Here is a 143602-nt window from a genome sequence, read left to right on the forward strand (position 1 = left end):
ACGTGTTCCAGGAAGGTGGATGTGTTCCTGACTGCTCCTGGAGATATTGAAGATGGTTGTGTTCCGTGCCGTTCCTGGATAAAATGAAGGTGGACGTGTTCCAGGCCACTCCTGGAGATTTTGATGGTGGACGTGTTCCAGTCCGCTCCTGTAGATATTGAAGGTGGATGTGATCCAGGCCGCTCCTGGAGATATTGAAGGTGGATGTGTTCCAGGCCTATCCTGGACATATTGAAGGCGGACGTGTTCCAGGAAGGTGGATGTGTTCCTGACCGCTCTTGGAGATATTGAAGATGGTTGTGTTCCGTGCCGTTCCTGGATAAAATGAAGGTGGACGTGTTCCAGGCCACTCCTGGAGATTTTGAAGGTGGACGTGCTCCAGTCCGCTCCTGGAGATATTGAAGGTGGACGTGATCCAGGCTGCTCCTTGAGATATTGAAGGTGGAAGTGTTCCAGGCCAGTTCTGGAGGTATTGATGGTGGATGTGCTGCTGGCTGCTCCTGGAGATATAGAAGGCGGACGTGTTCCAGGAAGGTGGATGTGTTCCAGGCCGCTCCTGGAGATGTTGAAGGTGGATGTGTTCCAGGCCTATCCTGGACATATTGAAGGCGGACGTGTTCCAGGAAGGTGGATGTGTTCCTGACCGCTCCTGGAGATATTGAAGATGGTTGTGTTCCGTGCCGTTCCTGGATAAAATGAAGGTGGACGTGTTCCAGGCCACTCCTGGAGATTTTGATGGTGGACGTGTTCCAGTCCGCTCCTGGAGATATTGAAGGTGGACGTGATCCAGGCTGCTCCTTGAGATATTGAAGGTGGAAGTGTTCCAGGCCAGTCCTGGAGGTATTGATGGTGGATGTGCTGCTGGCTACTCCTGGAGATATAGAAGGCGGACGTGTTCCAGGAAGGTGGATGTGTTCCAGGCCGCTCCTGTAGATATGGAAGGCGGATGTGTTCCAGGCCGATCCTGGAGATATTGATGGCGGACGTGTTCCCGGCTGCTCCTGGAGATACTGAAGGTGGCTGTGTTCCACGCCACTCCACGAGATATTGAAGGTGGATGTGTTCCAGGCTGCTCCTGGAGATATTGAAGGTGGATGTGATCCAGGCTGCTCCTGGAGATATTGATGGCGGACGTGTTCCAGGGTTCTCCTTGAGATACTAAAGTTGGATGTGTTCCAGGCCGCTCCTGGAGGTATTGAAGTTGGATGTGATCCAGGCCGCACCTGGAGATATGGAAGGCGGATGTATTCCAGGAAGGTGGATGTGTTCCGGGCCGCTCCTGGAAATATTGAAGGCGGTTGTGTTCCAGGCTTTTCCTGGAGATATTGAAGTCGGATGGGTTCCAGGCCGCTCCTGGAGATACTGAAGGAGGATGTGTTCCAGGCCGCTCCTGCAGAGATTGAAGTTGGATGTGTTCCAGACCGCATCCTGGAGATATTGAAGGTGGATGTGTTCCCGGCTGCTCCTGGAGATATTGAATTTGGATGTGTTCCATGCCGCTCCTGGAGGTATGGAAGGCGGATGTGTTCCAGGCCGCTCCTGTAGATATTGAAGGTGGATGTGATCCAGGCCGCTCCTGGAGATATTGAAGGTGGATGTGTTCCAGGCCTATCCTGGACATATTGAAGGCGGACGTGTTCCAGGAAGGTGGATGTGTTCCTGACCGCTCCTGGAGATATTGAAGATGGTTGTGTTCCGTGCCGTTCCTGGATAAAATGAAGGTGGACGTGTTCCAGGCCACTCCTGGAGATTTTGAAGGTGGACGTGTTCCAGGCCGCTTCTGGAGATATTGAAGGCGGACGTGTTTCAGGAAGGTGGATGTGTTCCACGCTGCTCCTGGAGATATTGAAGGTAGATGTGTTCCGGGCCGCTCCTGGAGGTATGGAAGGCGGACGTGTTCCAGGCCGCTCCTGGAGATATTGAAGTTGGATGTGTTCCAGGCCGCTACTGTAGATATTGAAGGTGGATGTGTTCCAGGCCGCTCCTGGAGATGTTGAAGGTGGATGTGTTCCAGGCCTATCCTGGACATATTGAAGGCGGACGTGTTCCAGGAAGGTGGATGTGTTCCTGACCGCTCTTGGAGATATTGAAGATGGTTGTGTTCCGTGCCGTTCCTGGATAAAATGAAGGTGGACGTGTTCCAGGCCACTCCTGGAGATTTTGAAGGTGGACGTGTTCCAGTCGGCTCCTGGAGATATTGAAGGTGGACATGATCCAGGCTGCTCCTTGAGATATTGAAGGTGGAAGTGTTCCAGGCCAGTTCTGGAGGTATTGATGGTGGATGTGCTGCTGGCTGCTCCTGGAGATATAGAAGGCGGACGTGTTCCAGGAAGGTGGATGTGTTCCAGGCCGCTCCTGGAGATATTGAAGTTGGATGTGATCCAGGCTGCTCCTGGAGATATGAAGGTGGACGTGATCCAGGCTGCTCCTGGAGAATTTGAAGGTGGACGTGTTCCAGGCCGCTCCTGGAGATATTGAAGTTGGATGTGATCCAGGCTGCTCCTGGAGATATGAAGGTGGACGTGATCCAGGCTGCTCCTGGAGAATTTGAAGGTGGACGTGTTCCAGGCCGCTTCTGGAGATATTGAAGGCGGACGTGTTCCAGGAAGGAGGATGTGTTCCAGGCCGCTCCTGTAGATATGGAAGGCAGATGTGTTCCAGGCCGCTCCTGTAGATATTGAAGGTGGATGTGTTCCAGGCCGCTCCTGGAGATGTTGAAGGTGGATGTGTTCCAGGCCTATCCTGGACATATTGTAGGCGGACGTGTTCCAGGAAGGTGGATGTGTTCCTGACCGCTCCTGGAGATATTGAAGATGGTTGTGTTCCGTGCCGTTCCTGGATAAAATGAAGGTGGACGTGTTCCAGGCCACTCCTGGAGATTTTGATGGTGGACGTGTTCCAGTCCGCTCCTGGAGATATTGAAGGTGGACGTGATCCAGGCTGCTCCTTGAGATATTGAAGGTGGAAGTGTTCCAGGCCAGTCCTGGAGGTATTGATGGTGGATGTGCTGCTGGCTACTCCTGGAGATATAGAAGGCGGACGTGTTCCAGGAAGGTGGATGTGTTCCAGGCCGCTCCTGTAGATATGGAAGGCGGATGTGTTCCAGGCCGATCCTGGAGATATTGATGGCGGACGTGTTCCCGGCTGCTCCTGGAGATACTGAAGGTGGCTGTGTTCCACGCCACTCCACGAGATATTGAAGGTGGATGTGTTCCAGGCTGCTCCTGGAGATATTGAAGGTGGATGTGATCCAGGCTGCTCCTGGAGATATTGATGGCGGACGTGTTCCAGGGTTCTCCTTGAGATACTAAAGTTGGATGTGTTCCAGGCCGCTCCTGGAGGTATTGAAGTTGGATGTGATCCAGGCCGCACATGGAGATATGGAAGGCGGATGTATTCCAGGAAGGTGGATGTGTTCCGGGACGCTCCTGGAAATATTGAAGGCGGTTGTGTTCCAGGCTTTTCCTGGAGATATTGAAGTCGGATGGGTTCCAGGCCGCTCCTGGAGATACTGAAGGAGGATGTGTTCCATGCCGCTCCTGCAGATATTGAAGTTGGATGTGTTCCAGACCGCATCCTGGAGATATGGAAGCCGGATATGTTCCCGGGCGCTCCTGGAGATGTTGAAGGTGGATGTGATCCAGGCCGCTCCTGGAGATATTGAAGGTGGATGTGTTCCAGGCCGCTCCTGGAGATATTGAATGTGGATGTGTTCCAGGCTGGTCCTGGAGATATTGATGGTGGATGTGATCCAGGCCGCTTCTGGAGATTTTGAAGGCGGACGTGTTCCAGACCGCTCCTGGAGATATTGAAGATGGATGTGATCCAGGCTGCTCCTGGAGAATTTTAAGGTGGACGTGTTCCAGTCCGCTTCTGGAGATATTGAAGGCGGACGTGTTTCAGGAAGGTGGATGTGTTCCAGGCTGCTCCTGGAGATATTGAAGGTGGATGTGTTCCAGGCCGCTCCTGGAGATATTGAAGGTGGATGTGTTCCAGGCCACTCCCCGAGATATTGAAGGCGGATGTGTTCCAGGCCGCTCCTGTAGATATTGATGGTGGACGTGTTCCAGGCTGCTCCTGGAGATACTGAAGGTGGCTGTGTTCCACGCCACTCCACGAGATATTGAAGGTGGATGTGATCCAGGATGCTCCTGGAGATATTGATGGTGGAAGTGTTCCAGGCCGCTTCTGGAGATATTGAAGTTGGATGTGTTCCATGCCGCTCCTGGAGGTATGGAAGGTGGATGTGATCCAGGCCGTTCCTGGAGATATTGAAGGTGGATGTGTTCCAGGCCTATCCTGGACATATTGAAGGTGGTTGTGTTCCGTGCCGCTCCTGAATAAAATGAAGGTGGACGGGTTCCAGGCCGCTCCTGGAGATTTTGAAGGTGGACGAGTTCCTGTCCGCTCCTGGAGATATTGAAGGTGGATGTGATCCAGGCTGCTCCTGGAGATATTGAAGGTGGATGTGATCCAGGCTGCTCCTTGAGATATTGAAGGTGGATGTGTTCCAGGCCAGTCCTAGAGATATTGATGGTGGATGTGCTGCTGGCTGCTCCTGGAGATATAGAAGGCGGACGTGTTCCAGGAAGGTGGATGTGTTCCAGGCCGCTCCTGTAGATATGGAAGGCGGATGTGTTCCAGGCCGATCCTGGAGATATTGATGGCGGACGTGTTCCAGGCTGCTCCTGGAGATACTGAAGGTGGCTGTGTTCCACGCCACTCCACGAGATATTGAAGGTGGATGTGATCCAGGATGCTCCTGGAGATATTGAAGGCTGATGTGTTCCAGGCCGCTCCTGGAGATATTGAAGGTGGATGTGTTCCAGGCCGCACCAGGAGATTTTGAAGGCAGACGTGTTCCAGGAAGGTGGATGTGTTCCGGTCTGCTCCTGGAGATATGGAAGGCGGATGTGTTCCAGGCTGCTCCTGGAGATATTGAAGTCGGAAGTGTTCCATGCCGGTCCTAGAGAAATTGAAGGTGGATGTGTTCCAGGCCGCTCCTGGAGATATTGAAGTTGGATGTGATCCAGGCTGCTCCTGGAGATATGAAGGTGGACGTGATCCAGGCTGCTCCTGGAGAATTTGAAGGTGGACGTGTTCCAGGCCGCTTCTGGAGATATTGAAGGCGGACGTGTTCCAGGAAGGTGGATGTGTTCCAGGCCGCTCCTGTAGATATGGAAGGCAGATGTGTTCCAGGCCGATCCTGGAGATATTGATGGCGGACGTGTTCCCGGCTGCTCCTGGAGATACTGAAGGTGGCTGTGTTCCACGCCACTCCACGACATATTGAAGGTGGATGTGTTCCAGGGTGCTCCTGGAGATATTGAAGGTGGATGTGATCCAGGCTGCTCCTGGAGATATTGATGGCGGACGTGTTCCAGGGTTCTCCTTGAGATACTAAAGTTGGATGTGTTCCAGGCCGCTCCTGGAGGTATTGAAGTTGGATGTGATCCAGGCCGCACCTGGAGATATGGAAGGCGGATGTATTCCAGGAAGGTGGATGTGTTCCGGGCCGCTCCTGGAAATATTGAAGGCGGTTGTGTTCCAGGCTTTTCCTGGAGATATTGAAGTCGGATGGGTTCCAGGCCGCTCCTGGAGATACTGAAGGAGGATGTGTTCCAGGCCGCTCCTGCAGAGATTGAAGTTGGATGTGTTCCAGACCGCATCCTGGAGATATTGAAGGTGGATGTGTTCCCGGCTGCTCCTGGAGATATTGAATTTGGATGTGTTCCATGCCGCTCCTGGAGGTATGGAAGGCGGATGTGTTCCAGGCCGCTCCTGTAGATATTGAAGGTGGATGTGATCCAGGCCGCTCCTGGAGATATTGAAGGTGGATGTGTTCCAGGCCTATCCTGGACATATTGAAGGCGGACGTGTTCCAGGAAGGTGGATGTGTTCCTGACCGCTCCTGGAGATATTGAAGATGGATGTGTTCCGTGCCGTTCCTGGATAAAATGAAGGTGGACGTGTTCCAGGCCACTCCTGGAGATTTTGAAGGTGGACGTGTTCCAGGCCGCTTCTGGAGATATTGAAGGCGGACGTGTTTCAGGAAGGTGGATGTGTTCCACGCTGCTCCTGGAGATATTGAAGGTAGATGTGTTCCGGGCCGCTCCTGGAGGTATGGAAGGCGGACGTGTTCCAGGCCGCTCCTGGAGATATTGAAGTTGGATGTGTTCCAGGCCGCTACTGTAGATATTGAAGGTGGATGTGTTCCAGGCCTATCCTGGACATATTGAAGGCGGACGTGTTCCAGGAAGGTGGATGTGTTCCTGACCGCTCTTGGAGATATTGAAGATGGTTGTGTTCCGTGCCGTTCCTGGATAAAATGAAGGTGGACGTGTTCCAGGCCACTCCTGGAGATTTTGAAGGTGGTCGTGTTCCAGTCGGCTCCTGGAGATATTGAAGGTGGACGTGATCCAGGCTGCTCCTTGAGATATTGAAGGTGGAAGTGTTCCAGGCCAGTTCTGGAGGTATTGATGGTGGATGTGCTGCTGGCTGCTCCTGGAGATATAGAAGGCGGACGTGTTCCAGGAAGGTGGATGTGTTCCAGGCCGCTCCTGGAGATATTGAAGTTGGATGTGATCCAGGCTGCTCCTGGAGATATGAAGGTGGACGTGATCCAGGCTGCTCCTGGAGAATTTGAAGGTGGACGTGTTCCAGGCCGCTTCTGGAGATATTGAAGGCGGACGTGTTCCAGGAAGGTGGATGTGTTCCAGGCCGCTCCTGTAGATATGGAAGGCAGATGTGTTCCAGGCCGATCCTGGAGATATTGATGGCGGACGTGTTCCCGGCTGCTCCTGGAGATACTGAAGGTGGCTGTGTTCCACGCCACTCCACGAGATATTGAAGGTGGATGTGTTCCAGGGTGCTCCTGGAGATATTGAAGGTGGATGTGATCCAGGCTGCTCCTGGAGATATTGATGGCGGACGTGTTCCAGGGTTCTCCTTGAGATACTAAAGTTGGATGTGTTCCAGGCCGCTCCTGGAGGTATTGAAGTTGGATGTGATCCAGGCCGCACCTGGAGATATGGAAGGCGGATGTATTCCAGGAAGGTGGATGTGTTCCGGGCCGCTCCTGGAAATATTGAAGGCGGTTGTGTTCCAGGCTTTTCCTGGAGATATTGAAGTCGGATGGGTTCCAGGCCGCTCCTGGAGATACTGAAGGAGGATGTGTTCCAGGCCGCTCCTGCAGAGATTGAAGTTGGATGTGTTCCAGACCGCATCCTGGAGATATTGAAGGTGGATGTGTTCCCGGCTGCTCCTGGAGATATTGAATTTGGATGTGTTCCATGCCGCTCCTGGAGGTATGGAAGGCGGATGTGTTCCAGGCCGCTCCTGTAGATATTGAAGGTGGATGTGATCCAGGCCGCTCCTGGAGATATTGAAGGTGGATGTGTTCCAGGCCTATCCTGGACATATTGAAGGCGGACGTGTTCCAGGAAGGTGGATGTGTTCCTGACCGCTCCTGGAGATATTGAAGATGGATGTGTTCCGTGCCGTTCCTGGATAAAATGAAGGTGGACGTGTTCCAGGCCACTCCTGGAGATTTTGAAGGTGGACGTGTTCCAGGCCGCTTCTGGAGATATTGAAGGCGGACGTGTTTCAGGAAGGTGGATGTGTTCCACGCTGCTCCTGGAGATATTGAAGGTAGATGTGTTCCGGGCCGCTCCTGGAGGTATGGAAGGCGGACGTGTTCCAGGCCGCTCCTGGAGATATTGAAGTTGGATGTGTTCCAGGCCGCTACTGTAGATATTGAAGGTGGATGTGTTCCAGGCCGCTCCTGGAGATGTTGAAGGTGGATGTGTTCCAGGCCTATCCTGGACATATTGAAGGCGGACGTGTTCCAGGAAGGTGGATGTGTTCCTGACCGCTCCTGGAGATATTGAAGATGGTTGTGTTCCGTGCCGTTCCTGGATAAAATGAAGGTGGACGTGTTCCAGGCCACTCCTGGAGATTTTGAAGGTGGACGTGTTCCAGTCGGCTCCTGGAGATATTGAAGGTGGACGTGATCCAGGCTGCTCCTTGAGATATTGAAGGTGGAAGTGTTCCAGGCCAGTTCTGGAGGTATTGATGGTGGATGTGCTGCTGGCTGCTCCTGGAGATATAGAAGGCGGACGTGTTCCAGGAAGGTGGATGTGTTCCAGGCCGCTCCTGGAGATATTGAAGTTGGATGTGATCCAGGCTGCTCCTGGAGATATGAAGGTGGACGTGATCCAGGCTGCTCCTGGAGAATTTGAAGGTGGACGTGTTCCAGGCCGCTTCTGGAGATATTGAAGGCGGACGTGTTCCAGGAAGGAGGATGTGTTCCAGGCCGCTCCTGTAGATATGGAAGGCAGATGTGTTCCAGGCCGCTCCTGTAGATATTGAAGGTGGATGTGTTCCAGGCCGCTCCTGGAGATGTTGAAGGTGGATGTGTTCCAGGCCTATCCTGGACATATTGTAGGCGGACGTGTTCCAGGAAGGTGGATGTGTTCCTGACCGCTCCTGGAGATATTGAAGATGGTTGTGTTCCGTGCCGTTCCTGGATAAAATGAAGGTGGACGTTTTCCAGGCCACTCCTGGAGATTTTGATGGTGGACGTGTTCCAGTCCGCTCCTGGAGATATTGAAGGTGGACGTGATCCAGGCTGCTCCTTGAGATATTGAAGGTGGAAGTGTTCCAGGCCAGTCCTGGAGGTATTGATGGTGGATGTGCTGCTGGCTACTCCTGGAGATATAGAAGGCGGACGTGTTCCAGGAAGGTGGATGTGTTCCAGGCCGCTCCTGTAGATATGGAAGGCGGATGTTTTCCAGGCCGATCCTGGAGATATTGATGGCGGACGTGTTCCCGGCTGCTCCTGGAGATACTGAAGGTGGCTGTGTTCCACGCCACTCCACGAGATATTGAAGGTGGATGTGTTCCAGGCTGCTCCTGGAGATATGGAAGGTGGATGTGATCCAGGCTGCTCCTGGAGATATTGATGGCGGACGTGTTCCAGGGTTCTCCTTGAGATACTAAAGTTGGATGTGTTCCAGGCCGCTCCTGGAGGTATTGAAGTTGGATGTGATCCAGGCCGCACCTGGAGATATGGAAGGCGGATGTATTCCAGGAAGGTGGATGTGTTCCGGGCCGCTCCTGGAAATATTGAAGGCGGTTGTGTTCCAGGCTTTTCCTGGAGATATTGAAGTCGGATGGGTTCCAGGCCGCTCCTGGAGATACTGAAGGAGGATGTGTTCCATGCCGCTCCTGCAGATATTGAAGTTGGATGTGTTCCAGACCGCATCCTGGAGATATGGAAGCCGGATATGTTCCCGGGCGCTCCTGGAGATATTGAAGGTGGATGTGTTCCAGGCCGCTCCTGGAGATATTGAATGTGGATGTGTTCCAGGCTGGTCCTGGAGATATTGATGGTGGATGTGATCCAGGCCGCTTCTGGAGATTTTGAAGGCGGACGTGTTCCAGACCGCTCCTGGAGATATTGAAGATGGATGTGATCCAGGCTGCTCCTGGAGAATTTTAAGGTGGACGTGTTCCAGTCCGCTTCTGGAGATATTGAAGGCGGACGTGTTTCAGGAAGGTGGATGTGTTCCAGGCTGCTCCTGGAGATATTGAAGGTGGATGTGTTCCAGGCCGCTCCTGGAGATATTGAAGGTGGATGTGTTCCAGGCCACTCCTGGAGATATTGAAGGTGGATGTGATCCAGGCCGCTCCTGGAGATATTGAAGGTGGATGTGTTCCAGGCCACTCCCCGAGATATTGAAGGCGGATGTGTTCCAGGCCGCTCCTGTAGATATTGATGGTGGACGTGTTCCAGGCTGCTCCTGGAGATACTGAAGGTGGCTGTGTTCCACGCCACTCCACGAGATATTGAAGGTGGATGTGATCCAGGATGCTCCTGGAGATATTGATGGTGGAAGTGTTCCAGGCCGCTGCTGGAGATATTGAAGTCTGATGTGTTCCAGGCCGCTCCTGGAGATATTGAAGGTGGATGTGATCCAGGCTGCTCCTGGAGATATGGAAGGCGGATGTGTTCCAGGCCGCTCCTGGAGATATTGAAGGTGGATGTGTTCCAGGCCGCACCAGGAGATTTTGAAGGCAGACGTGTTCCAGGAAGGTGGATGTGTTCCGGTCTGCTCCTGGAGATATGGAAGGCGGATGTGTTCCAGGCCGCTCCTGGAGATATTGAAGTCGGAAGTGTTCCATGCCGGTCCTAGAGAAATTGAAGGTGGATGTGTTCCAGGCCGCTCCTGGAGATATTGAAGTTGGATGTGATCCAGGCTGCTCCTGGAGATATGAAGGTGGACGTGATCCAGGCTGCTCCTGGAGAATTTGAAGGTGGACGTGTTCCAGGCCGCTTCTGGAGATATTGAAGGCGGACGTGTTCCAGGAAGGTGGATGTGTTCCAGGCCGCTCCTGTAGATATGGAAGGCAGATGTGTTCCAGGCCGATCCTGGAGATATTGATGGCGGACGTGTTCCAGGCTGCTCCTGGAGATACTGAAGGTGGCTGTGTTCCACGCCACTCCACGAGATATTGAAGGTGGATGTGTTCCAGGCTGCTCCTGGAGATATTGAAGGTGGATGTGATCCAGGCTGCTCCTGGAGATATTGATGATGGAAGTGTTCCCGGCAGCTCGTGGAGATATTGAAGCTGGATGTGATCCAGGCCGCTCCTGGAGATATTGAAGGTGGATGTGATCCAGGCTGCTCCTGGAGATATGAAAGGCGGATGTGTTCCAGGCCACTCCTGGAGATATTGAAGGTGGATGTGTTCCAGGCCGCTCCTGGAGATATTGAAGGCGGACGTGTTCCAGGAAGGTGGATGTGTTCCAGGCCGCTCCAGGAGATATTGATGCTGGACGTGTTCCAGGCTTCTCCTTGAGATACTAAAGTTGGATGTGTTCCAGGCCGTTCCTGGAGTTATTGAAGGCGGTTGTGTTCCAGGCTTTTCCTGGAGATATTGTAGGCGGATGGGTTCCAGGCCTCACCTGGACATACTGAAGGAGGATGTGTTCCAGGCCGCTCCTGCAGATATTGAAGTTGGATGTGTTCCAGACCGCATCCTGGAGATACTGAAGGTGGATGTGTTCCCGGCCGCTAATGGAGATGTTGAAGGTGGATGTGATCCAGGTCGCTCCTGGCGATATTGAAGGTGGATGTGTTCCAGGCCGCTCCTAGAGATATTGAATGTGGATGTGTTCCAGGCTGGTCCTGGAGATATTGATGGTGGATGTGATCCAGGCCGCTCCTGGAGATTTTGAAGGCGGATGTGTTCCAGACCGCTCCTGGAGATATTGAATGTGGATGTGTTCCAGGCCGCTTCTGGAGATATTGAAGGCGGACGTGTTCCAGGAAGGTGGATGTGTTCCAGGCCGCTCCTGTAGATATGGAAGGCAGATGTGTTCCAGGCCGCTCCTGTAGATATTGAAGGTGGATGTGTTCCAGGCCGCTCCTGGAGATGTTGAAGGTGGATGTGTTCCAGGCCTATCCTGGACATATTGAAGGCGGACGTGTTCCAGGAAGGTGGATGTGTTCCTGACCGCTCCTGGAGATATTGAAGATGGTTGTGTTCCGTGCCGTTCCTGGATAAAATGAAGGTGGACGTGTTCCAGGCCACTCCTGGAGATTTTGATGGTGGACGTGTTCCAGTCCGCTCCTGGAGATATTGAAGGTGGACGTGATCCAGGCTGCTGCTTGAGATATTGAAGGTGGAAGTGTTCCAGGCCAGTCCTGGAGGTATTGATGGTGGATGTGCTGCTGGCTACTCCTGGAGATATAGAAGGCGGAGGTGTTCCAGGAAGGTGGATGTGTTCCAGGCAGCTCCTGTAGATATGGAAGGCGGATGTGTTCCAGGCCGATCCTGGAGATATTGATGGCGGACGTGTTCCCGGCTGCTCCTGGAGATACTGAAGGTGGCTGTGTTCCACGCCACTCCACGAGATATTGAAGGTGGATGTGTTCCAGGCTGCTCCTGGAGATATTGAAGGTGGATGTGATACAGGCTGCTCCTGGAGATATTGATGGCGGACGTGTTCCAGGCTTCTCCTTGAGATACTAAAGTTGGATGTGTTCCAGGCCGCTCCTGGAGGTATTGAAGTTGGATGTGATCCAGGCCGCACCTGGAGATATGGAAGGCGGATGTATTCCAGGAAGGTGGATGAGTTCCGGGCCGCTCCTGGAAATATTGAAGGCGGTTGTGTTCCAGGCTTTTCCTGGAGATATTGAAGGCGGATGGGTTCCAGGCCTCTCCTGGAGATACTGAAGGAGGATGTGTTCCATGCCGCTCCTGCAGATATTGAAGTTGGATGTGTTCCAGACCGCATCCTGGAGATATGGAAGCCGGATATGTTCCCGGGCGCTCCTGGAGATGTTGAAGGTGGATGTGATCCAGGCCGCTCCTGGAGATATTGAAGGTGGATGTGTTCCAGGCCGCTCCTGGAGATATTGAATGTGGATGTGTTCCAGGCTGGTCCTGGAGATATTGATGGTGGATGTGATCCAGGCCGCTTCTGGAGATTTTGAAGGCGGACGTGTTCCAGACCGCTCCTGGAGATATTGAAGATGGATGTGATCCAGGCTGCTCCTGGAGAATTTTAAGGTGGACGTGTTCCAGTCCGCTTCTGGAGATATTGAAGGCGGACGTGTTTCAGGAAGGTGGATGTGTTCCAGGCTGCTCCTGGAGATACTGAAGGTGGATGTGTTCCAGGCCGCTCCTGGAGATATTGAAGGTGGATGTGTTCCAGGCCACTCCTGGAGATATTGAAGGTGGATGTGATCCAGGCCGCTCCTGGAGATATTGAAGGTGGATGTGTTCCAGGCCACTCCCCGAGATATTGAAGGCGGATGTGTTCCATGCCGCTCCTGGAGGTATGGAAGGTGGATGTGATCCAGGCCGTTCCTGGAGATATTGAAGGTGGATGTGTTCCAGGCCTATCCTGGACATATTGAAGGTGGTTGTGTTCCGTGCCGCTCCTGAATAAAATGAAGGTGGACGTGTTCCAGGCCGCTCCTGGAGATTTTGAAGGTGGACGAGTTCCTGTCCGCTCCTGGAGATATTGAAGGTGGATGTGATCCAGGCCTATCCTAGAGATATTGATGGTGGATGTGCTGCTGGCTGCTCCTGGAGATATAGAAGGCGGAGGTGTTCCAGGAAGGTGGATGTGTTCCAGGCCGCTCCTGTAGATATGGAAGGCGGATGTGTTCCAGGCCGATCCTGGAGAAATTGATGGCGGACGTGTTCCAGGCTGCTCCTGGAGATACTGAAGGTGGCTGTGTTCCACGCCACTCCACGAGATATTGAAGGTGGATGTGATCCAGGATGCTCCTGGAGATATTGATGGTGGAAGTGTTCCAGGCCGCTGCTGGAGATATTGAAGGCTGATGTGTTCCAGGCCGCTCCTGGAGATATTGAAGGTGGATGTGATCCAGGCTGCTCCTGGAGATATGGAAGGCGGATGTGTTCCAGGCCGCTCCTGGAGATATTGAAGGTGGATGTGTTCCAGGCCGCACCAGGAGATTTTGAAGGCAGACGTGTTCCAGGAAGGTGGATGTGTTCCGGTCTGCTCCTGGAGATATGGAAGGCGGATGTGTTCCAGGCCGCTCCTGGAGATATTGAAGTCGGAAGTGTTCCATGCCGGTCCTAGAGAAATTGAAGGTGGATGTGTTCCAGGCCGCTCCTGGAGATATTGAAGTTGGATGTGATCCAGGCTGCTCCTGGAGATATGAAGGTGGACGTGTTCCAGGAAGGTGGATGTGTTCCAGGCCGCTCCTGTAGATATGGAAGGCAGATGTGTTCCAGGCCGATCCTGGAGATATTGATGGCGGACGTGTTCCAGGCTGCTCCTGGAGATACTGAAGGTGGCTGTGTTCCACGCCACTCCACGAGATATTGAAGGTGGATGTGTTCCAGGGTGCTCCTGGAGATATTGATGGTGGATGTGATCCAGGCTGCTCCTGGAGATATTGATGATGGAAGTGTTCCAGGCCGCTGCTGGAGATATTGAAGGCGGATGTGTTCCAGGCCGCTCCTGGAGATATTGAAGGTGGATGTGCTCCAGGCTGCTCCTGGAGATATTGATGGTGGACCGGTTCCAGGCCGCTGCTGGAGATATTGAAGGCGGATGTGTTCCCGGCAGCTCCTGGAGATATTGAAGGCAGGTGTTCCAGGAAGGTGGATGTGTTCCTGTCCGCTCCTGGAGATATTGAAGGTGGATGTGTTCCCGGCAGCTCCTGGAGATATTGAAGCTGGATGTGATCCAGGCCACTCCTGGAGATATTGAAGGTGGATGTGATCCAGGCTGCTCCTGGAGATATGAAAGGCGGATGTGTTCCAGGCCACTCCTGGAGATATTGAAGGTGGATGTGTTCCAGGCCGCTCCTGGAGATATTGAAGGCGGACGTGTTCCAGGAAGGTGGATGTGTTCCAGGCCGCTCCAGGAGATATTGATGGCGGACGTGTTCCAGGCTTCTCCTTGAGATACTAAAGTTGGATGTGTTCCAGGCCGTTCCTGGAGTTATTGAAGGCGGTTGTGTTCCAGGCTTTTCCTGGAGATATTGAAGGCGGATGGGTTCCAGGCCTCTCCTGGAGATACTGAAGGAGGATGTGTTCCAGGCCGCTCCTGCAGATATTGAAGTTGGATGTGTTCCAGACCGCATCCTGGAGATACTGAAGGTGGATGTGTTCCCGGCCGCTAATGGAGATGTTGAAGGTGGATGTGATCCAGGTCGCTTCTGGAGATATTGAAGCTGGATGTGTTCCAGGCCGCTCCTGGAGATATTGAATGTGGATGTGTTCCAGGCTGGTCCTGGAGATATTGATGGTGGATGTGATCCAGGCCGCTCCTGGAGATTTTGAATGCGGACGTGTTCCAGACCGCTCCTGGAGATATTGAATGTGGATGTGATCCAGGCTGCTCCAAGAGAATTTGAAGGTGGACGTGTTCCAGGCCGCTTCTGGAGATATTGAAGGCGGACGTGTTTCAGGAAGGTGGATGTGTTCCAGGCTGCTCCTGGAGATATTGAAGGTGGATGTGATCCTGGTCGCTCCTGGAGATATTGAAGGTGGATGTGTTCCAGGCCGCTCCTGGAGATATTGAATGTGGATGTGTTCCAGGCAGGTCCTGGAGATATTGAAGTTGGATGTGTTCCAGGCCACTCCCCGAGATATTGAAGGTGGATGTGTTCCAGGCCGCTCCTGTAGATATTGAAGGTGGATGTGTTCCAGGCCGCTCCTGGAGATGTTGAAGGTGGATGTGTTCCAGGCCTATCCTGGACATATTGAAGGCGGACGTGTTCCAGGAAGGTGGATGTGTTCCTGACCGCTCCTGGAGATATTGAAGATGGTTGTGTTCCATGCCGTTCCTGGATAAAATGAAGGTGGACGTGTTCCAGGCCACTCCTGGAGATTTTGAAGGTGGACGTGTTCCAGTCTGCTCCTGGAGATATTGAAGGTGGACGTGATCCAGGCTGCTCCTTGAGATATTGAAGGTGGAAGTGTTCCAGGCCAGTCCTGGAGGTATTGATGGTGGATGTGCTGCTGGCTGCTCCTGGAGATATAGAAGGCGGACGTGTTCCAGGAAGGTGGATGTGTTCCAGGCCGCTCCTGGAGATATTGAAGGTGGATGTGATCCAGGCTGCTCCTGGAGATATTGATGGCGGACGTGTTCCAGGCTTCTCCTTGAGATACTAAAGTTGGATGTGTTCCAGGCCGCTCCTGGAGGTATTGAAGTTGGATGTGATCCAGGCCGCACCTGGAGATATGGAAGGCGGATGTATTCCAGGAAGGTGGATGTGTTCTGGGCCGCTCCTGGAAATATTGAAGGCGGTTGTGTTCCAGGTTTTTCCTGGAGATATTGAAGGCGGATGGGTTCCAGGCCTCTCCTGGAGATACTGAAGGAGGATGTGTTCCATGCCGCTCCTGCAGATATTGAAGTTGGATGTGTTCCAGACCGCATCCTGGAGATATGGAAGCCGGATATGTTCCCGGGCGCTCCTGGAGATGTTGAAGGTGGATGTGATCCAGGCCGCTCCTGGAGATATTGAAGGTGGATGTGTTCCAGGCCGCTCCTGGAGATATTGAATGTGGATGTGTTCCAGGCTGGTCCTGGAGATATTGATGGAAGATGTGATCCAGGCCGCTTCTGGAGATTTTGAAGGCGGACGTGTTCCAGACCGCTCCTGGAGATATTGAAGATGGATGTGATCCAGGCTGCTCCTGGAGAATTTTAAGGTGGACGTGTTCCAGTCCGCTTCTGGAGATATTGAAGGCGGACGTGTTTCAGGAAGGTGGATGTGTTCCAGGCTGCTCCTGGAGATATCGAAGGTGGATGTGTTCCAGGCCGCTCCTGGAGATATTGAAGGTGGATGTGTTCCAGGCCACTCCTGGAGATATTGAAGGTGGATGTGATCCAGGCCGCTCCTGTAGATATGGAAGGCGGATGTGTTCCAGGCCGATCCTGGAGATATTGATGGCGGACGTGTTCCCGGCTGCTCCTGGAGATACTGAAGGTGGCTGTGTTCCACGCCACTCCACGAGATATTGAAGGTGGATGTGTTCCAGGCTGCTCCTGGAGATATTGAAGGTGGATATGATCCAGGCTGCTCCTGGAGATATTGATGGCGGACGTGTTCCTGGCTTCTCCTTGAGATACTAAAGTTGGATGTGTTCCAGGCCGCTCCTGGAGGTATTGAAGTTGGATGTGATCCAGGCCGCACCTGGAGATATGGAAGGCGGATGTATTCCAGGAAGGTGGATGTGTTCCGGGCCGGTCCTGGAAATATTGAAGGCGGTTGTGTTCCAGGCTTTTCCTGGAGATATTGAAGGCGGATGGGTTCCAGGCCTCTCCTGGAGATACTGAAGGAGGATGTGTTCCATGCCGCTCCTGCAGATATTGAAGTTGGATGTGTTCCAGACCGCATCCTGGAGATATGGAAGCCGGATATGTTCCCGGGCGCTCCTGGAGATGTTGAAGGTGGATGTGATCCAGGCCGCTCCTGGAGATATTGAAGGTGGATGTGTTCCAGGCCGCTTCTGGAGATATTGAATGTGGATGTGTTCCAGGCTGGTCCTGGAGATATTGATGGTGGATGTGATCCAGGCCGCTTCTGGAGATTTTGAAGGCGGACGTGTTCCAGACCGCTCCTGGAGATATTGAAGATGGATGTGATCCAGGCTGCTCCTGGAGAATTTAAAGGTGGACGTGTTCCAGTCCGCTTCTGGAGATATTGAAGGCGGACGTGTTTCAGGAAGGTGGATGTGTTCCAGGCTGCTCCTGGAGATATTGAAGGTGGATGTGTTCCAGGCCACTCCTGGAGATATTGAAGGTGGATGTGATCCAGGCCGCTCCTGGAGATATTGAAGGTGGATGTGTTCCAGGCCACTCCCCGAGATATTGAAGGCGGATGTGTTCCAGGCCGCTCCTGTAGATATTGATGGCGGACGTGTTCCAGGCTGCTCCTGGAGATACTGAAGGTGGCTGTGTTCCACGCCACTCCACGAGATATTGAAGGTGGATGTGATCCAGGATGCTCCTGGAGATATTGATGGTGGAAGTGTTCCAGGCCGCTGCTGGAGATATTGAAGTTGGATGTGTTCCATGCCGCTCCTGGAGGTATGGAAGGTGGATGTGATCCAGGCCGTTCCTGGAGATATTGAAGGTGGCTGTGTTCCAGGCCTATCCTGGACATATTGAAGGTGGTTGTGTTCCGTGCCGCTCCTGAATAAAATGAAGGTGGACGTGTTCCAGGCCGCTCCTGGAGATTTTGAAGGTGGACGAGTTCCTGTCCGCTCCTGGAGATATTGAAGGTGGATGTGATCCAGGCTGCTCCTGGAGATATTGAAGGTGGATGTGATCCAGGCTGCTCCTTGAGATATTGAAGGTGGAAGTGTTCCAGGCCAGTCCTAGAGATATTGATGGTGGATGTGCTGCTGGCTGCTCCTGGAGATATAGAAGGCGGACGTGTTCCAGGAAGGTGGATGTGTTCCAGGCCGCTCCTGTAGATATGGAAGGCGGATGTGTTCCAGGCCGATCCTGGAGATATTGATGGTGGATGTGTTCCAGGCTGCTCCTGGAGATACTGAAGGTGGCTGTGTTCCACGCCACTCCACGAGATATTGAAGGTGGATGTGATCCAGGATGCTCCTGGAGATATTGATGGTGGAAGTGTTCCAGGCCGCTGCTGGAGATATTGAAGGCGGATGTGTTCCAGGCCGCTCCTGGAGATATTGAAGGTGGATGTGATCCAGGCTGCTCCTGGAGATATGGAAGGCGGATGTGTTCCAGGCCGCTCCTGGAGATATTGAAGGTGGATGTGTTCCAGGCCGCACCAGGAGATTTTGAAGGCAGACGTGTTCCAGGAAGGTGGATGTGTTCCGGTCCGCTCCTGGAGATATGGAAGGCGGATGTTTTCCAGGCCGCTCCTGGAGATATTGAAGTCGGAAGTGTTCCATGCCGGTCCTAGAGAAATTGAAGGTGGATGTGTTCCATGCCGCTCCTGGAGATATTGAAGTTGGATGTGTTCCAGGCTGCACCTGGAGATATGGAAGGCGGATGTATTCCAGGAAGGTGGATGTGTTCCAAACCGCTCCTGGAGATATTGAAGTCGGTTATGTTCCAGGCTGCTCTGGAGATATTGAAGTCGGATGTTTTCCAGGCCTCTCCTGGAGATACTGAAGGTGGATGTGTTCCAGGCCGCTCCTGCAGATATTGAAGGCGGACATGTTCCAGGCCACTGCTGGAGATACTGAAGGCGGACGTGTTCCAGGCAGTCCCTGGAGATATTGAAGGCGGACGTATTCCAGGAAGGCGGATGTGTTCCAGGCTGCTCCTGGAGATATTGATGGCGGACGTATTCCAGGCTGCTGCTGGAGATACTGAAGGTGGATGTGATCCAGGCTGCTCCTGGAGAATTTGAAGGTGGAAGTGTTCCAGGCCGCTCCTGGAGATATTGAAGGTGGATGTGTTCCAGGCTGTTCCTGGAGATATTGAAGGTGGATGTGTTCCAGGCCGCTCCTGGAGGTATGGAAGGCGGACATGATCCAGGCCGCTCCTGGAGATATTGAAGGTGGATGTGTTCCAGGCCTATCGTGGACATATTGAAGGCGGACGTGTTCCAGGAAGGTGGATGTGTCCCTGACCGCTCCTGGAGATATTGAAGGTGGTTGTGTTCCGTGCCGCTCCTGGATAAAATGAAGGTGGACGTGTTCCAGGCCGCTCCTGGAGATTTTGAAGGTGGACGTGTTCCAGTCCGCTCCTGGAGATAATGAAGGTGGATGTGATCCAGGCTGCGACTGGAGATATTGAAGGTGGACGTGATCCAGGCTGCTCCTGGAGAATTTGAAGGTGGACGTGTTCCAGGCCGCTTCTGGAGATATTGAAGGCGGACGTGTTCCAGGAAGGTGGATGTTTTCCAGGCCGCTCCTGTAGATATGGAAGGCAGATGTGTTCCAGGCCGATCCTGGAGATACTGAAGGTGGCTGTGTTCCAGGCTGCTCCTGGAGATATTGAAGGTGGATGTGATCCAGGCTGCTCCTGGAGATATTGATGATGGAAGTGTTCCAGGCCGCTGCAGGAGATATTGATGGTGGACCGGTTCCAGGCCGCTGCTGGAGATATTGAAGGTGGATGTGTTCCCGGCAGCTCCTGGAGATATTGAAGGCAGACGTGTTCCAGGAAGGTGGATGTGTTCCTGTCCGCTCCTGGAGATATTGAAGTTGGATGTGTTTCCGTCTGCTCCTGGAGATATTGAAGCTGGATGTGATCCAGGCCGCTCCTGGAGATATTGAAGGTGGATGTGATCCAGGCTGCTCCTGGAGATATGGAAGGCGGATGTGTTCCAGGCCACTCCTGGAGATATTGAAGGTGGATGTGTTCCAGGCCGCTCCTGGAGATATTGAAGGCGGACGTGTTCCAGGAAGGTGGATGTGTTCCAGGCCGCTCTTGGAGATATTGATGGCGGACATGTACCAGGCTTCTCCTTGAGATACTAAAGTTGGATGTGTTCCAGGCCGTTCCTGGAGTTATTGAAGGCGGTTGTGTTCCAGGCTTTTCCTGGAGATATTGAAGGCGGATGGGTTCCAGGCCTCTCCTGGAGATACTGAAGGAGGATGTGTTCCAGGCCGCTCCTGCAGAGATTGAAGTTGGATGTGTTCCAGACCGCATCCTGGAGATATTGAAGGTGGATGTGTTCCCGGCTGCTCCTGGAGATATGGAAGCCGTATGTGTTCCCGGCCGCTCCTGGAGATATTGAAGGTGGAATGTGATCCAGGTCGCTCCTGGAGATATTGAAGGTGGATGTGTTCCAGGCCGCTCCTGGAGATATTGAATGTGGATGTGTTCCAGGCTGGTCCTGGAGGTATTGATGGTGGATGTGCTGCTGGCTGCTCCTTGAGATATAGAAGGCGGACGTGTTCCAGGAAGGTGGATGTGTTCCAGGCCGCTCCTGTAGATATGGAAGGCGGATGTGTTCCAGTCCGATCCTGGAGATATTGATGGCGGACGTGTTCCAGGCTGCTCCTGGAGATACTGAAGGTGGCTGTGTTCCATGCCACTCCACGAGATATTGAAGGTGGATGTGTTCCAGGCTGCTCCTGGAGATATTGAAGGCGGATGTGTTCCCGGCAGCTCCTGGAGATATTGAAGGCAGACGTGTTCCAGGAAGGTGGATGTGTTCCTGTCCGCTCCTGGAGATCTTGAAGTTGGATGTGTTCCCGTCTGCTCCTGGAGATATTGAAGCTGGATGTGATCCAGGCCGCTCCTGGAGATATTGAAGGTGGATGTGATCCAGGCTGCTCCTGGAGATATGGAAGGCGGATGTGTTCCAGGCCACTCCTGGAGATATTGAAGGTGGATGTGTTCCAGGCCGCTCCTGGAGATATTGAAGGCGGACGTGTTCCAGGAAGGTGGATGTGTTCCAGGCCGCTCTTGGAGATATTGATGGCGGACGTGTACCAGGCTTCTCCTTGAGATACTAAAGTTGGATGTGTTCCAGGCCGTTCCTGGAGTTATTGAAGGCGGTTGTGTTCCAGGCTTTTCCTGGAGATATTGAACGCGGATGGGTTCCAGGCCTCTCCTGGAGATACTGAAGGAGGATGTGTTCCAGGCCGCTCCTGCAGAGATTGAAGTTGGATGTGTTCCAGACCGCATCCTGGAGATATTGAAGGTGGATGTGTTCCCGGCTGCTCCTGGAGATATGGAAGGTGGAATGTGATCCAGGTCGCTCCTGGAGATATTGAAGGTGGATGTGTTCCAGGCCGCTCCTGGAGATATTGAATGTGGATGTGTTCCAGGCTGGTCCTGGAGATATTGATGGTGGATGTGATCCAGGCCGCTCCTGGAGATTTTGAAGGCGGACGTGTACCAGACCGCTCCTGGAGATATTGAAGGTGGATGTGATCCAGGCTGCTCCAAGAGAATTTGAAGGTGGACGTGTTCCAGGCCGCTTCTGGAGATATTGAAGGCGGACGTGTTTCAGGAAGGTGGATGTGTTCCAGGCTGCTCCTGGAGATATTGAAGGTAGATGTGTTCCGGGCCGCTCCTGGAGGTATGGAAGGCGGACGTGTTCCAGGCCGCTCCTGGAGATATTGAAGTTGGATGTGCTCCAGGCCGCTACTGTAGATATTGAAGGTGGATGTGTTCCAGGCCGCTCCTGGAGATGTTGAATGTGGATGTGTTCCAGGCCTATCCTGGACATATTGAAGGCGGACGTGTTCCAGGAAGGTGGATGTGTTCCTGACCGCTCCTGGAGATATTGAAGATGGTTGTGTTCCGTGCCGTTCCTGGATAAAATGAAGGTGGACGTGTTCCAGGCCACTCCTGGAGATTTTGAAGGTGGACATGTTCCAGTCCGCTCCTGGAGATATTGAAGGTGGATGTGATCCAGGCTGCTCCTTGAGATATTGAAGGTGGAAGTGTTCCAGGCCAGTTCTGGAGGTATTGATGGTGGATGTGCTGCTGGCTGCTCCTGGAGATATAGAAGGCGGACGTGTTCCAGGAAGGTGGATGTGTTCCAGGCCGCTCCTGTAGATATGGAAGGCGGATGTGTTCCAGGCCGATCCTGGAGATATTGATGGCGGACGTGTTCCAGGCTGCTCCTGGAGATACTGAAGGTGGCTGTGTTCCATGCCACTCCACGAGATATTGAATGTGGATGTGTTCCAGGCTGCTCCTGGAGATATTGAAGGTGGATGTGATCCAGGCTGCTCCTGGAGATATTGATGGCGGACGTGTTCCAGGCTTCTCCTTGAGATACTAAAGTTGGATGTGTTCCATGCCGCTCCTGGAGGTATTGAAGTTGGATGTGATCCAGTCCACACCTGGAGATATGGAAGGCGGATGTATTCCAGGAAGGTGGATGTGTTCCGGGCCACTCCTGGAAATATTGAAGGCGGTTGTGTTCCAGGCTTTTCCTGGAGATATTGAAGGCGGATGGGTTCCAGGCCTCTCCTGGAGATACTGAAGGAGGATGTGTTCCATGCCGCTCCTGCAGATATTGAAGTTGGATGTGTTCCAGGCCACTCCCCGAGATATTGAAGGTGGATGTGTTCCAGGCCGCTCCTGGAGATGCTGAAGGTGGATGTGTTCCAGGCCTATCCTGGACATATTGAAGGCGGACGTGTTCCAGGAAGGTGGATGTGTTCCTGACCGCTCCTGGAGATATTGAAGATGGTTGTGTTCCGTGCCGTTCCTGGATAAAATGAAGGTGGACGTGTTCCAGGCCACTCCTGGAGATTTTGAAGGTGGACGTGTTCCAGTCGGCTCCTGGAGATATTGAAGGTGGACGTGATCCAGGCTGCTCCTTGAGATATTGAAGGTGGAAGTGTTCCAGGCCAGTCCTGGAGGTATTGATGGTGGATGTGCTGCTGGCTGCTCCTGGAGATATAGAAGGCGGACGTGTTCCAGGCCGCTCCTGTAGATATGGAAGGCGGATGTGTTCCAGGCCGTTCCTGGAGATATTGATGGCGGACGTGTTCCAGGCTGCTCCTGGAGATACTGAAGGTGGCTGTGTTCCACGGCACTCCATGAGATATTGAAGGTGGATGTGTTCCAGGCTGCTCCTGGAGATATTGAAGGTGGATGTGATCCAGGCTGCTCCTGGAGATATTGATGGCGGACGTGTTCCAGGCTTCTCCTTGAGATACTAAAGTTGGATGTGTTCCAGGCCGCTCCTGGAGGTATTGAAGTTGGATGTGATCCAGTCCGCACCTGGAAATATGGAAGGCGGATGTATTCCAGGAAGGTGGATGTGTTCCGGGCCGCTCCTGGAAATATTGAAGGCGGTTGTGTTCCAGGCTTTTCCTGGAGATATTGAAGGCGGATGGGTTCCAGGCCTCTCCTGGAGATACTGAAGGAGGATGTGTTCCATGCTGCTCCTGCAGATATTGAAGGTGGATGTGTTCCAGGCCGCTCCTGGAGATATTGAATGTGGATGTGTTCCAGGCTGGTCCTGGAGATATTGATGGTGGATGTGTTCCAGACCGCTCCTGGAGATATTGAAGATGGATGTGATCCAGGCTGCTCCTGGAGAATTTGAAGGTGGACGTGTTCCAGTCCGCTTCTGGAGATATTGAAGGCGGACGTGTTTCAGGAAGGTGGATGTGTTCCAGGCTGCTCCTGGAGATATTGAAGGCAGATGTGTTCCAGGCCGCTCCTGGAGGTATGGAATGCCGAAGTGTTCCAGGCCGCTCCTGGAGATATTGAAGGTGGATGTGTTCCAGGCCACTCCCCGACATATTGAAGGCGGATGTGTTCCAGGCCGCTCCTGTAGATATTGAAGGTGGATGTGTTCCAGGCCGCTCCTGGAGATATTGAAGTTGGATGTGTTCCATGCCGCTCCTGGTGGTATGGAAGTTGGACGTGATCCAGGCCGTTCCTGGAGATATTGAAGGTGGATGTGATCCAGGCCTATCCTGGACATATTGAAGGCGGTTGTGTTCCGTGCCGCTCCTGAATAAAATGAAGGTAGACGTGTTCCAGGCCGCTCCTGGAGATTTTGATGGTGGACGAGTTCCTGTCCGCTCCTGGAGATATTGAAGGTGGATGTGATGCAGGCTGCTCCTGGAGATATTGAAGGTGGACGTGATCCAGGCTGCTCCTTGAGATATTGAAGGTGGAAGTGTTCCAGGCCAGTCCTAGAGATATTGATGGTGGATGTGCTGCTGGCTGCTCCTGGAGATATAGAAGGCGGACGTGTTCCAGGAAGGTGGATGTGTTCCAGGCGGCTCCTGTAGATATGGAAGGCGGATGTGTTCCAGGCCGATCCTGGAGATATTGATGGCGGACGTGTTCCAGGCTACTCCTGGAGATACTGAAGGTGGCTGTGTTCCACGCTACTCCACGAGATATTGAAGGTGGATGTGATCCAGGATGCTCCTGGAGATATTGATGGTGGAAGTTTTCCAGGCCGCTCCTGGAGATATTGAAGGTGGATGTGATCTAGGCTGCTCCTGGAGATATGGAAGGCGGATGTGTTCCAGGCCACTCCTGGAGTTACTGAAAGTGGATGTGATCCAGGCTGAGCCTGGAGATATGGAAGGCGGATGTGTTCCAGGAAGGTGGATGTGTTCCAGGCCGCTCCTGGAAATATTGAAGGTGGATGTGCTGCTGGCTGCTCGTGGAGATATTGAAGGCGGACGTGCTCCAGGAAGGTGGCTGTGTTCCACGCCACTCCACGAGATATTGAAGGTGGATGTGTTCCAGGCTTCACCTGGAGATATTGAAGGAGGATGTGATCCAGGCTGCTCCTGAAGATATTGATGATGGACCTGTTCCAGGCCGCTGCTGGAGATATTGAAGGCGGATGTGTTCCCGGCAGCTCCTGGAGATATTGAAGGTGGATGTGATCCAGGCTGCTCCTGGAGATATTGATGGAGGACCTGTTCCAGGCCGCTGCTGGAGATATTGAAGGCGGATGTGTTCCCGGCAGCTCCTGGAGATATTGAAGGCAGACGTGTTCCAGGACGTTGGATGTGTTCCTGTCCGCTCCTGGAGATATTGAAGCCGGATGTGTTCCCGGCAGCTCCTGGAAATATTGATGGTGGATGTGATCCAGGCCGCTCCTGGAGATATTGAAGGTGGATGTGTTCCAGGCCGCTCCTGGAGATATTGAAGTTGGATGTGTTCCATGCCGCTCCTGGAGGTATGGAAGGTGGATGTGATTAAGGCCGTTCCTGGAGATATTGAAGGTGGATGTGTTCCAGGCCTATCCTGGACATATTGAAGGTGGTTGTGTTCCGTGCCGCTCCTGGATAAAATGAAGGTGGATGTGTTCCAGGCCGCTCCTGGAGATTTTAAATGTGGACGAGTTCCAGTTCGCTCCTGGAGATAATGAAGGTGGATGTGATCCAGGCTGCTCCTGGAGATATTGAAGGTGGACGTGATCCAGGCTGCTCCTTGAGATATTGAAGGTGGAAGTGTTCCAGGCCAGTCCTAGAGATATTGATGGTGGATGTGCTGCTGTCTGCTCCTGGAGATATAGAAGGCGGACGTGTTCCAGGAAGGTGAATGTGTTCCAGGCCGCTCCTGTAGATATGGAAGGCGGATGTGTTCCAGGCCGATCCTGGAGATATTGATGGCGGACGTGTTCCAGGCTGCTCCTGGAGATACTGAAGCTGGCTGTGTTCCATGCCACTCCACGAGATATTGAAGGTGGATGTGATCCAGGATGCTCCTGGAGATATTGATGGTGGAAGTGTTCCAGGCCGCTGCTGGAGATACTGAAGGGGGATGTGTTCCAGGCCGCTCCTGGAGATATTGAAGGTGGATGTGATCCAGGCTGCTCCTGGAGATATGGAAGGCGGATGTGTTCCAGGCCACTCCTGGAGATACTGAAGGTGGATGTGTTCCCGGCAGCTCCTGGAGATATTGAAGGCAGACGTGTTCCAGGAAGGTGGATGTGTTCCTGTCCGCTCCTGGAGATATTGATGGTGGAAGTGTTCCAGGCCGCTGCTGGAGATATTGAAGGCAGATGTGTTCCAGGCTGCTCCTGGAGATATTGAAGGTGGATGTGATCCAGGCTGCTCCTGGAGATATGGAAGGCGGAGGTGTTCCAGGCCGCTCTTGGACATATTGAAGGCTGACGTGTTCCAGGAAGGTGGATGTGTTCTTGACCTCTCCTGGAGATATTGAAGGTGGATGTGTTCCACGCCACTCAACGAGATATTGAAGGTGGATGTGTTCCAGGCTGCTCCTGGAGATATTGAAGGTGGATGTGATCCAGGCTGCTCCTGGAGATATTGATGGTGGACCTGTTCCAGGCCTCTGCCGGACATATTGAAGGCGGACGTGTTCCAGGAAGGTGGATGTGTTCCTGACCGCTCCTGGAGATATTGAAGATGGTTGTGTTCCGTGCCGTTCCTGGATAAAATGAAGGTGGACGTGTTCCAGGCCGCTCCTGGAGATTTTGAAGGTGGACGTGTTCCAGTCCGCTCCCGGAGATATTGAAGGTGGATGTGATCCAGGCTGCTCCTGGAGATATTGAAGGAGGATGTGATCCAGGCTGCTCCTGGAGATATTGATGATGGAAGTGTTCCAGGCCGCTGCTGGAGATATTGAAGGCGGATGTGTTCCAGGCCGCTGCTGGAGATATTGAAGGTGGATGTGATCCAGGCAGCTCCTGGAGATATTGATGGTGGACCTGTTCCAGGCCGCTGCTGGAGATATTGAAGGCGGATGTGTTCCCGGCAGCTCCTGGAGATATTGAAGGCAGACGTGTTCTAGGAATTTGGATGTGTTCCTGTCCGCTCCTGGAGGTATTGAAGTTGGATGTGTTCCAGACAGCATCCTGGAGATATTGAAGGTGGATGTGTTCCCGGCCGCTCCTGGAGATATTGAAGGTGGATGTGATCCAGGCTGCTCCTGGAGATATTGATGATGGAAGTGTTCCAGGCCGCTGCTGGAGATATTGAAGGCGGATGTGTTCCGGGCCGCTGCTGGAGATATTGAAGGTGGATGTAATCCAGGCCGCTCCTGGAGATATTGAAGGTGGATGTGTTCCAGGCCGCTCCTGGAGATATTGAATGTGGATGTGTTCCAGGCTGGTCCTAGAGATATTGATGGTGGATGTGATCCAAGCCGCTCCTGGAGATATTGAAGGCGGACGTGTTTCAGGAAGGTGGATGTGTTCCAGGCCTCTCCTGTAGATATTGAAGGTGGATGTGTTCCAGGCCGCTCCTGGAGGTATGGAAGGCGGATGTGTTCCAGGCCGCTCCTTTAGATATTGAAGGTGGATGTGATCCAGGCCGCTCCTGGAGATATTGAAGGTGGATGTGTTCCAGGCCTATCCTGGACATATTGAAGGCGGACGTGTTCCAGGAAGGTGGATGTGTTCCTGACCGCTCCTGGAGATATTGAAGGTGGTTGTGTTCCGTGCCGTTCCTGGATAAAATGAAGGTGGACGTGTTCCAGGCCGCTCCTGGAGATTTTGAAGGTGGACGTGTTCCAGTCCGCTCCCGGAGATATTGAAGGTGGATGTGATCCAGGCTGCTCCTGGAGATATTGAAGGAGGATGTGATCCAGGCTGCTCCTGGAGATATTGATGATGGAAGTGTTCCAGGCCGCTGCTGGAGATATTGAAGGCGGATGTGTTCCAGGCCGCTGCTGGAGATATTGAAGGTGGATGTGATCCAGGCAGCTCCTGGAGATATTGATGGTGGACCTGTTCCAGGCCGCTGCTGGAGATATTGAAGGCGGATGTGTTCCCGGCAGCTCCTGGAGATATTGAAGGCAGACGTGTTCTAGGAATTTGGATGTGTTCCTGTCCGCTCCTGGAGATATTGAAGTTGGATGCGTTCCAGACAGCATCCTGGAGATATTGAAGGTGGATGTGTTCCCGGCCGCTCCTGGAGATATTGAAGGTGGATGTGATCCAGGCTTCTCCTGGAGATATTGATGATGGAAGTGTTCCAGGCCGCTGCTGGAGATATTGAAGGCGGATGTGTTCCGGGCCGCTGCTGGAGATATTGAAGGTGGATGTAATCCAGGCCGCTCCTGGAGATATTGAAGGTGGATGTGTTCCAGGCCGCTCCTGGAGATATTGAATGTGGATGTGTTCCAGGCTGGTCCTAGAGATATTGATGGTGGATGTGATCCAGGCCGCTCCTGGAGATATTGAAGGCGGACGTGTTTCAGGAAGGTGGATGTGTTCCAGGCCTCTCCTGTAGATATTGAAGGTGGATGTGTTCCAGGCCGCTCCTGGAGGTATGGAAGGCGGATGTGTTCCAGGCCGCTCCTTTAGATATTGAAGGTGGATGTGATCCAGGCCGCTCCTGGAGATATTGAAGGTGGATGTGTTCCAGGCCTATCCTGGACATATTGAAGGCGGACGTGTTCCAGGAAGGTGGATGTGTTCCTGACCGCTCCTGGAGATATTGAAGGTGGTTGTGTTCCGTGCCGTTCCTGGATAAAATGAAGGTGGACGTGTTCCAGGCCGCTCCTGGAGATTTTGAAGGTGGACGTGTTCCAGTCCGCTCCCGGAGATATTGAAGGTGGATGTGATCCAGGCTGCTCCTGGAGATATTGAAGGAGGATGTGATCCAGGCTGCTCCTGGAGATATTGATGATGGAAGTGTTCCAGGCCGCTGCTGGAGATATTGAAGGCGGATGTGTTCCAGGCCGCTGCTGGAGATATTGAAGGTGGATGTGATCCAGGCAGCTCCTGGAGATATTGATGGTGGACCTGTTCCAGGCCGCTGCTGGAGATATTGAAGGCGAATGTGTTCCCGGCAGCTCCTGGAGATATTGAAGGCAGACGTGTTCTAGGAAGTTGGATGTGTTCCTGTCCGCTCCTGGAGATATTGAAGGTGGATGTGTTCCCGGCAGCTCCTGGAGATATTGAAGGTGCATGTGATCCAGGCCGCTCCTGGAGATATTGAAGGGGGATGTGATCCAGGCTGCTCCTGGAGATATGGAAGGCGGATGTGTTCCAGGCCACTCCTGGAGATATTGAAGGTGGATGTGTTCCAGGCCGCTTCTGGAGATATTGAAGGCAGACGTGTTCCAGGCCGCTCCTGGAGATATTGAAGGTGGATGTGCTGCTGGCTGCTCCTGGAGATATTGAAGGCGGACATGTTCCAGGAAGGTGGATGTGCTCCAGGCCGCTCCTGTAGATATGGATGGCGGATGTGTTCCAGGCCGCTCCAGGAGATATTGATGGCAGACGTGTTCCAGGCTTCTCCTTGAGATACTAAAGTTGGATGTGTTCCAGGCCGCTCCTGGAGGTATTGAAGTTGGATGTGATCCAGGCCGCACCTGGAGATATGGAAGTTGGATGTGTTCCAGGCTGCACCTGGAGATATGGAAGGCAGATGTATTCCAGGAAGGTGGATGTGTTCCAGGCCGGTCCTGGAAATATTGAAGGCGGTTGTGTTCCAGGCTTTTCCTGGAGATATTGAAGACGGTTGGGTTCCAGGCCTCTGCTGGAGATACTGAAGGAAGATGTGTTCCTCGCCACTCCACGAGATATTGAAGGTGGATGAGTTCCAGGCTGCTCCTGGAGATATTGAAGGTGGATGTGATCCAGGCTGATCCTGGAAATATTGAAAGCAGTTGTGTTCCAGGCTTTTCCTGGAGATATTGAAGGCGGATGGGTTCCAGGCCTCTCCTGGAGATACTGAAGGAGGATGTGTTCCATGCCGCTCCTGCAGATATTGAAGTTGGATGTGTTCCAGACCGCATCCTGGAGATATTGAAGGTGCATGTGTTCCCGGCCGCTCCTGGAGATATGGAAGCCGGATGTGTTCCCGGCCGCTCCTGGAGATGTTGAAGGTGGATGTGATCCATGCCGCTCCTGGAGATATTGAAGGTGGATGTGTTCCAGGCCGCTCCTGGAGATATTGAATGTGGATGTGTTCCAGGCTGGTCCTGGAGATATTGATGGTGGATGTGATCCAGGCCGCTCCTGGAGATTTTGAAGGCGGACGTGTTCCAGACCGCTCCTGGAGATATTGAAGATGGATTTGATCCAGGCTGCTCCTGGAGAATTTGAAGGTGGACGTGTTCCAGTCCGCTTCTGGAGATATTGAAGGCGGACGTGTTTCAGGAAGGTGGATGTGTTCCAGGCTGCTCCTGGAGATATTGAAGGTGGATGTGTTCCAGGCCGCTCCTGGAGATATTGAAGTTGGATGTGTTCCATGCCGCTCCTGGAGGTATGGAAGGTGGATGTGATCCAGGCAGTTCCTGGAGATATTGAAGGTGGATGTGTTCCAGGCCGCTCCTGGAGATATTGAAGTTGGATGTGTTCCATGCCGCTCCTGGAGGTATGGAAGGTGGATGTGATCCAGGCAGTTCCTGGAGATATTGAAGGTGGATGTGTTCCAGGCCTATCCTGGACATATTGAAGGTGGTTGTGTTCCGTGCCGCTCCTGGATAAAATGAAGGTGGACGTGTTCCAGGCCGCTCCTGGAGATTTTGAAGGTGGACGAGTTCCAGTCCGCTCCTGGAGATAATGAAGGTGGATGTGATCCAGGCTGCTCCTGGAGACATTGAACGTGGAAGTGTTCCAGGCCAGTCCTAGAGATATTGATGGTGGATGTGCTGCTGTCTGCTCTTGGAAATATAGAAGGCGGACCTGTTCCAGGAAGGTGGATGTGTTCCAGGCCGCTCCTGTAGATATGGAAGGCAGATGTGTTCCAGGCCGATCCTGGAGATATTGATGGCGGACTTGTTCCAGGCTGCTCCTGGAGATACTGAAGGTGGCTGTGTTCCACGCCACTCCACGAGATATTGAAGGTGGATGTGATCCAGGATGCTCCTGGAGATATTGATGGTGGAAGTGTTCCAGGCCGCTGCTGGAGATATTGAAGGCGGATGTGTTCCAGGCCGCTCCTGGAGATATTGAAGGTGGATGTGATCCAGGCTGCTCCTGGAAATATGGAAGGCCTATGTGTTCTAGACCACTCCTGGAGATACTGAAGGTGGATGTGATCCAGGCTGCTCCTGGAGATATGGAAGGCGGATGTGTTCCAGACCACTCCTGGAGATATTGAAGGTGGACGTGTTCCAGGCCGCTCTTGGACATATTGAAGGCAGACGTGTTCCAGGAAGGTGGATGTGTTCCTGGCCTCTCCTGGAGATATTGAAGGTGGATGTTTTCCAGGCCGCTCCTGTAGATATTGAAGGTGGATGTGTTCCAGGCCTATCCTGGACATATTGAAGGCGGACGTGTTCCAGGAAGGTGGATGTGTTCCTGACCGCTCCTGGAGATATTGAAGGTGGTTGTGTTCCGTGCCGTTCCTGGATAAAATGAAGGTGGACGTGTTCCAGGCCGCTCCTGGAGATTTTGAAGGTGGACGTGTTCCAGTCCGCTCCCGGAGATATTGAAGGTGGATGTGATCCAGGCTGCTCCTGGAGATATTGAAGGAGGATGTGATCCAGGCTGCTCCTGGAGATATTGATGATGGAAGTGTTCCAGGCCGCTGCTGGAGATATTGAAGGCGGATGTGTTCCAGGCCGCTGCTGGAGATATTGAAGGTGGATGTGATCCAGGCAGCTCCTGGAGATATTGATGGTGGACCTGTTCCAGGCCGCTGCTGGAGATATTGAAGGCGGATGTGTTCCCGGCAGCTCCTGGAGATATTGAAGGCAGACGTGTTCTAGGAATTTGGATGTGTTCCTGTCCGCTCCTGGAGATATTGAAGTTGGATGTGTTCCAGACAGCATCCTGGAGATATTGAAGGTGGATGTGTTCCCGGCCGCTCCTGGAGATATTGAAGGTGGATGTGATCCAGGCCGCTCCTGGAGATATTGAAGGTGCATGTGATCCAGGCTGCTCCTGGAGATATGGAAGGCGGATGTTTTCCAGGCCACTCCTGGAGATATTGAAGGTGGATGTGTTCCAGGCCGCTCCTGGAGATATTGAAGGCAGATGTGTTCCAGGCCGCTCCTGGAGATATTGAAGATGGATGTGCTGCTGGCTGCTCCTGGAGATATTGAAGGCGGACGTGTTCCAGGAAGGTGGATGTGTTCCAGGCCGCTCCTGTAGATATGGATGGCGGATGTGTTCCAGGCCGCTCCAGGAGATATTGATGGCGGACTTGTTCCAGGCTTCTCCTTGAGATACTAAAGTTGGATGTGTTCCAGGCCGCAACTGGAGATATGGAAGGTGAATGTGTTCCAGGCTGCACCTGGAGATATGGAAGGCGGATGTATTCCAGGAAGGTGGATGTGTTCCAGGCCGCTCCTGGAAATATTGAAGGCGGTTGTGTTCCAGGCTTTTCCTGGAGATATTGAAGGCGGAATGGTTCCAGGCCTCTCCTGGAGATACTGAAGGAGGATGTGTTCCAGGCCGCACCTGCAGATATTGAAGTTGGATGTGTTCCAGACCGCATCCTGGAGATATTGAAGGTGGATGTGTTCCCGGCCGCTCCTGGAGATATTGAAGGTGGATGTGATCCAGGCTGCTCCTGGAGATATTGATGATGGAAGTGTTCCAGGCCGCTGCTGGAGATATTGAAGGCGGATGTGTTCCGGGCCGCTGCTGGAGATATTGAAGGTGGATGTAATCCAGGCCGCTCCTGGAGATATTGAAGGTGGATGTGTTCCAGGCCGCTCCTGGAGATATTGAATGTGGATGTGTTCCAGGCTGGTCCTAGAGATATTGATGGTGGATGTGATCCAGGCCGCTCCTGGAGATATTGAAGGCGGACGTGTTTCAGGAAGGTGGATGTGTTCCAGGCCTCTCCTGTAGATATTGAAGGTGGATGTGTTCCAGGCCGCTCCTGGAGGTATGGAAGGCGGATGTGTTCCAGGCCGCTCCTTTAGATATTGAAGGTGGATGTGATCCAGGCCGCTCCTGGAGATATTGAAGGTGGATGTGTTCCAGGCCTATCCTGGACATATTGAAGGCGGACGTGTTCCAGGAAGGTGGATGTGTTCCTGACCGCTCCTGGAGATATTGAAGATGGTTGTGTTCCGTGCCGTTCCTGGATAAAATGAAGGTGGACGTGTTCCAGGCCGCTCCTGGAGATTTTGAAGGTGGACGTGTTCCAGTCCGCTCCCGGAGATATTGAAGGTGGATGTGATCCAGGCTGCTCCTGGAGATATTGAAGGAGGATGTGATCCAGGCTGCTCCTGGAGATATTGATGATGGAAGTGTTCCAGGCCGCTGCTGGAGATATTGAAGGCGGATGTGTTCCCGGCAGCTCCTGGAGATATTGAAGGCAGACGTGTTCTAGGAATTTGGATGTGTTCCTGTCCGCTCCTGGAGATATTGAAGTTGGATGTGTTCCAGACAGCATCCTGGAGATATTGAAGGTGGATGTGTTCCCGGCCGCTCCTGGAGATATTGAAGGTGGATGTGATCCAGGCTGCTCCTGGAGATATTGATGATGGAAGTGTTCCAGGCCGCTGCTGGAGATATTGAAGGCGGATGTGTTCCGGGCCGCTGCTGGAGATATTGAAGGTGGATGTAATCCAGGCCGCTCCTGGAGATATTGAAGGTGGATGTGTTCCAGGCCGCTCCTGGAGATATTGAATGTGGATGTGTTCCAGGCTGGTCCTAGAGATATTGATGGTGGATGTGATCCAGGCCGCTCCTGGAGATATTGAAGGCGGACGTGTTTCAGGAAGGAGGATGTGTTCCAGGCCTCTCCTGTAGATATTGAAGGTAGATGTGTTCCAGGCCGCTCCTGGTGGTATGGAAGGCGGATGTGTTCCAGGCCGCTCCTTTAGATATTGAAGGTGGATGTGATCCAGGCCGCTCCTGGAGATATTGAAGGTGGATGTGTTCCAGGCCTATCCTGGACATATTGAAGGCGGACGTGTTCCTGGAAGGTGGATGTGTTCCTGACCGCTCCTGGAGATATTGAAGGTGGTTGTGTTCCGTGCCGTTCCTGGATAAAATGAAGGTGGACGTGTTCCAGGCCGCTCCTGGAGATTTTGAAGGTGGACGTGTTCCAGTCCGCTCCCGGAGATATTGAAGGTGGATGTGATCCAGGCTGCTCCTGGAGATATTGAAGGAGGATGTGATCCAGGCTGCTCCTGGAGATATTGATGATGGAAGTGTTCCAGGCCGCTGCTGGAGATATTGAAGGCGGATGTGTTCCAGGCCGCTGCTGGAGATATTGAAGGTGGATGTGTTTCAGGAAGGTGGATGTGTTCCAGGCCTCTCCTGTAGATATTGAAGGTGGATGTGTTCCAGGCCGCTCCTGGAGGTATGGAAGGCGGATGTGTTCCAGGCCGCTCCTTTAGATATTGAAGGTGGATGTGATCCAGGCCGCTCCTGGAGATATTGAAGGTGGATGTGTTCCAGGCCTATCCTGGACATATTGAAGGCGGACGTGTTCCAGGAAGGTGGATGTGTTCCTGACCGCTCCGGGAGATATTGAAGATGGTTGTGTTCCGTGCCGTTCCTGGATAAAATGAAGGTGGACGTGTTCCAGGCCGCTCCTGGAGATTTTGAAGGTGGACGTGTTCCAGTCCGCTCCCGGAGATATTGAAGGTGGATGTGATCCAGGCTGCTCCCGGAGATATTGAAGGTGGATGTGTTCCCGGCAGCTCCTGGAGATATTGAAGGCAGACGTGTTCTAGGAATTTGGATGTGTTCCTGTCCGCTCCTGGAGATATTGAAGTTGGATGTGTTCCAGACAGCATCCTGGAGATATTGAAGGTGGATGTGTTCCCGGCCGCTCCTGGAGATATTGAAGGTGGATGTGATCCAGGCTGCTCCTGGAGATATTGATGATGGAAGTGTTCCAGGCCGCTGCTGGAGATATTGAAGGCGGATGTGTTCCGGGCCGCTGCTGGAGATATTGAAGGTGGATGTAATCCAGGCCGCTCCTGGAGATATTGAAGGTGGATGTGTTCCAGGCCGCTCCTGGAGATATTGAATGTGGATGTGTTCCAGGCTGGTCCTAGAGATATTGATGGTGGATGTGATCCAGGCCGCTCCTGGAGATATTGAAGGCGGACGTGTTTCAGGAAGGTGGATGTGTTCCAGGCCTCTCCTGTAGATATTGAAGGTGGATGTGTTCCAGGCCGCTCCTGGAGGTATGGAAGGCGGATGTGTTCCAGGCCGCTCCTTTAGATATTGAAGGTGGATGTGATCCAGGCCGCTCCTGGAGATATTGAAGGTGGATGTGTTCCAGGCCTATCCTGGACATATTGAAGGCGGACGTGTTCCAGGAAGGTGGATGTGTTCCTGACCGCTCCTGGAGATATTGAAGGTGGTTGTGTTCCGTGCCGTTCCTGGATAAAATGAAGGTGGACGTGTTCCAGGCCGCTCCTGGAGATTTTGAAGGTGGACGTGTTCCAGTCCGCTCCCGGAGATATTGAAGGTGGATGTGATCCAGGCTGCTCCTGGAGATATTGAAGGAGGATGTGATCCAGGCTGCTCCTGGAGATATTGATGATGGAAGTGTTCCAGGCCGCTGCTGGAGATATTGAAGGCGGATGTGTTCCAGGCCGCTGCTGGAGATATTGAAGGTGGATGTGATCCAGGCAGCTCCTGGAGATATTGATGGTGGACCTGTTCCAGGCCGCTGCTGGAGATATTGAAGGCGAATGTGTTCCCGGCAGCTCCTGGAGATATTGAAGGCAGACGTGTTCTAGGAAGTTGGATGTGTTCCTGTCCGCTCCTGGAGATATTGAAGGTGGATGTGTTCCCGGCAGCTCCTGGAGATATTGAAGGTGCATGTGATCCAGGCCGCTCCTGGAGATATTGAAGGTGGATGTGATCCAGGCTGCTCCTGGAGATATGGAAGGCGGATGTGTTCCAGGCCACTCCTGGAGATATTGAAGGTGGATGTGTTCCAGGCCGCTTCTGGAGATATTGAAGGCAGACGTGTTCCAGGCCGCTCCTGGAGATATTGAAGGTGGATGTGCTGCTGGCTGCTCCTGGAGATATTGAAGGCGGACATGTTCCAGGAAGGTGGATGTGTTCCAGGCCGCTCCTGTAGATATGGATGGCGGATGTGTTCCAGGCAGCTCCAGGAGATATTGATGGCAGACGTGTTCCAGGCTTCTCCTTGAGATACTAAAGTTGGATGTGTTCCAGGCCGCTCCTGGAGGGATTGAAGGTGGATGTGTTCCCGGCCGCTCCTGGAGATATTGAAGGTGGATGTGATCCAGGCCGCTCCTGGAGATATTGAAGGTGGATGTGATCCAGGCTGCTCCTGGAGATATGGAAGGCGGACATGTTCCAGGAATGTGGATGTGTTCCAGGCCGCTCCTTTAGATATTGAAGGTGGATGTGATCCAGGCCGCTCCTGGAGATATTGAAGGTGGATGTGTTCCAGGCCTATCCTGGACATATTGAAGGCGGACGTGTTCCAGGAAGGTGGATGTGTTGCTGACCGCTCCTGGAGATATTGAAGGTGGTTGTGTTCCGTGCCGTTCCTGGATAAAATGAAGGTGGATGTGTTCCAGGCCGCTCCTGGAGATTTTGAAGGTGGACGTGTTCCAGTCCGCTCCCGGAGATATTGAAGGTGGATGTGATCCAGGCTGCTCCTGGAGATATTGAAGGAGGATGTGATCCAGGCTGCTCCTGGAGATATTGATGATGGAAGTGTTCCAGGCCGCTGCTGGAGATATTGAAGGCGGATGTGTTCCAGGCCGCTGCTGGAGATATTGATGGCAGACGTTTTCCAGGCTTCTCCTTGAGATACTAAAGTTGGATGTGTTCCAGGCCGCTCCTGGAGGGATTGAAGGTGGATGTGTTCCCGGCCGCTCCTGGAGATATTGAAGGTGGATGTGATCCAGGCCGCTCCTGGAGATATTGAAGGTGGATGTGATCCAGGCTGCTCCTGGAGATATGGAAGGCGGACATGTTCCAGGAATGTGGATGTGTTCCAGGCCGCTCCTTTAGATATTGAAGGTGGATGTGATCCAGGCCGCTCCTGGAGATATTGAAGGTGGATGTGTTCCAGGCCTATCCTGGACATATTGAAGGCGGACGTGTTCCAGGAAGGTGGATGTGTTGCTGACCGCTCCTGGAGATATTGAAGGTGGTTGTGTTCCGTGCCGTTCCTGGATAAAATGAAGGTGGACGTGTTCCAGGCCGCTCCTGGAGATTTTGAAGGTGGATGTGTTCCAGGCCTATCCTGGACATATTGAAGGCGGACGTGTTCCAGGAAGGTGGATGTGTTCCTGACCGCTCCTGGAGATATTGAAGGTGGTTGTGTTCCGTGCCGTTCCTGGATAAAATGAAGGTGGACGTGTTCCAGGCCGCTCCTGGAGATTTTGAAGGTGGACGTGTTCCAGTCCGCTCCCGGAGATATTGAAGGTGGATGTGATCCAGGCTGCTCCTGGAGATATTGAAGGAGGATGTGATCCAGGCTGCTCCTGGAGATATTGATGATGGAAGTGTTCCAGGCCGCTGCTGGAGATATTGAAGGCGGATGTGTTCCAGGCCGCTGCTGGAGATATTGAAGGTGGATGTGATCCAGGCAGCTCCTGGAGATATTGATGGTGGACCTGTTCCAGGCCGCTGCTGGAGATATTGAAGGCGGATGTGTTCCCGGCAGCTCCTGGAGATATTGAAGGCAGACGTGTTCTAGGAATTTGGATGTGTTCCTGTCCGCTCCTGGAGATATTGAAGTTGGATGTGTTCCAGACAGCATCCTGGAGATATTGAAGGTGGATGTGTTCCCGGCCGCTCCTGGAGATATTGAAGGTGGATGTGATCCAGGCTGCTCCTGGAGATATTGATGATGGAAGTGTTCCAGGCCGCTGCTGGAGATATTGAAGGCGGATGTGTTCCGGGCCGCTGCTGGAGATATTGAAGGTGGATGTAATCCAGGCCGCTCCTGGAGATATTGAAGGTGGATGTGTTCCAGGCCGCTCCTGGAGATATTGAATGTGGATGTGTTCCAGGCTGGTCCTAGATATATTGATGGTGGATGTGATCCAGGCCGCTCCTGGAGATATTGAAGGCGGACGTGTTTCAGGAAGGTGGATGTGTTCCAGGCCTCTCCTGTAGATATTGAAGGTGGATGTGTTCCAGGCCGCTCCTGGAGGTATGGAAGCGGATGTGTTCCAGGCCGCTCCTTTAGATATTGAAGGTGGATGTGATCCAGGCCGCTCCTGGAGATATTGAAGGTGGATGTGTTCCAGGCCTATCCTGGACATATTGAAGGCGGACGTGTTCCAGGAAGGTGGATGTGTTCCTGACCGCTCCTGGAGATATTGAAGGTGGTTGTGTTCCGTGCCGTTCCTGGATAAAATGAAGGTGGACGTGTTCCAGGCCGCTCCTGGAGATTTTGAAGGTGGACGTGTTCCAGTCCGCTCCCGGAGATATTGAAGGTGGATGTGATCCAGGCTGCTCCTGGAGATATTGAAGGAGGATGTGATCCAGGCTGCTCCTGGAGATATTGATGATGGAAGTGTTCCAGGCCGCTGCTGGAGATATTGAAGGCGGATGTGTTCCAGGCCGCTGCTGGAGATATTGAAGGTGGATGTGATCCAGGCAGCTCCTGGAGATATTGATGGTGGACCTGTTCCAGGCCGCTGCTGGAGATATTGAAGGCGAATGTGTTCCCGGCAGCTCCTGGAGATATTGAAGGCAGACGTGTTCTAGGAAGTTGGATGTGTTCCTGTCCGCTCCTGGAGATATTGAAGGTGGATGTGTTCCCGGCAGCTCCTGGAGATATTGAAGGTGCATGTGATCCAGGCCGCTCCTGGAGATATTGAAGGTGGATGTGATCCAGGCTGCTCCTGGAGATATGGAAGGCGGATGTGTTCCAGGCCACTCCTGGAGATATTGAAGGTGGATGTGTTCCAGGCCGCTTCTGGAGATATTGAAGGCAGACGTGTTCCAGGCCGCTCCTGGAGATATTGAAGGTGGATGTGCTGCTGGCTGCTCCTGGAGATATTGAAGGCGGACATGTTCCAGGAAGGTGGATGTGTTCCAGGCCGCTCCTGTAGATATGGATGGCGGATGTGTTCCAGGCAGCTCCAGGAGATATTGATGGCAGACGTGTTCCAGGCTTCTCCTTGAGATACTAAAGTTGGATGTGTTCCAGGCCGCTCCTGGAGGGATTGAAGGTGGATGTGTTCCCGGCCGCTCCTGGAGATATTGAAGGTGGATGTGATCCAGGCCGCTCCTGGAGATATTGAAGGTGGATGTGATCCAGGCTGCTCCTGGAGATATGGAAGGCGGACATGTTCCAGGAATGTGGATGTGTTCCAGGCCGCTCCTTTAGATATTGAAGGTGGATGTGATCCAGGCCGCTCCTGGAGATATTGAAGGTGGATGTGTTCCAGGCCTATCCTGGACATATTGAAGGCGGACGTGTTCCAGGAAGGTGGATGTGTTGCTGACCGCTCCTGGAGATATTGAAGGTGGTTGTGTTCCGTGCCGTTCCTGGATAAAATGAAGGTGGATGTGTTCCAGGCCGCTCCTGGAGATTTTGAAGGTGGACGTGTTCCAGTCCGCTCCCGGAGATATTGAAGGTGGATGTGATCCAGGCTGCTCCTGGAGATATTGAAGGAGGATGTGATCCAGGCTGCTCCTGGAGATATTGATGATGGAAGTGTTCCAGGCCGCTGCTGGAGATATTGAAGGCGGATGTGTTCCAGGCCGCTGCTGGAGATATTGATGGCAGACGTTTTCCAGGCTTCTCCTTGAGATACTAAAGTTGGATGTGTTCCAGGCCGCTCCTGGAGGGATTGAAGGTGGATGTGTTCCCGGCCGCTCCTGGAGATATTGAAGGTGGATGTGATCCAGGCCGCTCCTGGAGATATTGAAGGTGGATGTGATCCAGGCTGCTCCTGGAGATATGGAAGGCGGACATGTTCCAGGAATGTGGATGTGTTCCAGGCCGCTCCTTTAGATATTGAAGGTGGATGTGATCCAGGCCGCTCCTGGAGATATTGAAGGTGGATGTGTTCCAGGCCTATCCTGGACATATTGAAGGCGGACGTGTTCCAGGAAGGTGGATGTGTTGCTGACCGCTCCTGGAGATATTGAAGGTGGTTGTGTTCCGTGCCGTTCCTGGATAAAATGAAGGTGGACGTGTTCCAGGCCGCTCCTGGAGATTTTGAAGGTGGATGTGTTCCAGGCCTATCCTGGACATATTGAAGGCGGACGTGTTCCAGGAAGGTGGATGTGTTCCTGACCGCTCCTGGAGATATTGAAGGTGGTTGTGTTCCGTGCCGTTCCTGGATAAAATGAAGGTGGACGTGTTCCAGGCCGCTCCTGGAGATTTTGAAGGTGGACGTGTTCCAGTCCGCTCCCGGAGATATTGAAGGTGGATGTGATCCAGGCTGCTCCTGGAGATATTGAAGGAGGATGTGATCCAGGCTGCTCCTGGAGATATTGATGATGGAAGTGTTCCAGGCCGCTGCTGGAGATATTGAAGGCGGATGTGTTCCAGGCCGCTGCTGGAGATATTGAAGGTGGATGTGATCCAGGCAGCTCCTGGAGATATTGATGGTGGACCTGTTCCAGGCCGCTGCTGGAGATATTGAAGGCGGATGTGTTCCCGGCAGCTCCTGGAGATATTGAAGGCAGACGTGTTCTAGGAATTTGGATGTGTTCCTGTCCGCTCCTGGAGATATTGAAGTTGGATGTGTTCCAGACAGCATCCTGGAGATATTGAAGGTGGATGTGTTCCCGGCCGCTCCTGGAGATATTGAAGGTGGATGTGATCCAGGCTGCTCCTGGAGATATTGATGATGGAAGTGTTCCAGGCCGCTGCTGGAGATATTGAAGGCGGATGTGTTCCGGGCCGCTGCTGGAGATATTGAAGGTGGATGTAATCCAGGCCGCTCCTGGAGATATTGAAGGTGGATGTGTTCCAGGCCGCTCCTGGAGATATTGAATGTGGATGTGTTCCAGGCTGGTCCTAGATATATTGATGGTGGATGTGATCCAGGCCGCTCCTGGAGATATTGAAGGCGGACGTGTTTCAGGAAGGTGGATGTGTTCCAGGCCTCTCCTGTAGATATTGAAGGTGGATGTGTTCCAGGCCGCTCCTGGAGGTATGGAAGCGGATGTGTTCCAGGCCGCTCCTTTAGATATTGAAGGTGGATGTGATCCAGGCCGCTCCTGGAGATATTGAAGGTGGATGTGTTCCAGGCCTATCCTGGACATATTGAAGGCGGACGTGTTCCAGGAAGGTGGATGTGTTCCTGACCGCTCCTGGAGATATTGAAGGTGGTTGTGTTCCGTGCCGTTCCTGGATAAAATGAAGGTGGACGTGTTCCAGGCCGCTCCTGGAGATTTTGAAGGTGGACGTGTTCCAGTCCGCTCCCGGAGATATTGAAGGTGGATGTGATCCAGGCTGCTCCTGGAGATATTGAAGGAGGATGTGATCCAGGCTGCTCCTGGAGATATTGATGATGGAAGTGTTCCAGGCCGCTGCTGGAGATATTGAAGGCGGATGTGTTCCAGGCCGCTGCTGGAGATATTGATGGCAGACGTGTTCCAGGCTTCTCCTTGAGATACTAAAGTTGGATGTGTTCCAGGCCGCTCCTGGAGGGATTGAAGGTGGATGTGTTCCCGGCCGCTCCTGGAGATATTGAAGGTGGATGTGATCCAGGCCGCTCCTGGAGATATTGAAGGTGGATGTGATCCAGGCTGCTCCTGGAGATATGGAAGGCGGACATGTTCCAGGAATGTGGATGTGTTCCAGGCCGCTCCTTTAGATATTGAAGGTGGATGTGATCCAGGCCGCTCCTGGAGATATTGAAGGTGGATGTGTTCCAGGCCTATCCTGGACATATTGAAGGCGGACGTGTTCCAGGAAGGTGGATGTGTTGCTGACCACTCCTGGAGATATTGAAGGTGGTTGTGTTCCGTGCCGTTCCTGGATAAAATGAAGGTGGACGTGTTCCAGGCCGCTCCTGGAGATTTTGAAGGTGGACGTGTTCCAGTCCGCTCCCGGAGATATTGAAGGTGGATGTGATCCAGGCTGCTCCTGGAGATATTGAAGGAGGATGTGATCCAGGCTGCTCCTGGAGATATTGATGATGGAAGTGTTCCAGGCCGCTGCTGGAGATATTGAAGGCGGATGTGTTCCAGGCCGCTGCTGGAGATATTGAAGGTGGATGTGATCCAGGCAGCTGCTGGAGATATTGATGGTGGACCTGTTCCAGGCCGCTGCTGGAGATATTGAGGGCGGATGTGTTCCCGGCAGCTCCTGGAGATATTGAAGGCAGACGTGTTCTAGGAATTTGGATGTGTTCCTGTCCGCTCCTGGAGATATTGAAGTTGGATGTGTTCCAGACAGCATCCTGGAGATATTGAAGGTGTTGTGTTCCCGGCCGCTCCTGGAGATATTGAAGGTGGATGTGATCCAGGCTGCTCCTGGAGATATTGATGATGGAAGTGTTCCAGGCCGCTGCTGGAGATATTGAAGGCGGATGTGTTCCGGGCCGCTGCTGGAGATATTGAAGGTGGATGTAATCCAGGCCGCTCCTGGAGATATTGAAGGTGGATGTGTTCCAGGCCGCTCCTGGAGATATTGAATGTGGATGTGTTCCAGGCTGGTCCTAGAGATATTGATGGTGGATGTGATCCAGGCCGCTCCTGGAGATATTGAAGGCGGACGTGTTTCAGGAAGGTGGATGTGTTCCAGGCCTCTCCTGTAGATATTGAAGGTGGATGTGTTCCAGGCCGCTCCTGGAGGTATGGAAGGCGGATGTGTTCCAGGCCGCTCCTTTAGATATTGAAGGTGGATGTGATCCAGGCCGCTCCTGGAGATATTGAAGGTGGATGTGTTCCAGGCCTATCCTGGACATATTGAAGGCGGACGTGTTCCAGGAAGGTGGATGTGTTCCTGACCGCTCCTGGAGATATTGAAGGTGGTTGTGTTCCGTGCCGTTCCTGGATAAAATGAAGGTGGACGTGTTCCAGGCCGCTCCTGGAGATTTTGAAGGTGGACGTGTTCCAGTCCGCTCCCGGAGATATTGAAGGTGGATGTGATCCAGGCTGCTCCTGGAGATATTGAAGGAGGATGTGATCCAGGCTGCTCCTGGAGATATTGATGATGGAAGTGTTCCAGGCCGCTGCTGGAGATATTGAAGGCGGATGTGTTCCAGGCCGCTGCTGGAGATATTGAAGGTGGATGTGATCCAGGCAGCTCCTGGAGATATTGATGGTGGACCTGTTCCAGGCCGCTGCTGGAGATATTGAAGGCGGATGTGTTCCCGGCAGCTCCTGGAGATATTGAAGGCAGACGTGTTCTAGGAATTTGGATGTGTTCCTGTCCGCTCCTGGAGATATTGAAGTTGGATGTGTTCCAGACAGCATCCTGGAGATATTGAAGGTGGATGTGTTCCCGGCCGCTCCTGGAGATATTGAAGGTGGATGTGATCCAGGCTGCTCCTGGAGATATTGATGATGGAAGTGTTCCAGGCCGCTGCTGGAGATATTGAAGGCGGATGTGTTCCGGGCCGCTGCTGGAGATATTGAAGGTGGATGTAATCCAGGCCGCTCCTGGAGATATTGAAGGTGGATGTGTTCCAGGCCGCTCCTGGAGATATTGAATGTGGATGTGTTCCAGGCTGGTCCTAGAGATATTGATGGTGGATGTGATCCAGGCCGCTCCTGGAGATATTGAAGGCGGACGTGTTTCAGGAAGGTGGATGTGTTCCAGGCCTCTCCTGTAGATATTGAAGGTGGATGTGTTCCAGGCCGCTCCTGGAGGTATGGAAGGCGGATGTGTTCCAGGCCGCTCCTTTAGATATTGAAGGTGGATGTGATCCAGGCCGCTCCTGGAGATATTGAAGGTGGATGTGTTCCAGGCCTATCCTGGACATATTGAAGGCGGACGTGTTCCAGGAAGGTGGATGTGTTCCTGACCGCTCCTGGAGATATTGAAGGTGGTTGTGTTCCGTGCCGTTCCTGGATAAAATGAAGGTGGACGTGTTCCAGGCCGCTCCTGGAGATTTTGAAGGTGGACGTGTTCCAGTCCGCTCCCGGAGATATTGAAGGTGGATGTGATCCAGGCTGCTCCTAGAGATATTGAAGGAGGATGTGATCCAGGCTGCTCCTGGAGATATTGATGATGGAAGTGTTCCAGGCCGCTGCTGGAGATATTGAAGGCGGATGTGTTCCAGGCCGCTGCTGGAGATATTGAAGGTGGATGTGATCCAGGCAGCTCCTGGAGATATTGATGGTGGACCTGTTCCAGGCCGCTGCTGGAGATATTGAAGGCGAATGTGTTCCCGGCAGCTCCTGGAGATATTGAAGGCAGACGTGTTCTAGGAAGTTGGATGTGTTCCTGTCCGCTCCTGGAGATATTGAAGGTGGATGTGTTCCCGGCAGCTCCTGGAGATATTGAAGGTGCATGTGATTAAGGCCGCTCCTGGAGATATTGAAGGGGGATGTGATCCAGGCTGCTCCTGGAGATATGGAAGCCGGATGTGTTCCAGGCCACTCCTGGAGATATTGAAGGTGGATGTGTTCCAGGCCGCTTCTGGAGATATTGAAGGCAGACGTGTTCCAGGCCGCTCCTGGAGATATTGAAGGTGGATGTGCTGCTGGCTGCTCCTGGAGATATTGAAGGCGGACATGTTCCAGGAAGGTGGATGTGCTCCAGGCCGCTCCTGTAGATATGGATGGCGGATGTGTTCCAGGCCGCTCCAGGAGATATTGATGGCAGACGTGTTCCAGGCTTCTCCTTGAGATACTAAAGTTGGATGTGTTCCAGGCCGCTCCTGGAGGTATTGAAGTTGGATGTGATCCAGGCCGCACCTGGAGATATGGAAGTTGGATGTGTTCCAGGCTGCACCTGGAGATATGGAAGGCAGATGTATTCCAGGAGGTGGATGTGTTCCAGGCTGCTCCTGGAGATATTGAAGACGGTTGGGTTCCAGGCCTCTGCTGGAGATACTGAAGGAGGATGTGTTCCATGCCGCTCCTGCAGATATTGAAGTTGGATGTGTTCCAGACCGCATCCTGGAGATATTGAAGGTGCATGTGTTCCCGGCCGCTCCTGGAGATATGGAAGCCGGATGTGTTCCCGGCCGCTCCTGGAGATGTTGAAGGTGGATGTGATCCATGCCGCTCCTGGAGATATTGAAGGTGGATGTGTTCCAGGCCGCTCCTGGAGATATTGAATGTGGATGTGTTCCAGGCTGGTCCTGGAGATATTGATGGTGGATGTGATCCAGGCCGCTCCTGGAGATTTTGAAGGCGGACGTGTTCCAGACCGCTCCTGGAGATATTGAAGATGGATTTGATCCAGGCTGCTCCTGGAGAATTTGAAGGTGGACGTGTTCCAGTCCGCTTCTGGAGATATTGAAGGCGTACGTGTTTCAGGAAGGTGGATGTGTTCCAGGCTGCTCCTGGAGATATTGAAGGTGGATGTGTTCCAGGCCGCTCCTGGAGATATTGAAGTTGGATGTGTTCCATGCCGCTCCTGGAGGTATGGAAGGTGGATGTGATCCAGGCAGTTCCTGGAGATATTGAAGGTGGATGTGTTCCAGGCCTATCCTGGACATATTGAAGGTGGTTGTGTTCCGTGCCGCTCCTGGATAAAATGAAGGTGGACGTGTTCCAGGCCGCTCCTGGAGATTTTGAAGGTGGACGAGTTCCAGTCCGCTCCTGGAGATAATGAAGGTGGATGTGATCCAGGCTGCTCCTGGAGACATTGAACGTGGAAGTGTTCCAGGCCAGTCCTAGAGATATTGATGGTGGATGTGCTGCTGTCTGCTCCTGGAAATATAGAAGGCGGACGTGTTCCAGGAAGGTGGATGTGTTCCAGGCCGCTCCTGTAGATATGGAAGGCAGATGTGTTCCAGGCCGATCCTGGAGATATTGATGGCGGACGTGTTCCAGGCTGCTCCTGGAGATACTGAAGGTGGCTGTGTTCCACGCCACTCCACGAGATATTGAAGGTGGATGTGATCCAGGATGCTCCTGGAGATATTGATGGTGGAAGTGTTCCAGGCCGCTGCTGGAGATATAGAAGGCGGATGTGTTCCAGGCCGCTCCTGGAGATATTGAAGGTGGATGTGATCCAGGCTGCTCCTGGAAATATGGAAGGCCTATGTGTTCTAGACCACTCCTGGAGATACTGAAGGTGGATGTGATCCAGGCTGCTCCTGGAGATATGGAAGGCGGATGTGTTCCAGACCACTCCTGGAGATATTGAAGGTGGACGTGTTCCAGGCCGCTCTTGGACATATTGAAGGCAGACGTGTTCCAGGAAGGTGGATGTGTTCCTGGCCTCTCCTGGAGATATTGAAGGTGGATGTTTTCCAGGCCGCTCCTGTAGATATTGAAGGTGGATGTGCTGCTGGCTGCTCCTGGAGATATTGAAGGCGGACGTGCTCCAGGAAGGTGGCTGTGTTCCACGCCACTCCATGAGATATTGAAGGTGGATGTGTTCCAGGCTGCTCCTGGAGATATTGAAGGTGGATATGATCCAGGCTGCTCCTGGAGATATTGATGATGGAAGTGTTCCAGGCCGCTGCTGGAGATATTGAAGGCGGATGTGTTCCAGGCCGCTGCTGGAGATATTGAAGGTGGATGTGATTCAGGCTGCTGCTGGAGATATTGATGGTGGACCTGTTCCAGGCTGCTGCTGGAGATATTGAAGGCGGATGTGTTCCGGGCAGCTCCTGGAGATATTGAAGGCAGTCGTGTTCCAGGAAGGTGGATGTGTTCCTGTCCGCTCCTGGAGATATTGAAGGTGGATGTGTTCCCGGCAGCTCCTGGAGATATTGAAGGTGGATGTGATCCAGGCTGCTCCTGGAGATATGGAAGGCGGATGTTTTCCAGGCCACTCCTGGAGATATTGAAGGTGGATGTGTTCCAGGCAGCTCCTGGAGATATTGAAGGCAGACGTGTTCCAGGCCGCTCCTGGAGATTTTGAAGGTGGATGTGCTGCTGGCTGCTCCTGGAGATATTGAAGGCGGACGTGTTCCAGGAAGGTGGATGTGTTCCAGCCCGCTCATGTAGATATGGATGGCGGACGTGTTCCAGGGCGCTCCTGGAGATATTGAAGGTGGATGTGCTGCTGGCTGCTCCTGGAGATATTGAAGGCGGACGTGCTCCAGGAAGGTGGCTATGTTCCACGCCACTCCACGAGATATTGAAGGTGGATGTGTTCCAGGCTGCTCCTGGAGATATTGAAGGTGGATGTGATCCAGGCTGCTCCTGGAGATATTGATGATGGAAGTGTTCCAGGCCGCTGCTGGAGATATTGAAGGCGGATGTGTTCCAGGCCGCTGCTGGAGATATTGAAGGTGGATGTGATCCAGGCTGCTCCTGGAGATATTGATGGTGGACCTGTTCCAGGCCGTTGCTGGAGATATTGAAGGTGTATGTGTTCCCGGCAACTCCTGGAGATATTGAAGGCAGACATGTTCCAGGAAGGTGGATGTGTTCCTGTCTGCTCCTGGAGATATTGAAGGTGGATGTGTTCCCAGCAGCTCCTGGAGATATTGAAGGTGAATGTGATCCAGGCCACTCCTGGAGATATTGAAGGTGGATGTGATCCAGGCTGCTCCTGGAGATATGGAAGGCGGATGTTTTCCAGGCCACTCCTGGAGATATTGAAGGTGGATGTGTTCCAGGCCGCTCCTGGAGATATTGAAGGCAGACGTGTTCCAGGCCGCTCCTGGAGATATTGAAGGTGGATGTGCTGCTGGCTGCTCCTGGAGATATTGAAGGCGGACGTGTTCCAGGAAGGTGGATGTGTTCCAGTCCGCTCCTGTAGATATGGATGGCGGATGTGTTCCAGGCCGCTCCAGGAGATATTGATGGCTGACGTGTTCCAGGCTTCTCCTTGAGATACTGAAGTTGGATGTGTTCCAGGCCGCTCCTGGAGGTATTGAAGTTGGATGTGATGCAGGCCGCACCTGGAGATATGGAAGGTGGATGTGTTCCAGGCTGCACCTGGAGATATGGAAGGCGGATGTATTCCAGGAAGGTGGATGTGTTCCAGGCCGCTCCTGGAAATATTGAAGGCGGTTGTGTTCCAGGCTTTTCCTGGAGATATTGAAGGAGGATGTGTTCCAGGCCGCTCCTGCAGATATTGAAGTTGGATGTGTTCCAGACCGCATCCTGGAGATATTGAAGGTGGATGTGTTCCCGGCCGCTCCTGGTGATATGGAAGCCGGATGTGTTCCCGGACGCTCCTGGAGATGTTGAAGGTGGATGTGATCCAGGCCGCTCCTGGAGATATTGAAGATGGTTGTGTTCCGTGCTGTTCTTGGATAAAATGAAGGTGGACGTGTTCCAGGCCGCTCCTGGAGATTTTGAAGGTAGACGTGTTCCAGTCCGCTCCTGGAGATGTTGAAGGTGGATGTGTTCCAGGCCGTTCCTGGAGATTTTGAAGGCGGACGTGTTCCAGACCGCTCCTGGAGATGTTGAAGGTGGATGTGATCCAGGCTGCTCCTGGGGAATTTGAAGGTGGATGTGATCCAGGCTGCTCCTGGAGAATTTGAAGGTGGACGTGTTCCAGTCCGCTTCTGGAGATATTGAAGGCGGACGTGTTTCAGGAAGGTGGATGTGTTCCAGGCTGCTCCTGGAGATATTGAAGGTGGATGTGTTCCAGGCCGCTCCTGGAGATATTGAAGGCAGACGTGTTCCAGGCCGCTCCTGGAGATTTTGAAGGTGGATGTGCTGCTGGCTGCTCCTGGAGATATTGAAGGCGGACGTGTTCCAGGAAGGTGGATGTGTTCCAGCCCGCTCCTGTAGGTATGGATGGCGGACGTGTTCCAGGCCGCTCCTGGAGATATTGAAGGTGGATGTGCTGCTGGCTGCTCCTGGAGATATTGAAGGCGGACGTGCTCCAGGAAGGTGGCTGTGTTCCACGCCACTCCACGAGATATTGAAGGTGGATGTGTTCCAGGCTGCTCCTGGAGATATTGAAGGTGGATGTGATCCAGGCTGCTCCTGGAGATATTGATGATGGAAGTGTTCCAGGCACCTGCTGGAGACATTGAAGGCGGATGTGTTCCAGGCCGCTGCTGGAGATATTGAAGGTGGATGTGATCCAGGCTGCTCCTGGAGATATTGATGGTGGACCTGTTCCAGCCGTTGCTGGAGATATTGAAGGCGTATGTGTTCCCGGCAACTCCTGGAGATATTGAAGGTGGATGTGTTCCCGGCAGCTCCTGGAGATATTGAAGGTGGATGTGATCCAGGCCGCTCCTGGAGATATTGAAGGTGGATGTGATCCAGGCTGCTCCTGGAGATATGGAAGGCGGATGTTTTCCCGGCCACTCCTGGAGATATTGAAGGTGGATGTGTTCCAGGCCGCTCCTGGAGATATTGAAGGCAGACGTGTTCCAGGCCGCTCCTGGAGATATTGAAGGTGGATGTGCTGCTGGCTGCTCCTGGAGATATTGAAGGCGGACGTGTTCCAGGAAGGTGGATGTGTTCCAGTCCGCTCCTGTAGATATGGATGGCGGATGTGTTCCAGGCCGCTCCAGGAGATATTGATGGCGGACGTATTACAGGCTTCTCCTTGAGATACTAAAGTTGGATGTGTTCCAGGCCGCTCCTGGAGGTATTGAAGTTGGATGTGATGCAGGCCGCACCTGGAGATATGGAAAGTGGATGTGTTCCAGGCTGCACCTGGAGATATGGAAGGCGGATGTATTCCAGGAAGGTGGGTGTGTTCCAGGCCACTCCTGGAAATATTGAAGGCGGTTGTGTTCCAGGCTTTTCCTGGAGATATTGAAGGCGGAATGGTTCCAGGCCTCTCCTGGAGATACTGAAGGAGGATGTGTTCCAGACCGCTCCTGCAGATATTGAAGTTGGATGTGTTCCAGACCGCATCCTGGAGATATTGAAGGTGGATGTGTTCCCGGCCGCTCCTGGAGATATGGAAGCCGGATGTGTTCCCGGACGCTCCTGGAGATGTTGAAGGTGGATGTGATCCAGGCCGCTACTGGAGATATTGAAGGTGGATGTGTTCCAGGCCGCTCCTGGAGATATTGAATGTGGATGGGTTCCATGCTGGTCCTGGAGATATTGATGGTGGATGTGATCCAGGCCGCTCCTGGAGATATTGAAGGCGGACGTCTTTCAGGAAGGTGGATGTGTTCCAGGCCTCTCCTGTAGATATTGAAGGTGGATGTGTTCCAGGCCGCTCCTGGAGATATTGAATTTGGATGTGTTCCATGCCGCTCCTGGAGGTATGGAAGGCGGATGTGTTCCAGGCCGCTCCTGTAGATATTGAAGGTAGATGTGATCCAGGCCGCTCCTGGAGATGTTGAAGGTGGATGTGTTCCAGGCCTATCCTGGACATATTGAAGGCGACGTGATCCAGGAAGGTGGATGTGTTCCTGACCGCTCCTGGAGATATTGAAGATGGTTGTGTTCCGTGCTGTTCCTGGATAAAATGAAGGTGGACGTGTTCCAGGCCGCTCCTGGAGATTTTGAAGGTAGACGTGTTCCAGTCCGCTCCTGGAGATATTGAAGGTGGATGTGATCCAGGCTGCTCCTGGAGATATTGAAGGAGGATGTGATCCAGGCTGCTCCTGGAGATATTGATGGTGGACCTGTTCCAGGCCGCTGCTGGAGATATTGAAGGCGGATGTGTTCCCGGCAGCTCCTGGAGATATTGAAGGCAGATGTGTTCCAGGAAGTTGGATGTGTTCCTGTCCGCTCCTGGAGATATTGAAGGTGGATGTGTTCCCGGCAGATCCTGGAGATATTGAACGTGGATGTGATCCAGGCTGCTCCTGGAGATATGGAAGGCGGATGTGTTCCAGGCCACTCCTGGAGATATTGAAGGTGGATGTGTTCCAGGCCGCTTCTGGAGATATTGAAGGCAGACGTGTTCCAGGCCGCTCCTGGAGATATTGAAGGTGGATGTGCTGCTGGCTGCTCCCGGAGATATTGAAGGCAGACGTGTTCCAGGAAGGTGGATGTGTTCCAGGCCGCTCCTGTAGATATGGAAGGCAGATGTGTTCCAGGCCGATCCTGGAGATATTGATGGCGGACGTGTTCCAGGCTGCTCCTGGAGATACTGAAGGTGGCTGTGTTCCACGCCACTCCACGAGATATTGAAGGTGGATGTGATCCAGGATGCTCCTGGAGATATTGATGGTGGAAGTGTTCCAGGCCGCTGCTGGAGATATTGAAGGCGGATGTGTTCCCGGTCGCTCCTGGAGATGTTGAAGGTGGATGTGATCCAGGCCGCTCCTGGAGATATTGAAGGTGGATGTGTTCCAGGCCGCTCCTGGAGATATTGAATGTGGATGTGTTCCAGGCTGGTCCTGGAGATATTGATGGTGGATGTGATCCAGGCCGCTCCTGGAGATATTGAAGGTGGATGTGATCCAGGCCGCTCCTGGAGATATTGAAGGTGGATGTGTTCCAGGCCTATCCTGGACATATTGAAGGCGGACGTGTTCCAGGAAGGTGGATGTGTTCCTGACCGCTCCTGGAGATATTGAAGGTGGATGTGTTCCAGGCCGCTCCTGGAGACATTGAAGGTGGATGTGTTCCAGGCCTATCCTGGACATATTGAAGGTGGATGTGTTCCGTGCCGCTCCTGGATAAAATGAAGGTGGACGTGTTCCAGGCCGCTCCTGGAGATTTTGAAGGTGGACGAGTTCCAGTCCGCTGCTGGAGATATTGAAGGCGGATGTGTTCCAGGCCGCTGTTGGAGATATTGAAGATGGATGTGATCCAGGCTGCTGCTGGAGATATTGATGGTGGACCTGTTCCAGGCCGCTGCTGGAGATATTGAAGGCGGATGTGTTCCGGGCAGCTCCTGGAGATATTGAAGGCAGACGTGTTCCAGGAAGGTGGATGTGTTCCTGACCGTTCCTGGAGATATTGAAGGTGGATGTGTTCCTATCCGCTCCTGGAGATATTGAAGGCGTATGTGTTCCCGGCAACTCCTGGAGATATTGAAGGCAGACGTGTTCCAGGAAGGTGGATGTGTTCCTGACCGTTCCTGGAGATATTGAAGGTGGATGTGATCCGCGCCGCTCCTGGAGATATGGAAGGCGGATGTTTTCCAGGCCGCTCCTGGAGATATTGAAGGCAGACGTGTTCCAGGCCGCTCCTGGAGATATTGAAGGTGGATGTGCTGCTGGCTGCTCCTGGAGATATTGAAGGCGGACGTGTTCCAGGAAGGTGGATGTGTTCCAGGCCGCTCCTGTAGATATGGATGGCGGATGTGTTCCAGGCCGCTCCAGGAGATATTGATGGCGGACGTGTTCAGCTTCTCCTTGAGTTGGATGTGTTCCAGGCCGCTCCTGGAGGTATTGAAGTTGGATGTGATGCAGGCCGCACCTGGAGATATGGAAGGTGAATGTGTTCCAGGCTGCACCTGGAGATATGGAAGGCGGATGTATTCCAGGAAGGTGGGTGTGTTCCAGGCAGCTCCTGGAAATATTGAAGGCGGTTGTGTTCCAGGCTTTTCCTGGAGATATTGAAGGCGGAATGGTTCCAGGCCTCTCTTGGAGATATGGAAGCCGGATGTGTTCCCGGACGCTCCTGGAGATGTTGAAGGTGGATGTGATCCAGGCCGCTCCTGGAGATATTGAAGGTGGATGTGTTCCAGGCCGCTCCTGGAGATATTGAATGTGGATGGGTTCCAGGCTGATCCTGGAGATATTGATGGTGGATGTGATCCAGGCTGCTGCTGGAGATATTGAAGGCGGACGTGTTTCAGGAAGGTGGATGTGTTCCAGGCCTCTCCTGTAGATATTGAAGGTGGATGTGTTCCAGGCCGCTCCTGGAGATATTGAATTTGGATGTTTTCCATGCCGCTCCTGGAGGTATGGAAGGCGGATGTGTTCCAGGCCGCTCCTGTAGATATTGAAGGTGGATGTGATCCAGGCCGCTCCTGGAGATATTGAAGGTGGATGTGTTCCAGGCCGCTCCTGGACATATTGAAGGCGGACGTGATCCAGGAAGGTGGATGTGTTCCTGACCGCTCCTGGAGATATTGAAGATGGTTGTGTTCCGTGCTGTTCCTGGATAAAATGAAGGTGGACGTGTTCCAGGCCGCTCCTGGAGATTTTGAAGGTAGACGTGTTCCAGTCTGCTCCTGGAGATATTGAAGGTGGATGTGATCCAGGCTGCTCCTGGAGATATTGAAGTAGGATGTGATCCAGGCCGCTCCTGGAGATATTGAAGGTGGATGTGTTCCCGGCCGCTGCTGGAGATATTGAAGGCGGATGTGTTCCAGGCCGCTCCTGGAGATATTGAAGGTGGATGTGATCCAGGCTGCTCCTGGAGATATGGAAGGCGGATGTGTTCCAGGCCACTCCTGGAGATATTGAAGGTGGATGTGTTCCAGGCCGTTTCTGGAGATATTGAAGGCAGACGTGTTCCAGGCCGCTCCTGGAGATATTGAAGGTGGATGTGCTGCTGGCTGCTCCTGGAGATATTGAAGGCGGACGTGTTCCAGGAAGGTGGATGTGTTCCAGGCCGCTCCTGTAGATATGGATGGCGGATGTGTTCCAGGCCGCTCCAGGAGATATTGATGGCGGACGTGTTCCAGGCTTCTCCTTGAGATACTAAAGTTGGATGTGTTCCAGGCGGCTCCTGGAGGTATTGAAGTTGGATGTGATCCAGGCCGCACCTGGAGATATGGAAGGTGGATGTGTTCCAGGCTGCACCTGGAGATATGGAAGGCAGATGTATTCCAGGAAGGTGGATGTGTTCCAGGCCGCTCCTGGAAATATTGAAGGCGGTTGTGTTCCAGGCTTTTCCTGGAGATATTGAAGGCGGATGGGTTCCAGGCCTCTCTTGGAGATATGGAAGCCGGATGTGTTCCCGGACTCTCCTGGAGATGTTGAAGGTGGATGTGATCCAGGCCGCTCCTGGAGATATTGAAGGTGGATGTGTTCCAGGCCGCTCCTGGAGATATTGAATGTGGATGGGTTCCAGGCTGGTCCTGGAGATATTGATGGTGGATGTGATCCAGGCTGCTCCTGGAGATATTGAAGGCGGACGTGTTTCAGGAAGGTGGATGTGTTCCAGGCCTCTCCTGTAGATATTGAAGGTGGATGTGTTCCAGGCCGCTCCTGGAGATATTGAATTTGGATGTTTTCCATGCCGCTCCTGGAGGTATGGAAGGCGGATGTGTTCCAGGCCGCTCCTGTAGATATTGAAGGTGGATGTGATCCAGGCCGCTCCTGGAGATATTGAAGGTGGATGTGTTCCAGGCCGCTCCTGGACATATTGAAGGCGGACGTGATCCAGGAAGGTGGATGTGTTCCTGACCGCTCCTGGAGATATTGAAGATGGTTGTGTTCCGTGCTGTTCCTGGATAAAATGAAGGTGGACGTGTTCCAGGCCGCTCCTGGAGATTTTGAAGGTAGACGTGTTCCAGTCTGCTCCTGGAGATATTGAAGGTGGATGTGATCCAGGCTGCTCCTGGAGATATTGAAGTAGGATGTGATCCAGGCCGCTCCTGGAGATATTGAAGGTGGATGTGTTCCCGGCCGCTGCTGGAGATATTGAAGGCGGATGTGTTCCAGGCCGCTCCTGGAGATATTGAAGGTGGATGTGATCCAGGCTACTCCTGGAGATATGGAAGGCGGATGTGTTCCAGGCCACTCCTGGAGATATTGAAGGTGGATGTGTTCCAGGCCGTTTCTGGAGATATTGAAGGCAGACGTGTTCCAGGCCGCTCCTGGAGATATTGAAGGTGGATGTGCTGCTGGCTGCTCCTGGAGATATTGAAGGCGGACGTGTTCCAGGAAGGTGAATGTGTTCCAGGCTGCACCTGGAGATATGGAAGGCAGATGTATTCCAGGAAGGTGGATGTGTTCCAGGCCGCTCCTGGAAATATTGAAGGCGGTTGTGTTCCAGGCTTTTCCTGGAGATATTGAAGGCGGATGGGTTCCAGGCCTCTGCTGGAGATACTGAAGGAAGATCTGTTCCTCGCCACACCACGAGATATTGAAGGTGGATGTGTTCCAGGCTGCTCCTGGAGATATTGAAGGTGGATGTGATCCAGGCTGCTCCTGGAGATATTGATGGCGGACGTGTTCCAGGCATTTCCTTGAGATACTAAAGTTGGATGTGTTCCAGGCCGCTCCTGGAGGTATTGAAGTTGGATGTGATCCAGGCCGCACCTGGAGATATGGAAGGCGGATGTATTCCAGGAAGGTGGATGTGTTCCGGGCCGCTCCTGGAAATATTGAAGGCGGTTGTGTTCCAGGCTTTTCCTGGAGATATTGAAGGCGGATGGGTTCCAGGCCTCTCCTGGAGATACTGAAGGAGGATGTGTTCCATGCTGCTGCTGCAGATATTGAAGTTGGATGTGTTCCAGACCGCATCCTGGAGATATTGAAGGTGGATGTGTTCCCGGCCGCTCCTGGTGATATGGAAGCCGGATGTGTTCCCGGTCGCTCCTGGAGATGTTGAAGGTGGATGTGATCCAGGCCGCTCCTGGAGATATTGAAGGTGGATGTGTTCCAGGCCGCTCCTGGAGATATTGAATGTGGATGTGTTCCAGGCTGGTCCTGGAGATATTGATGGTGGATGTGATCCAGGCCGCTCCTGGAGATTTTGAAGGCGGACGTGTTCCAGACCGCTCCTGGAGATATTGAAGATGGATGTGATCCAGGCTGCTCCTGGAGAATTTGAAGGTGGACGTGTTCCAGTCCGCTTCTGGAGATATTGAAGGCGGACGTGTTTCAGGAAGGTGGATGTGTTCCAGGCTGCTCCTGGAGATATTGAAGGTAGATGTGTTCCAGGCTGCTCCTGGATATATTGAAGGTGGTTGTGTTCCGTGCCGCTCCTGGATAAAATGAAGGTGGACGTGTTCCAGGCCGCTCCTGGAGATAATGAAGGTGGATGTGATCCAGGCTGCTCCTGGAGATATTGAAGTTGGACATGATCCAGGCTGCTCCTTGAGATATTGAAGGTGGAAGTGTTCCAGGCCAGTCCTAGAGATATTGATGGTGGATGTGCTGCTGGCTGCTACTGGAGATATAGAAGGCGGACGTGTTCCAGGAAGGTGAATGTGTTCCAGGCCGCTCCTGTAGATATGAAGGCAGATGTGTTCCAGGCCGATCCTGGAGATATTGATGGCGGACGTGTTCTAGGCTGCTCCTGGAGATACTGAAGGTGGCTGTGTTCCACGCCACTCCACGAGATATTGAAAGTGGATGTGATCCAGGATGCTCCTGGAGATATTGATGGTGGAAGTGTTCCAGGCCGCTGCTGGAGATATTGAAGGCGGATGTGTTCCAGGCCGCTCCTGGAGATATTGAAGGTGGATGTGATCCAGGCTGCTCCTGGAGATATGGAAGGCGGATGTGTTCCAGGCAACTCCTGGAGATATTGAAGGTGGACGTTTTCCAGGCCGCTGTTGGACATATTGAAGGCAGACGTGTTCCAGGAAGGTGGATGTGTTCCTGACCTCTCCTGGAGATATTGAACGTGGATGTGTTCCAGGCCGCTCCCGGAGATATTGAAGGTGGATGTGCTGCTGGCTGCTCCTGGAGATATTGAAGGCGGACGTGCTCCAGGAAGGTGGCTGTGTTCCACGCCACTCTACGAGATATTGAAGGTGGATGTGTTCCAGGCTGCTCCTGGAGATATTGAAGGTGGATGTGATCCAGGCTGCTCCTGGAGATATTGATGATGGAAGTGTTCCAGGCCGCTGCTGGAGATATTGAAGGCGGATGTGTTCCAGGCCGCTGCTGGAGATATTGAAGGTGGATGTGATCCAGGCTGCTCCTGGAGATATTGATGGTGGACCTGTTCCAGGCCGCTGCTGGAGATATTGAAGGCGGATGTGTTCCCGGCAGCTCCTGGAGATATTGAAGGCAGACGTGTTCCAGGAAGGTGGATGTGTTCCTGTCTGCTGCTGGAGATATTGAAGGTGGATGTGATCCAGGCCGCTCCTGGAGATATTGAAGGTGGATGTGATCCAGGCTGTTCCTGGAGATATGGAAGGCGTATGTGTTCCAGGCCACTCCTGGAGATATTGAAGGTGGATGTGTTCCAGGCCTCTCCTGGAGATACTGAAGGAGGATGTGTTCCAGGCGGCTCCTGGAGGTATTGAAGTTGGATGTGTTCCAGGCCGCTCCTGTAGATATGGAAGGCGGATGTGTTCCAGGCTGATCCTGGAGATATTGATGGCGGACGTGTTCCAGGCTGCTCCTGGAGATATTGAAGACAGACGTGTTCCAGGAAGGTGGATGTGTTCCTGTCCGCTCCTGGAGATATTGAAGGTGGATGTGATCCAGGCCGCTCCTGGAGATATTGAAGGTGGATGTGATCCAGGCTGCTCCTGGAGATATGGAAAGCGGATGTGTTCCAGGCCACTCCTGGAGATATTGAAGGTGGATGTGTTCCAGGCCTCTCCTGGAGATACTGAAGGAGGATGTGTTCCATGCTGCTCCTGCAGATATTGAAGTTGGATGTGTTCCAGACCGCATCCTGGAGATATTGAAGGTGGATTTGTTCCCGGCCGCTCCTGGTGATATGGAAGCCGAATGTGTTACCGGGCGCTCCTGGAGATGTTGAAGGTGGATGTGATCCAGGCCGCTCCTGGAGATTTTGAAGGTGGATGTGTTCCAGGCCGCTCCTGGAGACATTGAATGTGGAAGTGTTCCAGGCTGGTCGGGGAGATATTGAAGGTGGATGTGTTCCAGGCCGCTCCTGGAGATATTGAAGATGGATGTGATCCAGGCTGCTCCTGGAGAATTTGAAGGTGGATGTGTTCCAGTCCGCTTCTGGAGATATTGAAGGCGAACGTGTTTCAGGATGGTGGATGTGTTCCAGGCTGCTCCTGGAGATATGGAAGGCGGACGTGTTCCAGGCCGCTCCTGGAGATATTAAAGGTGGATGTGTTCCAGGCCACTCCCCGAGATATTGAAGGCGGATGTGTTCCAGGCCTCTCCTGTAGATATTGAAGGTGGATGCGTTCCAGGCCGCTCCTGGAGGTATGGAAGGCGGACGTGTTCCAGGCCGCTCCTGGAGATATTAAAGGTGGATGTGTTCCAGGCCACTCCCCGAGATATTGAAGGCGGATGTGTTCCAGGCCTCTCCTGTAGATATTGAAGGTGGATGTGTTCCAGGCCGCTCCTGGAGATATTGAATTTGGATGTGTTCCATGCCGCTCCTGGAGGTATGGAAGGCGGATGTGTTCCAGGAAGGTGGATGTGTTCCTGTCCGCTCCTGGAGATATTGAAGGTGGATGTGATCCAGGCCGCTCCTGGAGATATTGAAGGCGGACGTCTTTCAGGAAGGTGGATGTGTTCCAGGCCGCTCCTGTAGATATGGAAGGCGGATGTGTTCCAGGCTGATCCTGGAGATATTGATGGCGGACGTGTTCCAGGCTGCTCCTGGAGATATTGAAGACAGACGTGTTCCAGGAAGGTGGATGTGTTCCTGTCCGCTCCTGGAGATATTGAAGGTGGATGTGATCCAGGCCGCTCCTGGAGATATTGAAGGTGGATGTGATCCAGGCTGCTCCTGGAGATATGGAAAGCGGATGTGTTCCAGGCCACTCCTGGAGATATTGAAGGTGGATGTGTTCCAGGCCTCTCCTGGAGATACTGAAGGAGGATGTGTTCCATGCTGCTCCTGCAGATATTGAAGTTGGATGTGTTCCAGACCGCATCCTGGAGATATTGAAGGTGGATTTGTTCCCGGCCGCTCCTGGTGATATGGAAGCCGAATGTGTTACCGGGCGCTCCTGGAGATGTTGAAGGTGGATGTGATCCAGGCCGCTCCTGGAGATTTTGAAGCTGGATGTGTTCCAGGCCGCTCCTGGAGACATTGAATGTGGAAGTGTTCCAGGCTGGTCGGGGAGATATTGAAGGTGGATGTGTTCCAGGCCGCTCCTGGAGATATTGAAGATGGATGTGATCCAGGCTGCTCCTGGAGAATTTGAAGGTGGATGTGTTCCAGTCCGCTTCTGGAGATATTGAAGGCGAACGTGTTTCAGGATGGTGGATGTGTTCCAGGCTGCTCCTGGAGATATGGAAGGCGGACGTGTTCCAGGCCGCTCCTGGAGATATTAAAGGTGGATGTGTTCCAGGCCACTCCCCGAGATATTGAAGGCGGATGTGTTCCAGGCCTCTCCTGTAGATATTGAAGGTGGATGCGTTCCAGGCCGCTCCTGGAGGTATGGAAGGCGGACGTGTTCCAGGCCGCTCCTGGAGATATTAAAGGTGGATGTGTTCCAGGCCACTCCCCGAGATATTGAAGGCGGATGTGTTCCAGGCCTCTCCTGTAGATATTGAAGGTGGATGTGTTCCAGGCCGCTCCTGGAGATATTGAATTTGGATGTGTTCCATGCCGCTCCTGGAGGTATGGAAGGCGGATGTGTTCCAGGCCGCTCCTGTAGATATTGACGGTGGATGTGATCCAGGCCGCTCCTGGAGATATTGAAGGTGGATGTGTTCCAGGCCTATCCTGGACATATTGAAGGCGGACGTGTTCCAGGAAGGTGGATGTGTTCCTGACCGCTCCTGGAGATATTGAAGGTGGATGTGTTCCAGGCCGCTCCTGGAGACATTGAAGGTGGATGTTTTCCAGGCCTATCCTGGACATATTGAAGGTGGATGTGTTCCGTGCCGCTCCTGGATAAAATGAAGGTGGACGTGTTCCAGGCCGCTCCTGGAGATTTTGAAGGTGGACGAGTTCCAGTCCGCTCCTGGAGATAATGAAGGTGGATGTGATCCAGGCTGCTCCTTGAGATATTGAAGGTGGAAGTGTTCCAGGCCAGTCCTAGAGATATTGATGGTGGATGTGCTGCTGGCTGCTCCTGGAGATATAGAAGGCGGACGTGTTCCAGGAAGGTGGATGTGTTCCAGGCCGCTCCTGTAGATATGGAAGGCAGATGTGTTCCAGGCCGATCCTGGAGATATTGATGGCGGACGTGTTCTAGGCTGCTCCTGGAGATACTGAAGGTGGCTGTGTTCCACGCCACTCCACGAGATATTGAAGGTGGATGTGATCCAGGATGCTCCTGGAGGTATTGATGGTGGAAGTGTTCCAGGCCGCTGCTGGAGATATTGAAGGCGGATGTGTTCCAGGCCGCTCCTGGAGATATTGAAGGTGGATGTGATCCAGGCTGCTCCTGGAGATATGGAAGGCGGATGTGTTCCAGGCCACTCCTGGAGATATTGAAGGTGGACGTGTTCCAGGCCGCTCTTGGACATATTGAAGGCAGACGTGTTCCAGGAAGGTGGATGTGTTCCTGACCTCTCCTGGAGATATTGAAGGTGGATGTGTTCCAGGCCGCTCCTGGAGATATTGAAGGTGGATGTGCTGCTGGCTGCTCCTGGAGATATTGAAGGCGGACGTGCTCCAGGAAGGTGGCTGTGTTCCACGCCACTCCACGAGATATTGAAGGTGGATGTGTTCCAGGCTGCTCCTGGAGATATTGAAGGTGGATGTGATCCAGGCTGCTCCTGGAGATATTGATGATGGAAGTGTTCCAGGCCGCTGCTGGAGATATTGAAGGCGGATGTGTTCCAGGCCGCTGCTGGAGATATTGAAGGTGGATGTGATCCAGGCCGCTGCTGGAGATATTGAAGGCGGATGTGTTCCCGGCAGCTCCTGGAGATATTGAAGGCAGACGTGTTCCAGGAAGGTGGATGTGTTCCTGTCCGCTCCTGGAGATATTGAAGGTGGATGTGATCCAGGCTGCTCCTGGAGATATGGAAGGCGGATGTGTTCCAGGCCACTCCTGGAGATATTGAAGGTGGACGTGTTCCAGGCCGCTCTTGGACATATTGAAGGCAGACGTGTTCCAGGAAGGTGGATGTGTTCCTGACCTCTCCTGGAGATATTGAAGGTGGATGTGTTCCAGGCCGCTCCTGGAGATATTGAAGGTGGATGTGCTGCTGGCTGCTCCTGGAGATATTGAAGGCGGACGTGCTCCAGGAAGGTGGCTGTGTTCCACGCCACTCCACGAGATATTGAAGGTGGATGTCTTCCAGGCTGCTCCTGGAGATATTGAAGGTGGATGTGATCCAGGCTGCTCCTGGAGATATTGATGATGGAAGTATTCCAGGCCGCTGCTGGAGATATTGAAGGCGGATGTGTTCCAGGCCGCTGCTGGAGATATTGAAGGTGGATGTGATCCAGGCCGCTGCTGGAGATATTGAAGGCGGATGTGTTCCCGGCAGCTCCTGGAGATATTGAAGGCAGACGTGTTCCAGGAAGGTGGATGTGTTCCTGTCCGCTCCTGGAGATATTGAAGGTGGATGTGATCCAGGCCGCTCCTGGAGATATTGAAGGTGGATGTGATCCAGGCTGCTCCTGGAGATATTGAAGGTGGATGTGTTCCAGGCCTCTCCTGGAGATACTGAAGGAGGATGTGTTCCAGGCGGCTCCTGGAGGTATTGAAGTTGGATGTGTTCCAGGCCGCTCCTGTAGATATGGAAGGCGGATGTGTTCCAGGCTGATCCTGGAGATATTGAGGGCGGACGTGTTCCAGGCTGCTCCTGGAGATATTGAAGACAGACGTGTTCCAGGAAGGTGGATGTGTTCCTGTCCACTCCTGGAGATATTGAAGGTGGATGTGATCCAGGCTGCTCCTGGAGATATGGAAGGCGGATGTGTTCCAGGCCACTCCTGGAGATATTGAAGGTGGATGTGTTCCAGGCCGCTCTTGGACATATTGAAGGCAGACGTGTTCCAGGAAGGTGGATGTGTTCCTGACCTCTCCTGGAGATATTGAAGGTGGATGTGTTCCAGGCCGCTCCTGGAGATATTGAAGGTGGATGTGCTGCTGGCTGCTCCTGGAGATATTGAAGGCGGACGTGCTCCAGGAAGGTGGCTGTGTTCCACGCCACTCCACGAGATATTGAAGGTGGATGTGTTCCAGGCTGCTCCTGGAGATATTGAAGGTGGATGTGATCCAGGCTGCTCCTGGAGATATTGATGATGGAAGTGTTCCAGGCCGCTGCTGGAGATATTGAAGGCGGATGTGTTCCAGGCCGCTGCTGGAGATATTGAAGGTGGATGTGATCCAGGCTGCTCCTGGAGATATGGAAGGCGGATGTGTTCCAGGCCACTCCTGGAGATATTGAAGGTGGACGTGTTCCAGGCCGCTCTTGGACATATTGAAGGCAGACGTGTTCCAGGAAGGTGGATGTGTTCCTGACCTCTCCTGGAGATATTGAAGGTGGATGTGTTCCAGGCCGCTCCTGGAGATATTGAAGGTGGATGTGCTGCTGGCTGCTCCTGGAGATATTGAAGGCGGACGTGCTCCAGGAAGGTGGCTGTGTTCCACGCCACTCCACGAGATATTGAAGGTGGATGTGTTCCAGGCTGCTCCTGGAGATATTGAAGGTGGATGTGATCCAGGCTGCTCCTGGAGATATTGATGATGGAAGTGTTCCAGGCCGCTGCTGGGGATATTGAAGGCGGATGTGTTCCAGGCCGCTGCTGGAGATATTGAAGGTGGATGTGATCCAGGCCGCTGCTGGAGATATTGAAGGCGGATGTGTTCCCGGCAGCTCCTGGAGATATTGAAGGCAGACGTGTTCCAGGAAGGTGGATGTGTTCCTGTCCGCTCCTGGAGATATTGAAGGTGGATGTGATCCAGGCCGTTCCTGGAGATATTGAAGGTGGATGTGATCCAGGCTGCTCCTGGAGATATTGAAGGTGGATGTGTTCCAGGCCTCTCCTGGAGATACTGAAGGAGGATGTGTTCCAGGCGGCTCCTGGAGGTATTGAAGTTGGATGTGTTCCAGGCCGCTCCTGTAGATATGGAAGGCGGATGTGTTCCAGGCTGATCCTGGAGATATTGAGGGCGGACGTGTTCCAGGCTGCTCCTGGAGATATTGAAGACAGACGTGTTCCAGGAAGGTGGATGTGTTCCTGTCCACTCCTGGAGATATTGAAGGTGGATGTGATCCAGGCTGCTCCTGGAGATATGGAAGGCGGATGTGTTCCAGGCCACTCCTGGAGATATTGAAGGTGGATGTGTTCCAGGCCGCTCTTGGACATATTGAAGGCAGACGTGTTCCAGGAAGGTGGATGTGTTCCTGACCTCTCCTGGAGATATTGAAGGTGGATGTGTTCCAGGCCGCTCCTGGAGATATTGAAGGTGGATGTGCTGCTGGCTGCTCCTGGAGATATTGAAAGCGGACGTGCTCCAGGAAGGTGGCTGTGTTCCACGCCACTCCACGAGATATTGAAGGTGGATGTGTTCCAGGCTGCTCCTGGAGATATTGAAGGTGGATGTGATCCAGGCTGCTCCTGGAGATATTGATGATGGAAGTGTTCCAGGCCGCTGCTGGAGATATTGAAGGCGGATGTGTTCCAGGCCGCTGCTGGAGATATTGAAGGTGGATGTGATCCAGGCTGCTCCTGGAGATATTGATGGTGGACCTGTTCCAGGCCGCTGCTGGAGATATTGAAGGCGGATGTGTTCCCGGCAGCTCCTGGAGATATTGAAGGCTGACGTGTTCCAGGAAGGTGGATGTGTTCCTGTCCGCTCCTGGAGATATTGAAGGTGGATGTGATCCAGGTCGCTCCTGGAGATATTGAAGGTGGATGTGTTCCAGGACGCTCCCGGAGATATTGAAGGTGGATGTGCTACTGGCTGCTCCTGGAGATATTGAAGGCGGATGTGCTCCAGGAAGGTGGCTGTGTTCCACGCCACTCTACGAGATATTGAAGGTGGATGTGTTCCAGGCTGCTCCTGGAGATATTGAAGGTGGATGTGATCCAGGCTGCTCCTGGAGATATTGATGATGGAAGTGTTCCAGGCCGCTGCTGGAGATATTGAAGGCGGATGTGTTCCAGGCCGCTGCTGGAGATATTGAAGGTGGATGTGATCCAGGCTGATCCTGGAGATATTGATGGTGGACCTGTTCCAGGCCGCTGCTGGAGATATTGAAGGCGGATGTGTTCCCGGCAGCTCCTGGAGATATTGAAGGCAGACGTGTTCCAGGAAGGTGGATGTGTTCCTGTCTGCTGCTGGAGATATTGAAGGTGGATGTGATCCAGGCCGCTCCTGGAGATATTGAAGGTGGATGTGATCCAGGCTGTTCCTGGAGATATGGAAGGCGGATGTGTTCCAGGCCACTCCTGGAGATATTGAAGGTGGATGTGTTCCAGGCCTCTCCTGGAGATACTGAAGGAGGATGTGTTCCAGGCGGCTCCTGGAGGTATTGAAGTTGGATGTGTTCCAGGCCGCTCCTGTAGATATGGAAGGCGGATGTGTTCCAGGCTGATCCTGGAGATATTGATGGCGGACGTGTTCCAGGCTGCTCCTGGAGATATTGAAGACAGACGTGTTCCAGGAAGGTGGATGTGTTCCTGTCCGCTCCTGGAGATATTGAAGGTGGATGTGATCCAGGCCGCTCCTGGAGATATTGAAGGTGGATGTGATCCAGGCTGCTCCTGGAGATATGGAAGGCGGATGTGTTCCAGGCCACTCCTGGAGATATTGAAGGTGGATGTGTTCCAGGCCTCTCCTGGAGATACTGAAGGAGGATGTGTTCCATGCTGCTCCTGCAGATATTGAAGTTGGATGTGTTCCAGACCGCATCCTGGAGATATTGAAGGTGGATTTGATCCAGGCCGCTCCTGGAGATTTTGAAGGTGGATGTGTTCCAGGCCGCTCCTGGAGACATTGAATGTGGAAGTGTTCCAGGCTGGTCGGGGAGATATTGAAGGTGGATGTGTTCCAGGCCGCTCCTGGAGATATTGAAGATGGATGTGATCCAGGCTGCTCCTGGAGAATTTGAAGGTGGATGTGTTCCAGTCCGCTTCTGGAGATATTGAAGGCAAACGTGTTTCAGGATGGTGGATGTGTTCCAGGCTGCTCCTGGAGATATGGAAGGCGGACGTGTTCCAGGCCGCTCCTGGAGATATTAAAGGTGGATGTGTTCCAGGCCACTCCCCGAGATATTGAAGGCGGATGTGTTCCAGGCCTCTCCTGTAGATATTGAAGGTGGATGCGTTCCAGGCCGCTCCTGGAGGTATGGAAGGCGGACGTGTTCCAGGCCGCTCCTGGAGATATTAAAGGTGGATGTGTTCCAGGCCACTCCCCGAGATATTGAAGGCGGATGTGTTCCAGGCCCCTCCTGTAGATATTGAAGGTGGATGTGTTCCAGGCCGCTCCTGGAGATATTGAATTTGGATGTGTTCCATGCCGCTCCTGGAGGTATGGAAGGCGGATGTGTTCCAGGCCGCTCCTGTAGATATTGAAGGTGGATGTGATCCAGGCCGCTCCTGGAGATATTGAAGGTGGATGTGTTCCAGGCCTATCCTGGACATATTGAAGGCGGACGTGTTCCAGGAAGGTGGATGTGTTCCAGGCCAGTCCTAGAGATATTGATGGTGGATGTGCTGCTGTCTGCTCCTGGAGATATAGAAGGCGGACGTGTTCCAGGAAGGTGGATGTGTTCCAGGCCGCTCCTGTAGATATGGAAGGCAGATGTGTTCCAGGCCGATCCTGGAGATATTGATGGCGGACGTGTTCTAGGCTGCTCCTGGAGATACTGAAGGTGGCTGTGTTCCACGCCACTCCACGAGATATTGAAGGTGGATGTGATCCAGGATGCTCCTGGAGGTATTGATGGTGGAAGTGTTCCAGGCCGCTGCTGGAGATATTGAAGGCGGATGTGTTCCAGGCCGCTCCTGGAGATATTGAAGGTGGATGTGATCCAGGCTGCTCCTGGAGATATGGAAGGCGGATGTGTTCCAGGCCACTCCTGGAGATATTGAAGGTGGACGTGTTCCAGGCCGCTCTTGGACATATTGAAGGCAGACGTGTTCCAGGAAGGTGGATGTGTTCCTGACCTCTCCTGGAGATATTGAAGGTGGATGTGTTCCAGGCCGCTCCTGGAGATATTGAAGGTGGATGTGCTGCTGGCTGCTCCTGGAGATATTGAAGGCGGACGTGCTCCAGGAAGGTGGCTGTGTTCCACGCCACTCCACGAGATATTGAAGGTGGATGTGTTCCAGGCTGCTCCTGGAGATATTGAAGGTGGATGTGATCCAGGCTGCTCCTGGAGATATTGATGATGGAAGTGTTCCAGGCCGCTGCTGGAGATATTGAAGGCGGATGTGTTCCAGGCCGCTGCTGGAGATATTGAAGGTGGATGTGATCCAGGCCGCTGCTGGAGATATTGAAGGCGGATGTGTTCCCGGCAGCTCCTGGAGATATTGAAGGCAGACGTGTTCCAGGAAGGTGGATGTGTTCCTGTCCGCTCCTGGAGATATTGAAGGTGGATGTGATCCAGGCCGCTCCTGGAGATATTGAAGGTGGATGTGATCCAGGCTGCTCCTGGAGATATTGAAGGTGGATGTGTTCCAGGCCTCTCCTGGAGATACTGAAGGAGGATGTGTTCCAGGCGGCTCCTGGAGGTATTGAAGTTGGATGTGTTCCAGGCCGCTCCTGTAGATATGGAAGGCGGATGTGTTCCAGGCTGATCCTGGAGATATTGAGGGCGGACGTGTTCCAGGCTGCTCCTGGAGATATTGAAGACAGACGTGTTCCAGGAAGGTGGATGTGTTCCTGTCCACTCCTGGAGATATTGAAGGTGGATGTGATCCAGGCTGCTCCTGGAGATATGGAAGGCGGATGTGTTCCAGGCCACTCCTGGAGATATTGAAGGTGGATGTGTTCCAGGCCGCTCTTGGACATATTGAAGGCAGACGTGTTCCAGGAAGGTGGATGTGTTCCTGACCTCTCCTGGAGATATTGAAGGTGGATGTGTTCCAGGCCGCTCCTGGAGATATTGAAGGTGGATGTGCTGCTGGCTGCTCCTGGAGATATTGAAGGCGGACGTGCTCCAGGAAGGTGGCTGTGTTCCACGCCACTCCACGAGATATTGAAGGTGGATGTGTTCCAGGCTGCTCCTGGAGATATTGAAGGTGGATGTGATCCAGGCTGCTCCTGGAGATATTGATGATGGAAGTGTTCCAGGCCGCTGCTGGAGATATTGAAGGCGGATGTGTTCCAGGCCGCTGCTGGAGATATTGAAGGTGGATGTGATCCAGGCTGCTCCTGGAGATATTGATGATGGAAGTGTTCCAGGCCGCTGCTGGAGATATTGAAGGCGGATGTGTTCCAGGCCGCTGCTGGAGATATTGAAGGTGGATGTGATCCAGGCTGCTCCTGGAGATATTGAAGGTGGATGTGATCCTGGCTGCTCCTGGAGATATTGATGGTGGACCTGTTCCAGGCCGCTGCTGGAGATATTGAAGGCGGATGTGTTCCCGGCAGCTCCTGGAGATATTGAAGGCAGACGTGTTCCAGGAAGGTGGATGTGTTCCTGTCCGCTCCTGGAGATATTGAAGGTGGATGTGATCCAGGTCGCTCCTGGAGATATTGAAGGTGGAAGTGAGCCAGGCTGCTCCTGGAGATATGGAAGGCGGATGTGTACCAGGCCACTCCTGGAGATATTGAAGGTGGATGTGTTCCAGGCCTCTCCTGGAGATACTGAAGGAGGATGTGTTCCAGGCGGCTCCTGGAGGTATTGAAGTTGGATGTGTTCCAGGCCGCTCCTGTAGATATGGAAGGCGGATGTGTTCCAGGCTGATCCTGGAGATATTGATGGCGGACGTGTTCCAGGCTGCTCCTGGAGATATTGAAGACAGACGTGTTCCAGGAAGGTGGATGTGTTCCTGTCCGCTCCTGGAGATATTGAAGTTGGATGTGATCCAGGCCGCTCCTGGAAATATTGAAGGTGGATGTGATCCAGGCTGCTCCTGGAGATATGGAAGGCGGATGTGTTCCAGGCCACTCCTGGAGATATTGAAGTTGGATGGGTTCCAGGCCTCTCCTGGAGATACTGAAGGAGGATGTGTTCCATGCTGCTCCTGCAGATATTGAAGTTGGATGTGTTCCAGACCGCATCCTGGAGATATTGAAGGTGGATGTGTTCCCGGCCGCTCCTGGTGATATGGAATTCGGATGTGTTCCCGCGCGCTCCTGAGATGTTGAAGGTGGATGTGATCCAGGCCGCTCCTGGAGATATTGAAGGTGGATGTGTTCCAGGCCGCTCCTGGAGACATTGAATGTGGATGTGTTCCAGGCTGGTCCTGGAGATATTGATGTTGGATGTGATCCAGGCCGCTCCTGGAGATTTTGAAGGCGGACGTGTTCCAGACCGCTCCTGGAGATATTGAAGATGGATGTGATCCAGGCTGCTCCTGGAGAATTTGCAGGTGGATGTGTTCCAGTCCGCTTCTGGAGATATTGAAGGCGGACGTGTTTCAGGATGGTGGATGTGTTCCAGGCCGCTCCTGGAGGTATGGAAGGCGGACGTGTTCCAGGCCGCTCCTGGAGATATTAAAGGTGGATGTGTTCCAGGCCACTCCCCGAGATATTGAAGGCGGATGTGTTCCAGGCCTCTCCTGTAGATATTGAAGGTGGATGTGTTCCAGGCCGCTCCTGGAGATATTGAATTTGGATGTGTTCCATGCCGCTCCTGGAGGTATGGAAGGCGGATGTGTTCCAGGCCGCTCCTGTAGATATTGAAGGTGGATGTGATCCAGGCCTATCCTGGACATATTGAAGGCGGAGGTGTTCCAGGAAGGTGGATGTGCTCCAGGCCGCTCCTGTAGATATGGAAGGCGGATGTGTTCCAGGCCGATCCTGGAGATATTAATTGCGGACATGTTCCAAGCTGCTCCTGGAGATACTGAAGGTGGAAGTGTTCCAGGCAACTCCACGAGATATTAAAAGTGGATGTGTTCCAGGTTGCTCCTGGAGATATTGAAGGTGGAGGTGATCCAGGCTGCTCCTGGAGATATTGATGGTGGACCTGTTCCAGGCCGCTGCTGGAGATATTGAAGGCAGACGTGTTCCAGGAAGGTGGATGTGTTCCTGACCGCTCTTGGAGATATGGATGGTGGATGTGTTCCAGGCTGCACCTGGAGATATGGACGGCGGATGTATTCCAGGAAGTTGGATGTGTTCCAGGCCACTCCTGGAAATATTGAAGGCGGTTGTGTTCTAGGCTTCTCCTGGAGATATTGTAGGCGGATGTGTTCCAGGCCTCTCCTGGAGATACTGAAGGAGGATGTGTTCCAGGCCGCTCCTGGAGGTATTGAAGTTGGATGTGATCCAGGCCGCTCCTGGAGATATGGAAGGCGGAGGTGTTCCAGGCTGCACCTGGAGATATGGAAGGCGGATGTATTCCAGGAAGGTGGATGTGTTCCGGGCCGCTCCTGGAAATATTGAAGGCGTTTGAGTTCCAGGCTTCTCCTGGAGATATTGAAGGCGGATGTGTTCCAGGCCTCTCCTGGAGATACTGAAGGAGGATGTGTTCCCGGTCGCTCCTGCAGATATTGAAGACGGAAATGTTCCAGGCCACTGCTGGAGATAATGAAGGCGGACGTGTTCCAGGAAAGTGGATGTGTTCCAGTCTGCTCCTGGAGATATTGAAGGTGGATGTGTTCCAGGTCGCTCCTGGAGATATTGAAGGTGGATGTGTTCCAGGCCGCTCCTGGAGACATTGAATGTGGATGTGTTCCAGGCTGGTCCTGGAGATATTGATGGTGGATGTGATCCAGGCCGCTCCTGGAGATTTTGAAGGCGGACGTGTTCCAGACCGCTCCTGGAGATATTGAAGATGGATGTGATCCAGGCTGCTCCTGGAGAATTTGAAGGTGGATGTGTTCCAGTCCGCTTCTGGAGATATTGAAGGCGGACGTGTTTCAGGATGGTGGATGTGTTCCAGGCTGCTCCTGGAGATATTGAAGCTAGATGTGTTCCAGGCCGCTCCTGGAGGTATGGAAGGAGGACGTGTTCCAGGCCGCTCCTGGAGATATTAAAGGTGGATGTGTTCCAGGCCACTCCCCGAGATATTGAAGGCGGATGTGTTCCAGGCCTCTCCTGTAGATATTGAAGGTGGATGTGTTCCAGGCCGCTCCTGGAGATATTGAATTTGAATGTGTTCTATGCCGCTCCTGGAGGTATGGAAGGCGGATGTGTTCCAGGCCGCTCCTGTAGATATTGAAGGTGGATGTGATCCAGGCCGCTCTTGGAGATATCGAAGGTGGATGTGTTCCAGGCCTATCCTGGACATATTGAAGGCGGACGTGTTCCAGGAAGGTGGATGTGTTCCTGACCGCTCCTGGAGATATTGAAGGTGGTTGTGTTCCGTGCCGTTCCTGGATAAAATGAAGGTGGACGTGTTCCAGGCCGCTCCTGGAGATTTTGAAGGTGGACGTGTTCCAGTCCGCTCCTGGTGATATTGAAGGTGGATGTGCTGCTGGCTGCTCCTGGAGATATAGAAGGCGGACGTGCTCCAGGAAGGTGGCTGTGTTCCACGCCACTCCACGAGATATTGTAGGTGGATGTGTTCCAGGCCACTCCTGGAGATATTGAAGGTGGATGTGCTGCTGGCTGCTCCTGGAGATATGAATGGTGGATGTGTTCCAGGCTGCACCTGGAGATATGGAAGTCGGATGTATTGCAGGAAGGTGGATGTGTTCCAGGCCGCTCCTGGAAATATTGAAGGCGGTTGTGTTCCAGGCTGCTCCTGGAGATATTGAAGGCGGATGTGTTCCAGGCCTCTCCTGGAGATACTGAAGGAGGATGTGTTCCAGGCGGCTCCTGGAGGTATTGAAGTTGGATGTGTTCCAGGCCGCTCCTGTAGATATGGAAGGCGGATGTGTTCCAGGCTGATCCTGGAGATATTGATGGCGGACGTGTTCCAGGCTGCTCCTGGAGATACTGAAGGTGGCTGTGTTCCAGGCCGATCCTGGAGATATTGAAGGCGGACGTGTTCCAGGAAGCTGGTTGTGTTCCTGACCGCTGCTGGAGATATTGTAGGTGGTTGTGTTCCGTGCCGCTCCTGGATAAAATGAAGGTGGATGTCTTCCAGGCCGCTCCTGGAGATTTTGAAGGTGGACGTGTTCCTGTCCGCTCCTGGAGATATTGAAGGTGGATGTGTTCCAGGCCACTCCTGGAGATATTGAAGGTGGATGTGCTGCTGGCTGCTCCTGGAGATATGAATGGTGGATGTGTTCCAGGCTGCACCTGGAGATATGGAAGGCGGATGTATTGCAGGAAGGTGGATGTGTTCCAGGCCGCTCCTGGAAATATTGAAGGCGGTTGTGTTCCAGGCTTCTCCTGGAGATATTGAAGGCGGATGTGTTCCAGGCCTCTCCTCGAGATACTGAAGGAGGATGTGTTCCAGGCGGCTCCTGGAGGTATTGAAGTTGGATGTGTTCCAGGCCGCTCCTGTAGATATGGAAGGCGGATGTGTTCCAGGCTGATCCTGGAGATATTGATGGCGGACGTGTTCCAGGTTGCTCCTGGAGATACTGAAGGTGGCTGTGTTCCAGGCCGATCCTGGAGATATTGAAGGCGGACGTGTTCCAGGAAGCTGGTTGTGTTCCTGACCGCTGCTGGAGATATTGTAGGTGGTTGTGTTCCGTGCCGCTCCTGGATAAAATGAAGGTGGATGTCTTCCAGGCCGCTCCTGGAGATATTGAAGGTGGATGTGGTCCAGGCCACTCCTGGAGATATTGAAGGTGGACGTGATCCAGGCTGCTCATTGAGATATTGAAGGTGGAAGTGTTCCAGGCCACTCCTGGAGATATTGATGGCAGACATGTTCCTGGCAGCTCCTGGAGATACTGAAGGTGGATGTGTTCCAGGCAACTCCACGAGATATTAAAAGTGGATGTGTTCCAGGTTGCTCCTGGAGATATTGAAGGTGGATGTGATCCAGGCTGCTCTTGGAGATATTGATGGTGGACCTGTTCCAGGCCGCTGCTGGAGATATTGAAGGCGGATGTGTTCCAGGCCGCTCCTGGAGTTATTGTAGGCAGACGTGTTCCAGGAAGGTGGATGTGTTCCTGACCGCTCCTGGAGATATTGAAGGTGGATGTGTTCCAGGCCACTCCTGGAGATATGGACGGTGGATGTGTTCCAGGAAGGTGGATGTGTTCCAGGCCGCTCCTGGAAATATTGACGGCGGTTGTGTTCTAGGCTTCTCCTGGAGATATTGAAGGCGGATATGTTCCAGGCCTCTCCTGGAGATACTGAAGGAGGATGTGTTCCAGGCCGCTCCTGGAGGTATTGAAGTTGGATGTGATCCAGGCCGCTTCTGGAGATATTGAAGGCGGATGTGTTCCAGGAAGGTGGATGTGTTCCAGGCTGCTCCTGGAGATATTGAAGGTGGATGTGTTCCAGGCCGCTCCTGGAGATCTTGAAGGTGGACGTGTTCCAGTCTGCTCCTGGAGATATTGAAGGTGGATGTGATCCAGGCTGCTCCTGGAGATATTGAAGGTGGACGTGATCCAGGCTGCTCATTGAGATATTGAAGGTGGAAGTGTTCCAGGCCACTCCTGGAGATATTGATGGTGGATGTGCTGCTGGCTGCTCCTGGAGATATGGAAGGCGGATGTGTTGCAGGCCGATCCTGGAGATATTGATGGTGGACCTGTTCCAGGCCGCTGCTGGAGATATTGAAGGCAGACGTGTTCCAGGAAGGTGGATGTGTTCCTGACGGCACTTGGAGATATGGATGGTGGATGTGTTCCAGGCTGCACCTGGAGATATGGACGGCGGATGTATTCCAGGAAGTTGGATGTGTTCCAGGCCACTCCTGGAAATATTGACGGCGGTTGTGTTCTAGGCTTCTCCTGGAGATATTGTAGGCGGATGTGTTCCAGGCCTCCCCTGGAGATACTGAAGGAGGATGTGTTCCAGGCCGCTCCTGGAGGTATTGAAGTTGGATGTGATCCAGGCCGCTCCTGGAGATATGGAAGGCGGAGGTGTTCCAGGCTGCACCTGGAGATATGGAAGGCGGATGTATTCCAGGAAGGTGGATGTGTTCCAGGCCGCTCCTGGAAATATTGAAGGCGTTTGAGTTCCAGGCTTCTCCTGGAGATATTGAAGGCGGATGTGTTCCAGGCCTCTCCTGGAGATACTGAAGGAGGATGTGTTCCCGGTCGCTCCTGCAGATATTGAAGACGGAAATGTTCCAGGCCACTGCTGGAGATACTGAAGGCGGACGTGTTCCAGGAAAGTGGATGTGTTCCAGTATGCTCCTGGAGATATTGAAGGTGGATGTGTTCCAGGTCGCTCCTGGAGATATTGAAGGTGGATGTGTTCCAGGCTGCTCCTGGAGACATTGAATGTGGATGTGTTCCAGGCTGGTCCTGGAGATATTGATGGTGGATGTGATCCAGGCCGCTCCTGGAGAATTTGAAGGCGGACGTGTTCCAGACCGCTCCTGGAGATATTGAAGATGGATGTGATCCAGGCTGCTCCTGGAGAATTTGAAGGTGGATGTGTTCCAGTCCGCTTCTGGAGATATTGAAGGCGGACGTGTTTCAGGATGGTGGATGTGTTCCAGGCTGCTCCTGGAGATATTGAAGCTAGATGTGTTCCAGGCCGCTCCTGGAGGTATGGAAGGAGGACGTGTTCCAGGCCGCTCCTGGAGATATTAAAGGTGGATGTGTTCCAGGCCACTCCCCGAGATATTGAAGGCGGATGTGTTCCAGGCCTCTCCTGTAGATATTGAAGGTGGATGTGTTCCAGGCCGCTCCTGGAGATATTGAATTTGAATGTGTTCCATGCCGCTCCTGGAGGTATGGAAGGCGGATGTGTTCCAGGCCGCTCCTGTAGATATTGAAGGTGGATGTGATCCAGGCCGCTCTTGGAGATATTGAAGGTGGATGTGTTCCAGGCCTATCCTGGACATATTGAAGGCGGACGTGTTCCAGGAAGGTGGATGTGTTCCTGACCGCTCCTGGAGATATTGAAGGTGGTTGTGTTCCGTGCCGTTCCTGGATAAAATGAAGGTGGACGTGTTCCAGGCCGCTCCTGGAGATTTTGAAGGTGGACGTGTTCCAGTCCGCTCCTTGAGATATTGAAGGCGGATGTGTTCCAGGCCGCTCCTGGAGTTATTGTAGGCAGACGTGTTCCAGGAAGGTGGATGTGTTCCTGACCGCTCCTGGAGATATTGAAGGTGGATGTGTTCCAGGCCACTCCTGGAGATATGGACGGTGGATGTGTTCCAGGAAGGTGGATGTGTTCCAGGCCGCTCCTGGAAATATTGACGGCGGTTGTGTTCTAGGCTTCTCCTGGAGATATTGAAGGTGGACGTGTTCCAGTCCGCTCCTGGTGATATTGAAGGTGGATGTGCTGCTGGCTGCTCCTGGAGATATAGAAGGCGGACGTGCTCCAGGAAGGTGGCTGTGTTCCACGCCACTCCACGAGATATTGTAGGTGGATGTGTTCCAGGCCACTCCTGGAGATATTGAAGGTGGATGTGCTGCTGGCTGCTCCTGGAGATATGAATGGTGGATGTGTTCCAGGCTGCACCTGGAGATATGGAAGTCGGATGTATTGCAGGAAGGTGGATGTGTTCCAGGCCGCTCCTGGAAATATTGAAGGCGGTTGTGTTCCAGGCTGCTCCTGGAGATATTGAAGGCGGATGTGTTCCAGGCCTCTCCTGGAGATACTGAAGGAGGATGTGTTCCAGGCGGCTCCTGGAGGTATTGAAGTTGGATGTGTTCCAGGCCGCTCCTGTAGATATGGAAGGCGGATGTGTTCCAGGCTGATCCTGGAGATATTGATGGCGGACGTGTTCCAGGCTGCTCCTGGAGATACTGAAGGTGGCTGTGTTCCAGGCCGATCCTGGAGATATTGAAGGCGGACGTGTTCCAGGAAGCTGGTTGTGTTCCTGACCGCTGCTGGAGATATTGTAGGTGGTTGTGTTCCGTGCCGCTCCTGGATAAAATGAAGGTGGATGTCTTCCAGGCCGCTCCTGGAGATTTTGAAGGTGGACGTGTTCCTGTCCGCTCCTGGAGATATTGAAGGTGGATGTGTTCCAGGCCACTCCTGGAGATATTGAAGGTGGATGTGCTGCTGGCTGCTCCTGGAGATATGAATGGTGGATGTGTTCCAGGCTGCACCTGGAGATATGGAAGGCGGATGTATTGCAGGAAGGTGGATGTGTTCCAGGCCGCTCCTGGAAATATTGAAGGCGGTTGTGTTCCAGGCTTCTCCTGGAGATATTGAAGGCGGATGTGTTCCAGGCCTCTCCTCGAGATACTGAAGGAGGATGTGTTCCAGGCGGCTCCTGGAGGTATTGAAGTTGGATGTGTTCCAGGCCGCTCCTGTAGATATGGAAGGCGGATGTGTTCCAGGCTGATCCTGGAGATATTGATGGCGGACGTGTTCCAGGTTGCTCCTGGAGATACTGAAGGTGGCTGTGTTCCAGGCCGATCCTGGAGATATTGAAGGCGGACGTGTTCCAGGAAGCTGGTTGTGTTCCTGACCGCTGCTGGAGATATTGTAGGTGGTTGTGTTCCGTGCCGCTCCTGGATAAAATGAAGGTGGATGTCTTCCAGGCCGCTCCTGGAGATATTGAAGGTGGATGTGGTCCAGGCCACTCCTGGAGATATTGAAGGTGGACGTGATCCAGGCTGCTCATTGAGATATTGAAGGTGGAAGTGTTCCAGGCCACTCCTGGAGATATTGATGGCAGACATGTTCCTGGCAGCTCCTGGAGATACTGAAGGTGGATGTGTTCCAGGCAACTCCACGAGATATTAAAAGTGGATGTGTTCCAGGTTGCTCCTGGAGATATTGAAGGTGGATGTGATCCAGGCTGCTCTTGGAGATATTGATGGTGGACCTGTTCCAGGCCGCTGCTGGAGATATTGAAGGCGGATGTGTTCCAGGCCGCTCCTGGAGTTATTGTAGGCAGACGTGTTCCAGGAAGGTGGATGTGTTCCTGACCGCTCCTGGAGATATTGAAGGTGGATGTGTTCCAGGCCACTCCTGGAGATATGGACGGTGGATGTGTTCCAGGAAGGTGGATGTGTTCCAGGCCGCTCCTGGAAATATTGACGGCGGTTGTGTTCTAGGCTTCTCCTGGAGATATTGAAGGCGGATATGTTCCAGGCCTCTCCTGGAGATACTGAAGGAGGATGTGTTCCAGGCCGCTCCTGGAGGTATTGAAGTTGGATGTGATCCAGGCCGCTTCTGGAGATATTGAAGGCGGATGTGTTCCAGGAAGGTGGATGTGTTCCAGGCTGCTCCTGGAGATATTGAAGGTGGATGTGTTCCAGGCCGCTCCTGGAGATCTTGAAGGTGGACGTGTTCCAGTCTGCTCCTGGAGATATTGAAGGTGGATGTGATCCAGGCTGCTCCTGGAGATATTGAAGGTGGACGTGATCCAGGCTGCTCATTGAGATATTGAAGGTGGAAGTGTTCCAGGCCACTCCTGGAGATATTGATGGTGGATGTGCTGCTGGCTGCTCCTGGAGATATGGAAGGCGGATGTGTTGCAGGCCGATCCTGGAGATATTGATGGTGGACCTGTTCCAGGCCGCTGCTGGAGATATTGAAGGCAGACGTGTTCCAGGAAGGTGGATGTGTTCCTGACGGCACTTGGAGATATGGATGGTGGATGTGTTCCAGGCTGCACCTGGAGATATGGACGGCGGATGTATTCCAGGAAGTTGGATGTGTTCCAGGCCACTCCTGGAAATATTGACGGCGGTTGTGTTCTAGGCTTCTCCTGGAGATATTGTAGGCGGATGTGTTCCAGGCCTCCCCTGGAGATACTGAAGGAGGATGTGTTCCAGGCCGCTCCTGGAGGTATTGAAGTTGGATGTGATCCAGGCCGCTCCTGGAGATATGGAAGGCGGAGGTGTTCCAGGCTGCACCTGGAGATATGGAAGGCGGATGTATTCCAGGAAGGTGGATGTGTTCCAGGCCGCTCCTGGAAATATTGAAGGCGTTTGAGTTCCAGGCTTCTCCTGGAGATATTGAAGGCGGATGTGTTCCAGGCCTCTCCTGGAGATACTGAAGGAGGATGTGTTCCCGGTCGCTCCTGCAGATATTGAAGACGGAAATGTTCCAGGCCACTGCTGGAGATACTGAAGGCGGACGTGTTCCAGGAAAGTGGATGTGTTCCAGTATGCTCCTGGAGATATTGAAGGTGGATGTGTTCCAGGTCGCTCCTGGAGATATTGAAGGTGGATGTGTTCCAGGCTGCTCCTGGAGACATTGAATGTGGATGTGTTCCAGGCTGGTCCTGGAGATATTGATGGTGGATGTGATCCAGGCCGCTCCTGGAGAATTTGAAGGCGGACGTGTTCCAGACCGCTCCTGGAGATATTGAAGATGGATGTGATCCAGGCTGCTCCTGGAGAATTTGAAGGTGGATGTGTTCCAGTCCGCTTCTGGAGATATTGAAGGCGGACGTGTTTCAGGATGGTGGATGTGTTCCAGGCTGCTCCTGGAGATATTGAAGCTAGATGTGTTCCAGGCCGCTCCTGGAGGTATGGAAGGAGGACGTGTTCCAGGCCGCTCCTGGAGATATTAAAGGTGGATGTGTTCCAGGCCACTCCCCGAGATATTGAAGGCGGATGTGTTCCAGGCCTCTCCTGTAGATATTGAAGGTGGATGTGTTCCAGGCCGCTCCTGGAGATATTGAATTTGAATGTGTTCCATGCCGCTCCTGGAGGTATGGAAGGCGGATGTGTTCCAGGCCGCTCCTGTAGATATTGAAGGTGGATGTGATCCAGGCCGCTCTTGGAGATATTGAAGGTGGATGTGTTCCAGGCCTATCCTGGACATATTGAAGGCGGACGTGTTCCAGGAAGGTGGATGTGTTCCTGACCGCTCCTGGAGATATTGAAGGTGGTTGTGTTCCGTGCCGTTCCTGGATAAAATGAAGGTGGACGTGTTCCAGGCCGCTCCTGGAGATTTTGAAGGTGGACGTGTTCCAGTCCGCTCCTTGAGATATTGAAGGCGGATGTGTTCCAGGCCGCTCCTGGAGTTATTGTAGGCAGACGTGTTCCAGGAAGGTGGATGTGTTCCTGACCGCTCCTGGAGATATTGAAGGTGGATGTGTTCCAGGCCACTCCTGGAGATATGGACGGTGGATGTGTTCCAGGAAGGTGGATGTGTTCCAGGCCGCTCCTGGAAATATTGACGGCGGTTGTGTTCTAGGCTTCTCCTGGAGATATTGAAGGCGGATATGTTCCAGGCCTCTCCTGGAGATACTGAAGGAGGATGTGTTCCAGGCCGCTCCTGGAGGTATTGAAGTTGGATGTGATCCAGGCCGCTTCTGGAGATATTGAAGGCGGATGTGTTCCAGGAAGGTGGATGTGTTCCAGGCTGCTCTTGGAGATATTGAAGGTGGATGTGTTCCAGGCCGCTCCTGGAGATCTTGAAGGTGGACGTGTTCCAGTCTGCTCCTGGAGATATAGAAGGTGGATGTGATCCAGGCTGCTCCTGGAGATATTGAAGGTGGACGTGATCCAGGCTGCTCATTGAGATATTGAAGGTGGAAGTGTTCCAGGCCACTCCTGGAGATATTGATGGTGGATGTGCTGCTGGCTGCTCCTGGAGATATAGAAGGCAGACGTGTTCCAGGAAGGTGGATGTGTTCCAGGCCGCTCCTGTAGATATGGAAGGCGGATGTGTTCCAGGCCGATCCTGGAGATATTAATTGCGGACATGTTCCAGGCTGCTCCTGGAGATACTGAAGGTGGATGTGTTCCAGGCCGCTCCTGGAGGTATTGAAGTTGGATGTGATCCAGGCCGCTTCTGGAGATATTGAAGGCGGATGTGTTCCAGGAAGGTGGATGTGTTCCAGGCTGCTCTTGGAGATATTGAAGGTGGATGTGTTCCAGGCCGCTCCTGGAGATCTTGAAGGTGGACGTGTTCCAGTCTGCTCCTGGAGATATTGAAGGTGGATGTGATCCAGGCTGCTCCTGGAGATATTGAAGGTGGACGTGATCCAGGCTGCTCATTGAGATATTGAAGGTGGAAGTGTTCCAGGCCACTCCTGGAGATATTGATGGTGGATGTGCTGCTGGCTGCTCCTGGAGATATAGAAGGCAGACGTGTTCCAGGAAGGTGGATGTGTTCCAGGCCGCTCCTGTAGATATGGAAGGCGGATGTGTTCCAGGCCGATCCTGGAGATATTAATTGCGGACATGTTCCAGGCTGCTCCTGGAGATACTGAAGGTGGATGTGTTCCAGGCAACTCCACGAGATATTAAAAGTGGATGTGTTCCAGGTTGCTGCTGGAGATATTGAAGGTGGAGGTGATCCAGGCTGCTCCTGGAGATATTGATGGTGGACCTGTTCCAGGCCGCTGCTGGAGATATTGAAGGCAGACGTGTTCCAGGAAGGTGGATGTGTTCCTGACCGCTCTTGGAGATATGGATGGTGTATGTGTTCCAGGCTGCACCTGGAGATATGGACGGCGGATGTATTCCAGGAAGTTGGATGTGTTCCAGGCCACTCCTGGAAATATTGACGGCGGTTGTGTTCTAGGCTTCTCCTGGAGATATTGTAGGCGGATGTGTTCCAGGCCTCTCCTGGAGATACTGAAGGAGGATGTGTTCCAGGCCGCTCCTGGAGGTATTGAAGTTGGATGTGATCCAGGCCGCTCCTGGAGATATGGAAGGCGGAGGTGTTCCAGGCTGCACCTGGAGATATGGAAGGCGGATGTATTCCAGGAAGGTGGATGTGTTCCAGGCCGCTCCTGGAAATATTGAAGGCGTTTGAGTTCCAGGCTTCTCCTGGAGATATTGAAGGCGGATGTGTTCCAGGCCTCTCCTGGAGATACTGAAGGAGGATGTGTTCCCGGTCGCTCCTGCAGATATTGAAGACGGAAATGTTCCAGGCCACTGCTGGAGATACTGAAGGCGGACGTGTTCCAGGAAAGTGGATGTGTTCCAGTCTGCTCCTGGAGATATTGAAGGTGGATGTGTTCCAGGTCGCTCCTGGAGATATTGAAGGTGGATGTGTTCCAGGCCGCTCCTGGAGACATTGAATGTGGATGTGTTCCAGGCTGGTCCTGGAGATATTGATGGTGGATGTGATCCAGGCCGCTCCTGGAGATTTTGAAGGCGGACGTGTTCCAGACCGCTCCTGGAGATATTGAAGATGGATGTGATCCAGGCTGCTCCTGGAGAATTTGAAGGTGGATGTGTTCCAGTCCGCTTCTGGAGATATTGAAGTCGGACGTGTTCCAGGAAGGTGGATGTGTTCCAGGCCGCTCCTGTAGATATGGAAGGTGGATGTGTTCCAGGCTGATCCTGGAGATATTGATGTCGGACGTGTTCCAGGCGGCTCCTGGAGATACTGAAGGTGGCTGTGTTCCAGGCCGATCCTGGAGATATTGAAGGCGGACGTGTTCCAGGAAGCTGGTTGTGTTCCTGACCGCTGCTGGAGATATTGTAGGTGGTTGTGTTCCGTGCCGCTCCTGGATAAAATGAAGGTGGATGTCTTCCAGGCCGCTCCTGGAGATTTTGAAGGTGGACATGTTCCAGTCCGCTCCTGGAGATATTGAAGGTGGATGTGTTCCAGGCCACTCCTGGAGATATTGAAGGTGGATGTGCTGCTGGCTGCTCCTGGAGTTATGAATGGTGGATGTGTTCCAGGCTGCACCTGGAGATATGGAAGGCGGATGTATTGCAGGAAGGTGGATGTGTTCCAGGCCGCCCCTGGAAAGATTGAAGGCGGTTGTGTTCCAGGCTTCTCCTGGAAATATTGAAGGCGGATGTGTTCCAGGCCTCTCCTGGAGATACTGAAGGAGGATGTGTTCCAGGCGGCTCCTGGAGGTATTGAAGTTGGATGTGTTCCAGGCCGCTCCTGTAGATATGGAAGGCGGATGTGTTCCAGGCTGATCCTGGAGATATTGATGGCGGACGTGTTCCAGGCGGCTCCTGGAGATACTGAAGGTGGCTGTGTTCCAGGCCGATCCTGGAGATATTGAAGGCGGACGTGTTCCAGGAAGCTGGTTGTGTTCCTGACCGCTGCTGGAGATATTGTAGGTGGTTGTGTTCCGTGCCGCTCCTGGATAAAATGAAGGTGGATGTCTTCCAGGCCGCTCCTGGAGATTTTGAAGGTGGACGTGTTCCAGTCCGCTCCTGGAGATATTGAAGGTGGATGTGTTCCAGGCCACTCCTGGAGATATTGAAGGTGGATGTGCTGCTGGCTGCTCCTGGAGATATGAATGGTGGATGTGTTCCAGGCTGCACCTGGAGATATGGAAGGCGGATGTATTGCAGGAAGGTGGATGTGTTCCAGGCCGCTCCTGGAAATATTGAAGGCGGTTGTGTTCCAGGCTTCTCCTGGAAATATTGAAGGCGGATGTGTTCCAGGCCTCTCCTGGAGATACTGAAGGAGGATGTGTTCCAGGCGGCTCCTGGAGGTATTGAAGTTGGATGTGTTCCAGGCCGCTCCTGTAGATATGGAAGGCGGATGTGTTCCAGGCTGATCCTGGAGATATTGATGGCGGACGTGTTCCAGGCTGCTCCTGGAGATACTGAAGGTGGCTGTGTTCCAGGCCGATCCTGGAGATATTGAAGGCGGACGTGTTCCAGGAAGCTGGTTGTGTTCCTGACCGCTGCTGGAGATATTGTAGGTGGTTGTGTTCCGTGCCGCTCCTGGATAAAAAGAAGGTGGATGTCTTCCAGGCCGCTCCTGGAGATATTGAAGGTGGATGTGGTCCAGGCCACTCCTGGAGATATTGAAGGTGGACGTGATCCAGGCTGCTCATTGAGATATTGAAGGTGGAAGTGTTCCAGGCCACTCCTGGAGATATTGATGGTGGATCTGCTGCTGGCTGCTCCTGGAGATATAGAAGGCAGACGTGTTCCAGGAAGGAGGATGTGTTCCAGGCCGCTCCTGTAGATATGGAAGGCGGATGTGTTCCAGGCCGATCCTGGAGATATTGATGGCAGACATGTTCCTGGCAGCTCCTGGAGATACTGAAGGTGGATGTGTTCCAGGCAACTCCACGAGATATTAAAAGTGGATGTGTTCCAGGTTGCTCCTGGAGATATTGAAGGTGGATGTGATCCAGGCTGCTCTTGGAGATATTGATGGTGGACCTGTTCCAGGCCACTGCTGGAGATATTGAAGGCGGATGTGTTCCAGGCCGCTCCTGGAGTTATTGTAGGCAGACGTGTTCCAGGAAGGTGGATGTGTTCCTGACCGCTCCTGGAGATATTGAAGGTGGATGTGTTCCAGGCCACTCCTGGAGATATGGACGGTGGATGTGTTCCAGGAAGGTGGATGTGTTCCAGGCCGCTCCTGGAAATATTGACGGCGGTTGTGTTCTAGGCTTCTCCTGGAGATATTGAAGGCGGATATGTTCCAGGCCTCTCCTGGAGATACTGAAGGAGGATGTGTTCCAGGCCGCTCCTGGAGGTATTGAAGTTGGATGTGATCCAGGCCGCTTCTGGAGATATTGAAGGCGGATGTGTTCCAGGAAGGTGGATGTGTTCCAGGCTGCTCCTGGAGATATTGAAGGTGGATGTGTTCCAGGCCGCTCCTGGAGATCTTGAAGGTGGACGTGTTCCAGTCTGCTCCTGGAGATATTGAAGGTGGATGTGATCCAGGCTGCTCCTGGAGATATTGAAGGTGGACGTGATCCAGGCTGCTCATTGAGATATTGAAGGTGGAAGTGTTCCAGGCCACTCCTGGAGATATTGATGGTGGATGTGCTGCTGGCTGCTCCTGGAGATATAGAAGGCAGACGTGTTCCAGGAAGGTGGATGTGTTCCAGGCCGCTCCTGTAGATATGGAAGGCGGATGTGTTCCAGGCCGATCCTGGAGATATTAATTGCGGACATGTTCCAGGCTGCTCCTGGAGATACTGAAGGTGGATGTGTTCCAGGCAACTCCACGAGATATTAAAAGTGGATGTGTTCCAGGTTGCTCCTGGAGATATTGAAGGTGGAGGTGATCCAGGCTGCTCCTGGAGATATTGATGGTGGACCTGTTCCAGGCCGCTGCTGGAGATATTGAAGGCAGACGTGTTCCAGGAAGGTGGATATGTTCCTGACGGCTCTTGGAGATATGGATGGTGGATGTGTTCCAGGCTGCACCTGGAGATATGGACGGCGGATGTATTCCAGGAAGTTGGATGTGTTCCAGGCCACTCCTGGAAATATTGACGGCGGTTGTGTTCTAGGCTTCTCCTGGAGATATTGTAGGCGGATGTGTTCCAGGCCTCTCCTGGAGATACTGAAGGAGGATGTGTTCCAGGCCGCTCCTGGAGGTATTGAAGTTGGATGTGATCCAGGCCGCTCCTGGAGATATGGAAGGCGGAGGTGTTCCAGGCTGCACCTGGAGATATGGAAGGCGGATGTATTCCAGGAAGGTGGATGTGTTCCAGGCCGCTCCTGGAAATATTGAAGGCGTTTGAGTTCCAGGCTTCTCCTGGAGATATTGAAGGCGGATGTGTTCCAGGCCTCTCCTGGAGATACTGAAGGAGGATGTGTTCCCGGTCGCTCCTGCAGATATTGAAGACGGAAATGTTCCAGGCCACTGCTGGAGATACTGAAGGCGGACGTGTTCCAGGAAAGTGGATGTGTTCCAGTCTGCTCCTGGAGATATTGAAGGTGGATGTGTTCCAGGTCGCTCCTGGAGATATTGAAGGTGGATGTGTTCCAGGCCGCTCCTGGAGACATTGAATGTGGATGTGTTCCAGGCTGGTCCTGGAGATATTGATGGTGGATGTGATCCAGGCCGCTCCTGGAGATTTTGAAGGCGGACGTGTTCCAGACCGCTCCTGGAGATATTGAAGATGGATGTGATCCAGGCTGCTCCTGGAGAATTTGAAGGTGGATGTGTTCCAGGCAACTCCACGAGATATTAAAAGTGGATGTGTTCCAGGTTGCTCCTGGAGATATTTAAAGTGGATGTGATCCAGGCTGCTCCTGGAGATATTGATGGTGGACCTGTTCCAGGCCGCTGCTGGAGATATTGAAGGCAGACGTGTTCCAGGAAGGTGGATGTGTTCCTGACCGCTCTTGGAGATATGGATGGTGGATGTGTTCCAGGCTGCACCTGGAGATATGGACGGCGGATGTATTCCAGGAAGTTGGATGTGTTCCAGGCCACTCCTGGAAATATTGACGGCGGTTGTGTTCTAGGCTTCTCCTGGAGATATTGTAGGCGGGTGTGTTCCAGACCTCTCCTGGAGATACTGAAGGAGGATGTGTTCCAGGCCGCTCCTGGAGGTATTGAAGTTGGATGTGATCCAGGCCGCTCCTGGAGATATGGAAGGCGGAGGTGTTCCAGGCTGCACCTGGAGATATGGAAGGCGGATGTATTCCAGGAAGGTGGATGTGTTCCAGGCCGCTCCTGGAAATATTGAAGGCGTTTGAGTTCCAGGCTTCTCCTGGAGATATTGAAGGCGGATGTGTTCCAGGCCTCTCCTGGAGATACTGAAGGAGGATGTGTTCCCGGTCGCTCCTGCAGATATTGAAGACGGAAATGTTCCAGGCCACTGCTGGAGATACTGAAGGCGGACGTGTTCCAGGAAAGTGGATGTGTTCCAGTCTGCTCCTGGAGATATTGAAGGTGGATGTGTTCCATGTCGCTCCTGGAGATATTGAAGGTGGATGTGTTCCAGGCCGCTCCTGGAGACATTGAATGTGGATGTGTTCCAGGCTGGTCCTGGAGTTATTGATGGTGGATGTGATCCAGGCCGCTCCTGGAGATTTTGAAGGCGGACGTGTTCCAGACTGCTCCTGGAGATATTGAAGATGGATGTGATCCAGGCTGCACCTGGAGAATTTGAAGGTGGATGTGTTCCAGTCCGCTTCTGGAGATATTGAAGGCGGACGTGTTTCAGGATGGTGGATGTGTTCCAGGCTGCTCCTGGAGATATTGAAGCTAGATGTGTTCCAGGCCGCTCCTGGAGGTATGGAAGGAGGACGTGTTCCAGGCCGCTCCTGGAGATATTAAAGGTGGATGTGTTCCAGGCCACTCCCCGAGATATTGAAGGCGGATGTGTTCCAGGCCTCTCCTGGAGGTATGGAAGGCGGATGTGTTCCAGGCCGCTCCTGTAGATATTGAAGGTGGAGGTGATCCAGGCCGCTCTTGGAGATATTGAATGTGGATGTGTTCCAGGCCTATCCTGGACATATTGAAGGCGGACGTGTTCCAGGAAGGTGGATGTGTTCCTGACCGCTCCTGGAGATATTGAAGGTGGTTGTGTTCCGTGCCGTTCCTGGATAAAATGAAGGTGGACGTGTTCCAGGCCGCTCCTGGAGATTTTGAAGGTGGACGTGTTCCAGTCCGCTCCTGGTGATATTGAAGGTGGATGTGATCCAGGCTGCTCCTGGAGATATTGAAGGTGGACGTGATCCAGGCTGCTCCTTGAGATATTGAAGGTGGAAGTGTTCCAGGCCAGTCCTGGAGGTATTGATGGTGGATGTGCTGCTGGCTGTTCCTGTAGATATAGAAGGTGGACGTGTTCCAGGAAGGTGGATGTGTTCCAGGCCGCTCCTGTAGATATGGATGGCGGACGTGTTCCAGGCCGATCCTGGAGATATTGATGGCGGACGTGTTCCAGGCTGCTCCTGGAGATACTGAAGGTGGCTGTGTTCCACGCCAGTCCACGAGATATTGAAGGTGGATATGTTCCAGGCTGCTCCTGGAGATATTGAAGGTGGATGTGATCCTAGGCTGCTCCTGGAGATATTGATGGCGGATGTGTTCCGGGCTTCTCCTTGAGATACTAAAGTTGGATGTGTTCCAGGCCGCTCCTGGAGGTATTGAAGTTGGATGTGATCCAGGCCGCACCTGGAGATATGGAAGGCGGATGTATTCCAGGAAGGTGGATGTGTTCCGGGCCGCTCCTGGAAATATTGAAGGCGGTTGTGTTCCAGGCTTTTCCTGGAGATATTGAAGGCGGATGGGTTCCAGGCCTCTCCTAGAGATACTGAAGGAGGATGTGTTCCATGCCGCTCCTGCAGATATTGAAGTTGGATGTGTTCCAGACCGCATCCTGGAGAAATTGAAGGTGGATGTGATCCAGGCCGCTCCTGGAGATATTAAAGGTGGATGTGTTCCAGGCCGCTCCCGGAGATATTGAATGTGGATGTGATCCAGGCTGCTCCTGGAGAATTTGAAGGTGGACGTGTTCCAGTCCGCTTCTGGAGATATTGAAGGCGGACGTGTTTCAGGAAGGTGGATGTGTTCCAGGCTGCTCCTGGAGATATTGAAGGTAGATGTGTTCCAGGCCGCTCCTGGAGGTATGGAAGGCGGATGTGTTCCAGGCCGCTCCTGGAGATATGGAAGGCGGATGTGTTCCAGGCCGCTCCTGGAGATATGGAAGGTGGACGTGTTCCAGGCCGCTCCTGGAGATATTGAAGGTGGATGTGTTCCAGGCCGCTCCTGGAGATATGGAAGGCGGATGTGTTCCAGGCCACTCCTGGAGATATTGAAGGTGAATGTGTTCCAGGCCGCTCTTGGAGATATTGAAGGCAGACGTGTTCCAGGAAGGTGGATGTGTTCCTGTTCGCTCCTGGAGATATTGAAGGTGGATGTGTTCCAGGCCGCTCCTGGAGATACTGAAGGTGTATGTGTTCCCGGCTGCTCCTGGAGATATTGAAGGTGGATGTGATCCAGGCCAATCCTGTAGATATTGAAGGTGGATGTGTTCCAGGCTGCTCCTGGAGATATTGAAGGTGGATGTGATCCAGGCTGCTCCTGGAGATATTGAAGGTGGACGTGTTCCAGGCCGCTCCTGGAGATATGGAAGGAGGATATGTTCCAGGCTGCTCCTGGAGATATTGAAGGTGGACGTGTTCCAGGCCGCTCCTGGAGATATGGAAGGAGGATGTGTTCCAGGCTGCTCATGGAGGTATTGAAGGTGATTGTGATCCAGGCCTCTCCTGGAGTTATTGAAGGTGGATGTGTTCAAGGCCGGTCCTCGTGATATTGAAGGTGGACGTGTTCCAGGCCGCTCCTGGAAATTTTGAAGGCGGACGTGTTCCAGGCCGCTCCTGGAAATTTTGAAGGCGGACGTGTTCCAGACCGCTGCTGGAGATTTTGAAGGTGGAGGTGATCCAGTCTGCTCCTGGAGACATTGAAGGTGGACGTGTTCCAGGCCGCTCCTGGAGATATTGAAGTCAGACGTGTTCCAGGAAGGCGGATGTGTTCCAGGCCACTCCTGGAGATATTGAAGGTGGATGTGATCCAGGCTGCTGCTGGAGATATTGAAGGCGGACATGTTCCAGGCCGCTCCTGGAGATATTGTAGGTTGATGTGTTGCAGGCTGCTCTTGGAGGTATGGAAGGCGGATGTGTTCCAGGCCACTCCTGGAGATATAGAAGACGGATGTGATCCAGGCCGCTCCTGGAGATATTGAAGGTGGATGTGATCCAGGCTGCTCCTGGAATTATTGAAGGTGGACATGATCCAGGCTGCTCCTTGAGATATTGAAGGTGGAAGTGTTCCAGGCCACTCCTGGAGATATTGATGGTGAATGTGCTGCTGGCTGCTCCTGGAGATATAGAAGGCGGACGTGTTCCTGGAAGGCGGATGTGTTCCAGGCTGCTCCTGGAGATATTGAAGGTGGATGAGATCCAGGCTGCTCCTGGAGATATTGAAGGTTGATGTGTTCCAGTCTGCTCCTGGAAATATTGAAGGTGGACGTGTTCCAGGCCACTCCTGGAGATATGGTAGGCGGACGTGTTCCAAGCCGCTGCTGGAGATTTTGAAGGCGGACGTGTTCTAGACCGCTGCTGGAGATATTGAAGGCGGATGTGATCCAGGCTGCTCCTGGAGATATTGATGGCAGACGTGTTCCATGAAGGCGGATGTGTTCCAGGCCACTCCTGGAGATATTGAAGGTGGATGTGATCCAGGCTGCTCCTGGAGATATGGAAGGTGGACGTGTTCCAGGCCGCTCCTGGAGATATTGTAGGTTGATGTGTTGCAGGCTGCTCTTGGAGGTATGGAAGGCGGATGTGTTCCAGGCCACTCCTGGAGATATCGAAGACGGATGTGATCCAGGCCGCTCCTGGAGATATTGAAGGTAGATGTGATCCAGGCTGCTCCTGGAGTTATTGAAGGTGGACATGATCCAGGCTGCTCCTTGAGATATTGAAGGTGGAAGTGTTCCAGGCCACTCCTGGAGATATTGATGGTGGATGTGCTGCTGGCTGCTCCTGGAGATATAGAAGGCGGACGTGTTCCAGGAAGGTGGATGTGTTCCAGGCTGCTCCTGGAGATATTGAAGGTGGATGTGATCCAGGCTGCTCCTGGAGATATTGATGGTGGACCTGTACCAGGCCGCTGCTTGAGATATTGAAGGCGGACGTTTTCCAGTAAGGTGGATGTGTTTCAGTCCGCTCCTGGAGATATGGAAGGCGGATGTGTTCCAGGACGCTCCTGGAGATATTGAAGGCAGACATGTTCCAGGAAGGTGGATGTGTTCCTGATCGTTCCTGGAGATATTGAAGTTGGATGTGCTGCTGGCTGCTCCTGGAGATATTGAAGGCGGACGTGTTCCAGGAAGGTGGATGTGTTCCAGGCCGCTCCTGTAGATATGTATGGCAGATGTGTTCCAGGCTTCACCTGGAGATATTGAAGGCGGACATGTTCCAGGAAGGTGGATGTGTTCCAGGCCGCTCCTGGAGATATGGAAGGCAGATGTGTTCCAGGCCACTCCTGGAGATATTGAAGGTGGATGTCTTCCAGGCCGCTCCTGGAGATATTGAAGGCAGACGTGTTCTAGGAAGGTGGATGTGTTCCTGACCGCTCCTGGAGATATTGAAGGTGGATGTGTTCCAGGCCTCTCCTGGAGATATTGAAGGTGGATGTGTTGCTGGCTGCTCCTGGAGATATTGAAGGTGGACGTGTTCCAGGAAGGTGGATGTGTTCCAGCCCGCTCCTGGAGATATTGAAGGTGGACGTGTTCCAGGAAGGTGGATGTGTTCCAGGCCGCTCCTGGAGATATTGAAAGCGGACGTGTTCCTGGAATGTGTATGTGTTCCAGGCCGCTCCTGGAGACATGGAAGGCGGATGTGTTCCAGGCCACTCCTGGAGATATTGAAGGTGGATGTGATCCAGGCTGGTCCTGGAGATATTGAAGGCGGACATGTTCCAGGCCGCTCCTGGAGATATTGTAGGTGGATGTGTTGCAGGCTGCTCTTGGAGGTATGGAAGGCGGATGTGTTCCATGCCACTCCTGGACATATTGAAGACGGATGTGATCCAGGCCGCTCCTGGAGATATTGAAGGTGGATGTGTTCCAGGCCGCTCCTGGAGATTTTGAAGGCGGACGTGTTCCAAACCGCTCCTGGAGATATTCAAGGTGGATGTGTTCCAGGCTGCTCCTGGAGATATTGAAGGTGGATGTGTTCCGTGCCGCTCTTTGATAAAATGAAGGTGGATGTGTTCCAGTCCGCTCCTGGAGATCTTGAAGGTGTACGTGTTCCAGTCCGCTCCTGGAGATATTGAAGGTGGATGTGTTCCAGGCTGCTCCTGGAGATATTGAAGGTGGATGTGATCCAGGCTGCTCCCGGAGATATTGAAGGTGGACGTGTTCCATGCCGCTCCTGGAGATATGGAAGGAGAATGTGTTCCAGACCACTGCTGGAGATATTGAAGGTGGAGGTAATCCAGTCTGCTCCTGGAGACATTGAAGGTGGACATGATCCAGGCTGCTCCTTGAGATATTGAAGGTGGATGTGATCCAGGCCACTCCTGGAGATATGGAAGGCGGATGTGTTCCAGGCTGCTCCTTGAGATACTGAAGGTGGATGTGTTCCAGGCCGCTCCTAGAGATATTGAAGGTGCATATGTTCCAGGCCGCTCCTGGAGATATTGAAGGCGGACGTGTTCCAAGCCGCTGATGGAGATTTTGAAGGCGGACGTGTTCTAGACCGCTGCTGGATATATTGAAGGCGGATGTGATCCAGGCTGCTCCTGGAGATATTGAAGGCAGACGTGTTCCAGGAAGGCGGATGTGTTCCAGGCCACTCCTGGAGATATTGAAGGTGGATGTGTTCCAGGCTGCTCCTGGAGATATGGAAGGTGGACGTGTTCCAGGCCTCTCCTGGAGTTATTGAAGGTGGATGTGTTCAAGGCCGGTCCTGGTGATATTGAAGGCGGACGTGTTCCAGACCGCTGCTGGAGATTTTGAAGGTGGAGGTGATCCAGTCTGCTCCTGGAGACATTGAAGGTGGACGTGTTCCAGGCCGCTCCTGGAGATATTGAAGGTTGATGTGTTCCAATCTGCTCCTGGAAATATTGAAGTTGGACGTGTTCCAGACCACTCCTGGAGATATTGAAGGCGGACGTGCTCCAAGCCGCTGCTGGAGATATTGAAGGCGGATGTGATCCAGGCTGCTCCTGGAGATATTGAAGGCGGACATGTTCCAGGCCGCTCCTGGAGATATTGTAGATGGATGTGTTGCAGGCTGCTCTTGGAGGTATGGAAGGCGGATGTGTTGCAGGCCACTCCTGGAGATATTGAAGACGAATGTGATCCAGGGCGCTACTGGAGATATTGAAGGTGGATGTGTTCCAGGCCGCTCCTGGAGATATTGAAGGTGGACGTGTTCCAGGCCGCTCCCGGAGATATTGAAGATGGATGTGATCCAGGCCGCTCCTGGAGATATTTAAGGCGGACATGTTCCAGGCCACTTCTGGAGATTCTGAAGGCGGAAGTGTTCCAGTCCGCTCCTGGAGATATTGAAGGTGGATGTGTTCCAGGCCGCTACTGGAGATATTGAAGGTGGACGTGTTCCAGGCCGCACCTGGAGATATTGAAGGTGGACATGTTCCTGGCTGCTCCTGGAGATATTGAAGGTGGATGTGTTCCAGGCCGCTCCTGCAGATATTTAAAGCGGACATGTTCCAGGCCACTGCTGGAGATTCTGAAGGCGGAAGTGTTCCTGTCCGCTCCTGGAGATATTGAAGGTGGATGTGTTCCAGGCCGCTGCTGGAGATATTGAATGTGGATGTGTTCCAGGCTTATCCAGGAGATATTGATGGTGGATGTGATCCAGGCTGCTCCTGGAGAATTTGAAGGTGGACGTGTTCCAGGCCGCTCCTGGAGATATTGAAGGTTGACGTGTTCCAGGCCGCTTCTGGAGATATTGAAGGCGGACGTGTTCCAGGAAGGTGGATGTGTTCCAGGCTGCTCCTGGAGTTATTGAAGGTAGAAGTGTTCCATGCTGCTCCTGGAGGTATTGAAGGTGGATGTGATCCAGGCCGCTCCTGGAGATATTGAAGGTGGATGTGTTCCAGGCCTCTCCTGGACATATTGAAGGCGGACGTGTTACAGGAAGGTGGATGTGTTCCTGACCGCTCCTGGAGATTTTGAAGGTGGACGTGTTCCAGTCCGCTCCTGGATATATTGAAGGTGGATGTGTTCCAGGCCGCTCCTGAAGATTTTGAAGGCGGAAGTGTTCCAGACCGCTCCTGGAGATATTGAAGGTGGATGTGATCCAGGCTGCTCCTGGAGAATTTGAAGGTGGACGTGTTCCAGGCCGCTCCTGGAGATATTGAAGGTTGACGTGTTCCAGGCCGCTTCTGGAGATATTGAAGGCGGACGTGTTCCAGGAAGGTGGATGTGTTCCAGGCTGCTCCTGGAGATTTTGAAGGTGGACGTGTTCCAGGCCGCTCCTGGAGATATTGAAGGTTGACGTGTTCCAGGCCGCTTCTGGAGATATTGAAGGCGGACGTGTTACAGGAAGGTGGATGTGTTCCTGACCGCTCCTGGAGATTTTGAAGGTGGACGTGTTCCAGTCCGCTCCTGGATATATTGAAGGTGGATGTGTTCCAGGCCGCTCCTGAAGATTTTGAAGGCGGAAGTGTTCCAGGCCACTCCTGGAGATATTGATGGTGGATGTGTTCCAGGCCGCTCCTGGAGATACTGAAGGTGGATGGGTTCCAGGCCACTCCACGAGATATTGAAGGTGGATGTGTTCCAGGCTGCTCCTGGAGATATTGAAGGTGGATGTGATCCAGGCTGCTCCTGGATATATTGAAGGTGGACGTGTTCCAGGCCGCTCCTGGAGATATGGAAGGAGGATGTGTTCCAGGCTGCTCCTGGAGATATTGAAGGTGGACGTGTTCCAGGCCGCTCCTGGAAATTTTGAAGGCGGACGTGTTCCAGGCCGCTCCTGGAAATTTTGAAGGCGGACGTGTTCCAGACCGCTGCTGGAGATTTTGAAGGTGGAGGTGATCCAGTCTGCTCCTGGAGACATTGAAGGTGGACGTGTTCCAGGCCGCTCCTGGAGATATTGAAGTCAGACGTGTTCCAGGAAGGCGGATGTGTTCCAGGCCACTCCTGGAGATATTGAAGGTGGATGTGATCCAGGCTGGTTCTGGAGATATTGAAGGCGGACATGTTCCAGGCCGCTCCTGGAGATATTGTAGGTGGATGTGTTGCAGGCTGCTCTTGGAGGTATGGAAGGCGGATATTTTCCAGGCCACTCCTGGAGATATAGAAGACGGATGTGATCCAGGCCGCTCCTGGAGATATTGAAGGTTGATGTGTTCCAGTCTGCTCCTGGAAATATTGAAGGTGGACGTGTTCCAGGCCACTCCTGGAGATATGGTAGGCGGACGTGTTCCAAGCCGCTGCTGGAGATTTTGAAGGCGGACGTGTTCTAGACCGCTGCTGGAGATATTGAAGGCGGATGTGATCCAGGCTGCTCCTGGAGATATTGATGGCAGACGTGTTCCAGGAAGGCGGATGTGTTCCAGGCCACTCCTGGAGATATTGAAGGTGGATGTGATCCAGGCTGCTGCTGGAGATATTGAAGGTGGACGTGATCCAGGCTGCTCCTTGAGATATTGAAGGTGGAAGTGTTCCAGGCCACTCCTGGAGATATTGATGGTGGATGTGTTCCAGGCTGCTCCTGGAGATACTGCAGGTGGATGTGTTCCAGGCCACTCCACGAGATATTGAAGGTGGATGTGCTCCAGGCTGCTACTGGAGATATTGAAGCTGGATGTGATCCAGTCTGCTCCTGGAGATATTGATGGTGGACCTGTTCCAGGCCGCTGCTAGACATATTGAAGGCGGACGTGTTCCAGGCCGCTCCTGGAGATATTTAAGGGAGATGTGTTACAAGAAGGCGGATTTGATCCAGGCCGCTCCTGGCGATATTGAAGGCAGAAGGGTTCCAGGAAGGTGGATGTGTTCCTGACCGCTCCTGGAGATATTGAAGGTGGATGTGTTCCAGGCCACTCCTGGAGATATTGAAGGTGGATGTGCTGCTGGCTGCTCCTAGAGATATTGAAGGCGGATGTGTTCCAGGAAGGTGGATATGTTCCAGGCCGCTCCTGTAGATATGGATGGCGCATGTGTTCCAGGCCGCTCCAGGAAATATTGAAGGCGGTTGTGTTCCAGGCCTCTCCTGGAGATACTGAAGGAGGATGTGTTCCCGGCCGCTCCTGCAGATATTGAGGATGGAAATGTTCCAGGCCACTGCTGGAGATACTGAAGGCGGACGTGTTCCAGGCCGTCCCTGTAGATATTGAAGGTGGATGTGATCCAGGCCAATCCTGTAGATATTGAAGGTGGACGTGTTCCAGGCCGCTCCTGGAGATATGGAAGGAGGATGTGTTCCAGGCTGCTCATGGAGGTATTGAAGGTGATTGTGATCCAGGCCTCTCCTGGAGTTATTGAAGGTGGATGTGTTCAAGGCCGGTCCTCGTGATATTGAAGGTGGACGTGTTCCAGGCCGCTCCTGGAGATTTTGAAGGCGGACGTGTTCCAGACCGCTGCTGGAGATTATGAAGGTGGAGGTGATCCAGTCTGCTCCTGGAGACATTGAAGGTGGATGTGTTCCAGGCCACTCCTGGAGATATTGAAGGTGGATGTGATCCAGGCTGCTGCTGGAGATATTGAAGGTGGACGTGATCCAGGCTGCTCCTTGAGATATTGAAGGTGGAAGTGTTCCAGGCCACTCCTGGAGATATTGATGGTGGATGTGTTCCAGGCCGCTCCTGGAGATACTGAAGGTGGATGTGTTCCAGGCCACTCCACGAGATATTGAAGGTGGATGTGTTCCAGGCTGCTCCTGGAGATATTGAAGGTGGATGTGATCCAGGCTGCTCCTGGATATATTGAAGGTGGACGTGTTCCAGGCCGCTCCTGGAGATATGGAAGGAGGATGTGTTCCAGGCTGCTCCTGGAGATATTGAAGGTGGACGTGTTCCAGGCCGCTGCTGGAAATTTTGAAGGCGGACGTGTTCCAGGCCGCTCCTGGAAATTTTGAAGGCGGACGTGTTCCAGACCGCTGCTGGAGATTTTGAAGGTGGAGGTGATCCAGTCTGCTCCTGGAGACATTGAAGGTGGACGTGTTCCTGGAGATATTGAAGTCAGACGTGTTCCAGGAAGGCGGATGTGTTCCAGGCCACTCCTGGAGATATTGAAGGTGGATGTGATCCAGGCTGGTTCTGGAGATATTGAAGGCGGACATGTTCCAGGCCGCTCCTGGAGATATTGTAGGTGGATGTGTTGCAGGCTGCTCTTGGAGGTATGGAAGGCGGATGTTTTCCAGGCCACTCCTGGAGATATAGAAGACGGATGTGATCCAGGCCGCTCCTGGAGATATTGAAGGTTGATGTGTTCCAGTCTGCTCCTGGAAATATTGAAGGTGGACGTGTTCCAGGCCACTCCTGGAGATATGGTAGGCGGACGTGTTCCAAGCCGCTGCTGGAGATTTTGAAGGCGGACGTGTTCTAGACCGCTGCTGGAGATATTGAAGGCGGATGTGATCCAGGCTGCTCCTGGAGATATTGATGGCAGACGTGTTCCATGAAGGCGGATGTGTTCCAGGCCACTCCTGGAGATATTGAAGGTGGATGTGATCCAGGCTGCTCCTGGAGATATGGAAGGTGGACGTGTTCCAGTCTGCTCCTGGAAATATTGAAGGTGGACGTGTTCCAGAAAGGTGGATGTGTTTCAGTCCGCTCCTGGAGATATGGAAGGCGGATGTGTTCCAGGCCACTCCTGGAGATATTGAAGGTGGATGTGATCCAGGCTGGTCCTGGAGATATTGAAGGCGGACATGTTCCAGGCCGCTCCTGGAGATATTGTAGGTGGATGTGTTGCAGGCTGCTCTTGGAGGTATGGAAGGCGGATGTGTTCCATGCCACTCCTGGACATATTGAAGACGGATGTGATCCAGGCCGCTCCTGGAGATATTGAAGGTGGATGTGTTCCAGGCCGCTCCTGGAGATTTTGAAGGCGGACGTGTTCCAAACCGCTCCTGGAGATATTGAAGGTGGATGTGTTCCAGGCTGCTCCTGGAGATATTGAAGGTGGATGTGATCCAGGCTGCTCCCGGAGATATTGAAGGTGGACGTGTTCCATGCCGCTCCTGGAGATATGGAAGGAGAATGTGTTCCAGACCACTGCTGGAGATATTGAAGGTGGAGGTGATCCAGTCTGCTCCTGGAGACATTGAAGGTGGACATGATCCAGGCTGCTCCTTGAGATATTGAAGGTGGATGTGATCCAGGCCACTCCTGGAGATATGGAAGGCGGATGTGTTCCAGGCTGCTCCTTGAGATACTGAAGGTGGATGTGTTCCAGGCCGCTCCTAGAGATATTGAAGGTGCATATGTTCCAGGCCGCTCCTGGAGATATTGAAGGCGGACGTGTTCCAAGCCGCTGATGGAGATTTTGAAGGCGGACGTGTTCTAGACCGCTGCTGGATATATTGAAGGCGGATGTGATCCAGGCTGCTCCTGGAGATATTGAAGGCAGACGTGTTCCAGGAAGGCGGATGTGTTCCAGGCCACTCCTGGAGATATTGAAGGTGGATGTGTTCCAGGCTGCTCCTGGAGATATGGAAGGTGGACGTGTTCCAGGCCTCTCCTGGAGTTATTGAAGGTGGATGTGTTCAAGGCCGGTCCTGGTGATATTGAAGGCGGACGTGTTCCAGACCGCTGCTGGAGATTTTGAAGGTGGAGGTGATCCAGTCTGCTCCTGGAGACATTGAAGGTGGACGTGTTCCAGGCCGCTCCTGGAGATATTGAAGGTTGATGTGTTCCAATCTGCTCCTGGAAATATTGAAGTTGGACGTGTTCCAGACCACTCCTGGAGATATTGAAGGCGGACGTGCTCCAAGCCGCTGCTGGAGATATTGAAGGCGGATGTGATCCAGGCTGCTCCTGGAGATATGGAAGGCGGACATGTTCCAGGCCGCTCCTGGAGATATTGTAGATGGATGTGTTGCAGGCTGCTCTTGGAGGTATGGAAGGCGGATGTGTTGCAGGCCACTCCTGGAGATATTGAAGACGAATGTGATCCAGGGCGCTACTGGAGATATTGAAGGTGGATGTGTTCCAGGCCGCTCCTGGAGATATTGAAGGTGGACGTGTTCCAGGCCGCTCCCGGAGATATTGAAGATGGATGTGATCCAGGCCGCTCCTGGAGATATTTAAGGCGGACATGTTCCAGGCCACTTCTGGAGATTCTGAAGGCGGAAGTGTTCCAGTCCGCTCCTGGAGATATTGAAGGTGGATGTGTTCCAGGCCGCTACTGGAGATATTGAAGGTGGACGTGTTCCAGGCCGCACCTGGAGATATTGAAGGTGGACATGTTCCTGGCTGCTCCTGGAGATATTGAAGGTGGATGTGTTCCAGGCCGCTCCTGCAGATATTTAAAGCGGACATGTTCCAGGCCACTGCTGGAGATTCTGAAGGCGGAAGTGTTCCTGTCCGCTCCTGGAGATATTGAAGGTGGATGTGATCCAGGCCGCTCCTGGAGATATTGAAGGTGGATGTGTTCCAGGCCTCTCCTGGACATATTGAAGGCGGACGTGTTACAGGAAGGTGGATGTGTTCCTGACCGCTCCTGGAGATTTTGAAGGTGGACGTGTTCCAGTCCGCTCCTGGATATATTGAAGGTGGATGTGTTCCAGGCCGCTCCTGAAGATTTTGAAGGCGGAAGTGTTCCAGACCGCTCCTGGAGATATTGAAGGTGGATGTGATCCAGGCTGCTCCTGGAGAATTTGAAGGTGGACGTGTTCCAGGCCGCTCCTGGAGATATTGAAGGTTGACGTGTTCCAGGCCGCTTCTGGAGATATTGAAGGCGGACGTGTTCCAGGAAGGTGGATGTGTACCAGGCTGCTCCTGGAGATTTTGAAGGTGGACGTGTTCCAGGCCGCTCCTGGAGATATTGAAGGTTGACGTGTTCCAGGCCGCTTCTGGAGATATTGAAGGCGGACGTGTTACAGGAAGGTGGATGTGTTCCTGACCGCTCCTGGAGATTTTGAAGGTGGACGTGTTCCAGTCCGCTCCTGGATATATTGAAGGTGGATGTGTTCCAGGCCGCTCCTGAAGATTTTGAAGGCGGAAGTGTTCCAGGCCACTCCTGGAGATATTGATGGTGGATGTGTTCCAGGCCGCTCCTGGAGATACTGAAGGTGGATGGGTTCCAGGCCACTCCACGATATATTGAAGGTGGATGTGTTCCAGGCTGCTCCTGGAGATATTGAAGGTGGATGTGATCCAGGCTGCTCCTGGATATATTGAAGGTGGACGTGTTCCAGGCCGCTCCTGGAGATATGGAAGGAGGATGTGTTCCAGGCTGCTCCTGGAGATATTGAAGGTGGACGTGTTCCAGGCCGCTCCTGGAAATTTTGAAGGCGGACGTGTTCCAGGCCGCTCCTGGAAATTTTGAAGGCGGACGTGTTCCAGACCGCTGCTGGAGATTTTGAAGGTGGAGGTGATCCAGTCTGCTCCTGGAGACATTGAAGGTGGACGTGTTCCAGGCCGCTCCTGGAGATATTGAAGTCAGACGTGTTCCAGGAAGGCGGATGTGTTCCAGGCCACTCCTGGAGATATTGAAGGTGGATGTGATCCAGGCCACTCCACGATATATTGAAGGTGGATGTGTTCCAGGCTGCTCCTGGAGATATTGAAGGTGGATGTGATCCAGGCTGCTCCTGGATATATTGAAGGTGGACGTGTTCCAGGCCGCTCCTGGAGATATGGAAGGAGGATGTGTTCCAGGCTGCTCCTGGAGATATTGAAGGTGGACGTGTTCCAGGCCGCTCCTGGAAATTTTGAAGGCGGACGTGTTCCAGGCCGCTCCTGGAAATTTTGAAGGCGGACGTGTTCCAGACCGCTGCTGGAGATTTTGAAGGTGGAGGTGATCCAGTCTGCTCCTGGAGACATTGAAGGTGGACGTGTTCCAGGCCGCTCCTGGAGATATTGAAGTCAGACGTGTTCCAGGAAGGCGGATGTGTTCCAGGCCACTCCTGGAGATATTGAAGGTGGATGTGATCCAGGCTGGTTCTGGAGATATTGAAGGCGGACATGTTCCAGGCCGCTCCTGGAGATATTGTAGGTGGATGTGTTGCAGGCTGCTCTTGGAGGTATGGAAGGCGGATGTTTTCCAGGCCACTCCTGGAGATATAGAAGACGGATGTGATCCAGGCCGCTCCTGGAGATATTGAAGGTTGATGTGTTCCAGTCTGCTCCTGGAAATATTGAAGGTGGACGTGTTCCAGGCTGCTCCTTGAGATATTGAAGGTGGAAGTGTTCCAGGCCACTCCTGGAGATATTGATGGTGGATGTGTTCCAGGCCGCTCCTGGAGATACTGAAGGTGGATGTGTTCCAGGCCACTCCACGAGATATTGAAGGTGGATGTGTTCCAGGCTGCTCCTGGAGATATTGAAGGTGGATGTGATCCAGGCTGCTCCTGGATATATTGAAGGTGGACGTGTTCCAGGCCGCTCCTGGAGATATGGAAGGAGGATGTGTTCCAGGCTGCTCCTGGAGATATTGAAGGTGGACGTGTTCCAGGCCGCTCCTGGAAATTTTGAAGGCGGACGTGTTCCAGGCCGCTCCTGGATATATTGAAGGTGGACGTGTTCCAGGCCGCTCCTGGAGATATTGAAGGTGGATGTGATCCAGGCTGGTCCTGGAGATATTGAAGGCGGACATGTTCCAGGCCGCTCCTGGAGATATTGTAGGTGGATGTGTTGCAGGCTGCTCTTGGAGGTATGGAAGGCGGATGTGTTCCATGCCACTCCTGGACATATTGAAGACGGATGTGATCCAGGCCGCTCCTGGAGATATTGAAGGTGGATGTGTTCCAGGCCGCTCCTGGAGATTTTGAAGGCGGACGTGTTCCAAACCGCTCCTGGAGATATTCAAGGTGGATGTGTTCCAGGCTGCTCCTGGAGATATTGAAGGTGGATGTGTTCCGTGCCGCTCTTTGATAAAATGAAGGTGGATGTGTTCCAGTCCGCTCCTGGAGATCTTGAAGGTGTACGTGTTCCAGTCGGCTCCTGGAGATATTGAAGGTGGATGTGTTCCAGGCTGCTCCTGGAGATATTGAAGGTGGATGTGATCCAGGCTGCTCCTGGAGATATTGAAGGTGGACGTGTTCCATGCCGCTCCTGGAGATATGGAAGGAGGATGTGTTCCAGGCTGCTCATGGAGATATTGAAGGTGATTGTGATCCAGGCCTCTCCTGGAGTTATTGAAGGTGGATGAGTTCAAGGCCGCTCCTGGTGATATTGAAGGTAGACGTGTTCCAGGCCGCTCCTGGAGATTTTGAAGGCGGACGTGTTCCAGACCACTGCTGGAGATATTGAAGGTGGAGGTGATCCAGTCTGCTCCTGGAGACATTGAAGGTGGAAGTGTTCCAGGCCGCTCCTGGAGATATTGAAGGTTGATGTGTTCCAGTCTACTCCTGGAAATATTGAAGGTGGACGTGTTCCAGGCCAGTGTTGGAGATATGGTAGGCGGACGTTTTCCAGGAAGGCGGACGTGTTCCAGTCCGCTCCTGGAGATATTGAAGGTTGATGTGTTCCAGTCTGCTCCTGGAAATATTGAAGGTGGACGTGTTCCAGGCCACTCTTGGAGATATGGTAGGCGGACGTGTTCCAGGCCGCTCCTGGAGATATTGAAGGTGGATGTGATCCAGGCTGCTCCTGGAGTTATTGAAGGTGGACATGATCCAGGCTGCTCCTTGAGATTTTGAAGGTGGAGGTGATCCAGTCTGCTCCTGGAGACATTGAAGGTGGACTTGTTCCTGGAGATATTGAAGTCAGATGTGTTCCAGGAAGGCGGATGTGTTCCAGGCCACTCCTGGAGATATTGAAGGTGGATGTGATCCAGGCTGGTTCTGGAGATATTGAAGGCGGACATGTTCCAGGCCGCTCCTGGAGATATTGTAGGTGGATGTGTTGCAGGCTGCTCTTGGAGGTATGGAAGGCGGATGTTTTCCAGGCCACTCCTGGAGATATAGAAGACGGATGTGATCCAGGCCGCTCCTGGAGATATTGAAGGTTGATGTGTTCCAGTCTGCTCCTGGAAATATTGAAGGTGGACGTGTTCCAGGCCACTCCTGGAGATATGGTAGGCGGACGTGTTCCAAGCCGCTGCTGGAGATTTTGAAGGTGGACGTGTTCTAGACCGCTGCTGGAGATATTGAAGGCGGATGTGATCCAGGCTGCTCCTGGAGATATTGATGGCAGACGTGTTCCATGAAGGCGGATGTGTTCCAGGCCACTCCCGGAGATATTGAAGGTGGATGTGATCCAGGCTGCTCCTGGAGATATGGAAGGTGGACGTGTTCCAGGCCGCTCCTGGAGATATTGTAGGTTGATGTGTTGCAGGCTGCTCTTGGAGGTATGGAAGGCGGATGTGTTCCAGGCCACTCCTGGAAATATAGAAGACGGATGTGATCCAGGCCGCTCCTGGAGATATTGAAGGTGGATGTGATCCAGGCTGCTCCTGGAATTATTGAAGGTGGACATGATCCAGGCTGCTCCTTGAGATATTGAAGGTGGAAGTGTTCCAGGCCACTCCTGGAGATATTGATGGTGGATGTGCTGCTGGCTGCTCCTGGAGATATAGAAGGCGGACGTGTTCCAGGAAGGCGGATGTGTTCCAGGCTGCTCCTGGAGATATTGAAGGTGGATGTGATCCAGGCTGCTCCTGGAGATATTGATGGTGGACCTGTACCAGGCCGCTGCTTGAGATATTGAAGGCGGACGTTTTCCAGAAAGGTGGATGTGTTTCAGTCCGCTCCTGGAGATATGGAAGGCGGATGTTTTCCAGGCCACTCCTGGAGATATTGAAGGTGGATGTGATCCAGGCTGGTCCTGGAGATATTGAAGGCGGACATGTTCCAGGCCGCTCCTGGAGATATTGTAGGTGGATGTGTTGCAGGCTGCTCTTGGAGGTATGGAAGGCGGATGTGTTCCATGCCACTCCTGGACATATTGAAGACGGATGTGATCCAGGCCGCTCCTGGAGATATTGAAGGTGGATGTGTTCCAGGCCGCTCCTGGAGATTTTGAAGGCGGACGTGTTACAAACCGCTCCTGGAGATATTCAAGGTGGATGTGTTCCAGGCTGCTCCTGGAGATATGGAAGGCGGATGTGTTCCAGGCCACTCCTGGAGATATTGAAGGTGGATGTCTTCCAGGCCGCTCCTGGAGATATTGAAGGCAGACGTGTTCTAGGAAGGTGGATGTGTTCCTGACCGCTCCTGGAGATATTGAAGGTGGATGTGTTCTATGCCTCTACTGGAGATATTGAAGGTGGATGTGTTGCTGGCTGCTCCTGGAGATATTGAAGGTGGACGTGTTCCAGGAAGGTGGATGTGTTCCAGCCCGCTCCTGGAGATATTGAAGGTGGACGTGTTCCAGGAAGGTGGATGTGTTCCAGGCCGCTCCTGGAGATATTGAAAGCGGACGTGTTCCTGGAATGTGTATGTGTTCCAGGCCGCTCCTGGAGACATGGAAGGCGGATGTGTTCCAGGCCACTCCTGGAGATATTGAAGGTGGATGTGATCCAGGCTGGTCCTGGAGATATTGAAGGCGGACATGTTCCAGGCCGCTCCTGGAGATATTGTAGGTGGATGTGTTGCAGGCTGCTCTTGGAGGTTTGGAAGGCGGATGTGTTCCATGCCACTCCTGGACATATTGAAGACGGATGTGATCCAGGCCGCTCCTGGAGATATTGAAGGTGGATGTGTTCCAGGCCGCTCCTGGAGATTTTGAAGGCGGACGTGTTCCAAACCGCTCCTGGAGATATTCAAGGTGGATGTGTTCCAGGCTGCTCCTGGAGATATTGAAGGTGGATGTGTTCCGTGCCGCTCTTTGATAAAATGAAGGTGGATGTGTTCCAGTCCGCTCCTGGAGATCTTGAAGGTGTACGTGTTCCAGTCCGCTCCTGGAGATATTGAAGGTGGATGTGTTCCAGTCTGCTCCTGGAGATATTGAAGGTGGATGTGATCCAGGCTGCTCCTGGAGATATTGAAGGTGGACGTGTTCCATGCCGCTCCTGGAGATATGGAAGGAGGATGTGTTCCAGGCTGCTCATGGAGATATTGAAGGTGATTGTGATCCAGGCCTCTCCTGGAGTTATTGAAGGTGGATGAGTTCAAGGCCGCTCCTGGTGATATTGAAGGTAGACGTGTTCCAGGCCGCTCCTGGAGATTTTGAAGGCGGACGTGTTCCAGACCACTGCTGGAGATATTGAAGGTGGAGGTGATCCAGTCTGCTCCTGGAGACATTGAAGGTGGAAGTGTTCCAGGCCGCTCCTGGAGATATTGAAGGTTGATGTGTTCCAGTCTACTCCTGGAAATATTGAAGGTGGACGTGTTCCAGGCCAGTGTTGGAGATATGGTAGGCGGACGTGTTCCAGGAAGGCGGACGTGTTCCAGTCCGCTCCTGGAGATATTGAAGGTTGATGTGTTCCAGTCTGCTCCTGGAAATATTGAAGGTGGACGTGTTCCAGGCCACTCTTGGAGATATGGTAGGCGGACGTGTTCCAGGCCGCTCCTGGAGATATTGAAGGTGGATGTGATCCAGGCTGCTCCTGGAGTTATTGAAGGTGGACATGATCCAGGCTGCTCCTTGAGATTTTGAAGGTGGAGGTGATCCAGTCTGCTCCTGGAGACATTGAAGGTGGACTTGTTCCTGGAGATATTGAAGTCAGATGTGTTCCAGGAAGGCGGATGTGTTCCAGGCCACTCCTGGAGATATTGAAGGTGGATGTGATCCAGGCTGGTTCTGGAGATATTGAAGGCGGACATGTTCCAGGCCGCTCCTGGAGATATTGTAGGTGGATGTGTTGCAGGCTGCTCTTGGAGGTATGGAAGGCGGATGTTTTCCAGGCCACTCCTGGAGATATAGAAGACGGATGTGATCCAGGCCGCTCCTGGAGATATTGAAGGTTGATGTGTTCCAGTCTGCTCCTGGAAATATTGAAGGTGGACGTGTTCCAGGCCACTCCTGGAGATATGGTAGGCGGACGTGTTCCAAGCCGCTGCTGGAGATTTTGAAGGCGGACGTGTTCTAGACCGCTGCTGGAGATATTGAAGGCGGATGTGATCCAGGCTGCTCCTGGAGATATTGATGGCAGACGTGTTCCATGAAGGCGGATGTGTTCCAGGCCACTCCTGGAGATATTGAAGGTGGATGTGATCCAGGCTGCTCCTGGAGATATGGAAGGTGGACGTGTTCCAGGCCGCTCCTGGAGATATTGTAGGTTGATGTGTTGCAGGCTGCTCTTGGAGGTATGGAAGGCGGATGTGTTCCAGGCCACTCCTGGAAATATAGAAGACGGATGTGATCCTGGCCGCTCCTGGAGATATTGAAGGTGGATGTGATCCAGGCTGCTCCTGGAATTATTGAAGGTGGACATGATCCAGGCTGCTCCTTGAGATATTGAAGGTGGAAGTGTTCCAGGCCACTCCTGGAGATATTGATGGTGGATGTGCTGCTGGCTGCTCCTGGAGATATAGAAGGCGGACGTGTTCCAGGAAGGCGGATGTGTTCCAGGCTGCTCCTGGAGATATTGAAGGTGGATGTGATCCAGGCTGCTCCTGGAGATATTGATGGTGGACCTGTACCAGGCCGCTGCTTGAGATATTGAAGGCGGACGTTTTCCAGAAAGGTGGATGTGTTTCAGTCCGCTCCTGGAGATATGGAAGGCGGATGTTTTCCAGGCCACTCCTGGAGATATTGAAGGTGGATGTGATCCAGGCTGGTCCTGGAGATATTGAAGGCGGACATGTTCCAGGCCGCTCCTGGAGATATTGTAGGTGGATGTGTTGCAGGCTGCTCTTGGAGGTATGGAAGGCGGATGTGTTCCATGCCACTCCTGGACATATTGAAGACGGATGTGATCCAGGCCGCTCCTGGAGATATTGAAGGTGGATGTGTTCCAGGCCGCTCCTGGAGATTTTGAAGGCGGACGTGTTCCAAACCGCTCCTGGAGATATTCAAGGTGGATGTGTTCCAGGCTGCTCCTGGAGATATTGAAGGTGGATGTGTTCCGTGCCGCTCTTTGATAAAATGAAGGTGGATGTGTTCCAGTCAGCTCCTGGAGATCTTGAAGGTGTACGTGTTCCAGTCCGCTCCTGGAGATATTGAAGGTGGATGTGATCCAGGCTGGTCCTGGAGATATTGAAGGCGGACATGTTCCAGGCCGCTCCTGGAGATATTGTAGGTGGATGTGTTGCAGGCTGCTCTTGGAGGTATGGAAGGCGGATGTGTTCCATGCCACTCCTGGACATATTGAAGACGGATGTGATCCAGGCCGCTCCTGGAGATATTGAAGGTGGATGTGTTCCAGGCCGCTCCTGGAGATTTTGAAGGCGGACGTGTTCCAAACCGCTCCTGGAGATATTCAAGGTGGATGTGTTCCAGGCTGCTCCTGGAGATATTGAAGGTGGATGTGTTCCGTGCCGCTCTTTGATAAAATGAAGGTGGATGTGTTCCAGTCCGCTCCTGGAGATCTTGAAGGTGTACGTGTTCCAGTCCGCTCCTGGAGATATTGAAGGTGGATGTGTTCCAGGCTGCTCCTGGAGATATTGAAGGTGGATGTGATCCAGGCTGCTCCTGGAGATATTGAAGGTGGACGTGTTCCATGCCGCTCCTGGAGATATGGAAGGAGGATGTGTTCCAGGCTGCTCATGGAGATATTGAAGGTGATTGTGATCCAGGCCTCTCCTGGAGTTATTGAAGGTGGATGAGTTCAAGGCCGCTCCTGGTGATATTGAAGGTAGACGTGTTCCAGGCCGCTCCTGGAGGTTTTGAAGGCGGACGTGTTCCAGACCACTGCTGGAGATATTGAAGGTGGAGGTGATCCAGTCTGCTCCTGGAGACATTGAAGGTGGAAGTGTTCCAGGCCGCTCCTGGAGATATTGAAGGTTGATGTGTTCCAGTCTACTCCTGGAAATATTGAAGGTGGACGTGTTCCAGGCCAGTGTTGGAGATATGGTAGGCGGACGTGTTCCAGGCCGCTCCTGGAGATATTGAAGGCGGACGTGTTCCAAGCAGCTCCTGGAGATTTTGAAGGTGGACGTGTTCCAGACCGCTCCTGGAGATATTGAAGGTGGATGTGATCCAGGCTGCTCCTGGAGATATTGAAGGCAGACGTGTTCCAGGAAGGCGGACGTGTTCCAGTCCGCTCCTGGAGATTTTGAAGGTGGACGTGTTCCAGACCGCTCCTGGAGATATTGAAGGTTGATGTGTTCCAGTCTGCTCCTGGAAATATTGAAGGTGGACGTGTTCCAGGCCACTCTTGGAGATATGGTAGGCGGACGTGTTCCAGGCCGCTCCTGGAGATATTGAAGGTGGATGTGATCCAGGCTGCTCCTGGAGTTATTGAAGGTGGACATGATCCAGGCTGCTCCTTGAGATTTTGAAGGTGGAGGTGATCCAGTCTGCTCCTGGAGACATTGAAGGTGGACGTGTTCCTGGAGATATTGAAGTCAGACGTGTTCCAGGAAGGCGGATGTGTTCCAGGCCACTCCTGGAGATATTGAAGGTGGATGTGATCCAGGCTGGTTCTGGAGATATTGAAGGCGGACATGTTCCAGGCCGCTCCTGGAGATATTGTAGGTGGATGTGTTGCAGGCTGCTCTTGGAGGTATGGAAGGCGGATGTTTTCCAGGCCACTCCTGGAGATATAGAAGACGGATGTGATCCAGGCCGCTCCTGGAGATATTGAAGGTTGATGTGTTCCAGTCTGCTCCTGGAAATATTGAAGGTGGACGTGTTCCAGGCCACTCCTGGAGATATGGTAGGCGGACGTGTTCCAAGCCGCTGCTGGAGATTTTGAAGGCGGACGTGTTCTAGACCGCTGCTGGAGATATTGAAGGCGGATGTGATCCAGGCTGCTCCTGGAGATATTGATGGCAGACGTGTTCCATGAAGGCGGATGTGTTCCAGGCCACTCCTGGAGATATTGAAGGTGGATGTGATCCAGGCTGCTCCTGGAGATATGGAAGGTGGACGTGTTCCAGTCTGCTCCTGGAAATATTGAAGGTGGACGTGTTCCAGAAAGGTGGATGTGTTTCAGTCCGCTCCTGGAGATATGGAAGGCGGATGTGTTCCAGGCCACTCCTGGAGATATTGAAGGTGGATGTGATCCAGGCTGGTCCTGGAGATATTGAAGGCGGACATGTTCCAGGCCGCTCCTGGAGATATTGTAGGTGGATGTGTTGCAGGCTGCTCTTGGAGGTATGGAAGGCGGATGTGTTCCATGCCACTCCTGGACATATTGAAGACGGATGTGATCCAGGCCGCTCCTGGAGATATTGAAGGTGGATGTGTTCCAGGCCGCTCCTGGAGATTTTGAAGGCCTACGTGTTCCAAACCGCTCCTGGAGATATTCAAGGTGGATGTGTTCCAGGCTGCTCCTGGAGATATTGAAGGCAGACGTGTTCCAGGAAGGCGGACGTGTTCCAGTCCGCTCCTGGAGATTTTGAAGGTGGACGTGTTCCAGACCGCTCCTGGAGATATTGAAGGTTGATGTGTTCCAGTCTGCTCCTGGAAATATTGAAGGTGGACGTGTTCCAGGCCACTCTTGGAGATATGGTAGGCGGACGTGTTCCAGGCCGCTCCTGGAGATATTGAAGGTGGATGTGATCCAGGCTGCTCCTGGAGTTATTGAAGGTGGACATGATCCAGGCTGCTCCTTGAGATTTTGAAGGTGGAGGTGATCCAGTCTGCTCATGGAGACATTGAAGGTGGACGTGTTCCTGGAGATATTGAAGTCAGACGTGTTCCAGGAAGGCGGATGTGTTCCAGGCCACTCCTGGAGATATTGAAGGTGGATGTGATCCAGGCTGGTTCTGGAGATATTGAAGGCGGACATGTTCCAGGCCGCTCCTGGAGATATTGTAGGTGGATGTGTTGCAGGCTGCTCTTGGAGGTATGGAAGGCGGATGTTTTCCAGGCCACTCCTGGAGATATAGAAGACGGATGTGATCCAGGCCGCTCCTGGAGATATTGAAGGTTGATGTGTTCCAGTCTGCTCCTGGAAATATTGAAGGTGGACGTGTTCCAGGCCACTCCTGGAGATATGGTAGGCGGACGTGTTCCAAGCCGCTGCTGGAGATTTTGAAGGCGGACGTGTTCTAGACCGCTGCTGGAGATATTGAAGGCGGATGTGATCCAGGCTGCTCCTGGAGATATTGATGGCAGACGTGTTCCATGAAGGCGGATGTGTTCCAGGCCACTCCTGGAGATATTGAAGGTGGATGTGATCCAGGCTGCTCCTGGAGATATGGAAGGTGGACGTGTTCCAGTCTGCTCCTGGAAATATTGAAGGTGGACGTGTTCCAGAAAGGTGGATGTGTTTCAGTCCGCTCCTGGAGATATGGAAGGCGGATGTGTTCCAGGCCACTCCTGGAGATATTGAAGGTGGATGTGATCCAGGCTGGTCCTGGAGATATTGAAGGCGGACATGTTCCAGGCCGCTCCTGGAGATATTGTAGGTGGATGTGTTGCAGGCTGCTCTTGGAGGTATGGAAGGCGGATGTGTTCCATGCCACTCCTGGACATATTGAAGACGGATGTGATCCAGGCCGCTCCTGGAGATATTGAAGGTGGATGTGTTCCAGGCCGCTCCTGGAGATTTTGAAGGCCTACGTGTTCCAAACCGCTCCTGGAGATATTCAAGGTGGATGTGTTCCAGGCTGCTCCTGGAGATATTGAAGGTGGATGTGTTCCGTGCCGCTCTTTGATAAAATGAAGGTGGATGTGTTCCAGTCCGCTCCTGGAGATCTTGAAGGTGTACGTGTTCCAGTCCGCTCCTGGAGATATTGAAGGTGGATGTGTTCCAGGCTGCTCCTGGAGATATTGAAGGTGGATGTGATCCAGGCTGCTCCTGGAGATATTGAAGGTGGACGTGTTCCATGCCGCTCCTGGAGATATGGAAGGAGGATGTGTTCCAGGCTGCTCATGGAGATATTGAAGGTGATTGTGATCCAGGCCTCTCCTGGAGTTATTGAAGGTGGATGAGTTCAAGGCCGCTCCTGGTGATATTGAAGGTAGACGTGTTCCAGGCCGCTCCTGGAGGTTTTGAAGGCGGACGTGTTCCAGACCACTGCTGGAGATATTGAAGGTGGAGGTGATCCAGTCTGCTCCTGGAGACATTGAAGGTGGAAGTGTTCCAGGCCGCTCCTGGAGATATTGAAGGTTGATGTGTTCCAGTCTACTCCTGGAAATATTGAAGGTGGACGTGTTCCAGGCCAGTGTTGGAGATATGGTAGGCGGACGTGTTCCAGGCCGCTCCTGGAGATATTGAAGGCGGACGTGTTCCAAGCCGCTCCTGGAGATTTTGAAGGTGGACGTGTTCCAGACCGCTCCTGGAGATATTGAAGGTGGATGTGATCCAGGCTGCTCCTGGAGATATTGAAGGCAGACGTGTTCCAGGAAGGCGGACGTGTTCCAGTCCGCTCCTGGAGATTTTGAAGGTGGACGTGTTCCAGACCGCTCCTGGAGATATTGAAGGTTGATGTGTTCCAGTCTGCTCCTGGAAATATTGAAGGTGGACGTGTTCCAGGCCACTCTTGGAGATATGGTAGGCGGACGTGTTCCAGGCCGCTCCTGGAGATATTGAAGGTGGATGTGATCCAGGCTGCTCCTGGAGTTATTGAAGGTGGACATGATCCAGGCTGCTCCTTGAGATTTTGAAGGTGGAGGTGATCCAGTCTGCTCCTGGAGACATTGAAGGTGGACGTGTTCCTGGAGATATTGAAGTCAGACGTGTTCCAGGAAGGCGGATGTGTTCCAGGCCACTCCTGGAGATATTGAAGGTGGATGTGATCCAGGCTGGTTCTGGAGATATTGAAGGCGGACATGTTCCAGGCCGCTCCTGGAGATATTGTAGGTGGATGTGTTGCAGGCTGCTCTTGGAGGTATGGAAGGCGGATGTTTTCCAGGCCACTCCTGGAGATATAGAAGACGGATGTGATCCAGGCCGCTCCTGGAGATATTGAAGGTTGATGTGTTCCAGTCTGCTCCTGGAAATATTGAAGGTGGACGTGTTCCAGGCCACTCCTGGAGATATGGTAGGCGGACTTGTTCCAAGCCGCTGCTGGAGATTTTGAAGGCGGACGTGTTCTAGACCGCTGCTGGAGATATTGAAGGCGGATGTGATCCAGGCTGCTCCTGGAGATATTGATGGCAGACGTGTTCCATGAAGGCGGATGTGTTCCAGGCCACTCCTGGAGATATTGAAGGTGGATGTGATCCAGGCTGCTCCTGGAGATATGGAAGGTGGACGTGTTCCAGTCTGCTCCTGGAAATATTGAAGGTGGACGTGTTCCAGGCCACTCTTGGAGATATGGTAGGCGGACGTGTTCCAGGCCGCTCCTGGAGATATTGAAGGTGGATGTGATCCAGGCTGCTCCTGGAGTTATTGAAGGTGGACATGATCCAGGCTGCTCCTTGAGATTTTGAAGGTGGAGGTAATCCAGTCTGCTCCTGGAGACATTGAAGGTGGACGTGTTCCTGGAGATATTGAAGTCAGACGTGTTCCAGGAAGGCGGATGTGTTCCAGGCCACTCCTGGAGATATTGAAGGTGGATGTGATCCAGGCTGGTTCTGGAGATATTGAAGGCGGACATGTTCCAGGCCGCTCCTGGAGATATTGTAGGTGGATGTGTTGCAGGCTGCTCTTGGAGGTATGGAAGGCGGATGTTTTCCAGGCCACTCCTGGAGATATAGAAGACGGATGTGATCCAGGCCGCTCCTGGAGATATTGAAGGTTGATGTGTTCCAGTCTGCTCCTGGAAATATTGAAGGTGGACGTGTTCCAGGCCACTCCTGGAGATATGGTAGGCGGACGTGTTCCAAGCCGCTGCTGGAGATTTTGAAGGCGGACGTGTTCTAGACCGCTGCTGGAGATATTGAAGGCAGATGTGATCCAGGCTGCTCCTGGAGATATTGATGGCAGACGTGTTCCATGAAGGCGGATGTGTTCCAGGCCACTCCTGGAGATATTGAAGGTGGATGTGATCCAGGCTGCTCCTGGAGATATGGAAGGTGGACGTGTTCCAGGCCGCTCCTGGAGATATTGTAGGTTGATGTGTTGCAGGCTGCTCTTGGAGGTATGGAAGGCGGATGTGTTCCAGGCCACTCCTGGAGATATAGAAGACGGATGTGATCCAGGCCGCTCCTGGAGATATTGAAGGTGGATGTGATCCAGGCTGCTCCTGGAATTATTGAAGGTGGACATGATCCAGGCTGCTCCTTGAGATATTGAAGGTGGAAGTGTTCCAGGCCACTCCTGGAGATATTGATGGTGGATGTGCTGCTGGCTGCTCCTGGAGATATAGAAGGCGGACGTGTTCCAGGAAGGCGGATGTGTTCCAGGCTGCTCCTGGAGATATTGAAGGTGGATGTGATCCAGGCTGCTCCTGGAGATATTGATGGTGGACCTGTACCAGGCTGCTGCTTGAGATATTGAAGGCGGACGTTTTCCAGAAAGGTGGATGTGTTTCAGTCCGCTCCTGGAGATATGGAAGGCGGATGTGTTCCAGGCCACTCCTGGAGATATTGAAGGTGGATGTGTTCCAGGCCGCTCCTGGACATATTGAAGGCAGACATGTTCCAGGAAGGTGGATGTGTTCCTGACCGTTCCTGGAGATATTGAAGTTGGATGTGCTGCTGGCTGCTCCTGGAGATATTGAAGGCGGACGTGTTCCAGGAAGGTGGATGTGTTCCAGGCCGCTCCTGTAGATATGTATGGCAGATGTGTTCCAGGCTGCACCTGGAGATATTGAAGGCGGACATGTTCCAGGAAGGTGGATGTGTTCCAGTCCGCTCCTGGAGATATGGAAGGCGGATGTGTTCCAGGCCACTCCTGGAGATATTGAAGGTGGATGTCTTCCAGGCCGCTCCTGGAGATATTGAAGGCAGACGTGTTCTAGGAAGGTGGATGTGTTCCTGACCGCTCCTGGAGATATTGAAGGTGGATGTGTTCTAGGCCTCTACTGGAGATATTGAAGGTGGATGTGTTGCTGGCTGCTCCTGGAGATATTGAAGGTGGACGTGTTCCAGGAAGGTGGATGTGTTCCAGCCCGCTCCTGGAGATATTGAAGGTGGACGTGTTCCAGGAAGGTGGATGTGTTCCAGGCCGCTCCTGGAGATATTGAAAGCGGACGTGTTCCTGGAATGTGTATGTGTTCCAGGCCGCTCCTGGAGACATGGAAGGCGGATGTGTTCCAGGCCACTCCTGGAGATATTGAAGGTGGATGTGATCCAGGCTGGTCCTGGAGATATTGAAGGCGGACATGTTCCAGGCCGCTCCTGGAGATATTGTAGGTGGATGTGTTCCAGGCCGCTCCTGGAAATTTTGAAGGCGGACGTGTTCCAAACCGCTCCTGGAGATATTCAAGGTGGATGTGTTCCAGGCTGCTCCTGGAGATATTGAAGGTGGATGTGTTCCGTGCCGCTCTTTGATAAAATGAAGGTGGATGTGTTCCAGTCCGCTCCTGGAGATCTTGAAGGTGTACGTGTTCCAGTCCGCTCCTGGAGATATTGAAGGTGGATGTGTTCCAGGCTGCTCCTGGAGATATTGAAGGTGGATGTGATCCAGGCTGCTCCTGGAGATATTGAAGGTGGACGTGTTCCATGCCGCTCCTGGAGATATGGAAGGAGGATGTGTTCCAGGCTGCTCATGGAGATATTGAAGGTGATTGTGATCCAGGCCTCTCCTGGAGTTATTGAAGGTGGATGAGTTCAAGTCCGCTCCTGGTGATATTGAAGGTAGACGTGTTCCAGGCCGCTCCTGGAGATTTTGAAGGCGGACGTGTTCCAGACCACTGCTGGAGATATTGAAGGTGGAGGTGATCCAGTCTGCTCCTGGAGACATTGAAGGTGGAAGAGTTCCAGGCCGCTCCTGGAGATATTGAAGGTTGATGTGTTCCAGTCTACTCCTGGAAATATTGAAGGTGGACGTGTTCCAGGCCAGTGTTGGAGATATGGTAGGCGGACGTGTTCCAGGCCGCTCCTGGAGATATTGAAGGCGGACGTGTTCCAAGCCGCTCCTGGAGATTTTGAAGGTGGACGTGTTCCAGACCGCTCCTGGAGATATTGAAGGTGGATGTGATCCAGGCTGCTCCTGGAGATATTGAAGGCAGACGTGTTCCAGGAAGGCGGACGTGTTCCAGTCCGCTCCTGGAGATATTGAAGGTTGATGTGTTCCTGTCTGCTCCTGGAAATATTGAAGGTGGACGTGTTCCAGGCCACTCTTGGAGATATGGTAGGCGGACGTGTTCCAGGCCGCTCCTGGAGATATTGAAGGTGGATGTGATCCAGGCTGCTCCTGGAGTTATTGAAGGTGGACATGATCCAGGCTGCTCCTTGAGATATTGAAGGTGGATGTGATCCAGGCCACTCCTGGAGATATGGAAGGCGGATGTGTTCCAGGCTGCTCCTTGAGATACTGAAGGTGGATGTGTTCCAGACCGCTCCTAGAGATATTGAAGGTGCATATGTTCCAGGCCGTTCCTGGAGATATTGAAGGCAGACGTGTTCTAGGAAGGTGGATGTGTTCCTGACCGCTCCTGGAGATATTGAAGGTGGATGTGTTCTAGGCCTCTACTGGAGATATTGAAGGTGGATGTGTTGCTGGCTGCTCCTGGAGATATTGAAGGTGGACGTGTTCCAGGAAGGTGGATGTGTTCCAGGCCGCTCCTGGAGATATTGAAAGCGGACGTGTTCCTGGAATGTGTATGTGTTCCAGGCCGCTCCTGGAGACATGGAAGGCGGATGTGTTCCAGGCCACTCCTGGAGATATTGAAGGTGGATGTGATCCAGGCTGGTCCTGGAGATATTGAAGGCGGACATGTTCCAGGCCGCTCCTGGAGATATTGTAGGTGGATGTGTTGCAGGCTGCTCTTGGAGGTATGGAAGGCGGATGTGTTCCATGCCACTCCTGGACATATTGAAGACGGATGTGATCCAGGCCGCTCCTGGAGATATTGAAGGTGGATGTGTTCCAGGCCGCTCCTGGAAATTTTGAAGGCGGACGTGTTCCAAACCGCTCCTGGAGATATTCAAGGTGGATGTGTTCCAGGCTGCTCCTGGAGATATTGAAGGTGGATGTGTTCCGTGCCGCTCTTTGATAAAATGAAGGTGGATGTGTTCCAGTCCGCTCCTGGAGATCTTGAAGGTGTACGTGTTCCAGTCGGCTCCTGGAGATATTGAAGGTGGATGTGTTCCAGGCTGCTCCTGGAGATATTGAAGGTGGATGTGATCCAGGCTGCTCCTGGAGATATTGAAGGTGGACGTGTTCCATGCCGCTCCTGGAGATATGGACGGAGGATGTGTTCCAGGCTGCTCATGGAGATATTGAAGGTGATTGTGATCCAGGCCTCTCCTGGAGTTATTGAAGGTGGATGAGTTCAAGGCCGCTCCTGGTGATATTGAAGGTAGACGTGTTCCAGGCCGCTCCTGGAGGTTTTGAAGGCGGACGTGTTCCAGACCACTGCTGGAGATATTGAAGGTGGAGGTGATCCAGTCTGCTCCTGGAGACATTGAAGGTGGAAGTGTTCCAGGCCGCTCCTGGAGATATTGAAGGTTGATGTGTTCCAGTCTACTCCTGGAAATATTGAAGGTGGACGTGTTCCAGGAAGGCGGACGTGTTCCAGTCCGCTCCTGGAGATATTGAAGGTTGATGTGTTCCTGTCTGCTCCTGGAAATATTGAAGGTGGACGTGTTCCAGGCCACTCTTGGAGATATGGTAGGCGGACGTGTTCCAGGCCGCTCCTGGAGATATTGAAGGTGGATGTGATCCAGGCTGCTCCTGGAGTTATTGAAGGTGGACATGATCCAGGCTGCTCCTTGAGATATTGAAGGTGGATGTGATCCAGGCCACTCCTGGAGATATGGAAGGCGGATGTGTTCCAGGCTGCTCCTTGAGATACTGAAGGTGGATGTGTTCCAGGCCGCTCCTAGAGATATTGAAGGTGCATATGTTCCAGGCCGCTCCTGGAGATATTGAAGGCGGACGTGTTCCAAGCCGCTGATGGAGATTTTGAAGGCGGACGTGTTCTAGACCGCTGCTGGAGATATTGAAGGCGGATGTGATCCAGGCTGCTCCTGGAGATATTGAAGGCAGACGTGTTCCAGGAAGGCGGACGTGTTCCAGTCTTCTCCTGGAGATATTGAAGGTTGATGTGATCCAGGCTGCTCCTGGAGTTATTGAAGGTGGACATGATCCAGGCTGCTCCTTGAGATATTGAAGGTGGATGTGATCCAGGCCACTCCTGGAGATATGGAAGGCGGACGTGTTCCAGGCCGCTCCTGGAGATATTGAAGGTTGATGTGTTCCTGTCTGCTCCTGGAAATATTGAAGGTGGACGTGTTCCAGTCCACTCTTGGAGATATGGTAGGCGGACGTGTTCCAGGCCGCTCCTGGAGATATTGAAGGTGGATGTGATCCAGGCTGCTCCTGGAGTTATTGAAGGTGGACATGATCCAGGCTGCTCCTTGAGATATTGAAGGTGGATGTGATCCAGGCCACTCCTGGAGATATGGAAGGCGGATGTGTTCCAGGCTGCTCCTTGAGATACTGAAGGTGGATGTGTTCCAGGCCGCTCCTAGAGATATTGAAGGTGCATATGTTCCAGGCCGCTCCTGGAGATATTGAAGGCGGACGTGTTCCAAGCCACTGATGGAGATTTTGAAGGCGGACGTGTTCTAGACCGCTGCTGGAGATATTGAAGGCGGATGTGATCCAGGCTGTTCCTGGAGATATTGAAGGCAGACGTATTCCAGGAAGGCGGACGTGTTCCAGTCTTCTCCTGGAGATATTGAAGGTTGATGTGATCCAGGCTGCTCCTGGAGTTATTGAAGGTGGACATGATCCAGGCTGCTCCTTGAGATATTGAAGGTGGATGTGATCCAGGCCACTCCTGGAGATATGGAAGGCGGACGTGTTCCAGGCCGCTCCTGGAGATATTGAAGGTGGATGTGATCCAGGCTGCTCCTGGAGTTATTGAAGGTGGACATGATCCAGGCTGCTCCTTGAGATATTGAAGGTGGATGTGATCCAGGCCACTCCTGGAGATATGGAAGGCGGATGTGTTCCAGGCTGCTCCTTGAGATACTGAAGGTGGATGTGTTCCAGGCCGCTCCTGGAGATATTGAAGGTGCATATGTTCCAGGCCGCTCCTGGAGATATTGAATGCGGACGTGTTCCTGGAATGTGTATGTGTTCCAGGCCGCTCCTGGAGATATTGACGGTTGATTTGTTCCAGGCTGCTCCTGTAGATATGGATGGCGGACGTGTTCCTGGCCGCTGCAGGAGATATTGATGGCGGACGTGTTCCACTCTTCTCCTTGAGATACTGAAGTTGGATGTGTTCCAGGCCGCTCCTGGAGATATTGAAGTTGGATGTGATCCAGGCCGCACCTGGAGATATGGAAGGTGGATGTGTTCCAGGCTGCACCTTGAGATATGGAAGGCGGATGTATTCCAGGAAGGTGGATGTGTTCCAGGCCGCTCCAGGAAATATTGAAGGCGGTTGTGTTCCAGGCTTCTCCTGGAGATACTGAATGAGGATGTGTTCCCGGCCGCTCCTGCAGGTATTGAAGATGGAAATGTTCCAGGCCACTGTTGGAGATACTGAAGGCAGACGTGTTCCAGGCCGTCCCTGTAGATATTGAAGGCGGACGTGTTCCAGGAAAGTGGATGTGTTCCTGTTCGCTCCTGGAGATATTGAAGGTGGTCGTGTTCCAGGCCACTGCTGGAGATACTGAAGGCGGACCTGTTCCAGGCCGTCCCTAGGTATTGAAGTCGGACGTGTTCCAGGAAGGTGGATGTGTTCGTGTCCACTCCTGGAGTTATTGAAGGTGGATGTTTTTCTGGCCGCTCCTGCAGATATTGAAGGTGGATGTGTTCCAGGCCGCTGCTGGAGATACTGAAGGTGGATGTGTTCCAGGCCGCTCCTGGAGATATTGAAGGTTGACGTGTTCCAGGAAGGTGGATGTGTTCCTGTCCGATCCTGGAGATATTGAAGGTGGATCTGTTCCAGGCCGCTCCTGGAGATTTTGAAATCACTGGGCTGCCCAATGAGTTCCAGGAGCAGGAACCCACTGCCATAAAGAACCATAGTTTGATTGCATCTGTAGATCATGGACTCTGGCAGGACCCCAGCCACCTTGAAAAGGAAAGTGCAGACATTAAAGTTAAGAACTTATACTGTTTGACAGATAAACTGGAACAAGTTGCCCTTTGGTACCACCTGTAGCTCATCAATATCTGTTGGAAAGAGCAATTTAAAGGCCCCCTCAAATGCAAATGAGTATAGTAGCATTGTGATTAGTGCAGGTGGTTTGATTTTTGCTATGGTCAGTTAGGAGTCCTTAAGTTCTCCCCATGAAAAGATACGCTTCCTTCTGGTTTCCTTCCACATTGCAAAGAGGTTTGCTTAGTATTCGGGTTAGTGAGTTGTGGGCATGCTATGTTGGTGCCTGAAGTATGGTGACACTTCTGGGCTGCTCCCAGCACATTCCTCAGACTTTGATGGTCTTTGATGCAATATGACGTATTTCATTGTATGTTTCGATATACCATGACAATTAAAGCAAATGAGCACCTTGGACTCCATCCCAAAACCCAGCCTTGCTGTTACTCCTGTCTAAAGGGGAATCATTTCAATAAGAAAAAGACCTCAGGAGCGAATGTCATTCCCATTGAAATCCCAAGATACAGAGACACCGAGTGAAACATTAAGTCACATATCCACAATCTCATCATGAACCAAGGTAAGAATAAATGCAGCAGATGACTCAAATGCCCTAATCAGAACTATCTTCAAGTCTCACTATGGTGACAACTGAGAGAGGTTGTTGAAGCTGCCACAGGGAAAGACGTTGCCCTGTATTCAAAATCTATGAGAATAATGTCCTCTACCTGTCATCCCAATGCACCACACTGTCCTCCTGCAATAAAGATTTACAATGAGACCATGGGAAGTATGTAGCACCTCACAAATTTCAGGAACCATCTGAGCAACAAACAAGATGCTGGAGGAACTTGGTGGGTCAGGCAGCATCTGTGAAGGAAAATGAAGTTAACCTTTCAAGTCAAAACCTTTCCTCTGGACCTTCCGTATTGCAGCATCCAGTCTCATGAAGGTAGATATTGATGGTGAATTTGACCTTTACCTCAATGTATCAGGATAGCTTTTGGTCAATTGCAGAAGAGGTAACATGAAGATCAAAACCTTAAATTGTGGCATAAAACTCATGGCCTATTTTGCAACACCTCCTAAATGCTTCTGAGACATGCACTACCTTCAGTAGGCATCAAGGCAGTATATTGACCAGAAGGATAGGAGAATCAATGGATAGGAGCATCCTCTGCCAGACTACCCTCCAGCACTGAATCCTTGCTACTCTCAGTTTGCCACTCTGGACAGCTGCTTGGCTTGTATTCTGGAAAACCAGGCTCCAGAAACTGATGCACTGTTTGAGCTATTGTGGGTGGAGACTGCCAGGCGAACAGAGAAAATGATTCAAGTGTTCAAAGTAACATTTCCAATGAGTCCTGAAAATCTCTATACCTTGACAACTCAAATGGAGAAGCCTTGTAGTGCATCTGTGCTGATGGTGAATTTGGAAGAGATGTTGTTGCCAATCTGAACTGACTGGGGTCTGTAAGTGAGGAAATCGAGGATCCAGTTCCACAAGGAGGTATTAAGACCTAGGCCTTGGAGCTTCTTGATTAGTTCTGAGGGGATGATGTACTGAATGCAGAGCTGTACTCAATGAAGAGCATCCTGATGTATGTATCTTCACTGTCCAGATGCTGCAAGGTTGAGTGAAGAACCAATGAAATAGCATCAGCTGCTGACCTGTTGTGATGGCAAGAAAATCAGAGGTGCTTTACCTGCATTCCCAAGAGTTAAGACTGCTGAGTCCTTCAGAAGATCATGAAATCATTAGTTTGTTAAGCCAGTTCAAATGTATGTTTATTAAAGGGAAATTACAGATTGCAGATTGCTCTGAGTACAGTTGAGAGGTATATTTAGAAGTTAGCAGTATATTTAGAATCAAATGTGAGATGGATCAGCAAATACCTAGGAGGTAGATCGAAAATTTAGCTGAGTGGTGCCACAACAACTTCTCACTCAATGTTATCAAGACCAAGGAGCTGATTAATAACTTCCAGAGGAGGAACGCGGAGGTCCACGAGCCAGTCCTCATCAGAGGATCAGAGGGTCAGCAACTTGAAATTCTTCGGTGCTATCATTTCAGAGGATCTATCCTGGGTCCAGCAGATTACTGCCATTACAAAGAAAGCAGGGCAGTGCCTTTACTTTCTTGGAAGTTTGCGTAGATTCAGCATGTCATCTAAACTGTGACAGACATCTATAGATATATTGATTGGTTGCATCATGGCCTGGTATGGAAACACCAAAGCCTTTGAATGAAAAGCCAACAAAAAGTAATGGATACAGCCCAGTCCATCATGGGTAAAGACCTCTCCAAACTTGAGCACATCCACATGGAGCGTTGTCGCGGGAAAGCAGCATCCATCATCAGTGACCCTCACTGTCCAGCCCATACTCTCTTTTCACTGCTGCCATTAGGAAGGAGGTACAAAAGCAAGGACTCATACCACTAGGTTCAGTAACAGTTACCACCCTTCAACCATCAGGATCTTCAACCACAGAGGACATCTTCAATCAGCTTCACTTACCCCCAACTATGAAATGTTCCGACAACTTAGGGAATGAATTTCAAGGACTCTTCATTTCATGTTCTTGATATTTACTGATTATTAATTTTTATTTTGCATTTGCTGTGAATATCTGCAAGGAAATGAATATCAGTTGTACATGATGACATATGTACTTTGATAATAAATTTACTTTGAACATTTTTGAACTTTAAATATCACCCATCACAATTCTTACTTCAGCCCAGACATGCTTTCAATACCTTCGCACAAGACAAGTCCAACATTATCTTAGACAGTTGTTCAACTTCTAAGATCCTTAAACTGGAAGCCAAACACCACAACCCATGTCTTAACCAGCACCACCAAAATCTTAGTCGTCACATTCATGATCTATGCATGATTTATCAACTCTTCTGGGTGTCCAGCTGACAAAGTCTGTCTGCAAAGTTTCTCTTTCCACTGATGCTATCTCTCCTGCTGGGGATTTCCAGCATTCTGTTTTTATTGTAGATTCCCAGGATCTGGAATTTGTTGTTTTGTGTTTCCATTGTTAATGCATCTATTCATAATGGCAGTGATCATCTCACAGTACCCGCAACACACACAAAATGCTGGTGGAATGCAGCAGGCCAGGCAGCATCTATAGGAAGAAGTATTGAGAATTTCCCCCCTCCCTCCCGTACTTACAAATCTCTTACTATCTTTTCTTTCAGTTAGTCCTGACGAAGGGTCTCGGCCCGAAACATTGACAGTACTTCTTCCTATAGATGCTGCCTGGCCTGCTGCGTTCCACCAGCAGTTTATGTGTGTTGCTTGAATTTCCAGCACCTGCAGATTTTCTTGTGATCTCACAATACCCATTAAGCCAAAATTCCACCTTGCCACTGAAAGCAACCATTGTGTGGTCCTAATATTACATGAAAAGAAAAAGGTGAATTAACCTGTAAGCTCAAGACAGAACTTCCCTGAGCTACTAACAATAGAATAAATGTTTCTAATGGCCAGCACATCCCCCCATTTTACCAAGATGGGAGCAAGTCTAGTTCAATAAATGTTGCCGAAAAATTAGCAGGCAGCAATACATTGTGTACCTAAAAATGAGGTTTTCAGCCCTGTGAAACTACAGCAAAGGATATAAAAAGCATCATGCAGTAGACCTAGTTGTGATCCAACAAAATGGTTTGGATCAAAGACCTTCGATACTCATTCCTGAGCATTCACAACTGCAAACAGGCCATGCAAGGAGCTGACTCAAAGAAGATTTCCCAACCTGAACAAGAGCAGAGCCAACTTGTGTGCCAAAGGAATCTTTGTCTACCTTCAGCAAGATGATTTTTCTTCGCCTCGCCACAAGTTAGGATCAATACAACACAGAAAGACCATATGGATTAATTCTGTGACAAAGCACTATTGTATTTCTCTAATCAGTTCAAATAACTAGTTTTCCTTAATTACAGTTTCAAGAATTTCCCAGCAGTTATCTAAGCAAATGTTTTATATAGGATCCCTTTAATCCTTCTTAAATAATGGAGTTACATTTGCATTATTCAGGGTTAATTTTAATACCATTTCCTTGTTATGATAAACCTATGGCTCTCCAAATTTTCTTTGATACAATAACCTTCAGTGTTTCTGTTTAAGAACACAGAATCACAGAATATTTGTAACATAGGAGATATTTGCCTTATCACATCAGCACTGGATGAAAAAGTTACTTTACTTAAAATCACCTTCCAGTGCAAGATCCGTAGTTCTTCAGGTTAGGGCTCTAAGTACAAATCCAAAAACATTTGAAATTGATAGCTTCTAACCCTACTATTTCAGACACCTGCCACGCTCAGGCACTAGGTGAAAAATATATTGTACTCATCTCCCTCTAATGCTTCTGCCAAATGCTTTAAATCTGTGCCTTAAGGATTTTGACTTCTCTGGTGAGGAAAACAAGTCCCTCTCATTTAATCTGTCGGGCTTCCTCAATTTTATACATCTTGATTTAATTCCTTCTCATGCTCTTCTACTCCTAAAGAAACAACCCCACCCTATCCAATCTTCCCTCAGAGCCACAATTTTACAGCCTTGGCAAGACCCTTCTAAACCTTCTCCGCACACCTGTAATGAGCAGTTTCCTGAAGTGTGGTGTGGTGATCAAAACTCAACCCAGTACTCAAGTGGTGATTAACAGCATAACCAGTTTACTCTTGTGCCCTGTGCCTCAGAAGGAGAGTTAGCTGTGTGTTTGCATGTTTTACCACCTCAAATTAACAGATCATGCTGCCTTCAGGGATAATTGGACAAACATTTAGGATCCTCTGTCCCTCTACACCTCAATGGCAACTCATTAATTTTGTATTCCCTTACATTATTGCACTTCCCCAAATGCGTTACATTATCACACTTCCGCTAAATGCAATATGTAGAACATAGAAAGTGACAGGGCCTTCAGACCACGATGTTGTGCCAACCTTTTAACCTACTCTAAGATTGATTTAACCCTTCCCTCCTAGATAGCCCTCCATTTTTCTATCATCCATTTGCTTATTTTAGGCCGAGCTCAGGAGGGACAATGGCGCCTAACAGCAACTCCTTTGCTTGTATCTTCAGAAACAGCTCTATTTCTACCTTTAATATCTTTCTTTTTTCCCTTTTAGGGTTCTGTTAAAGACCCTGACCTGGAGTTACACGCAGGCTTCGGTTCTTTGCGGGAATGGGACCCGTTCTCGGGGTTCAAGGACTGGTCGTTATTCAACATGCCAAGGGTTTGGCCTGAGAGTCCAGCTCGTGTTCAGAAACACAGGCAGATTGAGGGTCAGTCTCACGGCAGGAGACTCGTGTGTCTTCGGGGAGACTGGAAATTCTTTCATTGTGGGCCCGAAGACCCGAGGTCTTTGCGATCTTTGGACACAGAGCTCGAAAAAAGCAACAAAATGGACTTTTAACATCGTAAACGGCTGTTGTTATGTATCCCGCTGGCTGTGAAAATGGGGGACAACTCCCTCTCCCTTGCCAGAAATAGAGACTCTGTCGTTTGTTGAATGTTTGATGAAATGTGAAGCCTTTGGGGTAACTTTGGTCTGTGTCTTTGTTATTGCTTAGCACACACTTGTGTCGGTGACAATACTGATGTACTTTTTTTTGCTGCTGGGAGGGATCGTTGCTCGCTGCCACTTACATGTAGGAGGGGTAAGCTGGGGGGGTACTTTGGGGTTCTCACATTCATTCTTTGGGGCACTTCTCTGTTTTTGTGGATGTTTGTGAAGAAAAACCATTTCAGGATGTATATTGTATACATTTCTCTGACATTAAATTTGACCTTTGAATCTTTGAAGAATTTATTAAATGCACCTAATGTACCTGCCTCTATCACCATCCCTGGTGTTCCACGCACTCACCGCTTTCCGTGCAAAAAAACTTACCTTTGACATCTCCCCTAGATTTTCCTCCAATCTCCTTAAAATTATCCCCCCTCGTATTAGCCATTTCTGTTCTGGAAAAAGTCTCTGGCTATCCATTCAACATATGCCTTTTATCATCTTGTACACCTCTATCAAGTTATCTCTCATCTTCCTTCACTCCAAAGAGAAAAGCCCCAACTCACTCAACCTATCTTTATAAGGTATGTTCTCTAATCGTGGTAAATCTCCTCTGCATCCTTCCTACAATGAGGTGAGCAGCACTGAAACACAATATTCCAGGGGTGCTCTAAGCACAGTTTTATAGAACTGCAACATTACCTCGCGCTTTACTGGATTAAATTAATTTGCCAATTTACTGTACAACTGCCAATCTGCACATGTGTTAGGGCACATGCGACGTTATTTCAGCTTGGGCGTCGGAGTTCAGAGTTCAATCCCGGCATCCTCTGTAAGAAGTCACTGTACTTCCACCCCATGGAATGCATGGATTTTCCTGGGTCCTCCGGTTTCTTCCCACAGTCCAAAGACATACCAGGTAGGTTACCTTGGTCATTGTAAATTGCACCATGATCAGGTTAGGGTTAAATCATGGTTACTGGTTGGTGCGGCTCAAAAGCCAGAAGGGCCAATTCTGTGCTGCATCTCTAAATAAAATTTATATCCTGATGCAATCTTAAAGCTTTTTTCCCCATCATCAACATGCAACCAATTTTAACCATAGCTTCACCTCACACTAATCCAATTTTAATTCAAAATGTCATTCTCTCTTGATACCATGGGCTTTCATTCTTTTGATTAGCCTGCCATGTGGAATCATGTCAAAAGCCTTGTTAAATTCTATGCAAACATTGCCCTCTCACAATTTCCTTGTTATCAAACAATTTAAGGGGAAAACTATGGTAACTGGCCTTATGACTTTCTAAGAAATGATCCCAATAATTTTCCCATGAAAGTTAACCTAACCAAAATTAAATAGTTTATTCCTTCATCTTTTATTTAAAAAATAAATACACATTTAACAAATCTTCATTCCTCTGGGACCACTGCTGTAGCCAGAGAGAACTGGAAAATGATGGTGAAATTCTGGAATACATTTCAACTAGATTTGGCAATTAATCTACTTCCAAAAGTGCTGCATCCTTCACTATTTCCTCACATACCAAGTTCAGAAGAAAGGAAATTAGAGTAACAAGAAACATTTCGTTGTTACAGCCCAAGTTATTTATTATGTTATGCAACATGTAACAAAGTATTAATTGAATAGTGTTGTCTGAAACTGTATTTCATGATCAAAATAAGAACTGGTCATTGGCATTTGTAATCAAAAAGAATTGGTAAATTAGTTTATCATTGTCACATATACTGAGACGAAAAGCTTTTCTTCGCAAGCCATCTGGACAGATCATTGCAAAAATATGCACTGTACGTTGAGGGAGTACAATAGGAGAAGCAATAGCAGAAAGCAGAATACATTAACTCAGTGTTGTGGAGCATTTTGACCTCTTTCAATCACTTGATTAAAATGATTGAGGTTGGATGGGACTCCAACTAGAGATCATGGGTTAAGGGTGAAAAGTGAAAAGTTTAAGGGGTACTTCTTGACTCAGAGGGATTGACAGATGTTGTAATAGCCACTGCTCTACATACCATCCTTACACATCTGGAGAAGAAGGGTGCCTAGGTGAGAATGCTGTTCTGGGACTACAGTTCATCATTCAACACCATAGTTCCATCCAGGCTCGACAAGAAGCTCAGAGACCTCGGCCTTGACCCTGCCTTGTGCAGCTGGATCCTGGACTTCCTGTCAGATCGCCAGCAGGTTGTAAGAATGGGCTCCCTCACCTCCAACCCTCTGACTCTCAATACAGGAGCCCCTCAAGTCTGCGTACTGAGTCCCTTCCTTTACTCCCTGTATACCCATGACTGTATCGCCACCCACAGCTCCAATCTGCTGATTAAATTTGCCGATGACACTACATTGATTGGCCTTTTCTCAAACAATAATGAGGTGGCCTACAGGGAAGAAGTCATCTCTCTGACACAGTGGTGTCAAGATAACAACCTCTCCCTCAGTGTCGTAAAAACAAAGGAGCTGGCTGTGGATTACAGGAGGAATGGAGACAGTCAAACCCCTATTGACATCACTAGATCTGGGGTTGAGAGGGTAAACAGCTTCAAGTTCCTCAACATCCACGTCACCGAGGGCCTCACATAGTCTGTACACACCAGCTGTGTGGTGAAAAAGGCACAACAACACCTCTTTCACCTCGGATGGTTGAAGAAGTTTGGTATGGGCCCCCAGATCCTAAGAACTTTCTGCAGGGGTACAATTGAAAGCATCCTGACTGGCTGCATCATTGCCTGATATTGGAACTGTACTCGCTTAATTGCAGGACTCTGCAGAGAGTGGTGCGGACAGCCCAGCTCATTTGTAGTTGTGAACTTCCCATGATTCAGGACATTTATAAGGACAGGTGTGTAAAAAGGGCTATAGGATCATTAGGGACCCAACCACAAACTATTCCAGCTGCTATCATCTTGGAAGCGGTATTGGAGCATAAAAGCCAGGACCAACAGGCTCTGAGACAGCTTCTTCGGCTCATGCTGACTTGAGTGTACTCTATATTACATTGACTGTTCTATTTATTATAAATTATTATAAATTACTATGATTGCACATTGCACATTTAGATGGAGATGTAATGTAAAGATTTTTACTCCTTATGTATGTGAAGGATGTAAGAAATAAAGTCAATTCAATTCAATTTGTAGGAGTGTGGAACGAGCTGCCAGCATAGGTGGTGCATGCGAGCTCGATTTCAATGTTTAAGCAAAGTTTGGATAAGTACGTGGCAGGGGTATGGAGGGCTATGGTCCTGGTGCAGGTTGGTAGGAAGATGGAGTTTAAATAGCTCAGCATGGGCTAGAAGGACTGAATGGCCCATTTCTGTGCTGTACTTCTCTGTGATTCAATGATGGGGATTAAATTAAACAAATTTAGTCCCTGAACCATTTTTTCCTGAAATATTGGACAGAATAATCTCTCCCTTGGTAGTGAAGACTGGTACAAAGTATTTATACATCCAAATGTACTCTTTTCTCAGTTTTATTTTCAATATCATGCTATCTGATTTAAAAAAAAACACTTTGACTCCGCTATCACTTTTAATTTACATGTAAAACCTGTGTTAAGGTTATCTATAATCTTTCTTTAATAGCTCTTACAAGATGTTTTGTATGATTCTTTAACTCCTTCTCAGTTCTTAGATTTATACTATTTATTTCACTCACAACCATTTCATATGGAAAGTGAAAATTTATCTTACAGAGATACACATTGGCTCCAATGTGATATGAAATACTTCCTCAACACCTATCATGATTCTTGTAAAGTTCTAACAGGAAGTACCCTAGATCACCTGGTATCTCTCATTTCAAGTCATTAAATTGAGGTTTACCACAATCTTAAAGCATTGTAATTCAATCAGTTTCTCACTTTTCAAACCCAGCTTCGAATGTAATCGCATTAATGTCTACTTTAGTTTACTAGCCAGAGAATAAGGGGAGACCTATCCAGGTCTGGCTCATCTGCTCACCACTGAGTATACAACTTGCCCTGTTGTATCAAGATAAATTACTTTGTAAATCTTCAATCACAGAATGGTTAAAATATGAAATTTACAGAAATGTGACATTCCAAATAAACAAAGACTGTACAATCCAAAAGTGGAATATACCAGATTGTAGAAATCTGGAATTAATCAAAAAGTGCAGGAAATGTTTACCAGGTCGGACAGTATCTGTGGACAGTAAACTCGTGCTATTGCTCACACTAACCCTTCAGCAGAACTGGAAAAACCTGTGACATAATAAATGTCAAACATTCAAAGGGATAGGGAGGGTCTGTCAATGTCTTGGCTGAGTTGAGGCAGAAGGGAGTAAATGGCAACAGGAAAGATAGAGCGAGGCACAAGTTGATTGTAAAATAATTAATGATAGAGAATGAAAATGATAGATCCAGATTAAACTTGTGCAGCTGTTTTACAGATGTAAGGCAAATTTTAGTCATGCTCATACCAGTTGTTTCAATGCAAATGAGTGCAATGCCATATAATTGAAGGTTCATTCAAAAGCTACTAAATAATACCTCATCTTAACCCAAAACCAACCATCCCTCTGCCTGTAACTATGCTGCCTGACCTCCTGAGTTCCTCCAGCAGTTAGTTCCTTCTGCAGTGAGATTGTTGTGAAAGCCAATTACCAGAGCTTTTTGAAATGATAAAAGATTGCTTAACAAAAGTACACAAAAGCAATTGGTCATCAATTTGCATAATGTCAAAACATGCAAATTAACTGCAACACACACAAAATGCTGGTGGAACGCAGCAGGCCAGGCAGCATCTATAGCATCATCGAGCACCTACGCTCAGTCCGTCACAATAGACAGGACCTCCCGGTTGCCAACCACTTCAACTCTGCCACTCATTCCCATCTAGATATGTCCATACATGGCCTCTTCTACTGCCATGATGAGGCCAAACTCAGGTTGGAGGAGCAACACCTCATCTACCGTCTGGGTAGCCTCCAGCCTGGTGGTATGAACATTGAATTCTCCAATTTCTGGTAATTCCCTCCTGCTCCCCCTTCCCCTATCCCAGGTCCTTCTCTGCCTCTCTTCCCCTTTCAACTTTCTGCTTCTTTATCTCTACAGTTCTTTCATGCTTATCCCCTCTCTATCTTTCCTCTGATTGGTTTTCCACCTGGCGCCTCTAGGCCCTACCCCCTCCCCTATCTCTATTACTGGGCTTCGGCCCTCTCTTCCCCCCCATTCCTGATGAAGGGTCTTGGCCCAAAACGTTGGCTACTCTTTTCTCATGGATGCTGCCTGACCTGCTGAGTTCTTCCAGCATTGTGTACGTAATCTATAGGAAGAAGCACAGTCGACGTTTCGGGATTTAATCCAGCAGGAACTGAAGTGATATGTTGTGGATTTGGGAACCTCTGAAATCATAGTTTTTTGGAGAAATAGAGATTTTAATTTGATGTAACTGGATGCAGTTAATTCGCAAACATGAGGAAATCTGCAGATGCTGGAAATTCAAGCAACACACAAAATGCTGGTGGAACACAGCAGGCCAGGCAGCATCTATAGGAAGAAGTACAGTCAACGTAAATGTTAATTCACATGGTTTGAAGTGTGTTGCTTGAATTTCCAGCATCTGCAGATTTCCTTGCATTTGTGAATTAACTGCAATCAGTTACATCAAATTAAAATCTCTATTTCTCCAAAAGGTTATGATTTCAGAGGTTCCCAAATCCACAACATATCACCTAAGTTCCTGGTGGATTAGATCAGAATTCATTGAGGCTTTCCTAGCAGTGACAAAGAAAGCAAATCAGAATAATGATGGTGGCATTGAAAAATCAAAAGGAAAAGCTAGACTTTTAATTAGTATATCCTTGTCTGTAAACTTGTTGATGAGGTAATACTGCCAAGAGCTGGTTACTGGTTTAGCAGGGATGCTTGACTTACCACACTACTACAAAACACTTCTTAATTTTTTACAGGCAACACAAGTGAATCTGCAGATGCTGGAAATAATAAAAACACAAAATGCTGGCAGAACTCAGCAGGCCAGACAGCACCTATGGGAGGAGGTAGTGACGACGTTTCGGGCCGAAACACTTCATCAGGAGTCTTCACCCTTCATGGGTGTCTACTGATGAAGGGTTTCGGCCCGAAACGTCGTCACTACCTCTTCCCATAGATGCTGTCTGGCCTGCTGAGTTCTGCCAGCATTTTGTGTTTTTCTTAATTTTTTACTTTGGGTTGGATGAAGTAAATTGTACTTCATTCCTGAATTGATTTCAGAATGAAGCATGGCTGGAGATCTTCACTTTAATGGAGTCAGGTTGAGTACATTGGCATCAATTCTCAAATGAGTTATTACACTCTCCAATAAAAAAATGAGTAACAGTTTTTTTAAGTTAGGGTCATTGCTATATTGAGTTTTGAGGAATAATTAAGTCCAAACGAATGATGTTTAGAAGGTTGACCAATGATGTTTCCTCAGTGTGGTCACCACCAGATTTGTGTGGACGACTGAATTGTCCGCAGCCCCTATGAATGAAGAGATCTGGGTTGCATTTCTGTGTGAACATTCTCTGTGTTGTAGTGAATGATATTAATCAATGTCTAACACCATTGATTTGGTGTAGATTTCAGGGTTGTGAACTTAGCTAGCCATGCCAGACATTTGGAATTAATGCAAAGTTCTGATCACTGACATATGAATTTTCCATAAGAAGATGACACCAGCTAAGATCAATGGCGACATCCTTCAGATGGTTCATGACACTGCTTCTTTTTCTTCCAAATGTGGTTCAGTCAAGTCAAGTCAATTTTATTGTCATTTCAACCATAACTGCTGGTACAGTACATAGTAAAAATGAGACAATGTTTTTCAGGACCATGGTGTTACATGACACAGTACAAAAATTAGACTGAACTATGTAAAAAAAACACAGAGAAAGCTACACTAGACTACAGATCTACACAGGACTGCATAAAGTGCACAAAAAACAGTGCAGACATTACAATAAATAATAAACAGGACAATAGGGCAAGGTGTCAGTCCAGGCTTCGGGTATTGAGGAGTCTGATAGCTTGGGGGCAGAAATTGTTACATAGTCTAGTCGTGACAGCCCGAATGCTTCGTAGCCTTTTCCTAGACGGCAGGAGGGAGAAGAGATTGTATGAGGGGTGCATGGGGTCCCTCATAATGCTGTTTCCTTTGCGGATGCAGTGTGTAGTGTAAATGTCCGTGATGGCAGGAAGAGAGACCCTGATGATCTTCTCAACTGACCTCACTATCTGCTGCAGGGTCTTGCGATCCGAAATGGTGCAATTTCCGAACCAGGCAGTGATGCAGCTGCTCAGGATGCTCTCAATACAACCCCTGTAGAATGTGATGAGGATGGGGGGTAGGAGATGGACTTTCCTCAGCCTTCGCAGAAAGTAGAGACACTGCTGGGCTTTCTTTGCTATGGAGCTGGTGTTGAGGGAGCAGGTGAGATTCTCCATCAGGTGAACACCAAGAAATTTGGTGCTCTTTATGATCTCTACTGAGGAGCCGTCGATATTCAGTGGAGAGTGGTGGCTCCGAGCCCTCCTGAAGTTCAACAACCATCTCTTTTGTTTTGTTCACATTAAGAGACAGGTTGTTGGCTCTGCACCAGACCGTTAGCCGCTGGACCTCCTCTCTATAAGCAGACTCGTCGTTCTTGCTGATGAGACCCACCATGGTCGTGTCATCGGCGAACTTGATGATGTGGCTCAAGCTGTGTGTTGCAGCACAGTCGTGAGTCAGCAGAGTGAACAGCAGTGGACTGAGCACACAGCCCTGGGGAGCCCCCGTGCTCAGTGTGATGGTGTTGGAGATGCTGCTCCCGATCCAGACTGACTGAGTCAGGAAGTCTAGGATCCAGTTCCAGAGGTTCTGGTGGAACCTAGTGATCTACATTTTGGTGGTGTGTTTTCCAGCTGATTGAGAGATCTGGTGTTTTGCTGTCTCTGAAGGGTTTTGGTGAGGTTACAGGAAAAGTGTAATGCCTGGAGGCTATGAAGCCTGATGACAGGGCACGAGCCCCTAATCGACTCCATTTCTTGCTGATCTCAATGACTAAAGAATTGAGGAAGATTGAAATCATCAAGGCAAGAGTGGAAGGTGAGTGGGTGTTCAGCTCTGTCTACTAGACACTCACTTGTTGCTACTGCAGGAAGGTGTCTGCGTGTAATGCTCTCTCTCTCTCTCTCTCTCTCTCTCTCTCTCTCTCTCTCTCCCCCCCCCATCTCTCTCTCTCTCTCTCTCTCTCCCCCCCCTCTCTCTCTCTCTCTCTCCCCCTCCCTCTCTCTCTCTCTCTCTCCCTCTATCTCTCTCTCCCCCCCCTCTCTCTCTCGTTTCTCTACCAGAGGAGGAAGGTCAGTGTGTTCGAATGATGTCTCCCTCCCTCTTGCTCGAGTCTGGCAGTCTCCCTCCTTCTTGCTTGAGCCGGAGTCCTGGGCCTTGGAAAGGTTTAATCAATGTGTTTTGTGGATTGGACCCTGTAGTTCACGTTATGATGTGTCTGGTTTCTGGTCTTCTTTTCTTGTTACTATTTTGTGTGATTTTGATTGGGGATTTCGAAGATAATGACAGAGCATTGGATGGGGTTGAACTACGCTGGGCTGGACTCTTTCAATGACTTTGGTGGTTTGGTGTCTCATATTCTCTGCTTGTTGCTCGTTTTTTGCTGTTTGCATGATTTGTTTTTTTCGCATGTTGGGGGTTTGATGTTTTTCTTTGAATGGGCTCTGTGGGGTTTCTTTGTTTCATGGCTGGGGGAAGAGATCACAGGGTTGAATATTGCATACATACTTTGATAATAAATGCACTTTGAATTTTCAAATCTTTGAAATTTGTATTTTTGCTGCAGCATTACAAAGTAATAAAAACTATAAATTACAATAAGTATATGTTAAAAAAGATGATTAAATTAACTAAGTAGAGCAAAAAGAGGGGAAATACTGAGGTTATCGGGGCATAATAACCACCCAAACATGCCAACACAAATGACAATAGTGGACAGAATGACAAGCAGGAGAAGATCTGCAGATGCAGGAAATCTGAGCAACACACACAAAATGTTGGAGAAATTCAGCAGGAGAACTGAGGCAAGTTCCTGATTCTCAGCAGTGGACAGAATCAAGTGGTTTCATGCTTACCAATATTGAGTCAAGTGCAAGATCCTTGTACCTATTGATTTTTTAAAAATTATGCCACGTAAGCCTCTATAGACACCATTGTGTGATCTGAATTTGCCTCTCCAGATCAATATTTCAAACTCTGGCTACAAGCCCTATAACTTTTGCCACTAGACTAATGTACATATTTTAATAGCAATAAAATGACTGCATTGTCTTAAGAAGGTACACCATGGGCTATTCAATGTGATAACTGCTGCACTGATCCAATTAACATGAACAATTCAGATAAAATTATGACTTTTTATTAATCAACTGGAATTTATATTACTTTTAGGGCCATGACAGAGGTTTCCAAAAAAGAAGTCAGGTTTTAATCTCTTTTTCTACTGCGAAGTGGAAGGATCACTTCATAAAATGAAGTGGTATACAAGAGCCATGCATTGCTAACAGATGGCTCATTATCAACCACAATAAGATAAGACAACCGACATCAAATCAGGTGACAAAAGCCAAGCCAAAGTAAATATGTAAATATGACATCAACAAAAAGTCACTGAAGAGCTATCACAGTACAAACAGTGACATTTCCACTCAAAAATTAAACTCTAAAGTTTCTTTTATCTTTTTCTCATAGCTTAATAGGTCACCACCATCCCATTAAGAAGAACCACAGGAGCTGCATTTTGCTATTCCTCTGTAGGCATTTTCTGCAAGGCTGTTGGTTATTAACAACTCTCATTGATACTGTGTGATTCTAATAATATGGGAATAAAGGATTAAAATCAATGCTCTTGGTCTTATGATAAAGCTTCTACAACTAAGTTACATATAACATGGAACAGGCCCTTTCATCCAACATTCTTGCAGTGACTATGGTGCCAAATTTAACTAATCTGACCTGCCTGTAATATTGCTCGTATTCCTCAAAGTAGGTGCTGCTTAGGCCCAGTGGGCCCTTTGATACAGCAATTCATATGGTAGCATTGTGGTTGGCACAATGGTTTACAGTGCAGGCAACCCGGGTTCACTGCTGCCTGTAAGGAGTCTGAGTGTTCTTCCCATGACCGAGTGGGTTCCCTCTGGGTGCTCTGGTTTCCTTGCACAGTCCAAAGACAGGTTAATTGATCATTATAAATTGTCTCATAATTAGGCCGGAAGGCCTAATTATGGAGTTGTAAGGTATTAAATTAGAAATAAAAATAAATCATAAATAATCTCTCTGGTCCATTGACAAAGTAAATCACTTGAGTCGAGAATGATGGTATGTTGGTGGGTACTCAGATGGCTGTAGGGGTCCACATGTGCTGGGGCAGCATTGAGTACGGTTAGTGGTTGAATCTTTTGGTTGTTCAGTCTCTCCTTTTGCAGCAGCCACTTGTTCTCTGTGGCAAAGTCGAGGCTGATCTCATGTTGTGCAGCTCCCACCTGAACATATTTCCTCCAAGTGCATCAACTGAGAAGATTAATGAGAATAGGAAAGGAGCACAGGGGGGTTGGGTTGGATGAAACTGGTGAATTCACCTTTCATAGCATTGGGTTGTAATCTACCTAAGCAGCAGAATACAACGTGCTGTTGTTCTAGATTATGTTTGAGGCAGTGGAGAAAGCTGAGGATAGGCAATTTGTTATGTGAACAGAAAGAGGAGCTGAACTGATAAACTCAAAATGGCCACTCTGGATAGAGTGCAGATACTCTGCAAAATGGCCGCTTCATTCAAGGTTGATCTTGCTGATGCCGCAACATGAGCATCGAATGCAGTAGACCCAGTCGGAAGAGGTTAAAAAAAAGCAACCTGAATTTCAGCCTCACCTGTAAGGGCCATGTAGGAGCTTGGGTGGTGACGAGGAAACTTGAGAACTGCTGCACCTCCTGCCACAGTAAGGGAAAGAGCCATTCTCCTCTCTCCAAGGGAGAGTTGGATTAGGGGGAATGGATGGATGTGGGAACGATGGGCAAAGCAGAAAGGATAGTGGGGGAGGGGGAAAGGTGATGATGTGACAGCTGGTGGGATCACATCAGAGCCAGCAGAAGTGGCAAAGAATGGCATGAATGCAGAAATTCAACCTTACCTTGCCCTCCCTCACCTGCTTCATTGTTGTTCCCTTCTCTGTTTCCACCCACCACCCACCAGCCTTTGTCTCTCACTCTCTCTGTCCCTTCAGACTCCATCTGCCCATCACCCTCCACTCACCTGGTTCCACCTCTCTGTCCCACTGCTCAGAATCAGGTTTAATTATCACTGACGTATGTTGCAAAATGTGTTGGTTTACGACAGCAGCACAGTGGAATACATAAAAATTAGTGAAAATTACAACAAGAAACATAGATTAAATAAGTAGTGCAAAAAGAGGCAGTGGTCATAGGTTCGTTGTCCATTCAGGAATCTGACTCACTTTTTCTCTCACATATATTGGCCACCTTCCCTCATCCCGAGTCCAGAGACAGCATCTAGACCCAAAATGTCAACCACCCCTTTGCTTCCAGCAGCTTATATCTTGCCCCAGATTCCAGCTTCTGCAGTCTCATATTTCTAATTTCACTTGAAGTGTTAGAACTAATATACACTAGCAACATGAATACTCAACACAAAATTGCCCGAGAGTAATTCTGAAGAAAGATTTTATACCTAAAGTATCCACAGCTCTATTTCACAGCTGACTGTAGATAGCTAAACAGATTCAGCTAAATGTTTTGTACTGGGTGTCAGATGTGGGAAGTCCAGAAAACTTCCAGCATCCCGGACAGCCACATCTGCACCAGGTGTGTCGAGCTGCAGCTCCTTGGGAACCGCGTTATGGAGCTGGAGATGGAGCTCGATGACGTTTCTCTGGTCAGGGAGAGTGAGGAGATGATAGAGAGGAGCTATAGGCAAGCAGTCACACCGGGGCCTCTGGAGACAAATAAGTGGGTAACAGTCAGGAGAAGAAAGGGCAAGAGTCAGATATTAGAGAGTAACCCTGTGGCTGTCTCCCTTAACAATCAGTACTCCTGTTTGAGTACTGTTGGGGGGTGGGGGATGGCCTACCTGGGGGAAGCAACAGTGGCCACGCCTCTGGCACAGAGTCTGGCCCTGTGGCTCAGAAGGGTCGGGAAAGGAAGAAGGCAGCAGTAATAGGGGACTCCAAAATTAGGAGGTCATTCTGTGGATGCAGGATAGAAACACAGATGGTAGTTTGCCTCCCAGATGCCAGCGTCCAGGATGTTTCGGATCGCGTCCAAGATATCCTGAAGTGGGAAGGTGAACAGCCAGAGTTCGTGGTATATATTGGTACCAACGATATAGGTAGGAAAAGGGAGGAGGTCCTGAAAACAGACTACAGGGAGTTAGGAAGGAAGGTGAGAAGCAGGACCGCAAAGGTAGTAATCTCGGGATTACTGCCTGTGCCACGAGACAGTGAGTACAGGAACAGAATGAGGTGGAGGATAAATGCGAGGCTGAGGGATTGGAGCAGGGGGCAGAAATTCAGATTTCTGGATCATTGGAACCTCTTTTGGGGCAGGCGTGACTTGTACAAAAAGGACGTGTTGCACTTGAATCCCGGGGGATCAATATCCTGATGGGGAGGTTTGCTAAGGCTACTGGGGAGAGTTTAAACTAGAATTGTTGTGGGGTGGGAACTGAACTGAAGTGACTGGGGAAGAGGAGGTTGGCTCACAAGCAGAGAAAGCTTGTTGACAGTGTGTGAGGGAGGATAGGCAGGTGATAGAGAAAGGACGCACTCAGACCGAAGGTTTGAGATGTGTCTATTTTAATGCAAGGAGTGTTGTGAACAAAGTGGATGAGCTTAGAGCGCGGATCAGTACTTGATGTTGTGGCCACTACAGAGACTTGGATGGTTCAGGGGCAGTAATGGTTAGTCAGAGTGATGGGTTTTAGATGTTTCAGAAAGGATGGAGAGGGAGGCAAATGAGGTGGGGTGTGGCACTGTTGATCAGAGATAGTGTCACTGCTGCAGAAAAGGAGGAAGTGATGGAGGGATTGTCTACGGAGTCTCTGTGAGTGGAAGTTAGAAACAGGAAAGGGTCAATAACTCTACTGGGTGTTTTTTATAGACCACCCATTAGTAACAGGGACATCGAGGAGCAGATAGGGAGACAGATTCTGGAAAGTTGTAATAATAACAGAGTTGTCCTGTTAGGAGATATTAATTTCCCAAATATTGATTGGCATCTCCCTGGAGCATCTCCCTTTAGATGGGGTGCAGTTTGTAAGGTGTGTTCTGGAAGGTCCCCTGACACAACATGTAGATAAGCCTACAAGAGGAGAGGCTGTACTTGATTTGGTATTGGGAAATGAACCTAGTCAGGTGTCAGATCTCTCACTGGGAGAGCATTTTGAAGATAGTGATCACAGTTCTATCTCCTTTACCTTAGCTTTGGAGAGGGATAGGAACAGATAAGTTAGGAAAGCGTTTAATTGGAGTAAGCTATCAGGCAGGAACTTGGAAGCATAAATTGGGAACAGATGTTCTCAGGGAAATGTATGGCAGAAATGTGGCAAACGTTCAGGGGATATTTGCATGGTGTTCTGCAAAGGTACGTTCGAATGAGACAGGGAAAGGATGGTAGGGTGCAGGAACCGTGGTGTACAAAGGCTGTTGAAAATCTAGTCAAGAAGAAAAGAAAAGCTTACGAAAGGTTCAAAAAACTAGGTAATGATAGAGATCTAAAAGATTATAAGACTAGCAGGAAGGAGCTTAAGAATGAAATTAGGAGAGCCAGAAGGGGTCATGAGAAGGCCTTGGTGGACAGGATTAAGGAAAACCCGAAGGCATTCTACAAGTATGTTAAGAGCAAGAGGATAAGATGTGAGAGAATAAGACCAATCAAGTGTGACTGTGGAAAAGTGTGTATGGAACTGAATGAGACAGCAGAGGTACTTAATAAATACTTTGCTTCAGTATTCACTACGGGAAAGGATCTTGGCGATTACAGCAGTTTGAAAAGCTTGAGCATATAGACATTAAGAAAGAGGATGTGCTGGATCTTTCAGAAAGCATCAAGTTGGATAAGTCTCTGGGACCGGATGAGATGTACCCCAGGCTACTCTGGGAGGAGAGGGAGGAGACTGCTGGGCCTCTGGCAATGATTTTTGCATCCTCAATGGGGGCAGGAGAGGTTCTGGAGGATTGGAGGGTTGCAGATGTTGTTCCTTTATTCAAGAAATGGAGTAGAGATAACCCAGGAAATTATAGACCAGTGAGTCTTTCTTCAGTGGTTGGTAAGTTGATGGAGAAGATCCTGAAAGGCAGGATTTACAAACATCTGGAGAGGCATAATATGATTAGGAATAGTCAGCATGGCTTTGTCAAAGGCAGGTCATGCCTTATGAGCCTGATTGAATATTTTGAAGATGTGACTAAACACATTGATGAAGGTAAAGTAGTAGATATATTGTATATGGATTTCAGCAAGGCATTTGATAAGGTACCCCATACAAGGCTTTTTGAGAAAGTAAAGAGGCATGGGATCCAAGGGGACATTGCTTTGTGGATCCAGAATTGGCTTGCCCAGAGAAGGCAAAGAGTGGTTGTTGATGGGTCATATTCTGCATGAAGGTGTGCCTCAGGGATCTGTTCTTTTTGTAATTTATTTTTTTATTGAAGTTCATCAAACAAACATTTCCATAAGATGTATTTCAGACATTGTACATATATATCACATAATCATATATATCACAAATCTCCACAAAGTGTTTATCTGAGGTATACACTTATAGAAAAGAGTGGAGAGAAAAAACAAGCAAAAGGAAAGAACTATGTACAAACAGGCAGTGATCTTTTTTTACAACAGATTCATTAATTTGTGAGAATAAAATCAGGCCTATGAGGCATTATGTAGGACCCCTTCTCTTCGTGATTTTTATAAATGACCTGGATGAGGAAGTGGAGGGATGGGTTAGTAAGTTTGCTGATGACACAAAGTGGAAGGATGTTCTAGATAGTGTGGAGGGCTGTTAGAGATTACAGCGGGACATTGATAGAATGCAAAACTGGGCTGAAGGCGTCAGATGGAGTTCAACCTAGATAAGTGTGAGGTGGTTCATTTTGGTAAGTCAAATATGATGGCAGAATATAGTATTAATGGTAAGAGTCTTGGCAGTGTGGAGGATCAGAGGGATCTTGGGGTCCAAGTCCATAGGACACTCAAAGCTGCTGCGCAGGTTGACTCAGTGGTTAAGAAGGCATTCGGTGTATTGACCTTCATCAACCATGGGATTGAGTTTAAGACCCGAGTGGTAATGTTACTGCTGTATAGGACCCTGGTCAGACCCCACTTGGAGTACTGTGCTCAGCTGTGGTCACCTCACTACAGGAAGGATGTGGAAACCATAGAAAGGGTGCAGAGAAGATTTAGAATGATGTTGCCTGGATTGGGGAGCATGACTTATGAGAACAGGTTAAGTGAACTCTGCCTTTTCTCTTTGGAGCAACGGAGGATGAGAGGTGACCTGATAGAGGTGTACAAGATGATGAGAGGCAATGATTGTGTGGATAGTCAGAGGCCTTTTCCCAGGGCTGAAATGGCTAACATGAGAGGGTACAGTTTCAAGGTGCTTGGAAGTAGGTACAGAGGAGATGTCAGTGGTAAGTTTTTTTACTCAGAGAGTGGTGAGTGCGTGGAATGGGCTGCCGGCGACGGTGGTAGAGGTGGATACTGTAGGGTCTTTTAAGAGCCTCCTGGATAGGTACATGGAGCTTAGAAAAATAGAGGGCTATGGGTAACCCTAGGTAATTTCTAAAGTAAGTGCATGTTCAGCACAGCATTGTGGGCCAAAGGGCCTGTATTGTGCTGTAGATTTTCTATGTAAATATACTTTGATTATCAGAAGAACAGGCTGTAGAGAATATTACATGGTCTACAAAGAACCATGAACTTTGCTCACCCTAGCAGTGACTCATAGCTTCATATCTGATGAAATTGATTATCTAACCCATTATTTTGAATGGGTTCTCAGAATAGCAATAATAGAAACTTTGAAGTAAATGGTTTGAATCGCACCCCCACACTCAAAACCAGATTACTGAATTTTAAAAAAACTAAGAACTAATTTGTCAGAAATGTCTATCAAGCACCTTATGCTGCTCTTGAAGTAGACTTTAGCTTCAGCCTGCAAGAACAAAACCAAACCCAAAGAACATCCAGTAGTCTGGGTGCCCGTGTCACTCCTTTTCTGTTTTTTTTTAATCATTCATATCATTGGTGAAACAATTCATCATGGACATAAATAGGCACCCACCCAAAACACTTTCAAAAAGCTCGAGTCTATGCATTGCAAGAGAACAGAAATGACATAAGAAAACATAGCACCTTAAAAATGACCCATCTGCCCACCTCCCCGGGCACCTTCTGCACCTTTGTGGTAGAATCTCTAGCTCCCACCTCACAGACTGAAAGATCTACACAGTATCATCAGCTCTCTCTAGAAGAAAACAAGCATCCAGGCAATCTTCATAACTTCAATCATGTTACTTATTGTGTTTTTTGTTCTTCATACTTAATGTATGTTTATGCTGTGAGGCAGAGTAACAATCACTTTGTTCTTCTTTTCACTTGTATACTACAAAAATTAAGTCATCCTTAATTCTGAGGGTCCAGATAAGAGCTATTCACAACAAGCATAAAATTCTGACCATAAAATAAATTCAGATAGAATTATTATACCATATTGGTGACATTGAGTGTAACCGACGCTATGTATATTCTACGTGATTTTCTTTGAAATAACACACATATTGACCTACATTCTGTAATCTATGGTGATATTGCCACAGGAGGTTGGCAATCATTGTGCATGGATTATTCGTGTCTGATCTTAGATGGCATCAGTACTAGATATTCCCAGCATCCGGTAGCAACAATTTCAAGTTGGCTGAGCAACTAATCAAACCCAAGAACTTCCACTGATAAGCCAGAAAGTGGAATTTTAAAAAACAGGCTTTTAGACTTTAGTTAAAACATATAGAGCTATGTACATATTCTCACTATAAAACATCATGAAGTATGCTTGATTTTAATAGGTTTACCTATGTTTTAATTAGTGCATGAGCTTTCATATTGCTTAGCAATTTGTTAGATTACACACACACACACACACACACACACACACACAATTTCAATTCTAAGATTTGAAACAGCATGAAATGAAGATGGGAAAAGACATAAGATGGAAGCAAAGGCAAAAACTTTACAATTCAAATGCGTGTGAGCACAAGGTCAGAGAAATTGCTAAGCGATATTATAGCGTCATCCTTAGTTAAAAATTTAGGCAAACCTATTACAATAAGGCATAGCATTTTGTGATGTTTTATAATGAGAATAGGCACATAGCTCAGTTCTGTGTCAGTTCATAGATTTCTGAAGATTGCTACAGAGACATTTACAAACAACACATTGTGGTGGAGCAGAGAATCACCGGCAAATGCCATAGGATTTTAGCATTTAACTGCAAGTGTGCATGATCTGAGAATTACACTATAATAACATCAAAAGCAGGCAGTTGTAACTGTAAAATACAAAAAAAAACAATGGCTTTATCTATCCATCAGTCTAATAGATGGGAGATATTAAACAACAAAATGATCCTGCAGAGATGTTTGCTTCCTCGTTAGCCACTGCTGAAGTAGCTAATACCATCCTGCTGTTTAAGAAGGGTAGCAAGGCCAAGCCAGGGAACCTTAGGCCAGCCAGCCAGATGTTAGTAGTGGAGAAGTTACTGGAGGGAATTCTTAGGGTGAGGATCTATGAGCATTTGGGTAGAAGGAGTCTGGGTAGATGAGTCTTTATGACTTTGTACATGGAAAATCAAATGAAAAATCATTTGGAGTTGTTTTTGAAGAGGTAACCAAAAGGGTAGGGCAGTGAGTGATGCCTATTTAGACTTTAGCAAAGGGAGCTGCACTATGGCCTTTCAATGAGCAGGAGCATGAAAAGAAGTGGCAACTTTAATTAGGTCCGTGGTTGCAGATTAAAAAGAACAGCACTTTGGGGCAGTTTTCAGAGTTGATCTGTGCCCAATCAGTGAATGGGATTCATCAGGAAGGGCGAATAAAAATAAGTCAGGGCCAAGTGGAGCAGCCATTGTGTTGGACTGGCTTTGGCTCAACAGGCTTAGGCAAGTAAGCATCTGTAAGTTTTTTCTATGTCTTTATTCTTCATTCTTTTTTGTTAGGGCACAGTAAGTGCAGTGAGAAGGGCAGTGTTTTGTTCTACGTATGAGATGTGGGAATTCTGGGAGCCTCTCCAGCACCAGGTGCGGCAAGCTGCAGCTCCTCAGAGAATGTGCTAAGCAAGTGGAGCTGCAGCACACTGACCTTGGGCTCATACAGTAAACTGGGGTGATGATAGGTCAGAGCTGCAGGGAGGTAGTCACCCCAAAGTTGCAGGAAGCAGGTGACAAGTTGACTATCAGGGGAAGGAGGGGAAATGGGCAGCCAGTGCAGAGCATAGCTAGTTAAATAAAGTAGGGATGATGCAGGATTGGGCGATGTGTTATACCTGCATGATGTGGGAGCTGGTGGACCCCATTATGGTTCTTGGTGGCCACATCTGCAGTAAGTGTTGGCTGCTCGAGGAGCTCAGGCCTGATGACCTGGACTCTGAGCTTCAAACACTGTGGCACATCAGGGAGGGAGATAGTTACCTGGATTCTCTGTTTCAGGAGGCAGTCACACCCATTAGATTAGCTGCCTCAAATATGGTCTGTGGTCAGGGACAAGAGGGTGTGACGGTAAGTGAGGTGGGTAGAGGGATCCAAGAGACAGTGCTGGAGAAGCCTCAGCCCTTGACCTTGTCCAACAGGTCTGAGATCCCCGCTCCCTGTGTGGATGAGAGTGGGGGCTGTAGGAAGGATGAGCACCCTAACTGTGGCACTGTAGTTCAGGGAGCCAGCCATTCGGGGGGGGGGGGGGGGAAGAAGTGAAAGGTAGTGGTAATTGGGGATAGTATAGTCAGGGGAATAGACAGGGTTCTCTGTTGCAAGGATAGAGTGTCCCAAAGGCTGTGTTGCCTGCCTGGAGCCCAGGTTTGGGACATCTTATCAGACCTGCAGAGGAGTTTGCAGTGGGAGGGGAAAGATCCAGTTGTCATGGTCCATGTGGCTACCAATGACATAGGTAGAATGAGGAAGGAGGTTCTGCTGAGGGAATTCGAGCAGCTAGGGAATACATTAAAAAGCAGAACCAAAAAGATAGTGATCTCTGGATTACTACCTGAGTCATGTGCAAATTGGCATAGAGTCAAGAAGATTAGAGAGTTAAAGGTGCTTCATTTTGGTAGGTCAAATATGATGGCAGAATATAGCATTAATGTTAAGTCTCTTGGCAGTGTGGAGGATCAGAGGGATCTTGGGGTCCCAGTCCATAGGACACTCAAAGCTGCTGCGCAGGTTGACTCAGTGGTTAAGAAGGCATACGGTGCATTGGCCTTTATCAACTGTGGGATTAGGTTAAAGAGCAGAGAGGTAATGTTGCAGCTATATAGGACCCTGGTCAGACCCCACTTGGAGTACTGTGCTCAGTTCTGGTCGCCTCACTACAGGAAGGATGTGAAAACTATAGAAAGGATGCAGGGGAAATTTACAAGGATGTTGCCTGGATTGGGGAGCATGCCTTATGAGAATAGGTTAAGTGAACTAGGCCTTTTCTCCTTGGAGTAAAGGAGGATGAGAGGTGACCTGATAGAGGTGTATAAGATAATGAGAGGCATTGATCATGTGGATAGTCAGAGGCTTTTACCCAGGGCTGAAATGGTTGCCACAAGAGGACTCAGGTTTAAGATGCTGGGGAGTAGGTACAGAGGAAATGTCAAGGGTAAGTTTTTCACACAGAGAGTGGTGAGTGCATGGAATGGGCTGCCAGCAGCAGTGGTGGAGGCAGAAACGATAGGGTCTTTTAAGAGTCTCCTGGATAGGTACATGGAGATTAGAGGGCCGAAGGGCCTGCATGGTACTGTAGGTTTTTTATGTTTTTTAAATGCTCAAGGATTGGTGTGGGAGAAGTAGGTTTGAATTCATGGGAAATTGGCACCAGTATTGGGGAAGGAAGGAGCTGTACCAATGGGACGGGCCCCACCTGAACCGTGATGGGACTTGGATCCTAGCGAATTGCATAACTAAGGCTGTGGATAGGCCTTTAAACTAAGTACCTGGTGGGAGGGTTCAACAGATTGGAGGGGTATGGATGAAGTAAAAAAAAGTGTGGATAATGATAAAGAGAAAGCAATAGATCAAAAAAGGAAAAGTAAGTGTGCAGTAAACAAAAGTCAAGTGCAAAAGAGTAAAAGATTACAAGATTTTAAAAGAGCAGTAAGTGTAAGGGCACTTTATTCGAAACAAGGTCAATGAACTTTTGACACAAATCATTAGAAAGATTTACTGGCCATTACAGAGACGTGGTTGCATGGTGGAGAGGGTTGGGAATTAGGTATCCAAGGAAATCAGATAATACGGAAGGATAGGTTGGAAGGTAAGAGAGGTGGGGTAGCACCCTTAATCAAAGATGAAATCAGGGGGCTAGTGAGAGATGATATAAAAACAGAATGTTGAATCCATCTGGATAGAGATTAGGAATAGTAAAAGGAAAAAAAATCACTGGTGGGAGTTGCCTATCGGCCACTGAATAACATTACAGTGGCACAGGCAATAAACAGAGAAATTTCTGAGGCATGTAAGAATAGAACAGCAGTTATCATGGGGGACTTTAACATGCATATAGATTGCGTGAATCAAGTTGGTTGAGGCAGTCTTGAGGAGGACTGCATCGAATGAATCCACGATGGCTTTCTTGAACAGCACGTTACTGAACCTACAAGGGAACATGTTATCTTAGAGCTGGTCCTGTGCAATGAGACAAGTAAAATTAGTGATCTTGTAGTTAGGGATCCTCTGAAAGAGTGATGACAGTATGACTGAATTTCTCATACAAATGAAGGGTGCAGTAGTTGAATCTAAAACCAATGCATTATGCCTAAACAATGTGACGAGGGAGTATTAGGCTAGTGTAGATTGGGAACACAGGCTATATGGTGGGCCGGTTGAGGAACAGAGGAAGACTTACAAAGAGATTTTTCACAGTGCTCAACGAAAGTATATTAGAGTTTAAAGCAAGGACAGTAATGGTGGGGAGAGCCAGATTTGAATAGCTAAGGAAATAAAAGAAGGCCTCACACTAAAAGTTTGCGCATGCAAATTTGCCAAGAGTAGTGGAGGAAGCTGCAGAGGGTTGTAAATTTAGTCAGCTCCATCTTGGGTACAAAGTACCCAGGACATCTTCAAGGAGTGGTGTCTCAGAAAGGCAGCGTCTCATTATTAGGGACGTCCAGCACCCAGAGCATCCCCTTTTCTCACTGTTACCATCAGGAAGGAGGTACAGAAACTCAAAGCACACACTTAGCAATTCAGGAACAGCTTCGTCCCATCTGCCATCCGTTTCCTAAATGGACATTGAAACCATGAACACTACCTCACTTTTTTAATATACATTATTTCTGTTTGTTGCACAATTTTAATCTATTCAATATATGTAATACTGTAAATTGATTTACTTACTTATTATTATTATTAATTTCTTCCTCTTCTATATTATGTATTGCATTGAACTGCTGCTGCTAAGTTACCAAATTTCACGACACATGCCGGTGATAATAAACCTCATTCCGATTCTGATTCTGAAATTGGAAGATTGGGAAAACTTTAAAAAGCAACGAAGTACCACTAAACAAGCAATAAAGGGAAGCTAGATTATGAAAATAAACTAGCATGAAACATTAAAATGGATAGAAAAAGCTTTTATAATTATATAAAGCAGAAAAGGGTGGCTGAAGGGTGGAAGCATTGGAAAGGGTATAGAGGAGATTTACCAGGATGCTGTCTGGTTTAGAGAGTATGGATTATGATCAGAGATTAAGGGAGCTAGGGCTTTACTTTTTGGAGAGAAGGAGGATGAGAGGACACATGATAGAGGTATACAAGATATTAAGAG

The sequence above is a fragment of the Hypanus sabinus genome, chromosome 17, assembly GCF_030144855.1.
Source record: "Hypanus sabinus isolate sHypSab1 chromosome 17, sHypSab1.hap1, whole genome shotgun sequence".
Classification (NCBI taxonomy): Eukaryota; Metazoa; Chordata; class Chondrichthyes; order Myliobatiformes; family Dasyatidae; genus Hypanus; species Hypanus sabinus.